Raw genomic sequence first — 121,896 nt, 5'->3', positions numbered from 1 at the left:
TCTCCCTGGCATACTGTCAGGCAGCCTTGCTGGAGGAAATTTTTTTTCCCCCCTGCAAGCTGCCAAGGTGGACTCCTTAGCTCCTGCGATAGACTGAATGAGACTGCAGTTCCCCCATCAGTTTCATAATACTCAGAAAGCATCCATTTACATCATTGTGTGCAGTGCAGGGCAGCAGCTGCCAGGAAATTTGAAACTATTTTGATTCCAGTTGACTAGAACAGCAGCAATTGAATTAGCTGATATCGCTATAGATAAACTGATGATCTGTGCATTTTATTTCTTTGACCAATGGGTAACTGCTGGAGCTACAGTAACCTCTGTGAGTAAGGAGACTGTTCAAGCAAATATATCTAATTTCTTGAGCTAGCTTATATATATATATATATACTGTATAGAGAGAAACACTCACACCATTCTTTTGTAAAATGTACCTGTGAACAAAATGTCTGTCTATGCTTATAACTTGTGTTTTGCTTCCTAGAATTTCCTTTTATTATGCTGTAGACAAGCTTGCTTGACATGGAATGGTTATTTACCTATGAAATATCATATCTATGCCTGATTTAAGTCATGAATTCTTTCAACGTCTAGTCATCAGAAAGGCTGCCAACTGCTGTTAGGTTATATTTGCCCGGTCTCAGTTTTCTAGCCACTCACCCCCTTTCTATTTTAGCTTTTTCTCTCTCCGTTTAATTCTTTTTTTTTTTTCTTTTTTTTTTTCCTTTGTTGAAAGAAGCCACCTTCAATGCAAAGTAGAAATTGGTGTTACCTGAGAGTATGTGTCCTTTCTTTGTTTGTTTGGTGATGGGTATTTTTTTTCCCTGCTCATCTTCAGTGCGGTCCTTAAATTTTGTTGTTGCCTTTCTAGCCTTGTTTGTAATGCAGTCATATTGGGGGATGGGATTGGACAGGATATGCCAGTAGCTGCAGCAAGACATGATGCTGTGGTGGTGGATGGGAATAAGGGAGGAGTTTCCCTTAAAGAGCTCAAACTCTTCTAAGCTCTGGTACCTGAAATAGCCCTCTGAGCAAAGGGAAAGGCTTTGCACCTTTTAGGAGTGGGGGGCAATTGGTGGTCTTTTACCGCAAGGAGTGGAGACCTCGGCAGTCATGTGCCTGGTGGTACCTAACATAGTGGGACAGACTGCTGCTTTGGTGCCATATGTGAATTTTTTTAAATCAGGCAGTGAATTAGGCAATGTTCCTGCAGGATGCTGTGAAGGCGAGAATCCCGCTGACTTGTGCTCGCATACAGCAGCAGCAGCAGTCCTTCCAGAGCTGGCACCTCACTGTAGAAAAAGCCTTAAATTTCTACCATGAAAATGCTCCTCTCATGCCCAGGTGAAACGTGACGTGGAAGCATGGCAGAGAGGAGTACCTGTGTGCACGCACCCTCCTCCTGCATGTCTCTCTGTGCCCGTATATGCATATATGTGCTCTTTATGTGTACCTCTTCTGGAGTCTGCTGGGCTTGCCAGAGGGTAAAGTTTGCTTGGGATGAAGTTCAGGAGGAGAAGTAAATCAGAAACTTGCTTGGGATTGCTTACTGCCGTCAGCAGCGGCTGTTGGTGGCAGACGGCGATGCGCAGCAGTGCATTTAGCATTCACCACCAGAAATAAGGCCACCTCTGTTTCCCTCATGTTGGTTCAGAAGCTAAGATAGCAATTAGCAGAGACGAGCCTGGCCCCTTGGCAGGGTCTGTGTGCGGTGCCTTGTCAGGGCTTGGCCTCCAGCTCACGCTGGCTGCATCCCAGCCCCATGGGGGGTCGGGGGGGGCGATGCTCCAGGCTTCCTTCCAGCGAGGTGGGGTGCATGGGTTGGAGGGAGGTGCAGGAGGTCCCAGCTCTTGGGGCACTATGCATTGCCTTCCTTCGGGATGCGGCCAGAGCACACAGCCCAGGCAGTGGCATGGCCAAACGCTGTCCCACAGTGCTGGGGGCATGAGGAGATCCCAGCTGGGGCACTGCCTGCTGGCAGGTCTGCAAGCTGAGAGTTGCTGTAGGTGGAGCTGTGTCCACTGAGAAGGGTTTATGTTAGCATCTGTAGTGACAGACTCCCTATCGGCAGTTCTTCTCTCTTAAAAAATCCCATCTCTGGACACATGCTGAGAGAGCAGCAAGCGCTAATGCCGCTGCATTAGAGCAGACCAGGGCTGTGGGATGGGCAGCTGGGGCCTTTTGCTGGCTTGGGCTGGTCCTGGTGCAGGTGTAGGGACAGTGCAGCCACACAGCATCATTCTCATCCGTGAGTCTGTCCTGGTGGAAATGTGTCCCAATGGCAACCTGGTGCCTGTGCCATGAAGTGGGTGGGCTTGGGACGCAGCCAAGCACTGCGTGGCTGAATTGTGTGCAAAGGGGGCTGTTTGTCTGGGGCTTCAGGCACTTAGAAAAAGCACTGTGCCTGGAAACGCTCACATGGGGAGAGGGACCTCGCTCTCTTCTTCAGACTTTCCCAGAGCACTCACACCTGTGTGTTGGAAACCCTGCCATGAAGGCAGGCTGGTGATGCAGAAGTGGACAGCACATCCATGCTCCTCACAGCTCCCTGGGACCTTGCAGCAGAGAAAAGGTCCCTGCTTTGTCCAGTTGCTGTCCTCAACCAAGTCATCTAGGTGAAACCTGACCCACTGAAGTTTTATTATGGAGTAATAAAATGAACAGCATGGAGATATCTGGAGAACCTATTGGGGAAGAGGCTGTGGTTTGGCATGGTCCGAGTCTGTCACTTTGATCTTGCACCACGCACAATGTGTGGTATTTACCCCGTGGCTAGATATACTGGATAGTGAACTGGCAGGTGTGAGCTGCTGCTCCTCTTTACAAACCGCTGGCAGATAGATAGCCACATTAGTGCGGTGCTGAGCTCACGTTAAATTATCCTCCCTTTCACCTTGAACTCAGCCTATCATTAACCACAGCTACATGGCTTCCTCCTCAGAAATGGCTTGTGGCCAGCCTGCTCGGAGCAGAGATGGGGATCAGTTTGCAGTGCAGCACCTAGAGATGCACCTCAAGCGGGGCAAAGCGTCCAAATGCAAGTTGGTGTCTGGTTTCAGAGCTGTCACCCTTTGACATTTTTCAGAGTAGGTGTTTGGATCTGCCCCCCCCCCCCGCCCTGTTGTTTGTTTTAAAGCATTTTTATACCCCAGGCTAGTTTTTTCCAGAAGGGTGCAGTGAATGCAGCTGTTGCTGTTTTTTTTTTTTTTCCAAAAGCTCAGTTCCTGCTTGGGCCATAATAGAAGGTGGCCAAGTATCTGCCATTGTGTCATCCGTGAGGTCCCTCTGAGGACAGCTGGTTCTCTGTTACCCCACAACAATGGGAGCCACTGGGTGCTTGGTGCTTGGAAAATGGGACCATCCGTTTTCACTCCTGCTTTGTTTACATCAGTTGGAAAAGCAGCATGAGGAGGGGAGGGGTAGCAAGCTTTTTGTGCAGCGGTGAATTTGCTGCAACAGAAACGCGTACATCACTGCAACATGACCTTCAGTTACCTGAGTTGTTAAAGGAAGAGGGTAGTGCTGGCAGAAAGTTGAATTGCTCATTAATTGCTTTGTAATTTAGCTAATTGGTTTTGTCAAGACTGTGGAATATATGGGGTGTGGCTGATTATCTTCCCAGAGTTTCATCTTTACAAGTGAAAATGACCTAAAAACGTTTCTTTTAAATAAAACCAACATGTATGGCGCATGCTGTGGATGGATGTCAGACCTCTGAATATCTGCTTTCTTCAGCCTTTGCGCCTGGCCTGTGGCCTCAGACTGTTCACGGGCCACTGGGACCCTTTCTGAAGCGTAGCAGACATTTCTGGCATTCCTTCCTCAGCAGTGCACGCTCCCAAAGTAGGGCTGCCCCCAAAAACTCCTGTGTAAAAGGACCAGCTCTGGATAACTGCAGTGTGAGAGCGTGCAGAAGTGAGTTAAACCGAACGGTATTTTCCCTGCAGGGGAGAGCGTAGTTACTCTGTTAGGAGAGGGCTGGGAAGGGAGGTCAGGCTTTTTGCTTATGCATGCAGTAGATAAACCCACGCTCTCTTTTTTTCTTTGCAGGTAGTGGCCATGGAAGCAGCACTTTGCTCCCTCATACCATCATCAATGAATTTCCAGAGTACGGCACCGTAGAGCCAAGCGAAGATGTGCTGAGGGCTTCATTGCCACACCAGGCAGAGCCTGTGACACGCAGTCCAGAAAGACAGGACGGTCACCACCGGGTACCTGGCAGGCCCCTTCCTCAGCGTGCAGCTCCTGCAGACAATTCGAGACCTGACGCGGGGGCAGCGCAGCTGCGCGCCCCAGAAGAAGGTTTGCAACCTGCGGGTAACCTGCCAGAGATTATGAAAATCTCTCGACGGCTGGAAGCAACAAAGGTGCAAGAGAGAGCAAATACTTCTCTTGATTCAGAGACGCAAATGGAAAAAAAGAGCGTTACTGGCAGCCAAAATGTGCAGGCAGCCAGAGAACCGGTTCCAGCAGGCCAAGAAAAACCCTCAGACATGCCTCTTCCATCTGAACGAACAGCTGAGGAAAAAATGCATTTGATTGTAGAGAAAGATCTGGCTGCAATATGGACTGGGGAAAAGCAGTCCGAGTCCTTGCAAGCCATCAGTAATAAAGCCGAGGAGGTCCACGCAGTGCAGGAGACAAGCTGTCATAGACCATCTGTGCCAAACCTGGAAGCAGCCAGCAGAGTGGAGGGGTGGGCGCATTTTGAGGAGTTTTCAGCGTACAGTCAAGGCAAAATGCAAATGGGTCCTGAGAGGAGGCTCTCTAAAGAGGCAGCTGTGAGCAAACATGTAGAATTTCAAGGGGTGGAGATTTTATGGCTGCAAAAAGCCGAGGAGCAGAGAAGAAAGAAGCACTCACTGCTGGAGACTGTTTCCGTGGAGAGAAAGGCGTTCCCCAAAACGTCCAGCCACCCTGTGCCACCGATGGTCTCCCCAGGGTTGGTCTCCTCACCAGACAGCGCTTGGAGCGAGGTCTGTGAGGTCCCGAGGCTGGGACCCACTGCCTCTGGAGCAACTCCTCTGGCGCTGCTTGATGAAAGTGAGGAGGATGAGGTTTTTGTAAAGGACAAGAAGAATCACGGCAAGGAGGAGGCGGCTGTGCTAGCGAGAGGCCAGGGCAGGTGAGATGGTGCTTGGGAGGGCACAGGGGCCAGCGAGGTTTCTCTCATCCCAAGCACGTGGCTTGTGCTTACCCCTTTAGGAGCTAATGACAAACAATGAATGTTTGTCTGCTGCCTGCAGCGTGGTGGCAAGGGTAGCAGTTCATGCCTGGTGGTGGCCAGTGCATGAAGTTGGGACTGAAACCCATCCACACCACCTTCCTGAAGTTTGAAGTCCGTCTCAGGTTTGGAAAAGTAAAGATGTCTCTTGCTGTTTGCAGAGTAATGGCTGTGTGATGAAGCATCTGTAGCAGGTGTAGTTGGGATCTGGGCATGGCATGTAATTAAATATAGGCAGCATGCAGGCCTGGCCGTTTGTGCTTGGCCAGATTTTCTGGTTTTGGGCAGAGTTCGTGCAAGAACGGTGCAAGCACCTCTGAGAGGTTGGATAATAAAGGCGTTTTACCCAGGGCCTTGTATGTTATAAGAGGGTAGATGCTGTGATGTGCTTTCTATATTATCTATCTATATGTGTTTATGTAATTTTAGCTATATGTATTGCAAAAATTGTGTGCTGCTTTTTGCAAGAGCATCCCAATTTGCTCACTTTTCTTTCCTGATGCACATCTGTAACAAAGCAAAGGGTCCCACTGGCATGCTCTGAGCAAACTCTGCCCGCTCTGACCTGGCAGGGTGTTTGGTGCTGACACAACAAGATCTCAGCAAGGGAGGTGCTCCTGCCTGTGCACCTCAGGATCCACGGAGTTTTGCTTTGGCTGGCATGTAGGATTGCTCGGGTGGGCAGCCCTGATGCCTGTCACGTGCCGTGAGAAGCCCCGCCGTGTTAGGTGCAGCAGAGAAGAAAACTCTCTGCAGGGGGATGCTACACCTTCCCCTGTGCATCTGCAAGCAGGCCGAGTCTTCCTCCTTCAAATCTGGTTCTCCCAGCTCTGGGTTTTTAATTGCATGTGCTTCCCTTTGTCTTTTGGAGGGATTTCCTCCAGCCCTAGGACTGCAGAGCCAGCAAACTGTCCTCCGGGGCAGAAGCCCCGTCTGGGTGCACATCTCCGACCTGTGCAGGCTCTGGCATGGCAGTGGTGCTAGCGGAGACCTTATGCATTTCTAAGTGCTCTTCTTTGCACATAAGCAGCTGATGTTATCTGTTAGGCAATATTAGGCTTTCCCGCTGCCCCCCTCTTTTACCCAGAAGATTGTTTCTTTTTATGTCCCCAGAGAGGGAGATGGTGCCAGTCATGAACAGAGGTGGTGCAAGGAGAAACTAGCATTTTACCTGCAGTGTCCTCTCCTACACGAAGCCACGTTGACCTTTCTGTTTGCAAAGGTGGAAGGCGAGGATGTTCACCCAGAGGTCTAAACCTTGCCCCTGAGCTGAAACGAGCTGTTTCTGATTAATTTCCAGGATGATGGAGGAGGGTGAAGCAGCCACAGGAGGATATGAAGATGTCTTTGGGCAGAGGCACTCCGACGTCTCCACTGATCTGTACAGCTCGCAGTTCGAAAACATCCTAGACAATGCATCTTTATACTACAGCGCGGAGTCGCTGGAGACGTTGTACTCGGAGCCTGATAGCTACTTCAGCTTTGAGATGCCACTCACTCCCATGATCCAGCAGCGCATGAAGGAGGGCGGCCAGTTTTTAGATCGGACGTCAGCCTCGGGGCAGCCAGATGTCCTGCAGCTTCCCCCTGACGGGGAGGTGAAGGGCTGCAGTGAAGGCATTGCCAATGGCTTAAGGGATGTAAGCGAAACACTCTTCAGAGGAGACGTCACTGAAGTCCCTCGTTTGGAAAGGTAAAAGCAGTGGGTGAGCTTTCTGTGTGCCTGCTCATTTTTCCCCAATGTCTATTTACTTCAGCGGACTGTCGCAGAGTGTAGTTTTGCCTCTTTTCAACACTGCACATTTTCTACACAGAATAATTTCCAGTGTAACAGAGTGAGCTGCAGGAGAGAAGTGAGCCATCCAAACCTGCCGTTCATTAGAAAAGTGCAAGTTTACTTTACAAAAGTTTTGTGGGCGATACGTATGTTGATAAAAGGCTGGCCGGTGTTGTCGCATCTCTGGGACCTGTCCCTGGAGGAGTTAGTTACCGGTTACAGATGAACCTTGTTCAGCTCCAGTTATACCTGAATTTGTTAGCAGCAATTCTAGGAACAGTAACACCCTGTGCACACAGATGAGTTGTCCAAATGCTGTTTGTGATTTGGATGTTAAAGGTGTGTCTCTGGGCATAGCTTTTCCTCTCTTGAGGTCAGCGGGAGTTTTGCCGGTTACTTCAGCTGGGACGAGGTTTTGCTCCCGCCACATTCACGGGATTAGAGACTGTTAGCTGTTTCTTTTCTTTGTGCACTAGTTACTGATTGAGAGAGGAGGGAGCGTTGCAAAAATGTTAATAATTTCCGTTTAGGTAAAGGGAGAGATAAGAAAACCTATTAAGAGGAGAGTCATGTGAGAAGCAAAAACTAGGCTAAGTGGTCAGAAAATACTGTGTAATTGTAGGAACTCACTCTATGAGCAAACTTTCCTCATCGTGTGTTGTCAGAGAGGGTGGGGAGAGTGAAAGGCAGCAACAGGCAAAGTGGGGGGTCGAGCCAAAAGCAGTAATCTGCAGAGGGATGAGGGACCTTGTGAGTGACAGAGATGCCTCAGGTCTCCATCCTCCAGGGACAGGACGTTATTTAAGAGTCCTTAGGCTATTCCCTAGATGGGACTAGTCTAGTCTGAGCTTTCCTGGGAGTCAGTGGCGGGAGGTCTTTTATCGGTTTTATTCCTTTTGTGCTAGCGTGAAAGAAGTCCTTTGAGCAGAAGTAGTTTTGCTAACTTTACGGATTAAGGTACAGTTTGTCCTTAAAAGAACAGGCAGAAGGACTTAGCAGTTTAGAATGTTTTTTCCATCAATCCTACTGGAAAAAAGGTGTTTAAATCTTGTATGACCCTGAGCTGCTTGGTGCCGTAGGCAGTAAGTGACTGCTAATCTGCTACAACCGGTACGGAGCCAGAAACTGAAGTCAGTCCTGACACTTGCAGCTCCTTACTTGTACTGAAACCAGAGATTGCCGTGAGACTGGGTAGTGGAGGACAAGCAGCACATGCAGACCCTGATTCTGTTACCCCATAGTTGCAGCATCTGGTATATAAAAAGTACTGTCAAGTAAGGCCCACATCGGCTCATCAAGACAGAAGTTATAACGAAGACAAGGTGTGCTTAGATAATGCTTAGAGACACATTAGGTGCCTGCCTAGTGTGGATTTCATTAGGAATTAAGTTAATTTTAGTTTAAATTTGCAGCCATAGTGATAAACCAACAGAGGATTATTAAATTCTTTTTTCCCCCTTAATAAAAAAAGAAGCGTTACCAAGAGTGGGTTTGTGAGGAAGCTCTGCTGTTGTAGTCTGCAGGGCTCTGTTAGGGACAAGCCCCGAGGGCTTGCTCTGTTAAGGTAGGTGCTGATAAAGAGTGTAGCTGCAGCAGTACAGCCAGCCACGGGTGTGCCCAACAGGGTAATCCTCTGGACAATAACCTTATTAACTAACCCCCCCCCCCCATGATATTCTAATATCATGTTGTATTGCACCAGGGTACAGGTGACTGACAGATCGTGTGTGCTATATTGTTGGAGCCAGCGCTGAATCACGGTGTCGCAGTGTGTGGGTGAGGAGCACTGTGTGCATGCTGGGGGCTGCATGGGATTTATTCGCAGAGGGGTCAAGACGGTGTGTCACTGTGATGCTCAGGTGAACCAGAAATAGCTGCCTGAGCCGTGGGTACTATTTCTAAGAGTTTGCATGCGTGGTTGTGTTGCCTGAAGCAATCCCAGACTTGTTTTTTCAACCAAAAGTCCACATGTATGATGCATGTGCGGTAGCCTCTGCGGCACCTCTGTGCCTTCTGCTCCAAGTCCTTGTTTCCTATGGTGATGCGAATCTGGGGTTGCGTTGGGGCTGTAGTTTCCCACGCGTAGCGCCTGCCTGGCGCTGCAGAGTGTCACGGGGCACCCGCGGAAGTGGTCCAGCTCTCCCAGAGAACGAGGTGGGGAAGGGAAGCCCACCGCCCTGCCAGATCCAGGCAGCGCTCCCTGGCCCTGCATCCGGCAGACATGGGCAGGAGTTTGCAGGCAGCAGCTTGCCTGCGATATAGCGGGGAGCCACCGGAGGTCTCTGTGCCCTCTGCGGAGCTGCCGGCTCTCGCTGAAGCCAGGGGCTCCTGCAGATCCCTCTGCCCACCCCGGGCAGATGTGAAGTCACGGGAGGGCGGGTGCAGGCAGGAGAGGAGAGCAGCTAGAGGACCCCATCCTGTAGGGATGGAGGCAGGTGCGGGGTCTCAGCGTGTGAATGGTGGCAAGTGCAAAGCGAAGCGGGGGAATTTGGGATGCGGGGGGCTTGGGAGCAAAGCGATGCAACATTGCAATGCAGCATAAGAAGAAGCATAACCCCCCTTTTTCAGAAACTGCACTGCCAACCCAAGCGAACAAAAACCAAAACCAAAACCTCAGCAGCTCCCTGTGCCGTGGTATTTCGGTGACATAAAAATGTGTGGGAAAGTGCGTGGGGAGGGAGTACACTTCCAAGTACCAGTGCTAATTTATGGGTGAACAGAGTGTGAAATACTGGCAGTTCTTCACTGTCTGGTACAGAAGGGGAGGGCAGATATGAGAGCAAAGAGTTAATGGTTTACATCTGGAAATTGAAAGCCATGTGCCAATTAGGAAAGGAGGAGCAGGTGCTCCCCCATGACCATGCCCTCCTGAGAGCAGGTAGCTGAGCACCACAGCACCTTTTGCATCTCTCTGGAGGGATCCTGAGCGCAACTGATGCGCGGACCCTAGATAGCGTGAGGTTTTAATATGTAATGGCAAGGAAACCTAGTCTTGTAATGAATAAGCGGGAGGGTAACATCCTTCTCTGCTCTTAGGAAATCGCTGGCTCTGGGAGGGGTCAGCTCTGGTATGTGAAGGCCAGTCACATGCCTTCAGAATTGAAAAAAAAAGGAGGAAAAAAAAATAAAATTATTAGAGACTTGCGGGCTGCAAGTTCCTGTGGGCTCCTGGGTGTCTGGATGTTTCGTCCCTGCTGTTCTCCCTATCAGCTGCTGGCCGTGGTTAAACGCAGTAAGTCCTGGCGAGAGCCGTGTGATGTGCCCGCTCTGACAGCCACCTGCCGTGCTTCCTTAGGGCAGGGGGACATCGGCTGGCCCCTGCGTTTTCCTGCAGGACAGGTTGGCTTGCTTTTGCAAGTAGTCTTTTCCTAGCACAGCTTAGGTGCCCTTTGTGTCTGGCCAGTGGAGGAGGGATGCTTGGGGGAGAAGGGTGTGCAGGTTGCCTGCCTTCAGGAATGGTTCCAGCTCTTGGTGTCTTTTGGGGGGCTTAATCTCTTTCCTAGGTATGCAATGATCATCCCTCTTGGGGAAAAACAAATTTCTGCAGCTGAAGTAGCCTTAAGTTTCCCCAGGTGGGGGTGGGAGAACTGGGGGAGGAGGGGGAGTGTGTGAGTTTTCAGAGCTGAGGGACAGCCTTGCTGTGTTCAAGGCACCATAGGGTCCCCATGAAACATGCTGAGCCACAGGTTGCTAGTGTAATGAAGCTTTGCAGTGGCAATAAAGATAGTGCATTTGGGCTGTGTTTGGTCCCCTTGCCTCCGTGTTATTCCTGCAGAGGTGTGCAGTCCCTGCCGTCGCACCCGCGCCCCAGGTACTGCACTCCTCCCTTCTCGTGCCAGTGGGTTGTGCTGAGACGGAGCAAAGCTCAGCCTTGGTATATGGGAATTTAGTCTTACTTACAGAGGCAGTAAGGAAGATTGTTTGCAAGGTGCTACCCAGCCATCGAGCCTGAGTTTGCATCGCCTGAACTAGGTGTAATCATTTACACCAAATCAGAGTGGAAGGAAAGCAACCTATTTCCAAAGCAGTAAGATATACCTGAGGGAAAAGTGAGTTATCTTTGCTATGTATACAGTGAGCGACAGAGCATCAGTATGTCTGAAAGGGAAGTTCTCTCAGTGATGATCTCCATCTTTCTTTTCTACTTTCAGACTTTAAAGACAGAATTTCTTTTAATCTTTCTTTTTTCTGCATTTTTTATAGCAGACTTCCCATTCCCTCTTCCCTTGTATGCTGCAGTCAGAACAAGAAATTAAAAAAAAAACCAAAACAAAAAACTTCTGGCATTTCTTTTCCTGAATTGTCTTGGAAGGTGTGGTCTCTGTTGGTAGGACATCACCCAAGATTTTTCTAAATCCGGAGAGAAAAGAAAAGAATCTGTATTGCAGCTCCTAATCCTCAAAAATGCTAAATATTTGCCACCTGCCATCATCTTCAAAGAATTGCTGATGCTCAGCAAATTCTGCAAGTCCTGTTATTTTATTTTTTTTTCCCTAGAAATGCAAACACAAATTTAGTCACATATGTATTCTTTTGTAATTCAAGGGGGGAAGAAAACAAACTCCCTAAAGCAATCTGGTCGTTCTCAGAATAAATGCACAAGAATGTAGACTGCAGTTCCCGATGGCTGCCAGGTTACTCTTAATGGTTTGGGCCTCTCGTAGTTCCCATAGTTGTTTTCTTTCTTCTGCGTATGGGTCATTTCCAGGAGTTTCTTACTTGGCACTCTGCTTATTCCTTCTTTGAGACAATAAACTTTGTTGACAGATAAGCACAGTTTTAATCCCTTTCTCCAGGTTGTTTCTCAAAGTCTCTTCCCAGTTTATCGGTATCCTGCATACCAGTTATACCTCTGGTTTTCAGCTCGCACTCTGGTATTTTTGTCCAGGGTAGCTTGTATTTGATTTTCAGTGTAGATATGAGACTCAGTACGTACATATCTAACACATAACCTTTATTCATTCATTTTATTAGTCTGTCCAACAGCTGTCTGGTAGAACTTTTTTCCCTTTGAAGGCTCACCTTGTGACCTGGTTGCATTTTTTCATTTAGCGTGAAATCTGCCGAGATCCCTGTGTTCCTAAGCAGATGGTTTTTTGCCTTCAGACACGCCTGAGCTCATGACAAACTCTGGGACCTAGGAGAGCTAGGGCCGTCAGAAGGTGGTACTTCATATTCGCTGCCATCCATATGCCCAGGATAAGGAAAGTTATTCAGAGGAATGCCACTGTTTGTTTGTTGTCCTACAAGAGTGAATGCATCTGCAGCCGGTGAGCAAGGAAACCCGTGCTGGAGCCCATTTGCCTGCACACGGGCTACTGCATCTGTCAGTTGTTGAGCCACTAGTAAGCACAATATGCTGGCACGGGTATGTTAAATCCAGGTAAAGATGAAGTGGCACAATCCACAGGGGTAAATTTCTGAAACTGGTGGCATTTTGGCAGCTGAGGATTTGTCCCTTTATTGCACAGCGTAGTAACTTCAAAAATGTTAAGCCACACTGATCACCTTGGTATTCCCTGCAGGAAGGTGGCATCACTTTATCAAGGCTCTGGAAATACAGTGTGTGAGTTTGCCTTTGCTCTGGCTAATGAGGTGCGTGCAACACCAGTTTAGTGAGAGTTTGTAAAACTGCTTCTAGTACCTAAATAAACTGTTGTTTTAGGGAAAAAAGGGCTGATGACTTTTCGCCTCTTCAGTTCCCAGCCTCCTCTGAAAATAAAACAAACAAAACAAAAATCCAGGAGCTGACAGAGACAGAAAAGAAAATGAAAAAAAAAAAGAAAAAAAAAGTGGAGCAGCTGATCAGTTCACTGCACAAAGTGCCTCAGTATAAAGCTGTCAGCAGCTCAGCTTCTACGCTGGCATCTGTTGGCTTATCTCCATTAAAGTCAAAGCCGTTTAGGTCAGGAAGCCTTCATTCACTGAAACTGAGGCGTCTCTGCCAGCTCCGAGTCAGTCCAGAAGTGCAGCCTGCTGTCTCATCCATTAGCCACGACTAGCTGCCAGTCAAGCCCCGCTCCACGTTATTGCTGGTTAACTCTCTTCTTCCTCCGTCTGTCTGTCTGTTGGGATAGAGAGAGGCAGAGCCTGGCGGCTGGCAGGGCGGCGTAGAGGCATGTATAGCTTTGAGTGTGATACGGCAGCACCGGTGGAGAAGAACAGGACACGTAGCGTGCAGGCTCCTTGCTAGCACAGCTGGGTGAGCTGTGGGTTGGTTGGTGGTTGTTTTTCCTTTATTGCAGAAGTCTGTCTTTTATTATTATTAACTATTCTTTTTGAGGACAGGCGGTTCGTTTCGCTGCATGGTTGCAACGTAACACTCCTGTGCGATACTACTGCCAGCACTGAAACGCTCCATCCGTACATCTGCAGGGAAGCCTTAACCAAAAGGCATAAACACCCGTATTTTTATGCATCTGTTTTGCTCCCTGCCAGGGAGGACCAGCTGGACCAGTCTCCAAACAGTTAAACTGAGCCCAAGTGAGGAGGGAAGTATTCCACTGGCTTCCCAGTTTTGCTCCTGTCCTGGAGGACCCTTGCAGGAGCCTTGTGGGGAAATGTCATGCTGGTGCTGAGCGTGGGAACGGCTCTTGGCACCTCCAGCATGCGGTGGGCAGCTGGGCTCAGGGGAGAGAGCCCAAGGGCTCCCGAAACGCTTAGGGGCTGGATTTTCTGAGCAAGGTCACAGGTGTGCAATGCATTCTTTGCGTCTGGTTTTTGCTCATGTCTGGGGGCAGGTGGGCTGGATCCTGAGTGTGGGACTATCCTGATGTATCCAAGACACCAGTCAACATGTCAATGCATCTGTCAGAAACATCCATTGCGGGGCAATGGACACCCTTGGACACCCTCTGTGGCAAGGGCCCGGTTTTCACCTTCCAGGCATGGGGGCATTAATGTGGTGAGAGTCCCTTTGTGATCATTAACCCCCGCCACAGCGATGTAAGGAGCCTGAGGTCAAAAGGGAATCAAACCTGAAGTATTTTTAGCAAAACATTTGTACTTCAGGTGGCAATGGGCCAGCGTGTCTGTGTAATAAAGGACACGCTGTCTCTCAGAAGGGCTGCAATCCTGTCCCTGCGTGTGGTGGGACTTCTTGTCCTAATGCTGTGATCCCATAATGATAGCATTTGCATTTGCTGTAATGCAAGCCTACCAGAAATGGCATTTTCTGAACGCTTTAGCTGTTAGCTCCCTACTTACGATCGGTAGGAATTCTTTTAATCAAAGAAAAAGGCAGATGATTACAGGGAGCAAGAGGTTATTTTTAAGCAGCAGCATGCATTTCAGCCCCTGAAATTGACTTTGCATATGCATTTTATTGATAACCAATAGGAGATTACAGGGCTTGTTTGTTTACTTTTTACTTCGCTCCTCTCTGTGGGATGTGACAAGGCTGAGGTACTTTTTAATGGATCCTTGGTGGCTACTCTGGGTTGTAGAAGCTGTCCTCCCTTCATGTGTCCTGGCTGATGCTGTGCTTGTGAGACATCCACTGAATTGAGTTGCAGCTGTGTCAGTCCTCAAAGAGGGATCTACTTCAAAGCATGTCTTTGAAGAAAATCCATACGTAGGACTTCAAAGCTGATTAAACCATTCGGAGTAAAATAGCACAGTGAGTCATCTGCTAGGAAAGGGCATCATTTTTATTTTTATTATTTTTCTCCCCTTCCTACAGTTGTATCTTGGAAGAGCCTTGGAGCTGGAGGTAACTGGCAAGGTAGATCGTTGCTTGACGTGATTTTGTGCTCGCTCTCTCCTGGCCCCAAAGAAGCCAGTTCAGAGCTGCGGCAAAGCTGCAGCAGAGCTGTTCCCAGACCGTCTGTGTGGTCGGTCATTTGTAGCAGGAACTGACTCATCACATCCCACTGCTGCCGGGATTTCTTCGCTTTCTCTGGTGGGGCTACTCCTTTCAGAGCCAGGCGGTTCAAGCACGGCTTTTCAACTCCCTTGAAACAAAATTCAGCCTGTGCCACCGATCATTTCTGGTCGGCTCTGAAATGTGGAATGGTGTCACTGGCTGAGCATCCACGTCTCTCCGAAGGATTGTAAGGCAGGGATTCATTCCCTCAGGGCAGGACTTTTTGCAGAGGGAAGTCTGCTCCCCTCCGCAGTCCAGACTGGTGTCAGGGGCATCCAAGTGCTTCTGCCTTTCTGATGTCCCTGCCACGCTGCAAGGTGAGAGCCACTGCTGAGGGGCTGTTGAATTAGAAATGAGTGTGCTTTTCACAGCCAGAGTTGATGGTTATGGTTGAGGGGATGGTGTCCTCCGTTTTGGAACCAGGAGGAGAAGGCGGCTCAGAGTGAAGGCATTTAAAACCGCAGGGCCAGCACAGTGCTGCAGAGGGTGATTATCAGCCCCAGCACGGCTCCCTGGCGGATGCTGTACCCCTGCTGAAAACAGCATTTGTTCTGGCCCTAGCTTCAGCGCGCCAGAACGCCTCTCCACCCTTCCTTATTTTTAATCATTGCTGCGTTTTGCTCTGATGGACTTTGCTGGCAAATGCCTGACTTAGCCTGCCTTGAAGTAAAGCTGATGTTAAAGGCGTGCAGATTTATTTGAGAGAAAAAGTTGGTTTTCTTCCTGTTTCCTCCTCCTCTCTTTCCAAAAAGACCTGAGAAGGTCCCAGCCCTGTCTCATCCAAGCTCCCCCTGAAATCAGTGCATCTAATGCACTCCCTCCGGATGTGCACGCTGGATGGATTAGTGTTCCTCGGGGAAGGGCCCCATGTACATCCAGGGGAGACCGTGTGCCGCAGAGAGTATGCTATGCTTCAGTCCAGCAAGACTGGATCGCTGATGTGGCTGGGCTGAGGACAGCACTTAGGCTGAGTTGTCACACCCTGCCACTCGGTGTCAGCTCTGAACATCTTCTTGTTAGTGGCTGGGGCAGTTGCTCCGTGCTGGATCTGAGCTCTTCTCCCATAAAGCAAAACGCTAACATGCTTTTCTTCCTTGGGACAAAACAGAGAGTTTTTTCCCCATGGATTTGCTAAAAAATGAAGAGAATCCCAAGGTTTAAGGCGTCTGAAACTGCAGGTGCTCATGCCGAGGTTTCCAGTTGCAGCCTGGTAGACTGGGAGAGTGGACCACTAAGATATGAGGTGCCTGTATCCTTACCATTATGTTACTGGCCTTGCTCTGTTTTTGTCTGGAAGTTGCAGCCATTCCCCAACCATATGTTGCCGTGGAGCATTTCAGTTTTGGTGGAACCCAGGATGGTGGGGGGTGGAATAAGTGAATCTACAATATTCTTAAAGAGATCAAGTGTGCCAAGTGCTGAGCATGACACGATTGAGATACCTTGGCATTGGGAGCTAAATCACTGTAGGTCAATAATGGAATAAGTGAAGAAAACAGTATAAAATGTTTCAGACTCTGCCTAGCTGTTACGGTGTGTTACGGGAAACCAGCTTTACAGATGTTACAGTCTGCCTGTGTTTCATCCGTGAGCATGTCAGGGTAGCTGCTGCTGTTAGAAGGTATTGAATTTATCATAACAGCTGTTTATCGAATTGCTGTAGTTTCTGCTGGATATGGTGGTCACAGCCTCTGTGCATTCACTGTGAACCTGGGGATGCTTTGGCAGAAGGAGGGAGGATGTGTCAGGACTGCATTGCTGGGGACAGAAGTAAGGTGGTCTAAACCAGGCCAGCTGGTTTCTGGCCACAGCTCATGCACTGTGAGGCCAAAGGTGTCTGTTTTTTTGTAGCTTCTGTTTTCTGTGTTTTCTGATAGCAGACATTAATGTAGGAGTCTCTGGATGAAAATCAGCAGCCGTTGCTGTACAGGCAATTACCAGTAGTATCGTTACAGTCCCTTTTGGCCTCGAATCCAGGATTAGGGGAAATATAATCTATTACATTTTCAGCCTACTTTTGTCAGTGCAGGTTTCTCATTTTTATGTGATAAAGAGTAAAGCTGCATGAGAAATCTGTGTCCAGTCTTGGTCTGCATCACAAAGCCCTTCCTTGACTCTGTTTAGCTCGTAATGCTGCTGTGGACTCTTTATGTGTAGAAACTGTAGACTGCAGAAGACAGACCTATTTGCAGCCTTGGTCAATCCTAGCCCTTGGTTAGAGTCCATTATAAGCACTTTACAGAGGGAGGCAAGTATTACTATCTGTGTTCAGCAGCTGGGGAAACTGAGGTACGGAAGGAAAATGATGCACCCAGAGAGACTTGGAGGTAAGAAGAGATGTCAGCCTTTCCCCTGAGTAACACTCCCCCGGACCCTGCTAAAATGACCTGTCCAGAAGGCAGCTTGCAGTAGTCATGCAGAGAATGTCTGCGTTTCCTAAGCCTTCAGTGACATGGGCACTGAGTATTCTCACCACCTAAAAAACTTCAGAACTGAAGTCTCACTTTAATGTTAACAATCTGTCATTTTCCCTGAACAAGAGGCTTATGTTACAGACACCCTATATTGTTGATTTGATTGCCTTCTTGGGCTTATTAAGTAATAAGCTAATTAACTGTCAGAACAACTGAAGGAAGCATCCGTTATTCTTTGACCTGATACATGTACGGGGACTACCCATCAGGATGAAGTTTTAAATCAGGGAGGTTGGAAGATAAGATTTCTTATGTAGCCCTGTCAGCTAGTTTTGGCGAGCAGGGGAAAGAACACGCTCTCCTTCTTGCTGGGTGTTCCTCCTTCACATCCCAGCCCAGCTCCAACAGGCAAAACAGAAGCTGGGAGCTGCCGTACTGTTTATTTCACTAAGTGGCAGATGCTGGCACTTCCTTTCTTTCTAAACTTATGGTGGTTTGCGGTAACGTTGACTCTTGTAGTGCACTGGTTCCTAGCAGGGTGCAGATGTTTCTTGTCAGCTTTGGCCATCTTTCAGGGCTATAAATATTGCCTTTAATAAAGAGCAGTGGTGAAACAGTGCTGTGATTTATGAGCGAGGCTCTGCAAGTTGGCATTGCTTTCGAAGCCGCATTTGTATGTGGAAGGCTCCGTAGATGTGTTAGCTTACCTGGTTATCCTTTGCTGTTGTCCATTGTTAGAGCTGGGAGTTTGAAACCAGTCGTGCCTGACTTGAATAGACAAGGTGTTGCTTGGGCCTTGTGTCAGAGGACTCTGGGATTTGCTCTCTTCACAAGTTTGGAGTAGCCCAAATTTAGAGAATTTTGGACATTGGCTAGAGCTTTTGGAAAGGGCTGAGGAGGCATTTCCCACAACAACGGTATCAGGAGGGGCTTTTTTTGTTTTCTAGGGTAGCTTGTGATCAGTGACGTTAATGCTGCTGGAATTGTATTTACAGTATTAATTCCCTACTAAAGCACTGAGACTGAGCCCCTTTTGTTATAGCACCTTATTATTTACACTCAAATAAATGTGAAATCCAATCCCTAGTACTTGTAGGAACAGGTTAGATGTCTGTTTTCCCCAGATACTTGATAAAAAACATTGTACCCACAGTGTGGATGTGTGATAATTTTGATGTTCTAGCAGCACTAGGAGGATGGAAACAGAGGTGAAATGGGCAAGTCTCCTTCCTGTAGGAGCATCACACACCTCCTACTCTTAAATGATGCATGGGAAAAGAGGTAGGGCACAGGTGATGATTTGTGTGGAAGGAGGCATGCAGAATAGCAAAGATTTTTATTTTAAGCTCACATTATATGAAAATCTCATCTTTAAAGGGTTAATAAGTGGCTAGCAGACATTTCAGTAAATGGCTAGATAATTGTTACTGGAGCACAGCGATCAGTTGTTCTAACCATGGCTTGTCAAGCCCAAAGATTACAGTGGTGTATGAAACCGTGGTATGTTGAAGCGTTGTGTTTAAAATCATCTTTAACTCATTCCACTCATATCTGCCCTGTGCATGACCCCTGCTGATCGTTCATTAGCCCTGTGTAAACGAGGATTTAGTGGAAAGAATTTCTGTATAGTATTTTTTTAAAATAGAAATGCTGTCACGCACACACATACACAGAGCTGAGATTTTGCAAGAATTTTCATGCCAGTGTCAGAGAAAAGCTTTTCCAAAGTTAAAAGCCTGCCTGTGTGCAGGGGTGTGTATGTGGGTGTGTGCTTTCTGGTGTGGAGGGCTCTTGCCTCTTCGAGGGGAGAAGCAAAGTAGGTACACAGCTCAGCCAGAGCTTTCCTACTGTAGTAGAGGTGGGAGGAATCTATAAATGCATGATTTATGTAAAGTGCCGTGGCATTGCCATGCTGAACATCCTGACTTTGAGCAGCTGATGAGGGAAATTATTGCCACCACGAGGGAGCAGGAGGAAAGCAAGCAGTTCTCCAGGCTGGCCTGGGTAGCTGGTGTCTCTCTACCGTTCCCCAAACTGTATTCCTTGCTCTGAGTCCTGCTTTTTCTAGCGGTGCCTCCCCGTGGGATGCCCGCTGCTCATGGGTGGCACAGAAGCCGCTGAGACTTCTGCGGATGTTATTTTAGATTTGGGGAGTTGTATTGTTTCCAGGACAACTGGGGAAGAATGAGGAAGGGACTTGTGTCGAGTCAGCTTGGAGCTACTGAACACCCTGGCTTGCTTGCTGCATTTTCCCCTGGAAAATGGCTAATAGCCTACTTTTACAGGGACCCCTTCAAGCCAAGCAAGCAATTGGGTTAAAAAATAGTAGTGCAAGAAGCAAATGAAGAGCCAATGTTGTCAGGTGCAGTTGTAGGCTGATAATAGGAAACAGCTCTCTGTGAAGTGAGCACAAATTGTGGACACTCAGCACACTCAGAAGGTGAGTGCAGAGCAGAATGTGTTTCTAGGCTGGAAAGCCCATATTTGGGTCTCCATGTTTCACTCTCTTAACCTCTGATGACTGCTAAATAAATGTCCGTGTTCGACACAGCTCCTTCAATTAAGTGGAATTTGCTATATTGTGTAATCTTGCCTCTGTACCATTAATTGCCTTCTATTCTAAGAGGAATTAAATCCTTCTTGAAACTGTAATGTCATCTTATTTTTTTTCTTTCCATATTCTTTCTGTCTCATAGGAATGCTGAACTGCAGAACATGGTGTTAGGCTCCAGTGCTGCCATGGGGAGCAATGAACTTCAGGAGAAAGATGCCACTGGAGCCCTTGGCCATGATCTCAGCAATGGTAGCAGCAGCAATTTGGAAGCAGCCAGGCGCCTGGCTAAGCGCCTCTACCATCTGGACAGATTCAAACGCTCTGATGTGGCAAAGCATTTGGGTAAAAAGTATGTGCTGATATAAGGCCTTTGGCCATTTGTTCTTCTTGCTGCTTCTGGAGGGGTTCACTCTCGAATGATAACCTTTACTTATTTATTTGTTTGTTTAAAGCAATGAATTCAGCAAGCTTGTGGCCGAAGAATACCTTAAGTTTTTTGACTTCACAGGCATGACGCTGGACTACTCACTCAGGTACATGGCCGTTTGCAGATCTTATGTTCTTGTTTTAGCAACAGTGCTGTTTGCTGTGTTGTCCTGATTGAAGCTGTTGCCCTGTGGGGTTTTAAGAGGATGAAGAGAGGGATGTGACGCGTTTTTGGGACAGAGCTTTTCTCTTCTGTTTGGCCTGGTGCGCTGCTGTACTCCAGAGTGGTATTGGAGCGGTGGCATTTCTTGGAGAGGGAAATCTTTGGGTGGACCTGCTTAGAGATGGTCCTTGATGCAGAGGAGATGGAGAAAAATGACCAGTCACTCAGTAAACAGGGGACTTGTAGTCTGCCAGGTGCTGCTGGGGAATGAAGGTGTTGCTCACAGCTGAGCTGCACAGACTTTTTGGCTGATGCCTTTTGGAGCTTGCTCTGCCTGGCTGCAGTGCACAAAGCCAGGGCCAGGGTTTGATGTGGCTCGGCAGCCCCCCTTGCCGCGTCCCTCTGAGTCACCCAGAAATGTGCAGAACAGCAAAAGCTTCCATGTGGAAAATGACATTGAGAGTTTCGTAGCTGCCAGCGTGGGTGTTTGAAAACTCAGCCCTTCAATTTTCCTTCCTTTTTATACTGGAATTAGGCCTCAACAATGTTTGTTTTCAGTATTTTTTTTCTTAGGAGGCAAAGCACCAAGTTTGTGTAGCAGTGGCCTGTTAGCACGGTTGCTGGTGTTCTGGTATTTAAAGGGATTTGAAGTGAGTTTAAATGATCTGGCTGAGGTTACTCAAGTGGGTTATTGGTTTTTTCTAATGATACAAAACCAGGAGGTCTGCAGGCACTTGCCAGTCCCCTTGCAAATGCATTTCCAGGGGGCTGACTCCAGGACACCATGGCAGACCCCAAGGAAAGCCCAGAGTCCTGCCTGCCAAAGGCGACAGAAAGGAAACACGCCTGCAGAAGAGTGAACCGCCTGCTCCTGTGGCAGGGGGAGCGGAGCCGAGCCAGAGCACCTGCTCAGCACAGGGCGGGAGCAGCCAGGGTGGTGGGAGGTTTGCCGCTCATTCCGGGTTTTAGCAGCCCTGAAGCGCAATGCTAAATATACCCATCTTTTAAATTGTGAAATCCAACACCTAATTGCTTCGTGGCACATATTTAGGAGGTCTCTGCTCCCAGTAGATTTCCTGTTGATATTAATAGTCATGACCTTCTCTAAAATACGCCCTGGCTCGTGTGGGATTTAGACACGCCAGGGGTTTGCTGAGGTTTCAGGAGTAGCCGCAGCGACTGCCAGCTGCACGCCCTGAGCGTGCAGCAGGGGCTGGGGACAGAGCATCATCTCGAAGCCTGGGGGAGCCGAGGCGTGCTGCCTCACGCTTGCAGAGAGCAAGAGGTAACCGCCCTGTTGCTGCTGGCTCACTGACAACCTGTGGTTTGTTAAGCATTTTGAAGCCCATGGCTGCAGCCCAGACCCGTGCTACCCCCAGGCTGTGGGAGGCCGTTGTGCAGTGCCTATCACGGTCGGTGGCAAGCCTGGGACATGGGGAAGGTTGTTCCTTCATCATCCTGCTCTGCTTCCATACCCTGGACCCATGTCACCATGCATCTCCCGAGTGCATCTCTCGCATCCTCCACAGGACTGCAGGAGGGGAGGAGGTGGGACCGCTGCTCCAGCCTCTCTCAGAGTCCATCCTGGTCCTCCTGGCAGGCAGAAACTCACCCCTGTGGCCCTCGGCCACAGCATCGTGCTCTGAGAGTGAGGAACCTGCCTTGTTTATTTACCAAATGTTGTTTCATCAGTTGCCTCTCCGAGGTGGCTTCCCAGGTGGTAAAGATGCTGAAGAGGAGGAGAGAGTGTAGGTCGGTGGTGCCTGGCATGGGCAGGGGGTGTCGCTGGAAAGAGCCTGAGCTGGAGGAGGAGGAAAGATGGCTAGTTGTCAAAATGTCCCATGGGGGTATGAGGTGGGAAGGGAAGAGAAACCTTGCAAAGACTCAGTTGTATCTACTTGTGAATTGGGTTACTTGCAATACATTACATGTGAAATTACGTTATTACCAGGCAGATCACACTCTGTACAGGTGCGAGATTGTTGCAAGTACAGCTCTGACCTTACATCAAAGAGAAAAAATTAACATTTATTTGTCCAGACTAGATAGACGTGAATGTTCCAGCAACATATTCCACGCCTCTCAGATCTGGTGTTAGTTTCAGTCTCATGAGGTATTTAAAAGTTGTCTATTAAGCACTCATTTTGTGTGCCATCTCGCTTCGAACCCAGAGTTCTGAGTTTTCAGGCTTTTCTTAGCAGCGTCCTGACAAATGAGCGTAGGCTGATACTGCTGAGGTCATCTCTTGGCTCCAGGATGTGGGGATTTTGGGAAGTGCAGAAGTTCTTCTTTGGCTGCAAGGCGAGTTTTTCTAGCAGGAAGAATGGCGGGGTGATTAAGTGTCAGATGAAGAGTAGAAGATCTGTGTGTCCCCCACCTCTTTGCACAGGCTTGCTGGCTGTGTCTAACGAGCGTACCCAGGTGTGCACCAGCCCTGTGCCCCAGACTGTCATGAGCCGGAACCCAGGAGGGCTGGGTTGTTCCTCCCGCTGTGGAAGCTCAGTGGGAGATGTTGCAACTCTTCTGCCCCCTTCCCCAGATGTTTTCTGCAGGTCAGGTAGTCACTCTGCCCTCTGCAAGGCGACTGGTGTGGTCTGGCCGCTCTGCTAGGTGACCCTCCAGAAGGAGGACCGCACATTTGGTGTGGGCTCTGAGTCTGCAGTGCACCTGCTTGACTTCACTGCCTGGAGTAGCTCCTCTGATTTGGATGGGAATACTAATGAGTGTAAAGTTAAAAGGTGCAGTGCTGACAGACAATTAGAAAAGGACAGAGAACACCCTGGATGTCTGTCATTCATAAACAACACCTGCTGCACTTCCTTCCCCAAAGAAAAGAAAAATATTAAAAATAAGAACAGCTCTTTCAAATGGTGTAACTTCTTATTAGTTTGTATATTCCGTGGCTGAGACCAGTGGTAATTTAACTCCTGCTTCATTTACTATAATGTTGGGATTAACTGCACATGGGATAATAGCCTGTTTTCCTAGAAAGTCTTCTGGGAACCAAATGTCTGGTGTGCTCTTACATACTTCTTGCTGTGAAGTGTGCTTTGCTCTGTGTGCTGTGTGAGGCAAAAAGAGATTTATGACTTTAATTTCACCTTTTTCTGCTCTTCTTTTAGGAGTTTCTTTAAAGCCTTTTCACTTATCGGAGAAACTCAGGAACGAGAGAGAGTTTTAATCCACTTCTCCAGCAGATACTACCAGTGCAACCCAAACACCATTTCTTCTCAAGGTAACTTTGTTTCTGATATGAAGGTCTTTGGTTGTCTCCCTCTTCCTTCGTTCTCGCCTTCAATAGCATGTATGGTGTGTGCCTGGGAACTGAAGGTGAGAAATTGCTGTGCCACACTTTAGATACTGCCTGTGGTAAGCATTGAAACCCTCCACGTTCTCCACATGTAATCATGGTAAGGCAGTCAAAAAATCTGTATTTATCCCCAGTCAGGAAAGGTGTTTAGGCCTCCTCAGTGTAAATCCTCAGTTGTAGCACCTCCAGTTTTGAATGTCCTCGGTTGTGGTTTCTGGTCTCGCTGACTTCCAGCGTGTGTGGGTACCTGTACTCTAGCTACACGCACGTGGATGAGAATAGGTCCTATCTCAGGTGGAAGAGAAGCTGTTCGCTTTCTGTGCTCCATTCAGTGCTTGTGTGTCTGCATGCCTTGGCAGCAGGCATAGCCAGTTCTTGCCAGTTGTGGGGGTGAATTCTGGGTGCTGTATCCAGACCCTGGCATGGTTTCATCTTGACTAGCTAACATCAGTCGGAGTGCTGCCTCCTTGCCAATGTTTTCAGTCATTTTGGAAATGGATGGGGGAAACAAACAAGCACACGGATCAAACCTGAGAAAGTTGGCATTGGAGAAGAGGACGAACTGTCCGCTGGCATAGCTTCTGCATTCAGCCAGCTACGCCAGCAGAGGCATGCGGCCCTGTGATTGCAGCGCGGTCTGATCACACGCTGAGAAAGGGAGGAGGGTGAGAAAGAAAATAAGCATGGGCTAAGCTGTGCCTTTAGTCTCAAGTGTAAGTGAGAAGGAGCTGCTACACTTGGAGGTACTGCCACGCTTCCTTACCCCTTGCTTTGTGACCTGCCCCCATTGCAGTGAGGTGATGTTTGTCCACTTTGCACCTGTTCAGCTTTACTGGCTGGCATGCTGGGGAGGGGAATAGGTAGCAGTAAGACAGGATCTGCTCCCATGCTATCTCTGTCCTCTTTCTAATGCCTTTCTTGTTTCAAGACATTGCAGGCAGTCAGGTAGAATAGGTGTGTCATGTCCAGACTGAAATAATGTTGATGTGGCAGCCATACTCTAGTCCAGGGTGCAGGAGGGACATTGCCATTTCTGAGCCTGAGTAAGCATTTAGGTTAAAGTGAGTCCTGCAGACTTTGCCCAGGATTCTACGTAATTTTGATGCTGTATTTCTACTGTCATTAGTCAAGTGCTACACTGCAGAAATATGGTGGTTGTTCCTTTCAATGGAAATCCAGGACTGTATTTGCCTTTCTCTTTTCCCCTTTTCCTTTTCCATCCTCTGGATGCATTTGCGGTTTGGAAATGAGAGGACAGGCTACTCTAGAGAAATGCATAGGCCTGAACTGGAGCACCACAGCCCCACATTCAAGCTGCTTCAGACTTACTACTGCTAGTGATAATAGTTCTTCTCTCGTTTCATGCTCTGCTACAGTTCAGCCACATTGCTTGGGTGCTAGGACCTGTACAAACATCGTAAGAAAACATGGTCCTTACCTTGGGGAACATCTTTTTGTAATGGCTTCATCTTGCACAGATTTAAGCCTGTGATAGTCACATTGGGTGTGAGATATATCTATCCTCATCCCCCATTCCTCTTCCTTCACAGCACAGAGGGACCTGTGCATAGTCATTATCTGGACTCGGCTATGAAGGTTTTTACGTACATCTCCCTGCAGTGTGTGCGTGTCTCATAAATGACTCTGTGTCTTTGACACCCCTGTGAGAGAAGGGAAGGTGGTACCATGTGTTTATGCATAAGAGAATGGAGAAAATATTTTCCTAATGTGTTCCTAATGTTTGGAAACTGGCTAGAGGCATTTGGATTTTCAGAGGTGATAAATGGCACCATCGGCACTGTCACCTTCATTTGGATTTGTGCACAGCCAATACGCTTTGGATTTTAGAAGGGGTGCCTGGAAAATGAGGACTATGAAATTGGTGTCCACTTTTGCAAATGACAGTCTGCACTGACTTTCCCAAGTCTGCCACAGTGACTCCAGGGATGGAGCTAGGGATACAATCTGTCTCTTCTGGCTCATTGTTGAGGGCCTTTGCTACAGGACCACCTTAGAAATTGCTGGAGCACTCTCTACCCAATATGGAGCCAAGGCAGCGTAAATAGCTGACTGAAGTTCTCCAAAATTCAGTCTAATTGAGCCCTGAATGAGGAGGGGGTCAGAGGAGGGGGAAAACAGGATACCGTGTTGTATCCACTCTGCACACAACAAAGGATGTATTTTACTCTTCCCTTTCTGCCCTGAAATAAATGAAGAAGAGGGAGCTGATTCAGGCTGTGGTATTGGTATTAGCAAGTGTCGTGGTTTAACCCCAGCCAGCAACTAAGCACCACGCAGACTCTTGCTCACTCCTCCCACCTCCCAGTGGGATGGGGAGGAGAATCGGAAAAAAGAAGTAAAACTCGTTGGTTGAAACAAGAAAGGTTTAATAACTAGAATAAAGTAAAATATAATAATAACAATAATAATAATAAAATATAATAATAGTAACAAAAAGGAATAGAACAAAAAAAAAAAGAGAAATAAAACCTAAGAAAATACAAATGATGCACAATGCGATTGCTCCCCACCCACTGACCGATGCCTGAGCCGTGATCCGCCCCTCCCGGCCAACTCCCCCCAGTTTATATACTGGGCATGATGTTCTATGGTATGGAATATCCCTTTGGCTAGTTCAGGTCAGCTGCCCCAGCTATGCTCCCTCCCAGCTTCTTGCACATCTGCTTGCTGGCAGAGCATGGGAAACTGGAAAGTCCTTGGCTTAGGATAAGCGCTACTTAGCAACAACTAAAACATCAGTATGTTATTGACATTATTCTCACACTAAATCCAAAACACAGCACTGTACCAGCTACTAAGAAGAAAATAAACTCTATCCTGGCTGAAACCAGGACAGCAAGCAAAGGGTGACAGCATGGCTTCCTGTCTAGTTTACCTCGTCCATGGGTGCTGCAAGATAGTTTTGACAGTCGTTAAAAGATGAAAGAAAGGCTGTTCTAGCTTGGCAGCTGTGGGGATGACCTCACTGTTCATTTATTTAATTATGTGTATTTCTTGATAAAACAGATTCTTATTAAGGGAACAGACTCAATGAGGCTGTGAGGCTCAGTTTCAGCTGTTCTTAAAGGTCCAGTCGTGGGTTTGCATGTGACTCTGGTTATGTCTCTTTCTGCAGATGGAGTTCACTGTCTCACGTGTGCCATGATGCTGCTGAATACAGACCTGCATGGCCATGTGAGTATGCACAGCTTTGTGTAGACTGCTCCCGTTGACACTGTGCTTGGAGGGGGTGGTCTTCTGGCAGCAGAGTCCTCTTGCTGGTGGCCTGCTCCTAAAGCACCCCTGCAGACAGCAAACAGCGGGAAGGCTGCGATCCCAGGCTGTTGTCCTGGGCAGGGCTTTCCAGCATGCCCAGATCAGTCGTGTGTAAGCTGGCATTGTGCCTGGCTTTGCCATAATGTGTGAGGATGCTCCTTGTCCTCAAGCCCCTGTTTTTCTGGTGTGCTTCCCATCCTTCCCTGGTTACAGCAGCTGGCCCTGGCCAAGAAGCTGTGGTTGGGATTGGCTTCCCATTTCCAGTATATAAAAACATTTGGGAAGGCAGAAGAAAGAAGAGAGGTGAAGAGGTGCTGGGAAGGTCACAAGGGGAAGGTGATGTTTGCAGGCATCCAGTTGCAGGGGGGAGATCTGATAGAACCAGAGTTCTGCTCAGCCAGGGTAATGACAGGTGTGCCCAGAGCCAAGAGAGTGGAGCGGGGACATGGGCATCCTGAGTGGGAGCCCTGTGTTCCCTCACTGCACACCTCTCCCCACTGCCTGCCTGGGCGAAATAGTATTCTAGTTTGAGTCCTCTTAGTCACACTGGTATGGGATGCCAGCAGCCCTAGAATGTGTATTTCAGCACCCATGGTGCAATACGCCTGCTATGCATGGTATTCCCATGATGATGGGAGGCTTCCTCTGTCCAGGAGTCAGGATGGAGAGGGGAAAACACAGGGAGCATGGCATGATAGCATGCAGGAGCAGTGGCTTCAGCCAGGTGCCTTTGGGGCTTCTCTCTGGCTGAGACCCTCCACTGCACTGTGAACAGCTCTTCCAGGAGGGTCTCAGTTGGGAGCTTTTGCGCAGCAAGGGTGGTGGGTCAGGCAGCAGGAGATGGAGGCACCCTGGGTCTGTCTCCAAGGGCTGCTCAGCCCCTGGGGGTGCAGCTCTGCGGTGGGTGCAGGTAATGAAGCCAAGGCTTGTGTGTGCTTCCCCAGAGGTTTTGACGCCTACCTCCCATTAATTGAAGGCCTTTGTCTGAAAATTATAAAAGTGGGAGGGGGAAGGGAGTTGCGAAGAATTTTCTTCTCTGAAGGCTGAGCCTTCTGTGACTGAGGAGTGTGTCAGTTGTGCGGGAGGGTGAGTGGAGGTACAGGAATGTGCCCTGGTGTGCCTCAGCATACACCGCTTCTCTTGAGCACACCTGAGACTGCCTGTGCAGGTATCCTGCTCTGCAGAGCCATGAGCAGCCTGGGGCACCTGCTCTCCAGCCTGCCTGACCTTGCAGTCCAGGGAGGGAGACTAAATGGTTGTGTGTCAGCCTGACAGCTTTTCCCGTCGCTCCCTGCAATGCTTTAGTGGGCCCTACTGTCTTCACTAGGTACTGGAGTAAAGATCTGACTCTGACCCATCGTTGCTGATGTGCAGCTGAAGCTAGGGTGACTCTGGCTGTTGCAGTGTGTAACTTGGGCTTATCCTACTGGCAGTCATTAGCGTGTTGTTATGTGTATGCAGCTGTAATGTTTGCCAGACTCCTGCATGTGTCTTCTCTCTCTCTCTCTCTCTCTCTGTGCGCGATTTCTTGTAATTTTTGTCTTCCTCTTATTGCTTTGCATTTTTCCACATAGGTGGTAAGTTGGGCATTTTTGACTTGGAATGCAGCCCCTTGCAGATACACACTAATTGCCTGTTTCCTAACAAAGATAATGCTCTGACCCATCCTTACCATGATTCTGCTAGAGCAGGAAGCAAATGAGTCACAGGGCTTGTCTACACTGAGCTCCATTTGTTGCTGACATACTGATCATAAGTGTGGACACTTTTATTTCACCATAAGCTCAACTGCTTGTAGGGCTGTAGTGCAGCTGCTCTGCCTTCAGTTCACACTTTGCCTTAACTCTTGTAGACAAACTCTTACTTATCCCTTTATTTATCCCTGTCTTGCCACATTTCATTCTCTTTGTAGCTGAATAATTTTTGCTAGCTGTGTCTTGGAGATGCATGCTCGCTTCTCTGCAGGGAGGTCATCACCCAGACTGTGACGCTAGAGACTTTTAAGGTATCTTTAGACTGCCAGGCACATCTTCTGGAACCTGTGTGGCACTGTGTGGAGATATTAGCTTTGGTCCTGGAGCAAAACAGCCATACCTCTGCAATGCCAATTATCTCAGTGGGTGAAATGAGCCACACTGCTGTTGGTTTTGGTCAGTGTCGGGATGCTGCAAACTGCTGCATGGAGGAAACAAACAGAAGCAGGCTGAAGTCTGTCGCAGGGAGGAAGGAAAGCATTTGCAAGTCTACTAGAGCAGCTCCAGCCTGCACCCAAAGACTACACTTATGAGCTGTGTTCTGCAAGCTTAGCAACCAGAGAGCCAGGGTTACAGCCAGACTGTGTTGTCAGGAGCCTTCCTGATGTGGGAAGCAGTGCGTTGCTGCAGTGTTCCTGCCTGCCTTCTTTCTGCTGGTCCGTGCTGGCCACAGGCTGCGGGATCTTCCTTTGTGGCTAGATGCGGCTGATGGTCAAGGTTTGCTAGTTTTCCATCTCTCCCCAATCACACATTTTGGAAGGGAAATAGAGGATGTGCAGTCCAAGCTGTCATGTAACTGTAACATTGAATGACCTGTGTTACTGACTGGTGTCCTTCTTTGGGCTCCACTCCTGTGTTAATTCGGGCTCTTGCTCCTAACCCAATTCACTGTCTGCGCACAAAGCTCTTCTGCTGTATTTCTGCAGCCAAGGCATACCCTGACCATGGAGAAGTCATCTTCACCCCCTTCTCCTGACTGGCAGCAGTGGCATCCCCAAAGATACTGTGGTCATCACAGGGCCCTGTTTTCCCTCTGCTTTTACCATGTTTCACAGCTCATCCCAGGCTGCTTCCCTTTTCTCAGATCTCTCTGGGCTCATTTTTCACCAGCTGAGTGTTGTCATTGCTGCCCGCTCACAAGGCTCCCCACATGCCAAGCATGGGACTTCTAGAACCAGGGGCACCCGAGGGACTGAGTACAGACACCTTCTCTGAGGGCTGATGGAGACTGGGATCTGAGAGCAGTTTAGGGCAGCCTCAAGCCTCCAAATGGAGCAGTTTGGGTCCTACATGAACATAGCCGTTCCTTTCCTGTTTGTGGCTCAGTTGGGCAACTTCCAGTCTGGGAATTAGATAGAAAGAGAGAAAAGAGAGCAATCCTATGGAAATGTCAAGGCAGCCTCAGCCTGTGAATCAGAAAAGGTAATGGCTGCTCCTGTGCATCTTCCTCCAGTTCAGGGCAGTTGCCACTGGAAAGGAACACTGGAAATCATAAGAGAAGGGTCTGGAAAGGGCCTCAGTCAGCTGTTTCCTTGTGCCCCACAGCAGGATCAAGTAGAGCTTTTCCACTGGAGGCTGGTAGAGCCTCTGGAGACATGGGGGTGTAAGGCACCATGCAGATACCAGGGAGCTTCATCATCACCCTCTTCATTACCCTCCAGTATTTAGCTGGGTTTTTTTTCGGACGGGTGTGTGGGACTTGGGGTCCAAATGCACCTTCCCTTTTCTAACTATATTCACACAAGGATGCTTGTCTGAGTAATCTTGGGAATGCCTTCTTGTGCTGCCTGCCTTGGGCTTAAATGAGAGCAGGGAGATGCAATTCATCAGATGTTGCTTATTTACATCATTTTGGAAAGCAGCATGAATATGATGCTGTGTTTCTCTGCCATCCCTTCCAGAACATTGGGAAAAAGATGACCTGCCAAGAGTTCATTGCTAACCTCCAGGGGATGAACGATGGCAAAGACTTCCCGAAAGGGCTGTTGAAGGTAAGGAATGAACTGCAGAACATGGGTTTCGTTTTTGGTGAGAGATGGTTCAGAACAGAACACCCTGCTTGCATTTTCTGAATCTTAACTGTCAAACAGGACAAGTGATGGGCACGTTTCTTCTCCCAGAACATATATAATATATACAGTGTTTATTCTGTTGTTTTCCCTCTTGGCTTCACTTGATTGTGATCGAGACTCTCTGCAGCATGGAGAGGTGAGACTGAACTCCAGTAGGGCCAGCTCCAGAGCTGCATGTCTTGTAAACTCATGTGGTCATGCTGTCCCAGAGTGCTGTCTCCTGATTAAAGCAGACAGAAGCAGCCAGTTGGTTCTGACTATTGAATATGTAAGGGCTAATCCTGAGCTCTGTGTATCTGGAAGGCATGTGTGTTTTCTCATCAAAGGTGCTTTGGGGTATTCACATTAGAGCAGGAGATGTAATTTCAGATTAGAATGTGTTGTCTGGCACAGGCTGCTTTACTTCAGGTTTTGTTCATTAAGTTTGTGCCAGGAGTTAAATCTGAAGAACAGGGAAAGAGCCTGAGCAGGATGAATCTTGTTTCATTGTCAATAATAATGAGAATGTTTCATTTCTCTTTTGTCTGATTGCTGGCATGAAACAGCAGTCTGTTTGAATGAAGAGATGAGCGCATACACTAGAGTTCATAAATTTTTTTTTTTTTGGTAATGGAAATAAAAATGAGAGGTTGCTGCATCTGAGAGCTGACCCAAAGCCTACTGAAGTAAATCAAAAGAATTGCTGTCTTTTCTATGGGTTTTGTGTCAGGCCCATTGTGAAATGCTGATGTACCCGCATAGTTACAAGTGGCAGACTTTGTTTTCTAGTATTAGCAGTTTCTTCAGTTTCTCCAGCCTCTTTGGGGAGCTTTTTGTTGGGCCCTCTTGCCTCAGTTCTTACTAAGGAGTTAGGAATATAAACTCAACCCCCTTGTTTTTAGATTTAATGTCTTTATTTTTTAAATCTGGATACAGAGTATTTATCTGTCAGGAGCAACACTTAAATTTATTTTTCCCAAGGAATCTCATTTCTCAGTCTGCCATAGAGAGATGTGTTGAGATTAATTTGCAGGCTAATTACAGCCCTTATTGAATAAATAGGTCTCCAGACTGTGTTTAAATAACCTTCTGAGTGTACTGAGGAGAGAATTCCACTGGTGCTTACCTGCTGTTTATTTTCCTGCTGACAGAATTACGCAGTCGGGGCTATATCTTGGTGTTTAGTGCTGACCTGCTAATGCTAAGGCTGCCTGGCTCTTTGCCAGCCCACCCAAAGCAAGGACTGGGGCTCGAGATTTTTTGGATGTAGCAGGATGGAAGAAACCTGGTGTTTGAGGCTTTCTGCCCTTTTCTGCGTGCTGCCCTGATGTCTTGGGGACAGAGGTGGCACCCAGCCTCGGTCTCTCATCTGGCTTGTCTGAAGATTTGCTGATGATCTGCCCCTTGTTTTAATTTATTGGTGGAGGGGAGAGGAGTGAGTGGCAGTAATTGTGCATTTCAGTAGCTACATCACTGTGTCGGCAGCAGCCACCATGCCACTAGATATGTGATTACAAAGACTTAGCAGAAATTAAATTTGCATTAGTATCAATAAATTAAATTCAGAGAGCCCTGCTTCAGCACAGCGCCAAAGCGCATATGGCTAGCCGGTGCATTAGCAGTATCGCTAATGAGCATGGGTGAGGCTGCGAGCCATCTCCCTGCGTCCTTCCCCAGCCGCCTGGGAGAGGAAGGACCGTTTCCACAGGGTGGCAGTGTGCCCCTGTAGGAGTGAGGTCCCGAGCACCCACTGGTGAGTAATGCAGACCCTTGGGGAAGCAAGTGGGCTCTTCTGCCTGTCTGGTCTTTCTGTGTTCCCCTCGTGGCTCTGCTGCACCCCTGTATGAAGCTCTGCAACTCTGCTGAGCCCTGGAGCAAAGCTGAGCGGTGCTGGAGGGGAAAGCAGAGGGGGGAGATCTTAGCAAGTGCTTACAACTTTGCAGGTGGTGTTCACCCAGGGCTTGGGAAGCTCTCTGCAGCATTTACTGTGGACCCAATTCACAGAGTCAGGAGTGCAAATACTGCTTGGGCTATCCAGGACAGTCAGTTGAAATCAAACGTTGCCTTCAGTCAGTCCCATCACCCTTACTGCTACTGAGCACAGAGTGTGGCCCTGTGAGCGTTTGTTTTGTCTGGATAGGAAAATAGCCCTTCAAGGGGCAGACATCAACACGTGAGGAGGGACACTTCTGTCTTCTGTGTGATCAGCCTCAGAAAACTTCCAACATGAAATCTAATTGTTCCTTTCTCTCCACCTCCATGAGGGAGCCATCTCTGTTTTATTTTTTTCCCAAATATAAGGACACATTGATAAACACCATAAGGCCTTCAGGACGTGATTCTCGGTGTGTCACTGATAGTGCTTTGAGAACAGAGATTTTACTCTGGCTAGAGATGGAAATGAGAAATGCTAATATGATCTTGCTCACCTTGTGTCTTTCTGTCTGTTCATTAACACTGAGAAGAGTTTCACTTTTGTACACCCATCCGCACAAAGATTCATCTTTTCCTTCCTTGTTCCTTTTGTCAGATCTGAGGTTGCAGTTGGGAACCATGAAGGCAAATATGCCCAACTGTGATTAAAAGCGTGGTTCTCCCCATGGGATCTGCTTGCAGTATTCATATATTCAGTACTTTGCCAGGCAGGCAGATATATGTACCTTCCCTTTTATTCCATCTTAGCTCCAGTTCGACTGTCTGTCACACGTCCCATTAATCTGCCATCGGCTGTTAGTAAAGACTAGACGTGGAGACAGTAGCCTGATTTCCAGTTATATACAGTCAGTGCATGCTGACCTGAGAGTGGTAGTTTATACTTACTGTAGGGTTCCTGTCTGCCTTCAGACTGGGGCAAATTCCTTGTAAATGAGAACCAGCATCCCAAGCTGTGATTCTCTTCTTGGGTGTAAATCAAGAGCATCTACCTGTGTGGGTCTGGCTGGTGTAGGAGGTGAGTCAGGTCTGTTAAATCCAGTCAGATTAAGGTTATTGAAAGTGAAATTTTTCAAAAGCAAGAAAACTTTTTGAAACTCCTGTCCTTTGACTCTGAGCTATCACACTCCAAGCACACAAATAGTTTTATATTGTATCAAGCTGTGATGAGGCAAGGTGATGCTGAATTTCAGCCTTGATCTTATACTTTCCTGTAGCAAAGGTCCCTTTGTCCTGGTGACTTGAAGCCCTGAAAGGAGTGCTAAATACCAAGAGTTGTGACCACCCATGTTATAGTTAGTGCAGCAGTACTCTGCTGTGGATGGGCTCAGCACTCGCTCCTAAGGCTGATGATGAATCACACAGATGAATCACACAGTTACCAGCATTTACAGGTGGGGACGAGTGACAGGTTTACCGGGACTGAGAGAGGCAAAGGACCCAGCTGCAGTGCTCATCTCCTCAGAGCGGAGGTACCTGACATCCTGGATTAGCTGCCACAGATGCTTCTGTGGATGGTGACGGAAGCTGGAGGAGAGATGCAGCCACCACCACGAGTGAGAGAGAGCTGAACGCATCAGAAACAGTTAAAACAACGAAGTCCAACCTGTGGGTTGTTAGCCTAGGAGAATCACAACCACACCATCGTTCGTTTATTCTTGTAGAAAGGGAGGCCATGGCTAGAGTCTCCTTACTTGGAAGGGAAACGAAATCAGTCTGGGGCAATGACAGGAACCTCATGACTACAGCGTAGGAGCCGTTTATCTGCAGGCTGGTCCTTCCTCCTGTGCTCACACCAGCTTTAATCTGCTGCACTGGTACCATCTTCACTGATGATACTCTGGGTTTGCATTATGTGACCATAGCCTTCTTCAAAGCTGGGCTTCACAAGATTATCTGGAATGAGAAGAGGAGGAGATTGGCTTGGTAAGAGCCTAATTTTGGCCATGTATGCGTGCTTCATTTCCTGTAGGCAGTGCGGTCCCCACGAATGAAGTGCTGGTACAGTGCTGGCCACTGTGTCTTCCTCTTGTCACCTTGTGGCAAGGTGTGTGAGACTCCACTCCAGCAAGGTGGCAGTGACGAGGCCTTTCTTATGCAAGGAGAGAAAATGTCTGCCCCGGCCCACAGACAGCCTGCAAGGAGTCACCCCTGAGGAAATGGATCCCTGCTCTTGTTAGGTAGCGTCCTGGGAAGGGTACTCTGTTGTTAGGCTGTGTGCTAAGTACCACCTGCCCTTATTGTCCTGCATAAGTAAGTGTCCTGTGCATCTGCAGTGTCCAAGGTACCTCATTCATGGAGTCAAGGGCATCACCCAGCCTCTGACATGGGCTGACTCTGGTGGCTGTGCTGCCCCATGACATGAACACTGGATGTGAGGGGGTCATACCTGGCTGTGTGTCTTCTGGTAGGAGGTGGTAGCTCGTTGCTGACCCATCGTGCTGTCAGGGAGCCTCTCCATCATGCTGAGGGACCTGGGATGCTCTACGGTGGCTTGGCTAGAGCCATCCTGGCAGGGGCTGCTGATGGAGATAAGATGCCAGTCCTGTGTAAAAGATCTGCTTTTTCTCAAAGGCTGTTTTTTGGCTAGGCCGTATCTCCTGGAGAAGCACTGTAATGAAGTGACCAAATTAAGTGGGAGTTGCTGGTGCTGAACTCTTCTGAAGAACCAGTCCTCCTTAATTTCCTAAATAATCTGAATTCTTGATCAGGATTGCTGGGATATGCAATTTCCTATAGGAGCTGGAAGGTAGGGTTTATCTCATTTTGCTGTCAGTTCCCTGCACTTTAATTAAGGATTTGATTTTTTTTTTGCCACTGTCTTTCTGCTTCCTCTCTCTCTTTTTTTTTCTCCCCCCGCCCTCCAAAGCAAACACTCAATTTAAAGAGAATTACTCGCATCTTGCTTCATCCATTCCAATTATTTCAGGTATTTAGTGGAGAGAAGGGAGTGAGCATCAGGTGACTAACTCTCCCCCCCCCCCCATTTACGCAGCGGAAATCACACTAATCAGACTGCTGTGTACACCCTAATTGCTCTCATCTGCAGTCTCTGCACTTCTTCCATTTCATGGCTGAGGCTCTTCAGCAAGGAATTCCCACCTTCCTGCTACTGCTGAATGGAGACGGGAGCCTGATAAATTTGGGGAGACGGGAGTGTGCGGCAGCGTGCCAGAAGAGCCCCAGGAGGACAGCATTGACTGCTGGAGCACCCTGCGGCTGTGGGCAGAGGAGGGGGGCGGAGGGGACCAAATGCCTCTGCTTCAGTAAACAAGCCAGAGCTCTGCTCAGTTAGAGAGCTTGCCTCCTTGTTTCTCCCCCAAAATGAAGTTTTTCCTGTTAAAAATATTTCTGTTGGGGTAATGTTTCTGGGGCAGCCATTTCTTATCTGTTTGAAATGAAAGATCGGTTACTGAAGGCCCCTTTCAGCTGCTAGGAGACAACAGAGCCTAATCTGGAAGTATAAAAGTCAGGGAACGCAGGATAAAACCATTAATCCTTGTCTTAAACAGTTGTTTGTGAAAGCATACTTTCCTTTCACTCTCCGAAGAGGCACAGAGCCATAGTGACTGAAGGGAACACCCGGCTTGCCTTTGCTCCCCTCCATCCTCAGCAAGGACCTTCCTGCTGCGATAACCTTTGTTTCCTTTGGCTTGCGATTTTTTGGGTGGTAGTGTTTGTCCTGTTGTTGTGGTTTAACCCCAGCCAGCAATTCAGCACCATGCAGCTGCTCGCTCACTCCTCCCCCCTCCCAGTGGGATGGGGAGGAGAATCAGAAAAAAGAAGTAAAACTCGTTGGTTGAGATAAGAACAGTTTAATAACTGAAGTAAAATAAAATATAATACTAACTAATAATAATAAAAATATAATAATAATAGTAATGAAGAGGAATATAACAAAAAAAAAAGAGAGAAAAAAACCCCAAGAAAAGACAAGTGATGCACAATGCAGTTGCTCACCACCCACTGACCAATGCCCAAGCAGCGATCGGCCCCTCCTGGCCAACTTCTCCCAGTTTATATACTGAGCATGACATTCTATGGTATGGAATATCCTTTTGGCTAGTTCAGGTCAGCTGTCCTGGTTATGCTCTCTCCCAGCTTCTTGTACACCTGCTTGCTGGCACAGCATGGGAAACTGAAAAATCCTTAACTTAGGATAAGCGCTACTTAGCAACACCTAAAACATCAGTGTGTTATTGACATTATTCTCACACTAAATCCAAAACACAGCACTGTACCAGCTACTAAGAAGAAAATAAACTCTATCCCAGCTGAAACCAGGATGCCTGTCTAAGAGTAGTAACCAGTTAAAGCATGCCTGTGCAGAACTTTGAATTAAACCAGGTTATGATGGTACATGCATTGCTTTGGGTCCCATGAATAATGGAGATCCTGACACCCCCCTGCCCCTTTGAAATGCAAATGTATTTTCTTTTCGCATTCCAGGAACTTGCTTCAATGCATATGAAGAGAAAAATCTGAAATCTATGCACTTCTCTCAAGTAAAATAAGCCCAGGTATTGTGTTGAGGAAAGCAACATAAGATAATAGCCAAAGCCTAATGCTCTCCACCATCTCTCTGTCCCTCAGCAGGGAAAGCAGAACTTTAGAAAAGGCTTAAAACATAAAATTTTGTGATGGTGATCCAGGAATAACAATTCCTCTGTGTGGTCTAGGGGTGGTACTTGCTTATCTTGCTAGGAAGCAAGCATTTCAGGATGGGCCTGTTTCTGCTTTCATGATCTGCATTTCTCTGAATTATTTTTGCTCCTCCAACCTTTCATCTCTTTGCCTTCCAATTGTTATTCAAAAGATCTCACCGGGCTTTTGTGTCAGGAAAGGGTGAAACCCAACCAGAGTCAGCTAAGAATTTCCATTACTACTAGCTGCAATTACATGGCTCAATACCAGGCTCCTAATGAATGTTTGGGGGTTAATTTTCATCTGTGGAGGCAAGGTCTCCGTAGTGTCTTGTCCAGGTTGATCAGGCAAGTGAGTCATTTGATGTTGAGCTTCCCCAGCCTGTCAAATAGCCAAGGCTGTCAGTTGTCCCCCGGTTTAACTGAAATGCTTAGCAGCTTCCAAGGACGAATGTCACTGTTCAGAGCTTCCCATTTCTTGTGTTGTCAGTGTGGAGGATACAGAGTGGTAGTCTCCAGGAATGATGCGCTCTGCCACTTTAAAGGAGGAATTTGGGGCTTTTTTCAAGCTGGGAAATCTCTAATACAATGTCACACATACATTTTGGTCCCTATGACATATTACTCCCACCTCCATGTAGGTAGAAAACAAATTCTGAAAAACATTCTTTGATCTTCCACCCACTGATCTGCTTGAAATTTAAGTTCTGTGCTGCAACTTGAGGGAAGGAGGAGTAGGAATATAAATTATACCATGTTTTAAAAAAAAAAAAAAAAGAGAGAAGAGGAGAAAACATTACTTTCACCAGTTTTAGAATTATTACTGTATAAATCTTTAGCATTCCTTTCTTCTGTTTGTCACCACACTTTTCAAATGACATTGGATGATTCTCTCTCTGACCCAGTTACACTGTTTTCTTTCAAGCAAGAGTGCTAGGTTGCTCCTTAAATTTTGATTTTTTTTTTTCCCCCCCTCCTCCTTTCCTGTGATATTAAATGGAACATTGAGTTTCCTTCCGAGGTCATGCTTCCTTGGGTGATGAAGTATTTGTAAGATCCTGGTACAAACATGGGGCAAATCCAAGCCACCTATTTTCTGCCCTGCTGACAGATGGGTTCTGGCAGGAGTCATGAGGGTTAGGAAGGATTTCTCCTGCTTTTGGGGCAAGACAGCTGGACATCATTCCATAGGTACATGCATTTGTGGAGGAATGGGGTGTCAAAGGTTATGCCTATTTTCCCCCCTGGAGCTGCTCTTTCCATGGTGCAATGCTTGCAAGCGCAGGTGACACCCACATGAAACCTGTGTGGTTCTCAGAGTGGCCTCGATTCCTTTCCCCCTCCCTTTCCCCTTCTTTCCCCCCTTCCCTCCCCTTTTTTCCCTCTTCCCCCCCCTTCCCCTCATTTCCCCCACCCTTCCCCCCCCGCGAGGGAAATGAAGATGGATAATGGCATCTCTTCGCTTGCAGTGCTAATCAGGATAAAGGGAGCATGGTTTCTTTGCATCCCTGTTATTATCAAAGAGCTTGTTTTCATTAAACCTGTGGTCTCCCACCATTCTCAGCAGGGCGCTTACCTTAGGAGTGGTTTCTTTTGGCTCAAGATGCAGCATGGTTCCCAGAGAGGTACAGTGATACCAGGATTGATTTGGTCTTCCACCAGCCAATATGGTTTCGTCACTCTGCTCAGTTTTAGGGGCTTACTGATGTAAAAAGTCAGTAGTAAAGACTTGTGTCTGTGACCACAAGCCAGCTGGTTGTGGACGTGCTTTTAGCCTGCTTCTCATGTAAAGTAAAACATACAGACTTCAGTTGCCCTCATGGGGTCACAGGAGCAATGCTTGTGTTTTGCTGGTGTTATGAGTTGATTATTTTGCTTCATGGTTGAGGTGGTCTAAGAGCACATGCTTATGCAGCTACAATAGCCTAGTTGATATGGGATAGCTTTCTGGGCTGTAGTAATTTGAGCGCTTTCCATTGTAAGGATTACGTTCCATATTGTAAGAGAAATCAGAGTCATCCCCAGGGATTCCTTCAGAGCCTATAGCACAGGTGTATGTACTGCAATGTAAACCATAAGAAAATTAAAGATTCTTTCTCGAGGACTTCAACAGATATTTTTCGCTGGTGAATTCAGAATTCAGAAAACTCAGCATCTCCGTAAATGTCTGGTAATAATGTACTGTGGTTGGTGGAGGAGCCTCTCATGGGTAAAGCTAGGTGGATAATTTTGGTTAATAATTTTGATAATTTCTGTCAATATCCGTCATTCTCCCACCATACCTGCTGTTACCCTGTTAGGGTTCCTGTTGACCTGGTTGCTTATGCATGCAGAAATGAAGTGGTTGCTCTAGTATTTCTGCTGTTTACAGGGATGGCAGTTGGAGACATTTAGATTTAATCTTGATTGTCAGCTCCCCGTGGTCAGCAGACGTCAGAAATGAATATCACAGGAATGTTTGTTCAATAATGTTACTGTTGATCAGTTGTTGAGCTCTAGTTCTGTAGACATTGTGTATGAGTAGCTTATCCGGCAGAATTAACTTTCCCATCCCTGTCTGTTTTGGGGAGAAGAAAAAAACAAGGACAAAGGAAGAAGGAAAAAAATCTTATGAAAGATTTAATGTTGTTTATTTAACAAACAGTATTTAATAGCAGCATTAAATAGTGCCGCTTTTCTGTGCCACACAAATATGTTACTGGCTCTTGAGAGTATATTTTAGGTAATTGATGTGTGTGTGCTTATGTATTTTGTTGGCTTTTATTGTTGGTATTTTCGTCACTGGGATCAGGCTTAAATGATGCTAATGGATTCTTGCGGCTTTGTATGAGGACATTGGAGTTCTTCAGACACAATAATGTGGTCCTTGAGTTTGGTCTCTAAAAGCCAGTATTGAATTTCACTTTGAATTCCACAGCTTTTCTTCTTGTGTTGTTGATTTGCTGAATGACGTTAGGAGGACCAAGCAAGGACTGGGTACGTTTGGCCTCCCAGGGAAACTTGACCGGTGGGAGGAAGAGATAGGAAGGAGCTTGTTGTACCATAAGTTGGAATGGCTGCCTGTTTCCCCTATGGGTGATGTAGTCTGCCGTAGTGCCTGTGACAGGTGAAAAACTTTTGTGTGGCTTTAAAAGGGTGAGATGGAAGGAATAGTAGAAACTCTTTTTTTCCCCTCCTGCATCTGTTTTGGCCCAAAGTTTCAAATTCTCCTGCTGGTTTGTGGTTTGCTCCTTAGAGGTGCTGGTAGGGAAGGTCCATAAATAGGGTCACCGTCCTTTCAGTCACCCCGGTGGTGTCACTGGGCTGTTCAGACTAAATACTGACTGACTATCTGCATTCTGCCCCTTTCCCACCACCTCTTTGCTGGTCTCTGATCAAGGGGAAGGTCATGGCTTCTCGACACACCTGGAGGGTCTCCTGGGAGTGGACAGCTTTGACTTTTCTGGTATTGCACAGCCATTTCAGCCCCTCTTTAAAAAAATACCTTCTATCCCTCTATTTATGTTAACAACCCACTTCTCCCTCACAAAGCCCTGTTGCTCAGTTACAGACAGAAATCAATCCTGTGTGCATGCTAATTTCTAAAATGGTGGGACTTCTCTAATGTTGAAGAGTGGTCTTTCCCCCGAAGAAGGCAGTCACTGTGTACACAGGGCTACTGGCTCAGTCAGGAGTACAAGATTGTATTACCACTTGCAGATGAAAATCAGGGGCACTGATGAAATCTGAGCTGAATCCCTGAGCTCAAGACATTTAAGGCTTCAAAAGCATGATCTCAGGAGGCGCTCTATTTTGGAGAGAGTGAGCTGAGAAGTGTTTTCTGTACTCCATTGGAAAAAAAAAATAAAATTGACCAAGATGCAGCCTGTCACCCTTGGCGTTTTGGACTGCTGCTTGGTTACTACTGAAGCAGACCTGTTCCCTTGTGAATTAAGGTTCCTGTCCTGCCTGAGGATCTGCTAACCTCAGCTCAGAGGATGCTAGGTGGAGAACTGCTGCACTTAGGCAGCAGTGATGGTGCTGTGCTGTGGGCAACAGAAGAGAAATGTTGCTGTGATTCAGTCTGGCTTGTGTTTAATAATGAAATTGCTCTGCGTAATTCACATTGGCCTAGGTCTGTGTGTGATATTTAGGGAATATAATTATTTCAGATGTGTTGAGGGTGCTTGGGGAGGTGGCCTTATAAATGTGAGAGCAAGAATAATCTGCTAGGCAGGGGGCTGCTAGGATAGGGAGTGATTTGTGGCCATTTATGTAGCACCTGTTGGGACCTGCTGCTTAGCTTATCTGGAGCTGTTTGATTGCAGTGAAATTTCCTCTAAGAAGAGATTTTCTTTGAAAAGCTTTTCCACTAGCAGTGGATAATTTCAGGCAGGTTAAAGTAACATAAAACCTTTTCTGGGAAGTGGCACAAGTAACTTAGAGCATGCAATTGATTGTTGCCACAGCAAAAGGGTCCTCTGCTCCTTCAGGTACCCTCTAGTAATGACAGGTTTGTGTAAAAAGGCTGGAGCACATCTGGGATTTGATCTTAATGTGTGAGGTAGGCGTGGGCTTGCTAGACCTGGCTGTCGTGGAAATGAAAATGCATTTTGCTTGTTTGCCAGGTGGGAAGAATACTGTACCTCTAGCAGGACAGAGGCAGGATCTGTGGGGAATCAGAAGTTTCTCACCCCAAGGACAGTTTTTATATTGATATTTAGGTTTGTTGTTCCCTGTTCCACTGACTGTTGTCCTTCCACACCTATTGCAATCTGTGGGAAGGATTTGCACCTGTAGCATCCTTGGGGGTAACAGGACCAAAGGGTGACTGCTGATCGAAGGGCTGCTGCATACTGAAGAGGCAGCAGTATCTTTTACAAGCGAAAATGCACCTAGGACCATAATGTGGCTGTCTAGCCATTTGCCCACTAAGGACATAAATCCTTGATTGCAAGAGGCTGGGAAGGTGTAACCAGGGGAAAAGCTCACTCAATGTGCTTCTTATCTACTCCTGGGTGCTGTCATGCATGTGACGTAGGGTGAGCAAACTCTCGCTCTGCCTTAACATGGCTCGGCTGACACTGAACGAGACTCGGGCGTGAATGGGGGCTGGAGCCCCTTCACACAGCTTTTGGCTGCCAGATGTGTTTCAGTGCGGGACGTTCACGTCGGCATGCCAGGGCAGCAACCCCTCATCCCTGGCTGCATGCATGGACTAGCAGCTCCCTGTGCATCATGGTGGGAGTGGGATGAGAGGCTCTGGTGTCCCCCGAGACTGTGACCCTGCTGCTGGTGGCCTTGCCCTGCCTGGTGGGCTGGCAGCATGGGGCAGGTTGCTGAACCTGGTGTTAGCCCGCAGTGAGGTCCCCGTGCCACGTGGTCTTCCAGCTCCTCGTGCTCCCCCTGCACAAGCTGTTTGCCTCTTCTGAGTTCGGGATGATGTCCCCGTTGTCCACTTCTGCCTTGGCGCTTGCATGAGCTGCTCCACCTGCCCTGGCGTGTGCCGGCAGCTGCCACGACCCCGTGCTGAGCAGAGCAGAGATCTCCCTCTCTCATCGGAGCAGGTTGCCATGGCAATGCACAGTCTGCTGTGCTCTGGGTCTCCAGGAGCCAGAAATGATGGTGCTTTTGCAACATTGAGGTAAACATCTCTCTTTTTCCTTATATAGTGCATCCACCCCTGATAAGAGCATGGGCTGCCATTGGTGCTGGCCTCCTCTCGCCCCCTGTGTGGGGGAGAGCAGCTCCAGGCGCCGGGAGCATGCCTGACCTGCGGAGCTGGGCTCCCGTGGGTTGGAGTGGTGCCTGCGGCATGCGTGGACCCTGGCAGTGGCCCTCCCGTTGCTGGGCAGTGTGGGTTTCCTGCAGGGGAGGAAGAGGGTGCCGCTCAGGAGTGGCATCGCTCGTGGGGTCAGCCACCCGAGCGTGCGGTTTGCTCGCAGAGGGGTACGGCTACAGCTCTCCTGGATGCCAAGGGGGGAGGTGGGTCCCCAGCTGCTTGCTCACAGCTTTGCCACTGGTTTGCACTGGTCACCTTGGGAAAGTCATCTCTTTTCCCCTAAGCCCCTCTTAGAGTGTGAAAGTGGTCTTGCTCTCCCTTTCCCCCTGGGAAGGCACCCCAACGACTCTGGCAAACGAGTGCAAATGCTTAGAGTTGTGGAAATTTGCTGGGGCATCTCTCTGGGGCTTGCCAGAACTTCGTTATGGTGCTGTGGGCTTTCACTCATTTCTCCAGTGCTTTGGGAATCCATCGGTATTTCTCACATCCAGAAGCCTGTAGCTGGCAGGTGATTTAAGACTCTTTTTACGGTGTCCTTTGTTATTGCAGGCAGTAATGAGCATGGCAGGCTGTTGCAGGCAGGGAAGTGTGGCCGTGTGAACTGAAAATGAATCTCTTGCTTGATCTGCTGGCATTTGTTCCAGCATCTTTCTCTCCACCTCTCTCCCTCTCACTGTTGGTGTGTGTATGAAGGGGGAGTCAATGCTGGAGAGGGGAGTGGAGCAGGGGAGGAGTTTCTATCAGCCTCTTCTTTTTCTTTTTCTTTTTTTTTTTTCTCCCCCTGTCCAGTGACGTGAGCAATGCCTGGAACAATCAGGCTGGCTCCAAACAGTGTGCCTGAAGATGCTGGAGAAAACAGCCTAGTGTGCTTTAAGCAAACACTGATTGCTTGAGCCTGGGCTGTCTAGACGTAACCTTTTCCAATTCCTCTGCAGGGGATTGGGAAGTGCCATTAGCTTTCTTCTTCCCCATCCCATACGCTCACTTTTGGAAATGATTGGAGTTAACAGTGTTCAGAGCACCAGCAAAGTCCGGGTGAGAGCCACAGGTTCAGTGAAATACTCCCGAGAAGAATCTCTCTGGCGGCAGTCCCATCGGTCAAAATCTATGAAAATCTCCAACTCCTCTGAGTTTTCTACTAAAGAAAGCAAGGTAAATAACTAAATATTTATAGTGTTTCTCTTGGCTAGGAGTGAAGGTGGTGGTGTTGAAAAGGTTACGCTCTGCAGGAATTAAGGGCTCTGGATGATCTGCAGTGATCACAGAATTGCTGTCAGGTCGGAAAAAAAGTCTCTAGGTTTGAGGAGAGGCTTGAAGGTGAGAAAGGTCTGGTGTGTGAGAGTGATCGGGTCTTAGAGGAATGCTCTGTCACTGAGCTTGGTGCAGTAGTAAACAGTGAAAACTTGCTAGTGAGAATGCTAATGGGAGCTCTGCTCTCGGGAAAGGTGCCGGAGTTGGCAAGTGATGTCCTTGGGATTATCTGTTTAATGGGAATGGTTTTCCATAGAAAAATAGTTTTTGCTCCTTCTCTACAGCTCTGTGATTTAGTAGGTGTGGGTGCTAGGTAAAAATATCGTCTCACTTGCATGCATGATTAAATATTGTGATCAAGTATTTATTAGGAAGGCATCACTTGTGCGTTTATAGGAATACATTAGTGTATAGTAGCGGTCGGTAGCACAGGCTATGCCCAGCTGCTACAGTGGCTGTGTGCAGCATCTCCTCACTCAGCCCAGCCCAGTTGTTCGGCTCCTAGGCAAACAACCCCCACTCCATGCAGTATCTCTTCTTTCCTCATTCCTTGCTCCCACTCGATAACTGAGAGGCACCTGGGAACCCCTGGCAAGAGGTTTAATAGCCGCCTCCCTCCCAAAGGTGCTCCATGTCTCCAAGGGTTGGATGAACTTTATGTAGTGACCGAATATGCCTCTAATTTCATTCCTGCTGCAAATTGATTCTGCCTTGGGATTAGAAGATATAACCATTTGCAAAGGTGTGTTGAATGAGGCTGAAGTATTTCAGAGCATCAGCCAAAGGCATTTATTCATGTCTTGTGTCCGTGTGCATGCAAACAAGCAAGCACATGCACGGATCTTCCTGTACTGTCCCTTCCCTAAATCTCATATCTGTCCTGAGAGAAACCTCCTCTGCTGTGATGAAAAGATAGTAGTTCTTTGCAGATCACTCTCTGCCGGCTTACAGGTTGTATGGTATTTCAGAGCCTCAGCTGCAGAGCTTTAATCAATCACAGAGTAATGGAAATAGAAATAAATTAAGTATTTTATTCAGTCCAATTGCAGGAACCTCCGTTTTGAGGGTCTTATTGACCATAACTAAGAAATAGTGTACTGCTAAGGTTGTGGCAGAGAAATAGCATGGCCATCGTTCTCGGGCTGTTGCTGGTGCAGTATCTGCTACTCCAGCAAATGCCAAAGTAAAGGCTGCATGTGGCAGGTGCTCTGCAACCCTGCTCTTGTGATCACTTTCACCCTGAGCATGGGAATAATTGCACGGTATTCAGTGGGAGGATTTATGTACAAAAATTCTCTGCATATGGCAGAAACTTGGGTCTTTTGACATCCGGTGAATCACTTAATCTCCGTACCTCTGTTCCCTCTCCCAGGCTTTGTGTCCACTGAGTATGCATGGTGTAATGTCCTCAGGGCAGGGACTTTCTCCCAGGGATGGCGTCTGACACAGTTAGCTACTGCAGTAATGAATGCTCTGTGTTCATCCCTCTGTGGGATTCACATTTCTGCCTCCTGAGTGCTGTAGGTTGTTGTGTGAGAGAAACCCGTTTCTTCTCCAGCCTAGCTCAGTAAGTTGGGAAGCATACTGCAGCTTTGGTTTTGTTTGTAGTGCTGTTTCCTTATTTTGTACAAAGATATTTGTATGTGTGGAGCATCTAAGACCTGTAAAAGCTGTGTTACGGAGGGCAGGGATATTCTCAGATCCCTGCATGCCCATCAGTGATGCCTGCCCAGTTGACAAGATGACAAGCGGCTCTGCCACTGATTGGTCTTGTGATTTTGGGCAGCCCGGTTCTTTCCATATGTCTGTTTCCCCTTCTGTTCTTTGTCTGCCCATCTATTTTGCTAAGATGTCACTGATTTAGAGAACTGATTTATATTTGAGCTTTAGCTCTTCTGTACTGTTGTGTTAGTGGAAGAGACCTGGAAGTTGTTGCCAGTGTGTAGTGTGGCAAAGGAGGTCTTTTTATCAGTGTAAGTCTGTGTGTGTGTGCTTGTACATCACCTCTCATGAAATGTCTTCAGTTCTGGGCTGGGCTTTCTGGACCGTGGTGCCGTGTAGATCCCCTCAGTCTCAAGCAGGGCTTGATTTGTAGACTTGTCCTCTTGCATATTTCTGTGGGTGTGTTTCCTCCTTTGTTTGGACTGCCTTGTATTTTATCTGCTCCCCATACAAAGTAATTACAATGCCCAAGACCTGTGTCTGTGACTGCTTCAGCTGACTGAGGGCAGGAGACAGATTTAACCCATTTGTGCCTTAGAAACATACTCCTCTGACACTTCGCACTTACGTGACTCAGCCTATTTTGCTGAGCTAGAGAGTATTATATATCCTCATGCTCTAGCCAGTATGAACAAAGCACCAACATGGTGCCTGCATATGAGGTCTGCCTACTGCCAGTGACAAAGAAGCTAGGTAACCCAAGGACCTATCATCTCCTTGAAAAACATCGAGTAGTGCTTTTGTGCACACATATATAGACACATGCACCTGTACGTGTACAGGCCCCCTAGGTGATGCATCTTGGGTGTGTATTATAGGCAGGTATCACAGCCTCAGGCCAGCAGGATAACCTGCGAAAAGGATACTGTGAATTGATGTACTGTTGTTCTCTGGGGAGTGGGCTCAAACCCAGGCTGCATGCAAGGTGAGTCAGAGGACCTTAGGATTGTCCGTGTGACCCAGCGTGCTCAGCAGTCTCTCCTCCCGACAGACTTTTCCTGCAGCAGTGGACTGAATTGCAGAGTGCCTGTGCCTGTCCTGCCTGCAAATGCACAGGGCCAATAAAACAATTTCTGAAATAGGCTGTGCAGGTGCTCCGCTCTCAAAAAACACTTCTCTAGCCTTTTCTCTGCTCACCCATAATAACTCGGTATGCTGCCTTTACCAATAACACTGATGAAACACTCCAGCAAGTACAGAACAAATCTTTTCTAGCAACCCCCATGTATCAGTTTTACAGAGGACACATTTCTTGTGTGGCATTAATTTCTTGGGTCTCAGGAGCACCAGCTAACCATCCTTTTCTGTTTTATGATGATATATCTGGCACAATCTTTCCTTCCTTTTTTCTTTCTCCCCCTCCCCCCCCTTCTCCATACAAACCAGATTTTTAACACAGGAGTTTCTCTTAGAAATGTTCTCCTCCAGTTGGTGACGCACTTGAAATTCCCTGGGTGGAATGATCTCCTTTCCTTCCCCCTAAAACATTCCTATCAACCCTATCTCCACCCACACCAAAACAACATTCATCGGTTCCATATGCTGCTGAACAGCTCTGTGCTGTTTTATGAATAATGTATGCTGGCTTGTTAGAAGAACGTTTGTTGTATAAACCAGTGGAATTTGAAATTGAGAGCGATATCAGCAGACATGCCATGCCGTGCACTAACCCACGGGCTTCTTGGGGTACTACTCTGGCATCCTTGCTGCATCCTCGTCAGAAGGGGGAAAATGCGTGAGACATCAGGGGCATGTGGGCTTTGAGCCTGGCAAGGAGCTACAGGCACTCAGTGATCAGAGCCCTTATCCTTTCCTCGCCAGGTGTTACAGATCCGTGCATGAGGACAAGAGAAAATTTCAAGATCTGGATTTCGGGGGAGGGTGGCAAAGAGCAGATGGTGAAGTAGTGTAGATCTGTATACAGGCAACAGTTCTGGAGGAGGGTCAACCTTCAGGTAATCACCTAACCAGCAAACCGGGAGTGGTGTATAGCAATGATGTGTGGCACCCCATCCAAACCTGGCAGAAGGCAGTGACACAGAGACACACCCTGGTCCAAAGGACGAGCGCATTAACACCTATCAGGACTGCATGCAGACACCTGCGATGTCTGGTATCTGTTGCTTCTGTAACCTGTTTATTTTTGTAGCGTTCTGCTACTTCTGTTGTTTTTCCTCTCTCCAATAAACCACATATGGTGGGAGCCGAGGCTGGTCCCTGCCTGACTGCTGTGGTCCCAGAGGCAGAGCCAATGGACTGGTGCTGAGTGACTAGGGGAGATGCTGAACTTCTGACTGAGCACTTCTGACTGCAAAGACTGAGAACATCTTTGCCCAGAGGTGTGACTGGGCCTTCCTTGGCTGCCTGGGATCAACTGTGCTGCTACCAGCTGGAGGTGAAGAAGAAGGGTCCCCAGGCAGGGCTGCTTCTGACAGTGGCTGCAGGGGAGGGTGGCAGGGGCCTGGGTCAGAGAGCACAAGGACATCCCTGTCCTGGGGGCTGCAAAAGCCGCCCGGGGTATCTCCTGTGATGGTTAGATGGTCATTCCCCCAACAACTCCAGAAATCAAGGTGGAACTGGGTGTGAGCAGAGAGCCTGGGAAACAGAAACTGGAGAAGACAGTCCAGGACATCCCTGCTGGCTCTCTGAACTGAGTTTTGGTTTTGCCCGTGTACCTGCTCATGGTGGGCATTTCTGGCCCCTTCTCTTTTATGCACAGAGCAGGTATAAGAAATACCTGCGGTGTATTCCTTTCCCTCTTGGTGGGCTTTTCTGGATGGGCTAGTGTGTATAGAAAGTCGGTAGTCTGCTTCAGGAGCCCAGCCCTATGTTGCCTTTCGAGGGAAAGGCTCGCACAGTGCCCCGGGACCTCTTCAACACCTTGCACCCTGCTGGCCAGGCTTTGGGGACCCTGTGCCTGCTTGTTACCTAGATGATTTACCGAGATGAGTATCTGGGTAATTCGTTACGTCTTTGTCCCTGTGTGCACACCTGGTTGTGCCTTTCTTTTGTTCACTGCTTCTGCATGCAGAGGCTGACTCACAGCATAGCCGGCAGTCGGCAGGTGCTGAGAGCAGCCTGTTTAAATGGGTCCAATGGTTCGTGCATGTGAGGTTTTGAAGGAGGTGAGGATGGTGACTGACCTTTTTTTCTTGGCAGCTTTGTAAAATAAACAGGAGTTTTCAGAAGCACCCCCTGCACAGTTTTGCTTCTCTTTCCAATTGGAATAAAAGTATCAACTGTTGAGAGCTTGTGAAAATCCAGATTTTTAGTTGACCTACCTGCTTACCAAAGGGAAAATGGGGATGGAATTCAGCAGCTTCTTAATGAGTTACAGGCTTCCACTTAAAAAAGAAAATCTAAGTTTCTTGTCTAGTTTATGAACAAATACAAACAAATCCCACAAACACATAACAAATCCCATTGGTTTTTGACACTGCAGTCTGCTAAAGGTCAAATTGGAGCTCTAGGAAACAGCATTGGAGTTAAAATAAGGAAGGTGTCTAGGATGTTGCCTGCTATTCTGTGTTATGCAGCAGTTAATTTCTTTTATTCTCCCTTCAAAACTGCATTTGTTTCTCCAGGGAGCTTAGAGCAGTGCTGGGCCTCAGGTGTGGTGGACCCAGAGATCAGCAATTCTCAGAAAGGGGAAAGCTGTAAGGAGTAGGTTTTTGTGGTCTGGGTAATAGAGCTTAAGAGTTGAAGCAGTGAAGTCAGACACTGCTGAGTAGTTGGTAGCTGGGGGTTTGGATCCTGCCTACAGTAGCCTTGGGTGCCAAAAGAGAGAGAAAGTTTCTCCCCTTTCCAAGTGGTATCGGTCCAGGTTGGAAGATGAGACCCACGCAGTATTCGTTCTGGCATTCCCTGCTGTGGTCCAGCCTCCAGTTTTCTGGCTTAGATAGCAAATTTGCCAAGCACTTCCCAGCCTAGCAGGTAAGAAGCTGTGATTGTTGTCAAACTGTAAGAGTGCTTTAAATCAGAGCCTTTTTCTTTTCATTTCCCTGAGAGAAAACATGAGTTAATAAAACGTGTCCTTGCAGCTAGTTAAGTACGGTGAAAGTCATGTCCCTGCCATAATCTCTGATCAGCTTTGTTGCAATTTAGTGAAGCATTTAAGTGCTTGTCTCCAAGTTTCTTTAATTTAATCATACTCTGGAGAAATGTCTGCTGAAAAGAGCTACTGTCTGAATCAGGGCCTTGGGAAACAGCCATGAAATAAATGATAGAGCAGGTGCTGGGCTGTACACGTCTTCTACTGGTTGCAAAACATGGGAGGAGGAAATTTTTCTTCTCCAGATCATGCGAAGGCCCAGTACACATCAGGAAAATGTTAAAGCATAAATTGCTTTGGAGAAGGAACGTAAAGCAGCTCTAAAAGGCTGGTGAGTCCAGTGGCGAGTGCACAGCCTGGCAGCGGCCTCTGCCAGAGAGGTGGGTTGAGGGGCAGGCATGAGAACTCATGTATCTCCATCCCTTGAGAGGTCTACTCACTGAGGTCTCACTGAACATGCTCAGTAGATACGCCGAACATGCCCTGTATACAGCTGCCTGGGCTGTTGATACACTCTAGGGTTTTCTTTTGTTTTTGTAAATAGCAGAGACTTTCTGAGAGCCTTTATTTGATGCTCTGTGGGGGACACTGTGTCCTTCGTCAGATGTATGCCATATGACTGGGTTGGTGTCTGTTACTCCCTAAAGAAGGAAGATGGAGTCTGGCTCATTAGTAAAGGTTGGGACAAACACATGTCACTTTCCACGAGGCAAAAGCCTGGGCCATTTGCTGTTCCTGCACCAATCTGGAGCACTGCTTTTGTCTGTCCTGCTCTTTGGCTGTAGTGATCCCTAGAGACTTCCTTAGCAGCAAAATCTTATAAAAACCAGTACTGCACAGGGCAGGTGTTCATTTTCAGAGGTCGTGACCCAGTCTTGTAGGCATTTGGGCCAGAGAGCAGCAAAAGGCATTTCCGATACCCCAGGCCAGGTTTTTGCTACGTTTCAAAAGCTCATCCAACCAGCTGGGGAAAAAAATGCTGCTTCTGAAAAAATGGGGAGGCAACTGGGGAAAAAATGCAGCCTCTTTGCCTTGTATTTAGAAGTAGTTTTCTGGCTCAAAATGTAAGAGAATATTTTAATTATAGTAGGAAGAAAACGACAAGTCAAAGAATAAGAGCGGGGCTTTGGCCAAATCGTTAGAAACATAGTGGCTTCTAATAGAAAATATTGGGTGACCCCTAGGAATCAGTGTCAGCATCAGTTTGTGCAGAGAAATGGAGGTGTGTCTAATTCTGCTGGACTGCTGGCTGCATGGTAGGAGAAATGTTAGCCCTTTTTTTTGCTTTCTTCCTGCAGGGTGGTCTTAAAATCTCTTGATAGCTCTCACCTGAAAATTAAGCAAAATGCCTACAAACTGCCAGCAATGCCCTTTCCTTCACCTTAGGCTGTTTGCCTTTGGATCAGAGCTCCTTATATAAGTTTGGAGAAGAGGGATATATAGAAATAGACAGTGAAAACTCCAGAGTTGGAAATATTTCATCATATTGCTGTGAGTAGAACAGCAAAGCCCTGTTAGCGGTGGGGGCCTCTCTCTGCTAGCTCAGTACAAGTAGGATGTGGGATGATTCCTCCTGGTGGTCATACCTGTTCTGTTCCTCTGAGAACGGTACTTTTATGGTACACTGTGACTAAAAGCTGTAGCATCAGCGTGAGGCGAGTTGTACCAGTATGTTTGACCTGCTTGTGGATGGTTCAATTTAGCCAGATTTTCACAGAGCTGAATATTAAGGATCTTCAAATAGACCATGCAAGATTCGGAAAGGAGCCAGTGGATCACAGGACGAGCAGTGGGATATGCGCATGGGATTCTCATTGCAAGTTCAGCTGTGGCATATGCACAAGACTAGTTTCAACTCTTCGGTTTTCCAAATTATTTTTGTTTTGGGTCAGAGTTAAGGCTATTTAAATGCTAATGTTTCTGTTGAGCGTGTCATAGCTATTATAGTATGTGATTTTCAGGCTTGTTCATACTTGATGTGCTACTTTTTGGTAATCATGTGCATCAACAGTTCTTCTACACGTTAACATATTTTGAGGCTGTGTAGGAGTTATGTGCCAGAGGGAGTAAATCTAGCTATGTATATAAGGTAAATTACAAATGTGGATTATAAGTGTGAGAATCAGGGACATTCCATACCAAAATACTTCACTTGAGTCAAGTGGCCTATTTGAAGAACTCCATTAGCTTGTAGTAATAGCAGGCATTTATCCATTGTATGCATCACCTACTGGAGGGCTGAAATCAGACACACTTATCCAAGTGATGTACCTACTCTCACTCAAAAGAAATCCATCCCAGCTGTCTGATATCCACCCAGGCTTAAGTCAGCCTCCAGACCCTTTCCTTGCAGGCTGGCATCAACAACAGAATTGTGACCTTTGGTGTCAAACCTACTGGCATCTTTCCTATGAATGGAAAGAGTGACGATGTTAGCAGGCAGCAGTCCAAGACATTGATCTTCAAGCACGAAAGCTGCTTATCGTTCATTTTCTGTTTTGCACTTAGAAACTGAATGTGTTTATGTTTGGGTGTGTGACTGGGAAAGCATTCAGGTGTCCTTGAGGCTCAGGGGCTTTGGATAGCTCTTCTGGCATAGTTTTACAGGTAAGCCCATATGGTGAAATCTTGGCTCCGTTAAAGTCAGTGACAAAAAAATCTCACTGACTATCAGGAATTAAATTGGACCTTGAATTTCAAGGCTATAGTCTTGTGGCTTTTGCAAAATTAACAGGGTTATTTTAAAAAAAAACCCAAACCACAAAACCCAAAAACCTGCTTGAAAAAATTACTATAATCTCAAACCCTGCATTCTGGTATTTTTTCCTTAGATGAGATTTCTGCTCAAGACTTTTACGTTACCATGAGCAGATATAGTACTTCCTTGATCAGAGACAGCTCGCTTGCTGGTATTAGTTAGGTAATTTTCCTCAGCATATTAATGTATGTATAGCAGGGGTCAAACAATAATCCCATCTCATTTCTCTCCCTTTGCAGGCCCTCTACAATTCAATCAAGAATGAGAAGCTGGAATGGGCAGTGTAAGTATACTGCATAGAAATTAGGAGTTTAAAAATAGTACCTGTGTAGTAACCTGTTTATATGTCCTATGTAACCATCTGAGTGAGCTCCAAAGCCTGTAGAAGACAGCCAGTGTACGTAATGAGTTTGCTTTTCTGTTAATGAATGACCTGGCAATACTGCCTCATCTGTTTCTCCAGCAAGGGGAGTTGTTAATCATAGGAGCCAACTGCATTTGTAAGGAAAGAGGACGTTTCATTTAGTAGGAAACTTCAGCCTGAAAAGAGAGAAATTAAATCCTCCGTTGTTCTATGACTGCATAAATAAAACAGAAGTTGACTTCTCCCTTTATCTTTCCGTACATTGTGTCAGAACCACTGAATAGAAACACACGTCTTGGATTGAGTTTCCTGCTGTTGGTTTATTGTCTTGGTTTGTCTCCTGATTAACTATGGATAACTTGACAACAAGCTAATATGAAAGATGATAAATTGGACAAAGTCTGATATCCCCCCCATCCTTAGCTGCTTTCGACAGGCTAACACTTGTTAACTACGGAAATACTGCAGACAAGAAAGAGCTTCAGTTTCTGATTGTGTTAAATTGACATTTCTCTGTGCTTAGGTTTCATGTGGTCTACGTATGCCAGCAAAGAGTAGAAGGGTCTGCTTTAGATTTTGCTGCTTGCAGAACAGTGGATTTTGGAGTAAAATAAAAGAATTATGTCTTTTATCTATTTTGGCTTTACAAGATGTTTACCTGCGTGGATTTACGTATCTGAAACCTCACCTTCTTGAGAACAATGTATGTCTGGGATGCATGCTCCTGCACCTTTTGCACTAGAATTCTTAACAACTGCCATAGGTCTTGCAGGCCCATTGGCTTCTGATCTTCCTTGTTTTAAGTTCATCATCTGCAAATGAATTTCTTGTCAGGGTGTGCAACCTCACTTACAAGGCCTGCTGGTCCCAACTGGGATTGCAGTCCCTGTTCAGAAGTGTGTTAGATAATTTCAGAGTAGTGAGGAAGGTGTGCTGCTAAGGGGAATGACCAAGAAGTGCCATCTCTGATGAGCCTCATAAGAGGCATGGTGGGAGACATTTTCCCAGACTGAGTCTTGGACCTGGAATATGCTGTGTGAATCTTACATGTCACAACACCAGAGCTGTTTGCAAGACACTCTCTCACAGGTACTTTAGACCCAGCAGAATCCATTATGTGACTTTCTCAATGTCAGAATTTTCCTCCAGCTCTTGCCAAGAGACCATACCGTGTCTAATACACTTGGGCAGCCTCCAGGTGCGAACTGGCTCATGCCTGGCTCTGCTCCCATGAGCTTCAGTCAAGGTGATTTATGAGATAGCTTGCTCCTGTATAAGTAGTAACTGCTTCGGCATTTACATAGTCCAGTCCATGTCCCTTGCTAATGAATTGTTTGGGGAAAAACTGCAAGCTGGCTGGAAGAGGGAGAAATCAGAATACTCCTTAAATAAGGCTTTGGGATGTGAGTGTAAAGCCACCTTCTCCCACCAGGATGCTCAAAAGGACCAATTGTCCATTCCAATCTGAAACTCAGACAGATAGCTGGGACTGATGTGACAATTACTTTCCACGCTGAGAAACAAAGCTCATTCTGGCATAGTCAAAGATGTTGTGCCTTTACCTTTAAGGCTGAGAGTGCTGGCTGGAAGAGGGAGTGTGAAGATGTCTCTTCTCACTTTTACAGAGATGTGTGGTTGGTGTAAACTAATCACCCCAAGGAGCCCCAGGACTGCCTGAGCTAGAGGGAGGAAGCACATCACTCTCTTGCTCTGCTGTCATAATCTGCAGAGAAAGGTGGATAGGAAGGGGACATGGTTGGTTTTGCTATGATGGGACTGAGGAAGATCCTCTCTCCTTTCCGAAGAGTATCGCTTTGCTTCCCTGATGCAGTTGGCAGGGGAAGACGTGGGAGGTAAGGCAAAGGTGGAAATAGGGCTGCAAAATCCAGCATAAGCTCCCTTGCGATGCTGGCATGTTGAAGGAATGCCTTTCCTCCAGCCAGAATCCCTTTGAGGATCTAAGACTCTCTCTTGTGAGCTAAGCAACAGTTTAAGAGCTGCTCTGGCAGTACATTATTTGGCAATAAAGTCCATAGGCAGGGGAGGGTAACAGTGATGCATAAGATGGGGGAAGACTGCTACATGATCCTTATCTTACTAGTTGTGAGCTAGGTGCGTCATCATCCTAAATGGTTTGCCATCCATTTCCAGTAGAATTAGAGTCTGATCCAAAGCCCACAGAAGGAAAAGGCTACCATTGACTCCAATTTTGTAGTCAAGAGAAGTGGCACCTTAATCAGCAGATGTGCTCCAGAGACTTTCAGTAGGAGTATTCATTTATCCTTTATGAACAGGGAGGCACGACTACAGCTCTGGAAGAGAGAATTGCATTACAGTTCTTTTTCTGCAGTAGTTCCATGTTCAAGTTCTCCAAAAGTTTAAAAGCGAATCACTAACCATCAGAAATACGATTGTTCTGTCTTTTGTCCCATTCCATACTTCCTCTCTACTGCTTACAGTTCTAGATCTCTCCTGTCTGTTGGACTGTGGTTCTGTTCTTTGAACAGCAAGTGAAGCACTAAGTAGTGATTGCACCTCACTGAAGTCATTGGCAGAAGTTCCTACTGCCTGCAGTGAAGCCACATACAGTTTCATCCAGTTAGTCCAATGCATCCTGTTTTCATTGTGCTGAGATCACTGGAACCACCCCAGGACTGCATGTAGCCCCAAAAATTGTGTCGTAATTTCTCATGCTGCTTAAATTTCCCTGAGGGACTTGATATTTCCATGAGATTTTTTCATACTGGAATGGCAAACTCTTGTTCTTCAACCCTGACATCACCCGTAAAATGAAATGAATTCAAGATCCTGTGAACATGAGCAGTGAGATTAAAAGAGTTGGGTTTGTTTAGTCAGAAAAGGGAGCACTGAGGAGAGGGACCTGAGTGTATTTTTTTTTAGTGTGTGAAGGCTGTCACAGAGGAGAAGGGTGTGAATTATTCTTCACACCCATTGTGGATGGGCTTCAATTTGAAACAAGGGAAGTTTGGGTTCAACATTAAAAAAGGCTATCTAGCAATAAGCCTTTTAAACCAGGGCATAGGTTTGCCTGGATGAGCTATGGAGGTGCTTTCACTGGAGTTTTTGCGAACTGGTTATTCTGTCCAGGATGGGTTAGGAAGAGTGGATCCAGCCTTAGAGGTAGAGATCATCCCTTCAGTCACATTGTCTATAATATCATGGCCCAGGTTTTGTAGATGTTTCTCATCCTTTGGCTTTTGCACCGATCATCGTCAGCTTTAAGCTGAAGAAAAATTAATTTTGTTTCAAAGGCGCCAGAGCTAAATATGTTTTGTTTGCATGATGTCTACATGGAAACGTGGTGGTGAACATTATTGTTCTCCATTGTTTGTAATATTATGTCTTTTTGTTGTTGTTTTGCAATAAAATTGCAAAAACCAAATGGCTGCATTTGAGCCAGTTGTATCCTGAAAGCTTTCTCTCAGCAGGACAATGTAGTTTTCAGGAGAATCACTTGGTTTTTGACTAGTTGATGATACAGTTTTCTTTCCAGAGAAGTTTAGACATGGACATGGTATATTCTTTTTTGTTTTTCTGGACTGCACTGAAAAATCATCTCCTTCCAGCCAAACCAAAATAGGTCTTTGAGACAGTGATGGTGGGAAAGGGCCGCTGCCAAATCTTTCTGTGTTTCCTGTGGCAAGCTGTGACGCTGAGACTGGGGTGGTTATAAAGATGTCTGTGCTGCAGCTCACCTTTTTCTAGGTCAAACTGGGAAATCACTCCCCGTTATAATTAACTCTTCATCTCCCAAGTTCTAGGATGTTTCCTGTTTGCAACTTCATGACTGGTTTTAGAGAGGGGTCAAGTGGTAATCACCTGGCTCCCCTTTCTTCTCTCCTCCCTTTGGGAAAGATGCCAAAACTTCTCTCCACTGGTTTCTCAAGTCAATTTCCTAATACAGATGCTATCAGTTTCACAGATTCATATAATTATATGTTACAAATCTGAATATTTATTTTACATGCCAATTTTTAAATGGATAAACCCAGCCTTTTGCTATGTCATGTAAGTTTTCTGTTTGAATAAATGCAGAGACGAAGCAGACTTTTAAAAATGAAGGGCTTGACCCTGTCTTACAGCTTAGTGACTTCGAAGTTTTCCAAGGCAGAGCCTCAAATCAGACCATAGAGCGCACAGGAATGTTTTTGTTACCGAGAGAACCGGATGGTGGTTTTCTCCTAGAAGGCAAAAATGGGACTTTATTGTATAGGGTCTTTTTGGGGAGAGGCAAAAATATATTTCTTCCCCAAAATGGCAACATCTGCATCTGCAAAATCTGTGTGTTTAAGAATAAGAGGCAAACTCTTTCTGGTTGTCAGTGATCACGCATTTGGGAAGGAAAACATTGCTGTTTCAATGCTGTGTCTTCAAGTGATAGAGCAAGCAGATCCAGGCTTTGGTGTGCTGGTTCTCATGGGAGCCAGTGCCCTGGTTACTGCTCTGTCTGGAGGTCCTTTTCCAAAGAGACAAGCTAAGGGAGGTGGAACTGAAGCTCCTTATTTTGGGAAACCTTGCAAATATCACGTGCCGTAAGCAGAGTGTTGGAGAAGCTCTACAGGTGGTAGCCTTTTCCTGTCACCAGTACCCTGCAGAGCAGAGACACTAGTAGGTCCCACTTTCCATGGATGGAAAGTGGGACCTACGAGAGAGTTCACAGCCATCAGCCCCTTTCAGTTGTCCGAGAGGGGTCACCAGAGGAATCGCTTCCAGACCCAGAGCCAGGAATGATCTCCCTCTGCTGATCAAAGACAGAAAATCTCTTTAAGACTTCTGCAAACCTAAGTGAGCCCTCATGATGATGTTTTGCTACTGAAAGGTGTGTTGGTACCAATGTGGGTTTTTTCCCCCAAAGGCACAAGGATTGTGCCATTTCCTGTACCAAATGGAAAGGAGAGGCGCCGAGCCTGCCCCTGACAAGGACGTGAGTTCTGCCTGTGTGACACTAGATCCATGACTCTGAACATACCTGCACAGAGACGCTACCCACTGACTCATACCCCCACATCACTGGAGGCCTTCATGCTGGGGATGTTACAGGACTTGAATCATCTGAGAGAGCCGTCTGAGGATGAGGAAGTAGTTGCACCCCCCACAGGCTAGGGTTTTAAACAAAGATAAGTTTTCAGGTGTGGCCTTCCAGAGGCCAGCTGAATTTTCTGCAGCTCTCCCTTCTTGGAACTGTACCCTAAAGGCTGGTGAGGAGTAAGCTCAAATTGTTACATCCTTCATGAAGCCTATCCAGGACCTATCTGTTCAGCCAACTTTGGAGGGTACATAAGCAAAGGCTAATACCTGAACTGTTTTGCTACTTTGAAACTCCTCCCGATCCTCCTGCTTTCTTCTTATGCTTGACCACTGAAGCAACATGGAGTATTTGAAGAAGTGAGTCCCAAATCCCCTGGTTTTATTTCCACTGGTTTCATATTCAAGATCAGAGGGAGACAGAGGCTCCTTTCAGTTCTGTTTTCTCAGCTGTTTGTCCATTTCTCATTCTCTGTAATGAGTCCCCCTTGCTTCTCTGGTTCCCTTCGTTGCATCTTACAGACTGGCTCGTGCATCTTGACCTCATGCATCTTGTCAGAGCACTCAGCTTTCACAAGTGCTTGAGGCTTCTGAGTCTCAAGGATGTCCCATTTTCAGTGAGAGATTAAAGGACCAATTAAAGGTGTGTTCAATGCTACCAACAGTCATAATAGCAGATGCCATTTTGTCCTTGTCTGCCCTGTCTTCATTTGTCTTTTGAAGAATTCGTGTTTAAGAGCTGCCCCAGAGATGCTGAGTTTGAGAGCACTGCCCCCAGCACTAGTGGTGTCCAGGATCCCCAGGATTGCTCATCACAACACCTGTGGCTGCTTGGATAAGGGCACTGGTACATTCCCACAGGACAGTTGATCAATATAAGATAATTCACTCCCATAGCTCCAAAGGAGATAGCTTATTCCAAAAAAATGCTAAGCCATTTACTGCAGTAGGTCTCTGCTGACAAGGAGAAACCTACTGTGTCCTTGGCTGAGATCCCAGAATTCACAAGGCACGTCTATGTGACAAATCAGCCCAAGTGCTTGTGCCCTATGAGAGATTTTAGTCTGGACTAGGTACCACAGACTTGTGTTGAGAGAATTTGCTCCTGGAATGGACACATAGCTAAGAAACAGATCATACAATGGTCCAGACTTGCCAGCGGCTAGGAAGTGTGGTAGACACAGGAAGGGTGGGGACAATCAAAATTGTCAGAAATTCCTACACTTTTTCAATTAGGAGAGGGCTTCAACCAAAGCATGCATGAAGAAATCCTTATTGCTTTGACCAGCAAAAAGTTTTTTGCAGATATCTCTGTTCTGGAGTGGGAAAACATAGGCTGAAAGATGCAAGGACTGCTCTCCCTTGCAGGAATCAGGTCTTCAAGTAAAAGTTTTGTTCCTTTTAATCAAGAGACCTTGCAAGACAACACCATGAAGGTATGGTGCACCACCTTGGCTATAGCTCTACAACTAAATCAAATATCTACACCTCCGTGTGACTCTCAGGCCGAATGTCGATGTGTAGCATCCATATCCATACTGTTGAAAAGTCTTATCCTCCTGTCGTGGTTTAACCCCAGTCAGCAACTAAGCACCACACAGCCGCTTCCCCCTCCCCTCTCCCAGTGGGGTGAGGAGCAGGAAAGGAAAAAAAAGTAAAACTCGTGGGTTGAGATAAGAACAGTTTAATAACTGAAGTAAAAAATAATACTAACAATAGTAATAATGAAATATAATAATAGTAATAGTAATGAAAAGGAATATAACAAAAAAGGGGGGGGAGGGAAAAAAAACAGTGATGCACAATGCAATTGCTCACCACCCGCTGAACGATGCCAGAGCCGCGATCTGCACCTCCCGGCCAACTCCCGCCTGTTTATATACCGGGCATGACGTTCCATGGTATGGAATACCCCTTTGGCTAGTTCAGGTCCGCTGCCCTGGCTATGCTCCCTCCCAGCTTCTTGCACACCTGCTTGCTGGCAGAGCATGGGAAACTGAAAAGTCCTTGGCTTAAGATGAGCGCTACTTAGCAACAACTAAAACATCAGAGTGTTATCAACATCATTCTCACACTAAATCCAAAACACAGCACTGTACCAGCTTCTGAGAGTTAACTCTGTCCCAGCCGAAACCAGGACACCTCCAAAAGAACATGCTTGCCTCTATACTGCCTGTTGAGGTGGTCTGTGCTGATTCCTAAACGGTGTCTGGAAATTGTTTGGGAATGTGCTGGGCTCAGACCATGCTAAGCACAAAGTAATATGGAGTGATCAAAGTCAAATGCCTGTGAACATTCCCTGGCACTGCTGAGTTGACTAATAAAGCCTCTGTGTCTCTGGATTTGGTTTCCTTGTTGTCAAACAAGTCTATTATCCTTGTATCTCCTCAAAGTTATTCCCCAGAAGACCATTTCAGCAGAGATCAGGATAACACAGATTGTCGCTCTAGCCTGTAGTTCTTGGAGGACATTTCTTTGGATGGTCATTGCCATAAGCAGACATGGTTGCAGTGTGCCCCAAAATGAGTTTTTCGACTGACACATGCCTTGTGAATCCTCATCTGATACACACCTTTGAACATATGCATGTGATTGGAAGGTCTGCCTGAGCTTGCTCTCTCTGCTGATCGTCTGGGTCCAGTGAGATGCAGCAGCTTAAAGTCCACCCCCGCTATTGGCCATCATGACACTCCAGTGATAATGATTTTTTTTTTTTATCAGGTGCTGGTCTTAGGAGAAGCATTGCTACCATGACTTTCCAATGACAGCCCTCATCCTCCCTGACACACCTTTCCCAGGCACCTGGAGGGGAATGTGCGGGGACTTCAAAGGACACAGGGCTGCTCTGTAATCTGACACTAACTGTGGTTCCTCCAGATACACCATCCACCCAGATTCAGTGGCCTGTTCTCTGAAAACCATCATCCTACTCTTGTGATGGACACCCTTTGTTTTCTAGGTTGCCTGGTCCTTTTTGCCTTTGGCTGTGATGAGCAACAAGGCATTTATTAGTCAGGCAATGCTTGTGACTTGCTGAAATGGGTTGCATTGTTGTCCCCAAGAGCTGTGTTGAATACATGGCCCTAATAAGTAACATTTTGAGCAGCATTTTGTTTCTAAAATACAGATAACATAATTCACCTAGTGTAGTTTTTATTTTTAAATTACTACTTTTATGCTAGTCTGCGGAGGAAAATAAAGAAAAGGAGGTAGAGTCTGTGTTTCATATGCTAAGTTAAGGGGTAAGCCACAGTGATCTGTAGTAATCTAATTCTTTTCATCTACATGTGAACTCATGAAGAAATTGGAGATTTTTCAGGTGAGCCCAGCAGGCAAATATTTCCCATTTTAGCACTCAAATAAGTGGAATTAAAAATAGGTGAGGTTGGAGGACACAGAACACTCTTGAAATCCTGCCTTTTGAGACTGTAAAAGGGAAACTTGGGCTTTTTTTAAAATCCGGCTCCGATGTCCTGTGCTGGTGAAGTAGAAGCTTTGCTATAATCCAGCTATGTTTTGGTATAAGTTTAGGTTTCTCTCTAAATAGGGCCCCCTATAAAGAGAGAGGTATGTTATGACAAGGAGCGTGCAAGAATTACTGAAATGAAACTTTGCTGGTCAGTCCCTCATTCATGCTTGGTTTTCACTGCTTTTTAAGGGATGAAGAAGAGAAAAAAAAGTCTCACTCAGATGGTACAGATGAAAAGGATAACGGGAGCCAGACAAAGGCTGTCAGTCGAATTGGTAACTCAAATAACCCATTCCTGGACATCCCTCATGACCCCAATGCTGCTGTGTATAAAACTGGATTTCTGGCTCGGAAAATCCATGCAGATATGGATGGAAAGAAAAGTGAGTATCTTTCACTCTTAACTTCTCATTTTCTTGTTATCTCTGCACAATGCCACTTACAATGAGCCCATGTGCTTCTCAAGGCAAATAGTGCTGCTTCATTAGGGGAAATTGCAGCAATAACAAACAACGCAGCAATTGGATTATCACACTCTCACTATTAGGCCAGGATTTACAATGATGTTCAGTCCCATGTGCAGCAGCTCTAATGCATAAGCATAATGAGTAATGTGATATAGCAAAGCAATGTGAATCTTTTGTGCTAAAAGAAAATTAATCTCATGGTTTACAGAAGAGAAAACAATTTCAAGTGAACAGTAGCTGTTCCATAGTAGTTTGGTAATTCTCCGTTTCCTTATGTGACACCAGATTGTTTCAAATCTCCCCTCCCCTTTGGGTCTGTCTTTAAAGAAAGACTGTTCTTTATCTATACTTGGAAGATGCTGTAACTGTTCCCTTCCCTGCTTTCCCAGCCGTGGGTCACATACCGAATGAAGTTCAGCAGCTTTTGTTAACAGCCAGATTTATGCCATACAGTTCCTCCCTGCCCCTTTTTTGTAATAATTCTGCTGTGTCTCTTACTTTAATTGTCCTCTTTCCTTCTTGTCCTACTTCCGTTTGTGGTGCACTAATTATCGAAGGCCTCGGATTCGCCTGTGTGTGTTTTGTTGTTTGGATATCTTCATTTGTTTGTTTTCTGTTGATCTTGGAAACTGCAGAGGCTACTCAGAACATCTGTATTTTCCCCAATCATTGTTGATGATCACCTATTCATGGTTTGCACTGTTGGGCTGAATCCTGAAGGCAAAGTCTGACTGTGATGGGTTTCCAGTAACTGCAACTCTCTCCTAGCTGGGCTAAGCTCTTTGGTGTTCGCATGTTTTGCTAGTATATTTTAGAAGGTACAATTCGAAGTTGGTGTTTTCAAGCTGGAGGCTGACAGCTGGGCAGCTAAATCCAAACAGAGATGTCGAAATCAAACTGACCTCATTCTTTGTGATGACTGGATGCTCTGAACAGGTTCCTCTTTATTAAACTTCTGTTTATTTAACCTTAATAAGTAATTGTATCTAGTTGCCTTTATTATATTATTTCTTTAATTATAAGTAATCAGAATTGCTCATTATTCAGCACACTGGCATTTTGGGGATAATCCTTTTATGAGTAATGTAATTAGGGCTATGTTTTCAGAAGTTCCTGTACATCTTAGAGGTCTGTCTCTCATTGTCATGCAGCATCTTGAAGAAGTTACATTCTGACTTTCCAGTTGCAAATAAAATGAAACTAATTTTTTTGAAGTTAGTTAGACCTTTTCATATTTCATTTCCTAATGGAGTTGTTGCAGGGCAGAGATCAGCTAGTGCGGGATTGCTAATGAAGTGATGTGCTAGCATGCTATGTGTATTTTCTCAGGAAAGGAGTACTGAGGGCTAAAGCGCTTAGGCAGTCCAGAGGAGAAGGATGTAACAGGGGCCAATAGCTGGAAGCTGAACTAACCAAATACCAATTAGAAATAAGGCCTGCCATGTGAGATGAGAATGATTGACCTCTGGAGCAAGGGACTAGTAACATCTTCACCATCACTTGCTGTCTTCAGATCAGAACGGGATGCCTTTCTGAGGGTGATGCTTTAGTTGTGCACGGGGTTATTAATTTCAGTATAGAGGCAAGTTGATGCTGGTCAGTAGTGTGTGCTTGGTGGAGAGTGAGCTTAGATGCAGGCTTCTAGTCTCTGGCACCGTGACCGTACAGCCTGTGCCTTCTCTCCCTCTGTTGCAGCTGAATATCAAACTGGACCCTTCATGCCGAATCCCCTTTTTTTTGCTTCTCCCCCCACCCCGGCTTGTTTCTAGGAATTTGTGAGCTTGATATGTTGTCTCTGTTATGTTCTTCAACCTCTAACTGACTTTAGGTTTCTTGAGGGGTGATTTTTTTTTTTCTTCGGGATTTGTTTGGCTCCCCTCTCCTTTCTCTTCTTTGGCTTCCCCTGCGGCTGCAGGAAGAGGGGAAGGGACCAAAAAGCCATCTGATCACTCAGTGCCAATTCGGGTGTGCAGCAGCGGCAAGGGGGAAGGATGCTTTTGAGAGGCACTGCTTTTTAAGCCATGTCCCGTTGGTCCTGAGCAGTGTCTGCCAGCCTGCTGTGGCATGGAGAAGGGGTGTTTCCTTCTGAAAACTGCCACAGTGCAGAGCTCAGACCTAGCTGTGTAGGGGCAGTGTCTGCCTACCTGCAAGAGCACAAAGGCTGGATCTCTCTGGCCTGCTTTCTGCATTGCTGCTGTTCCCTTCTGATCCAGTCCAGGGCCATCTTCAGGGTTGTTTTATTCCTCTCTCACACAGCAGGTAGGTGCAGGCACTGTGCTGAGTTGCATTGTCCTTTGAAAAGGAGAGTACAAAGGACGTTTATCACAGGACTAATGTAGCGCTCTTGTTGCCTAGACAAAGTGTAAAAATGGATCCAAGTTAAATGGGTTTTCATTTGTTTTCTTTGCAGCTCCCCGGGGAAAGCGAGGCTGGAAAACCTTTTATGCTGTGCTGAAGGGAACAGTCCTGTACTTGCAGAAGGTAGGGGAAATCACTGTCTTTTGGAAACTAATTAAAGAGGGATAAAGCAGCGGGCATCCTCTCTGCTCTCACAGCCCACCTCCAGGCTCCTTTCCCTCTGACACACAGTGTAGCTGCTCTCTCTGCCCCCCACCCTGTTTACATACACATTCAGGCATGAATCCTTTCATTGACACCCTCCCTCTTTTCACACTTTCAAGTTCAGTTCCATTGTCCCCATCCACATGTGCACCCTATCAGTTCCAGTTTATACCATTGCTGTCACTGATGGCTGAAAAAATAGCCAGCTTCACCAGCAAAGACAGCATCATTTCTCTGTGTCTTGCACGCATTCCTCTAGGCTGCTTTTAACATTGCATTTGCTACGTATGACTTCCCCTCCTGTAAGGCTGTCCTCCTTTCCCATCTTTTCATAGTATACTTTTCTGCAATGCCTGCAAGACCAGCTGCGAAACAATTGAATGGCAGCTTGGCCTTGGTAGGAATCTGCAGCTTCTGCTCCACAGCAAAATTGAAGGATAAAAGGATACTTTTTTTTTCCCCAAAGCAAGATGAGACACTGGTTTCTAACAAACTTTGCTCCCTGACAGGAAGAAGTCTAAAAAAAAAAATGTCAGCTGAAACCTTTCAAGTCTTCTGGTGCAAGCTTAAATATATTATAGTACAGTTTTAGCTATACTCTTGGAACGTAAATTGCAACATATGAGTGAGAACTATCAAAATCAAATAAATGGTAGCAGCTAAGTAGATTGTTAAGGCCTTTTGCTCCCCAGCGTAGGTGATATATTCATGAAATAGGTGGTGTTTGTCCCGACTGCCCTGTATTGTAGAAGTATGCTCCTTTGAAAGCCTTTTTACATTTCCACTGTGTTCTGCAACTATCAAGAGTGCAAGTTCAAGTGCATACTGCTGTTTCCTCCTCCCCTGCTGTGGCTTTCTGAAGTTGTTGGTTTCACTGGAGCCAATCTGGATAGTCTCTGAGAAGAAACAGAGTGGTTTGGATCAAATTCTTCCAGCATGAGGCTTACAAGGTGGATGCTTTGGGTGCAGTACCTTTTTCAGAGGGCTGAAATCCTGAAACAGACAAAACAATCTGCAGTCAGGATGGAAGATTTGGGCTGAAAGTTGGATGTGACATGCTCAAAGCCGGTGCAAGAGACTAGAACTAAGTCTGCTGAATCGCAGCTGAGCCTTCCGTCTGGTCCTCTTGCTGGCAGCAGGTTCAGATTTTACTAAAGTGGCCTTCATGGGAGGTTTGTACTTGCCCTTTCCTGGGTGAAATGGAGTCACGTGCTTTGATTTCTGAAATAAGTCATCTTTAGTGTTCACCTGAAAAGACTGTGTGGTTCCCTGAGAAGTAAGAAAGCTCCTTGTCCACAACACTTTAATTACTTTCTTATTTGATCTTTGAGGGGGGATTCATAAGCTTTCAAGGGGAAGAAATGGAGATGCTGTCTATTTTAGAGTCTTAATTAAATACTTTTATGAGTATCAGTGGCATATTAGTTTAAAATGCTTTCTGTTTGACAAAATGTAGAGATTCTGATGTAGCATGCAAATTTTCTACAGAATGGTGCTCTCCCCACTCTCACCTCCATCCTTTGGAGAGCAAGAGAGTAATTTCACATCTGACTGCATCTTTGCAGAATGCAATGCATTGCTGGAGTTCTTGTTCTTATTTGCTTGTTATTTGTGTGTCTTGCACTTGTCACAGCACTTGAATTCAGGGATTACAGGGTGGTTACTCCACAAAGCTGCACTCTCCCACTTGGTCCTGAAGACGCTTGCACTGAAGCCATCTTACTGTAGCACAGTGACAAGCAAGGCTTTTACTTTAGTGCAGTAAAGGTTGACAGAGGGGCCACTGTCACTGACTGGGAAGTCACTCATTCCCAGAGTGATGGGGCAGCTGTGAGCCTCCCCAGGGGACCTCCAGCCCCAGCTCAGCCACAGTCCCTCATGCTGCAGCTGTGAAACATCCTCTGATTTCTCTTCAGCTCCAGAAGGTCCAACAGGGCTTTGCTTCAGCCCCGAAATAAACTTTGCTCTGTTAGGGACGTGGTATCGCAGCAGTTGAGGGTGCCAGGGTTTTAAAATACACAGCTAGACCAAGCTGTTATAGTAAAAGTTGCTGAGCTGTTGTTTCCTTTTGCAATATACCAGGAGACTGAAATTATCCTAATTTCAGAAAGTTCAGGAGCATTTTAGAACAGCTTGGTTTCTTTGTAGAAATGCATAGCTCTGGCAGTAGTCATAGGCAAAGGATTTCCTTGCCTCTGTTTGCCTTCTCTCCTGATTATGGAGTACTATAGGGCAGGGTGCATTCACACACACATTTTCCCTCTTTCTCTCATTATCTCTATGTCATCTATATATCTGTGGAGGTAACAGCTGTGATGATGGTTTCATTGCACTGAGTGCTATTCAAGCAGGGGAGAGAGAAATCTCACTGTTACAGGTGCTGTATACACACAAACACATGTACAAACCTCTGCACTATTGCCTTCTGTGTTTATCTGTAACTCAGCTGTTCCCTCAAGACACTACTGTAATATAAATATTAATTGTTTGTAGCAGCTGTGATTCCCCCAGTGGGCAGTGTGATTGCAATTCTGCTGTCATTCTGTTTGCATACCAGTCCAGTTCTCCTTGTTTTGCTGTCAAAGTCCATGTATGAGAGTGGTTTGTAAATGGTTGTCACTTGAGATTTACTGGGGAGTTTATCTGGGCAGTCTTGTCTTGGTGCCCACATTTTATTATTTTTTTTCCATTGGAACTGTTCCAGTGCTAATTCCTGTGCTGCATATTGTTTTATTTTTAAATGAGTGATTTAAGAGAGATGGTTTCTGAATTAGTGAGCACGGAGGCCACCAGAGGGGCTCAGTGGAAGCGTTCACAATTACCCAACTAAACATGACTGCACAGTATTATATAAAATGAGAGGTTTGACATGTTTGGGATGTTGGCCCGGTCTCTGGGCATCCTCAGGCCAAGGTTAATTTCCTGCCCTCTGTTTGTAGCAAGAGGAAATTGCAAAGTAGGAGCTTGACAGAATGTCTGTTCACTAGACTGACATGGGATGTGATGTGCATACAGAAGAGAGGTTTATAAGGAGAGGACATAAGGCTGACCTCGCTTCCTTGCTAGAAATTGCTTCTGGGCAAGCAGTGCAGGACCTGGACCTTCGTGTTTTGTTTGGAGTCTTCTGTGAGATTTGCAACATCTTCACTCTTTCATGTGGCACTTCATAATCTTGCGGGCTTTCAGGTATTTTTATATAACTTTTCTCAAATGTGTTTCCTCTATTAAAATATAAAAAAAAGAGAGAAAGGCCAGAATGATGTAAAGTGTTCGGTGATGAGACTTTCTGAAAGAGAATTTTGCAGCCGTCACATGCAACTGAGCGGAGATATCCACCCACGGTACATTGACTGATAAAAAGCCAAATGCCATTTTCTGGTCTATCAAAAACGGATTTAGAAACACGCTGACTCCAGGTCAGCAGGATGTGGGAAAGTCATTCTCCAGGAGTCTAAGAAAGATGAATTCAGCATGTCATTGCGTTGTGTGCAGCACTCACATCAGCCTTCAGTTGATAGAGAGGTCACAGTTCCTTTCTAGCTCCTCAGATATTTCTTACCACTGTCTTGATCTAACTTTAGTGTGCTGCCTTCCATTTCAGCTCAACCTTCACACTGACACCAGCACATCAGAGCATGTGCTGTCCTTGCCGGCATAGGAGATACGGATGTTCCTGCTCCCCTAGCATTCCCTGCCAGTTGAAAAGAGTTGGAGGCCTTAGAGGAGGAATTTTGACAGCACATTCACATTATTCCAGCTTTCTCTGAGGCTGGCCAACTACATGGAGACATTTCCGGTATGCTGATCAGTGCCTTTGGAGAAGCTGGCAGAGCCGCAGCTGTCAAGGTAGATTGCAGCCAGCTGATCTGGTGGGATTAGCAAGGATTATCGTAAACACGCTCTGTCGGTAAGGAGGGGTTCTCAGCCAGGGCTGCTTCGGGGACTGCCCAAATGTGGAGTTCTTTTGGAACAGGTTTAGACACCAGAGCAGGTTGTCGATGTTGGATGCATCTCACAGAGGAAGCTGGGAGGCAGCAGGCAAGGCGATAGCTGACACTGTCTCTAGGCAGTAACTTCAGGAAAGCCAGAATATCATGTTCCTGAGGCCTGTCCAAGTTCACTTCCTGGCCTTGAAGTTTTCCCAGTCTCCCTGGACAGTGGAGCCAGTCATTTCCCCCAAAACTACCACCAAATAAATCAGCTTTTGAACCTGTGAAGGAAGGGGCTTGACCTGGGGGCTTGCTTTCTCCATCTTCAAGATGGGGCTGGGCCAGATGTTGGACAGCCTCCTCCAGTTCTTGTCCTTTGTCTAGGGACTTTCCCAAATCTTCCTTGAACAAGGTTTAGAGAGTGCCCTAAGCAGGAGTAGGCAAAGTCCATCATGATGTGGAGATCCCTCCAAAGCTTTCTGGGACTCAAGCTATAAGAGAGGAAGGACATTTAGCTTTGCTCACTACCAGACCTTGAAAACCCCTGTGTCACAGATGTTTAGGTTGAAGGCTGCACTTTGGTCATCTGTGCAGCAGTGCTCTGCCTTTCTACTAGTCCTGCCAGATCTGTAGTGCCTTGTGCCCTTGTCTGGCCCCAAGTGGAGGTGGTACTGCGACAGTATTGCTGGTTAGCTGCATCTCCTCTGGTGAAGTGTCTGAGCAGCAGCAAGTTCTGGGCCTGCACTAGCTGGATCTCTGTGAGGAAAGATGAGACATGGCAGAGGAGCAGGACACTTTGTCCTCCCTTCTGGGAGGTGGTCACCACAGCTGGTGACTCCCCATCCATTGAAACTCATCCTGGAGAGCCCTGACCAAACCTAGCCTGACAGAGAGCACAGATGCCTTCAGCAGCGTTGTAGTTGCCTCTGGCTGCAACCCTGGTCTGTGTGCTGCCAGATAAGCCCTGTAAACCAATTCATGCACGTTAACCAGCTTTTCTCCGGGGTGGGTGCCTCTCTGGTGTTTAAGGTAGTCCTGTCCCTGCACATGCTCTGCATTCTGCACTCTGCTGCCTGCTAAACCCCATCTCGTAACTCTTGTGTTCAAGTGGAGAGATCAATAGTTATCATGCCTGCAGGCAATTATTCCTCTGTTTTGCAGCCGTCACACCCCCTCCCTTGGTGGGTGTTTCAGATGAGACTGATTTCTGTGATGTACTAAGGGGGAGAAATGGAGTCAATTGCAGACTGCTTGGGCTTCTCCTTCAGAAACTTTGCATATGCAGCATTGCTGGCAAGTGACTTTTCCTTGAAAAAGCTCCTGGCTTTCCCAAGCCATTTATAGTCAGGTGGGCTTTAAACTGAACTTGCAGCTACACCATGATTGTGCCCTCATCCAGTTTCTGTTGGGAGATCAAAGACTGCTCCCAGGCTGACACTTGCAACACAGAGGAGTTTGACTCCCTGCTTTTGTCATTTGGTGTGAGGAGTGGTACTGTTGTTGGGTCAAAAACCTGGACGGTGCTGTCCTTGCCATTTGCAGACCCTGAGCAGAGAGATTTAAAGGAGGTTGCTATATTTGCTTTGTGGAGACTGATAAGGAGGCTGTGTGAGAGCCTGCCTAGGAGGACATACAAAGGTAGTTGTTTGAGAAAAATAAAAATCAAGCAGTGGAAGCTGAGAACCTAAGCAGGAACCAGCAGCTGAGCAGTGGAGGTGGGGAGCTGGCCCTGAAGGATTCCTGAAACAAAGACGAATAGTCCACAGCTGTTGTGATAGTCAAATACTTCCTGTTTACCCCTCTTCCTGACAAGCAGGTAGTGGAACTACTTCTCTCCCTTGCAAAGAGATCAAAAAGGAGAAAGAAGAGAAAGGAAAATATGTTAAAGGTAGTGGAAACCGCAAGTGATTAAGTCAGGTTGCATTCAGTTCATATACTTTAATACTATTCGTGACTATGGAACAAGGTTTTTCCCTAGGTTAAAGAAAAAGGAGTAGCACATGAAGAAGTAAGATGCCATTTTTCCCCTGTTAACTCCTGCAGGATGAATATAAGCCAGAAAAGGCTTTGTCGGAAGAAGATCTGAAGAATGCAGTTAGTGTGCATCATGCGCTGGCATCCAAGGCAACAGACTATGAGAAGAAACCCAATGTCCTCAAGCTTAAAACAGCAGATTGGAGGGTCCTGCTTTTCCAAGCCCAGTAAGTGCTCTCTTCTGATTTGTGCCAATCGTTGAGGAAAGAAAGCAGTGCTGAAGGAGGGGTAAATTCATGCCTGGACAGGTTAAAGCAAAGCCTTAAGAGGTTCAATCTGTTTATTTGATCAGGAGAAGATTAAGCAGTGATTTGATTAGAGTGCACAAGTAGTTCACGAGAAAGAAACATCAGGTTTTAAGAGGCTTTTTAATCTAGCTGAGAAAGGCATAACAAGATGCAGCAGCTGGAAGCTGAAGCCACAGGAAATTCAATTTGGAAACAAGGCACAAACTTTTAACAGTCAGGGTGATTAATCATTGAAACAAATGACCAAAGGCAGTCTTGGATTGTCTGTCTCCTGATGTCATCAGGTCCTAGCCAGATGTCTTTCTAGAAGATACGCTTTGGTCAGAAACAAAGTTACTACTTAATACAAGAATAATTTGATTAAGTTCTTCAGGCTGTGATATCCAGACAGAACAGATGACCTGCATTTTGCTTCTAACATTAAAAACCTGTACAACAGTCTTGTGCATGAGCCCTTTTCTACTGAGATCCATGTGAAACCTCTTAGAGATCTGTGGTGCTCAGGACATATGTCTGAATCAGGGCATTGGTTGGCTCTGTTGCCTGTGTCATTTGGATTGGATTAGGAAAAGATTCGTGCTAGGGTGAGCTATGGACCTAATCACGATCCAGCCTGTGAGTGAGATACACAACACTAACCGCTTGCAAAGATAGACCAGAAGACTGAGCAGACTCTAAGACTTGTCCACTTCTGGTTATTCTTGCTTTTAAAATGCCATTGAAGGGGTGGGAAAAAGGTAGAGGAGGCTGAGTCAACACGTGCTTAATATGTATTTCTTCCCCAGGAGCCAAGAAGAAATGCAGACCTGGATCAACAAGATTAACTGTGTGGCTGCCGTCTTCTCCGCACCGCCATTTCCAGCAGCAATTGGCTCTCAGAAGAAGTTCAGTCGCCCTCTCCTGCCAGCCACCACAACGAAGCTATCTCAGGTGAGCTGTTTTTATATAGAGGGTAGGTGATGGCAATTTCTCTGGCTGGGTGGAGACTGGATGGTGGTCCTTGGCATTATTTTGTGGCTGTCACCACTAGCAGTCCTGGGAGAAGGAGGCTTGCATGGTAGATCTCTGCTCATTTCGTGATGCAAGATTTGACGAGGGGGGAGAGAAGGAACAGACTTGAATACTTGTTTTATAGTTTTGAAGAAAAGAAACAATCACCAGTGTTCCTGGTACCAGATATAGAATTTTCATCCTGCGGTTATGGCTCTGCAGAGGACATTTCAAATACTGCCTGACGGTGTTTTTTTGAATTTGAGTGTTTATTGCCACTCATTTCAGAAGAAATGGAGATAATCCTGGTCTTTGGCTTATTGGGGTGATAAAAGGTGAAAGCTGATGCATCAGGCAAGCATCAATTATATTTCTCCCACAATACTTTTCCAGACTCCAACCGTTACCAGCTCAGGTATTTCTTGTTTCATGTATATTTATAAACTGTCTCTTACATGAATGTCTTTGGTCTCCCCTTGTGATCACATAAGCTTTTAGCTTCCACAACATCCTGTGGCAGGGAGTTTCACAGCTCTACTACTTCTTGCACAAAACCCCACCTATTTCTGCTTGTTTCAGACTGGCTGTGTCTGATGCTTGCGCCCATAGCACTGTGTACTTTGGGAGCTGTGATGCATGTCTGCAATTCCTCCTGCACTGGCAGGAACATGATATTGATTGCGTTGATCAGGTTGACAGAGTGACAGAGGTAACAGATCCCAATCCTAGGTGTACACTTTACGAGCAACCTCCGGTAGCTTTTAAAAGTCATCTGCCCATGCTGGATTGCTTCTTAAATGCATTTTTTTGCCATCTTCATAGCTTAGCAACACTCAACACTCCTTAGAAACCACTCTCTCAATCTGCATTTCTCTAAGGGGGTGCGTTTTTTACGTCGCCCCTGCTTTTTCTCTCTCCATGGCAGTAGCCTTTCTTCTTACAATGTGGTGACCGACTTTCCGTCTTCGGTTCTGGGTTACAGTTTAAAACATGTCTTACACAGAATAATACTAACTTGTCTCGTCCTTGTGGTGTTACCTTTTGCTCATGCATACCTTTTTTAAAATACTGTATGAGGTTCAATAATTTACCCCCAGTCACCAGAAAAAGCTTTTTTACTCATTGTTGTTCTGTATGATTGTTCCATTTAGCACATTGTTTCCTAGTCTCATTGTTTCCATTTAATCTGGAAAGGAGAAAAATAGAACACAGCCCTGTGGTTTGTGTCTCGAGGAAGGGGAGACACGAAAAGTGGAATAAGATAAGCTGTTTTAGCTAAAGGCAGAAGAATGTTAAGTGTTCAAAGCAGATAAATTCAAAGGCAAGCACAAACATGTCTGCTTTTATCTGTCAGTGGGAAAAGCTGCCAGCAGGCTGCTTCTCATTTGGCAGACAAAAAAATATGAATTGTCAAATCCCTGTGGTTGCTGTTTAGGATTTTGTGGGCTGAATCACGATGGACAGTACTTGTTCAAAGGGCCTGTTCCTGGTCAGGCAGAAGTCAGGACGCAGTGAGAACCTAACATGGGTGAGGGAGAGAGGTTGGACATGACAGGTTGTGCAAGATCACTGTACCAAGTTTGCTTTCAAAAGCAGATCAGTGTCTGATCTTGGTTAGTCCAACCAGAGGGATGTGACAAAGCTATATATAAAGGAACAACCAGTCTAGAAAAGATCTACTAGGGTTTTTTTTTTCCTTTATTCTGAGAATGTGCATGCACACACAAAAGCTCCAAAGGGCTGCTGCCCTGGAAATTACAAGTGCCAAATTAATAGCTGCTCAAAGACCTCCTGTCATCAGGCTGTAGAACTCACTGCAACAGGATGTCACTGGGACCAGGGATTCAGCACAATGTAAAGAGTGATTGGGCACTAATAGAGCGAGCAAGCAGATCCAGGGTAGTTACTAACAGCAACAAGAATTTTTGGCAGCCAATAGCGAGTGGTTTGAGCTCTACCATGTATAGGCGGAGGCAAATTATCCCACGTTTCTTTCTTCAGTTCTCTTGCAAAAGAGTTGAAACATGAGATTAGCTGGGGCTCAACTATCATGCTCTGTAGAAGTTTTCCCCCTTTCTGCTCTTTTCCGCAGCTCCAGCTCAGTGAGCTGAGAGGCTCCATCCCTGGTGTGACTCACAGTGAAGTGCAGGCATGTCCGAGCTAGGCTTGAAGCTACAAGCTGTGCAGCCACACCACTGGGGGACAACTACAGGCAGCTGTCCCCTCCTCTGAGGCTAGGTACATAGGCGGGAGCTGAGCTGGGCACTACCTGCTGTTACGACTCTGGCTAAGTCACTGAGATCTGCATGATCGTGTCCATATTTTGGACTTAACCTAATTCAAACATAATTTCAGATCCAAGCCTAGAAATGGCCAGAAGGCCATGCTGCAGGAGCTGGAAACCTTCTGAGCTGAGGGACTGTTAGCTGACAGATGGACTGGAGGAAGTGAGTGGGCCTGGGATTAGGATAAAGGAAATTGCCTAGAAAGGGGGAGTAGCAGCTCCTCACTTTTTCCAACTGCACAGTGGGATAAAAGCTGGTAGCAGTTCAGCAAAATGAGATACCTTTTGGGGATCGGACAGCCCTTCCTCTCCTGGATCCATTGTATTGTTCTGAACAAACGGAAACTGCAGACCAGAGAGCATTTGGTAGTGCAGAAATGGAAGGAAGGACTCTGACTCCATGTCCTTTCTGTCCTGGAAGGAACTACTTTTACATTGCAAAGACCTGAGACAGGGTCTTCGCCTGTCTCATTCTGCCCTTGGTCTGACTGCATACACAACAGCCTTAATTAATTTGCCAAAAAATGTATTAGAGCAGAAGTGTCATGTTGTCAGTAATGCTCTGCAGCAAGCTGCTTCCGTTGCTCTCAGCAAGGCAAGGGATGACAGGTTTGCTATCCTTCCCGGTGGCATCTGCTAGCTGCTGAGTTTTTCTGCAAACTTGGCCACTGTGCTTGGGTGCCTTTGAGAGAGCTGTTGGGGACAGAACTCTGGATAACAGACTGTATCAATCTAATTAAAATCAGTTAAAGGAAAGAAGGAGAGAAAGAAAGAGAGAAAGAAAAAGAAACTACATGGTATTATTGTACAGGGATTTCTCTATTTTCCTTTGCTTATTGAATATTTTAGATTCTGTCACTTAAGTGCCTAATGTGTTTCTGAAGGATGAACAGCTGAAGTCCCATGAAACTAAGCTGAAGCAGATCTCCACTGAGCTTGCCGAACATCGCTCCTATCCTCCTGACAAGAAGCTCAAAGGCAAGGAAGTAGATGATTACAAACTGAAGGACCACTATCTGGAGTTTGAGGTATGTATGGGAAACATTATTACTTTTAATTTTTGGATGTGGATGGGGCAGCTGGTCTTATACTTGGGGTACAGTCCTAAAGTTCTGCATTTTTCACCTTACTTCACCAAGGAGTATATTCTTGTTAGACAGATATGTCCCAGCAATCCCAGAAGCAGAGATGTGGCTCCTCTTTCTGATAAGGACTTCCTGTGACCTTAGGCATGAATTTAGCTCCTCATCAGTAAAATGGAGGATAAAAATGTGACCCTCTGTCCTTGCCTGATGTATCTATTTGAAGAGATGATAAAGTCTTCAGGCAGGAACTGTCTTGTGTTGTAAGACTATGTGTTGCCTAGTGTGTTGGCACCTCAGTCTTTACGGAATGACTGCATTCTGCAGTAATACGGATCATCATAAATGTCTCCCATTGGTATGTTCTGAAGGAACTGCTCTTCTAAAATTATTGTCATAGGCATGCCTCATCAGAGCCATTTGTGTTGTGTACCAGTGAGCTGGATGTCAGGACAAGCAGGAAAAGGGTAGAATTAAAGATCACAGGATTGAGTAATGCAACTTAGGCAGCTGCATTAGGAGATTGTTCTGAGTATCTGACAGCAGCTTTTATCCATCATGGTGTCTGCCACATTGTAGGGCTATGTGGGAGGGGGCTGGCAACCCAGCAGATGCCTGGTACTTTTGATGGCTGCACCTTTGAGCTTTTTGCCCCAGAACTGCAAGTCAATGTTGCCTTGGGTCTGAAAGGATGCTACTCTAGGTAGGCACTGCCTGGCAAGAAAAATCCATAGTCTGAAGAAGAGAAAGAGCAGTTAAGACAAAAGTCAGAGAGACCACCAGAGGAGATGTTGGAGGCAACACAAGCCTCCAGAACTGAAGTAAGCCTGCTGCCATATGAGTTTCTTTTGGAGGAGCTCTTTTTACTCCTGGGCTTGACTGGTTGTGTACTTTTGCTTTTGCAGAAGGTTGTAACCACTGTGTTGGGTTTGACTTTGCTGTAGCTCTGGGCCACATTGCATACAGTGATCTTGAGATGTTTTGCATAGGTGTTTTGCTACTGTTTTGTATAGAAAACACAGTTGGCCAGTTTGTTCTTCCACATTGCACATACGTGAAATGATCTGACCAACAATCAAATGAGGAAGTGGTGGACAGGGCTGGCAAGCAAAGGGTACACAATGATGTGAACAGGAGAGACTACATAATTGGTAAAACAGGGCTGAAGTGAGGTGATGGGATAGCTCACAACTGAAGTCCTGCCATGAATGGATACAGGCTTTTTAGATACGACAGACAGGGATGGCTACTCACCCTTTATGTGTGAGTATTTTCACACATGAAACTTTGCCTAAGGAAGGGTGATGAGCCAGCTCAGAGCTTGTGGGTCAGGATTAGCAGGCACACCAAGATGAGTGTCATTGTGGTGACTGGCTGCTAGGCCTTTTTCAAAAAACTGGAAGAAACCTTGTGTTTGCAGGCCCTGGTCCTCAAGGCAAAACTTCAGCCACCCCTATATCTGCTGGAGGGACAACACAGCAGAGCACAAGCAATCCAGGATGTTTCTGGAGTGCGTTGACAACAACTTCCTAACACAGGTGACTGAGGAGCAGACAAGGAGAGGCACTTTGCTGGATCTCTCACTTATAAACTAGGAAGAACTGATTGGGGATATGAAGGTCAGGGGCAACCATGGCAGTAGTGACCACGAGATGTTGGACTTCATGATCCTGAAAGGAGGGGTCGAAGTAAAAAGTAGGATCACAACCCTGGACTTCAGGAGAGCTGACTTTGGCCTGTTCAGAGAACTGCTTGGAAGAATCCTATTAGATACGGCCTTGGGGGGAAGAGGGCTTTGGGAGAGCTGGTCACTTTTCAAGGATCGCCTCCTTTAAGCTCAGCAATGGTTCACCCTGACAAGCAAGAAACCAAGCAAAGATGGCTGAAGGCCTTCATGGATGATCAAGTTGCTCCTGGAAAAACTCCACCATAAAAAGGAAGCATGCAGGAGGTGGAAGCAGTGGCAGGTGACACAGGAGGAACAGAGATACTGTCCAAGCATGTAGGATTGCATTTAGGAAAGCCAAAGCCCATGTGGAGTTGAATCTGGCAAAAGATGTGAAGGGCAAGAAGAAAGGTTTCTACAGGTATGTTAACAGCAGGACAGCTAGGGAAAATATAGGCCCTAGTTGGGGCCCATAATGGGGCAGGGGACTTGGTCACAAAGAACGGGGAAAGGCCAGGGTACTCAATGTCGTCTTTGTCTGGGTCTCTACTGGTAAGACCAGCTTTCAGCAGTCACAAATACATGAGCCCAGTGGGAAAATCTGGAGCAAGGAAGACTTACCCTTGGTGAAGGATGATAAAGTTAGGGAGTATTTAAACTGGACATATGCAAGTCCATGGGATCTGATGGGATGCACCCATGAGTGCTGAGGGAGCTGGATGATGTCATTGCAAGGCCACTCTCGATTACCTTTGAAAGGTCATGGTGATCATGGGAGGTCCATGAGGACTGGAGGAAAGCAAATGTCATTCCTGTCTTCAGGAAAGGCAAGGAGGAAGGTCCAGGAAACTACAGGCTGGTCAGCTGCTTCTTTGTCCATGGGAAGGCGATGGAGCAAATTCTCCTGGAAATCACTTCCAAACACATTAAAGACAAGAAGGTGATTGTGAGTAATCAGCATGGCTTTATGAAGGGGAAATCATGCCTGACCAACATGATAGCCTTTTACAATGAGATGTCTGGTGTGATAGATGAGGGGAGACCAGTGGATGTTGTTTTTTCTTGACTTTAACAATGATTTTGACATTGTCTCCTCTAACATCCTCATAGACAATCTGATAAAGTGTGGACTAGGAAATCAACAGTGTGTTGGGTTTGTGTGGTGGGGGTTTGGTATTGGGGGAGGGACTACAGGGGTGGCTCCTGTGAGAAGCTGCTAGAAGCTTCCCTGGCTCCAAGTCGGACCTGCCGCTGGCCAAGGCTGAGGCCATCAGCGACAGTGGCAGCACCTCTGTGATAGCATATTTAAGGGGAAAGACTGCTGAAAAAAGACCTGCAGCGGAGAGAGGAGTGGGATGTGAGAGGAACAACCATGCAGACACTGAGGTCAGTGAAGAAGAAGAGGGAGGAGGTGTGCTGGAGCAGAGATTCCCCTGCAGCCCGTGGTGAGATGGCAGGCTGTCTCCCTGCAGCCCAGGGAGGTTAACGGCGGAGCAGAGATTCCTCTGCAGCCCGTGGAGGACTCCACGCCGGAGCAGGTGGCTGGGCCTGGAGAAGGCTGTGACTCCATGGGAAAGCCCACGCTGGAGCAGTTCGTGGAGGACTGCAGTCTGTGGAAAGGACTCGCGTTGGAGAAGCTCGTGGAGGGCTGACCCCCGTGGGAGGGACCCCATGCTGGAACAGGGGAAGAGTGTGAGGAGTCCTCCCCGTGAAGAAGAAGGAGCGGCAGAAACAGTGTGTGACGAACTGACCGCAACCCCCATTCCCGTCCCCCTGCGCCGCTGGGGAGGGAGGAGGTAGAGAAAATTGGGAGCAAAGCTGAGCCCGGGAAGAAGGGAGGGGTGGGGGGAAGGTGTGTTTTTAAGATATGGTTCTCTTTCTCATTATCCTACTCTGATTTGATTGGTAACAAATTAAATTGATTTCTTTTTCCCCAAGTCGAGTCTGTTTTGCCTGTGACCACAATTGGTGAGTGATCCCTCCGTGTCCTTGTCTCGATTCACGAGCCTTTTGTTGTATTTTCTCCTCCCCATCCCACCGGGAGGGAGGAGTGAGCGAGCGGCCGCATGGTGCTTTGTTGCCAGCTGGGCCTAAACCACGACAGGCAGAAGGTGGTTTGGAAACTGGCTGAACAATCGAGATTGAAGGGTTGTGAGCAATGGCACAATGTCAGTTTTGAACACAGCACTCAGATGTACACAGCAAGCCACGCACTTTCACTCTGTAGGGGGTCTTGTGCAACTTGGGAGAGCAAAGAGTTTCTTGGCTTTGGGTCCTTGACACAAAGTTTATTTTCTGTCACTTCTAGAAGCATGATGAGTTAGGATGAAATGTAGTCTGGAGTGTTAGATGATTTTAGAAAGATTGATGGAGAAGGAGATTGTTGTGGGTTTTTTCTGTTTTCTCTCAATTTTATCATGGTGGTCTTTAGAGAAATACTCCTCAGGTACCTCAGTACAAAGCAGAACCAGTACAGCCTAGGAAACAAAAGATGTATTCTTCCCTAGTGAAAGCCTTGAACAATTGAACTGTGCAGTTCAGATATGTGATCAGCACTGCAGGAGTGCCTGTCTAGGCAGACAAGTGGTAGCACCAACTTCAGTTGTGTGCGAGAGATGGTGATTCAAGGTGCTGCTGTGCAATGCTGTGTTACCTTCACACTTGGCACAGATTTTGCAGGCCATGTTGAACAATCAATAGGCAGTTAAAAAAAAAAAGGTGAGCTATATGAAAATCCTGAATGGAAACTTTCCCCTGGTTTTGGGGTTTCCTCACCTTCCCTTCAGAACAAAGTCCCGTCAGGGTCAGGCAGGAGCTGGTGACAGACTTTGCTGCATGGGGTCAAAGTAAAAGGGCAAGAGGCAGGTGAGGCAGTATTTTTTGTACTTGGCTCTTTCAGGCTGACACTGCAGACCAGACCTTGCGTCCGCGTACAAAGGGCCATGCTGATACATCTCCAGAAGCACACCAAAAGGGCCTGCGAGTCCCAAAGGAAGCAGCATAGTCCCATTAGGAAGGAAGAAGCCAGATTCCTTTTCTGTAGGCCCTTGTAATTCCTTTTTGTTCACCCACCTGCATTCCCTTCATTCTTGTTCCTGATGAAAGACAAGTGAGATGGTGTTTCCTTCTGAGGGGAGGTGAACCAGGAGGTGCCTGGTCCTTGTTTAGGGATACAGCCAGGAGCATTTCTTCTTGCTGGTGTCTTTCCTTGTAGACACCAAGAAAGGAACATTTCTCATTGCTTGCTGTCTGAGGAAGTACTGCTCCAGATGATGGTTGCTCATTGCAGCAAGTTTATGGTTTGAGAGAGATCTTTTGAGTGCTGTCAGGTGAGAGGTGAAGCTAGAAATTTGATGGGTGGCTACCTCATCTCCTCTTTATTATGTGCATTCAGTCTTCAGAGATAATGTTGGAGAAGCTTTTGAATGGTTTTAACTTTTGTGTTTTTACTTTCTTGACAGAATTTTCCAGAATAATTTCTTTTAAGGAAGAATTTGCACCAGCTTTAATACCTAGGTTCAAATGTCAGATCACTGTAAGAACAAGTGTATTGCAGTTGAAATCAAAATAGAAACTTCCAAATGCATTGCTTAATTGCAATAGAAATCATGGGCCCACAAAGTCCAGGGCAAAATGGCCATTGGCAGACATGCAGGGCAGAAACTAGTCCAGGATTTCCATTCTGATTGCCGGGTCTTGTGACCCTAGTGGTGTTTACTGGACCAACAAAAAGCAGAAGTCCGTATGGCAGTGAAGTCCCTCTCTCCCTTGATGAATATTATGCTGATCCCAGGCTTAGAGCACTGGCTTGCATTCTCTTTTGCAGAGGTGTCCCATTCATTGTGTGATGAATCAGCCCAGTGCATCATCATTAGGGTTCTGCTTGCTGTTTCTCCATTTCCTTTTTTATTAAATGACACATCCTACCTGCTTCATGTGTTTGTCTCTCGCATTGTGGAGCTGGAGCTCCAGATATGGAATAATAAGAATGCTTTTTTATTTAATTTTTAGGTGGATTCTTTTATGATCCTCCTCTATGAGGTTTTGTTTATTCAAAGGAATCTTTGGAAACACAGTCACGTTCTCCCCTTTTTTTTTTCCTTTATATTCCACACTTCAAAGCAGTTACCAAGCTTTTTGACTTCCTGCCCTTGAATAAGCGTTATTACCAGAACTTTATTATTTTATTACAAATTGGGAGAATTTTTCTTAAACACTTTTTCCTCTGTCAGGAACATAATAGTTTGGCAGCTGTTTTGCCACTTTGAAATATAAATTAACAATCAGTACGGATGTTTACGTCCTCCTTCCCTGGCCCCCGGCCCACTGAGATCACCTTAATTACAATGCCTGCACCATGTCTTTGGTGGATATATCAGGGGCAGGTTATTAAACAAATCCCGGGAGGTGGGTTGCTCTGTTCTCAGGACCTCCTGCCCCAGCTTCTGTTTTTGAAGCCCTGCAAGGATCTTCTGTTAAGGTACCCTCACTTTGTTGGTTGCTGAGATGTGCTGTGCAGAAAGATGTTATTGTGGCACACAGAGCGAAATCTTCCAGTTGGAGAGGGAAAACTCTGGTCCAGACAAGGAACAGAACAAGTGGGCATGGGGCACAGTAAAGTGAACTTTTTCCAGTTGAAAAATACAAGTGTCTGGACAGAGAGCAACCTTCATCATTCAGCATGAGTGGCCCTGTCAGGGGAACATGCCGTGCTGCTCTCATAGCCCTCTCATCTGCTCCTTTTTGTTAACGTCTGGCCTTGCAGAGCATCCTCTCACTGGCTTAGTGGTGGCCAAGCTGGTACAGTCTGAGCTTAGCAGGACCCTGCTTTGGTTTCTCCTCCGTGGGCTGAAGCAAGGAAAGCAGGACCTGCTGGCAGGAGTGGAGGGTCACAGGGGACAGCTGTAGCCAAGCAGAGCAGGATTTTTGTTGTGCCTTAGTTTGTTGCACTTTATCTCCTTGCTTGCGTGGGGCACATAACATCTCAGTATGTGTGAGCACAGAATATGACTCAGCATGAGTAAGGTCAGCAAGCTCTTGCTTGGTGTTGTTACTCGGAAATCACCATGTGCTCCAACTAGCTGGGAGCCATTGTTCAGCAGAGCACCGGGATCTGGGTGCTGCAGAACTGAGTGCCTCTAATTGCACAGCACCCCTGGGCTCAGCCTGCCTGAAATCCTTTTTGTATGGTGTAATTTACATTAGCCACCATTGTTCGCATCCATATTAGACTCCTGGCTTTCAAGGCCAGCAGAAACCATTAAGTTATCCAGACAGTCTCTCAAGTGCTTCTGCAGAATTTCTTCCAGACTGATTCGGGCCTTTCTTTTCATTTCCCAGAAAAATCGCTATGAGATTTATGTTGGCCTCCTGAAAGAAGGGGTGAAGGAGCTGCTGAGTGGAGGAGAGAACGATGCGCCAGGACTGAAGAAATCCCATTCGAGTCCCTCATTGAATCAGGAGTCTCCAGTTAGTGCCAAGGTGAAACGCAATGTCTCGGAGAGGAAGGACTACAGGCCAGAAACACCCAGCATTAAGCAGAAGGTCACTTAGGTTGGAAATGACAACTAGGGGAACAGCCATGCAGCAAAGTACCGGTGGTCAAAATTTTTTCATTTACTAACCTGTCATTCACAAAAAATAAGTGCATCTGCCTGAATGGGGTGTTAGTGACATTTTCTATTGTATATTTTGCTGTTTCTGTGCAGATTGTGGGAGATGTCTTTGCTCCTGCTTTGCTTTGCTTTGTTAATTTATCATTTAGCAATTGAAGCATCGGGACTTTTTTGTGTTGTTCTGTTTCTAAAGGAGCTGGGGGAGGGGTAGAGCGCTGTGATGTATATTCCGTCTCTTCCCCGTTTATCTCCTCCCATCGGCACGTGGCTTTCATCTCTCAAGTCACTTGTCACTTTATTTACGTGGTGGGTGGGAAAAGTAACTGGACAAATGCTGCAGTGCTGTGAATGCGAGCTGTAGCTGTGAGAAAAGCTGTGCAAACGGGCAGCTGCAGAAGGCTGGCTAGAGCCTAGGGTGCTGGGAACACTGGTTTCCTGACAACGCAGAGTGTGTTGGTACTGGTACTTAGCAGCGGGTGCTACAGTAAATAGTCACTGTTGCTTATCATTATTGCATTGAACCTGGACCCACGAATGCGAAGGAATGAAACCTGGAAACCTCTGGCAATGCTGGGATGACAGCATTGGAATAATCTGTTTGCTTCCTTCCAAGCAAAGAGTCTTCTCCTGAGTTAGCAGGCTTGGGGGTATCCAAAACTGTGCTGTCTCTGCGGTCAGGGAGATTAGGGATTACCCAGTCGGAATGACTACCTGGGCTTTAAATTTATTTCTGGAGGAGGCTGCTGTAGATGTCGGCCATTAGCATTGTATTTTAAAGACGAAGGGCCTCTGTGTAGTTTTTAACTATACGCTCTCACTTAGCTGCTATATAGAGCCTTATGATATATTGTGCCCTGATGCTCCCCCTTCCAGGAGTTTCCTTGTTAGTGTGCACAGATAGGTGTTTGCAATTTCTCTGCTAGTGACAAAGCACTTTGCCTTTTCTCTTCAGGAAGGGATTCTCCTCAGCTCTCCATTTTCCTGCTTTAGCTCACATATAGGTGAAAGAGGCTGGTGCAGACCAGAGAAGGGGACAGATGTGTCGTCGCTGCGGGCCAGGGTTTGATGCCATCCTGGCTACTCCATGCCTGGAGGCCAGCACAAGGCAGCCTCAGCTTTGGCAGACCCTACCCTACACCCGCAGGGAACCAGCCTACCTTGCAGCTCCTGCGTACTCTGTGCCTGGCTTTCAGAGGGGCGTGCAGGACAGGGAGAGACCACCATGGGTAGAGCTTTCCATACCTGAAAGCCCCCTGTTTGTGCCACAGACCCTCGAGGTGGCCAGCAGTGTTCAGGCACAGGGAGTAGAAAGATGATGTAGAAATCTTTTTCCTGCTTCCCAGCCTCTTGCCTGGGCGGCATCATGGCTCTGCAGAGAGTGCTGGCTCACCTGTTACTTAACACCCTGGGATTTAATCTCAGGTTTGACACTGGCCTGCTGGGTGAGCTTGGACAGGTCTCCCCCATTTTGCCGAGCCCTTCCCCTATGCAGAGCAGTACAACCAAACTGGCCTTCCCTGCAGAGCACCTTGGGAGGGAATGTTGAGGGCCAGTTGAAAATTGTTTGTTGCTGTTATTTTTGTTGTGCCTGGCATAGGGCAGCCTTCCTGATGGATGTAATTCTTAATGCATAAAGAAACATCAACATCAGTGCAAGGACTGTTTAGAAACGTGCTGGTGTTTCCAGCCCAAGTAGTCGAAGGGCCACACATCAAAAAAATTACCACCTGAGTGGATTTGTGCTCTGCCATACTTCCCAAAGGGTCCAAGTCAATTAATCTAGCTTATTGAACTGCCAGTTCAGTGGGCAGGACAGGGCGCGATCAAAGAAAGGACAACCTTAACAGGCGCCGCATGACTTGCCTCCCCCACTGAGGACCACCGTGCAACAGCTTTCCCCGTGGTGTGCTCACCGTTGGCTGTAACGAAGACGTTGCGCTCTCAGATGCTGGAAGGTGTTGGAGCAAATCAATCCTTGCAGTTGCAGCCAGGCAGCAAAACCAGATGGGACTGTTTCCACATGTGATGTTGGGACGCGCACACATCTGGCATTTGCCACTGAGAGTGGCCGCTCTGTGCTAGAAGTCAGGAGGTTGGCCCCTAACCCTGGCAACATTGCTAAAAACTGCAGAGTCCTGAACAGAAAACACTAGTGCTTCCCAAGCGCTGGGGCTTTAGAAGTTGTACATGCTTAACTACAGTGGAGCAAACGTTCAGTCCTCTTCCTGAAGAAGAGAGATGCCTTCTGCTGCTGGAGCCAAAATGATGTGGTACAGCATGCTGTATTAGGAGACTCAGTGTAGACAGGTGCATGATAGTGCTCATTGGGAGGGACTGTTTGAATTAATCAAGTGTGATAGATCAACAGCTCATGGAGGGGAAACAAAGCCAGGAGATCTCTGCAGCTGTTCATCACGCTCTGGTGGTTTAAAACAAACAAGCAGAAGAGAGAAGAACAAATTCATTCAGGGAATGCCGAATGCACATTTGAGAAGAAAACTTGTCTTAGATAACGGCATTAGGAAGCATGCAGCAGAAACAAAAAAAAATGCGCAGATTTGTAAATGGGCCCTGCTTGGCTGTCAGGGCGGGGTTGTCTAGATGAGCTTTTTGAAGGCAGGCTGGAACATGCCCAGCAAACCTCTTGTGATTATGGAGTGCAGTGCTTTAAAAGGCAAAGAGGTGACATTTAGCTTTTTTTCCCCAGCTTTTAAAATATTCTGGTTGCTGTAGACTGCAGTTAAATTGCTGAGCTCAAAAAGAAATTATTCCTGTAAAATGCGTTTCCCAGCTTTGACACAGAAACTGGATAATTCCTCTTCAAAGTCATTGCAGAGAATAGGATTTGAAGCAATAGGAAAAGTCAAAAAGTGAACTGCAAAAATGACAATTTTTTTTTTCTTTTTTCATTATTTATTCTCTATTTCCATGTATACTTGTAAACGGATTAGGGTATATTTTTTAAGTCTCATCTGGGCTTAGCAAATGCAGTTTTTCACTGCGTTTTTTAGTCATTAAACATCACATTTGTTGAGGTCGGAGCACTCTTGGTGAGACTGCTGAGGCATGCAGATTAGTTTACTGAGAATTTGTCAGGTTCTGCTTAAGTTTTAATTAACGCTATTTTGCTCCATTGCTTTACAAATTCTAGGCATCCCAGGCACCCATGTGAAAATGCACATTTTGGAGGCCGAGAGAAAAAGGTGATCCTGTTGTGAATACCTAAGGCTGCTGGACTCCCTTGGGAATAGGATCATCTATTAAGCAGTACTGTAATTTGCTTTTTTTTTTCCCCCCGATGCGATTGTAAAGCGTGGGGGCAGGTTCTCAGGAGGTCTCAGCAATGGATCTTCTTGGGTGGCACCACTGAGAGTCTGGCCAGATAGCTTTGCGTGGTACCCAGTACCCTGCCTTTCTTTGCTGAAATGTTTGCCTTTAGCAGAGATCAGTGCTTGACCTCAGCAACTCGGGAGCTTCTGTTGCAATATGTAAGGATTCTCTGCTGGTTTCCAGCCCTTCTCTGGGACCCACCATGCACCTGAAGTCGGTATCAGTGGAGCAGCCTGCTGCTTTCCAGGGGTGCTCAGTGTGAGCAGGAGTTACTGGCAGACCACCACGAGCGTGTGTGCATGCAAGCCAGCCTTTGCATCGGTGATGCAGGGAGGTGTCATCCTTCCTTGTCATCCTCCCTGCTGCAGCATGCAACCGTCGCTCAGGCAAAGCCTCTGCCTGCGTGTTGAGAGGGGGGATGCAAGGAGGGGAGCAGGATGGGGCCAATGGCTCCTCACATCCCCTCTCTCAAGATGTAGACAGAGGTCCTGGAGGAAGCCATCCTGCTCTGAAGCATTGCTGGTTGCTCACCCTCCAGGGGCTGGACCATCTCTCCCTGGCTGAGGGAGGAGAGGCAGGAGAAGACCTCACTGGGTCTGCACCTGACAGCAGAGAGGTGAGGGAGAAGGACAAAATTGCCTTTCCCTCTCCCACTCAGCAACCAAAGCAGGTGAGATACTCTCCCAAAGCCAAAACCGTGCTCTCCTCCATGAGTCAGCAGGATGCAGGGGTCTGGTTGGGATGGTTGTCATTCGGCAGTGGCTGCGAAAGAGACTCTCTGGGCCGGGTGTGTGTTTGTGTGCGTCTTGCAGATAAATCACGCATGGACCAGTGAACATGACTACAGCTTTTAAATCCAGTATTTATGTTGTGTCTTTAATTGATGTAGAGAGATAAGTCAGCCAGCAGAGTGATTAATGCAGCAGAGCTGTGGGGGAACGCTGTTCAGCTGCAACGCCGACTCAGACAGTTTTTCATCTGTAGCCAGCCACTTGTAAATGGTTACCAGAATCTTTCTAAGGGCTTGTAACAGCTCATCCCTTAAGTGCTTTCTCTCTGATCCCGTCTGCTCCCAGGTTGCGGTCTGTCCACGTTTGGGGGCTCTCGCGCAGCCCTGCTTTGAGCGGTAGTTTGCACTAGCAGACCTCCAGAGACTGGAATTGTTTGGTGACTTTTCACAGCTCCAGTGCCTTCCGGTAACAAGGCTGGTTGTTCTTCTGGCTTGAAACAGCCGATATTTTTGCCTTTCTCCAGTGGGGGCGTGAGATCCTTGCTTGATTAGAGCAGCCCCTTCAGTGAGGTGGTTGTGGCAGTGGAGAAAGTCAACGGTGGCAGGGTTATCACTGAAGGCATTGCATGACAGTGTTCTTCTTGAAAGCGGGGAAGGCTTTTCTCTGCAGACGGTGTACCACTTACCATGTCTGCATTCTCCATCCCTAAATCAATTTTGGCCTTATCGCGGTTAGTCTGACAGCTCCTCCTCCTTTTCTGTCAAGCTGCTCCTGTCTGTCATCTTAGCACCTCAGCTGCTTCTGTATAGTAGGTCTCTTTCCTTCCATGGTTGCAGAAATCCAGAGAATTTGACTGTCCCATCTAGCCTTGAGAAAACCTGCTCTGAAGCAGTGCTGCATTGAATGGATAACCCTGTGAACAGCTTTTTCATTCTGCTCGTTGGTAGCCTGTGTTTCCAGCCACAGTTATAGCTGGGAGGTGCGAGACGGAGTTTCAGACTGCCGTGATCCTCTAGCGTTATGCTGCAGGGATGCAAGGTCCGCCCTCCCACACTCAGACCAGACACTTGTGACATTCCTAGTCTCCTTTCCAAAAGTCTCAGAGGCAGAGGCAACCCATGCTGTGGGGAAACTTTGAAATGCTGTTTTGCAAGGAGCTGGGTACTTTCTAAATCAGGCCATACATTTTGCAGCCTTTTGGGGAGCTGTGTTAAAAAAAAAATAAAATGCCATTTTCAACCAATGTCCCCCAAGCACAGAGAGTTGGTATCCAGGTTGTCAGAAACACAGGCTGCTTTTGCAGAGGCAAAGGCAGTATACACACCTTATCTCAAGCAATCTTCCAGCTTGCTGCTTGTTTACACTTTCCCCAGTGTTGCTCTCCCCAGGCTCTCGGATGTCACATCTGCTCTGAGAGGGCAGTTATGAAGTCCACATTTCTCCCCAGAACATGACCAGAGCTCCCCAGCATGTGTTCCCAGCATCTGATATCTAGGTTGCCTAGAGGGGCGAGCCAAAGAAGCTGTCTCAGAAATCTCTTTGAAAGAGCTGGTCTCCAGCTTGTGCTTTTTAGAGGATATTTTTAGTGCATATAGAAGTAGTATGCCTGGCCTCTCCTCTCCGCTCTCCCAGAGCTCTCCCAGCAGCATAGGTGTAGTATAGTGAGCTGCTTCACCTGGAGCTTCATCGTGTGGGACCTGAACATTTGCTCCAGCAAGAAGAGGCTTTGTCAGCCTCCAGAGAAATGATATCACCTAAGCGCAGTGCCAGTGCACAGGACAGAGATACTGTAGGAATATAGTCAGAAAGCCAGTGCCACCCTCCGTGGCTGGTCACCTGCTGGGGACTGTGCTCCAGCATTGCCCGTAGTGCTGGGCGTAATTAGAAATGCTGGCTTCCTTTTCCACCTACACTGTGCTGCTTGAGGAACTGTCCCTACCACCTGCTGCTTTTCTCCCTTGTGACAGCAGCACCCTCACCCAGGGGTGCCACAGTCCTGTTGTAAGGAGGCTGGTTTAAATAAGAGCAAGGAGGACAGGTCCTGGGGATATGTGTCCACATGTCACCTGGGAGTATCTGCTCTGCTGTTGGAAACATCCGGTTGAACAATGAAAGAAGGCAGACTCAGCCCTGCCCAAGAGAAGGTACCTTGCTCGCCCACTTTGTTAGCTGCATTGAGGCTGTATTTTATTTATTAGAGCACTTCCCTTAGGAAATGCAAGCAACAGCTTTCCCAAAGGCCGCACCATTGACCTGACTTTGCTCCCGTGGCCAGAGGAGCAAATTTAGGCCAGCCCAAAGCATTCTCTGTCCTCCCATTTGAACAATGAACTACTCCGTAAAAATCATAAATGTTTAAACAATGAGGGACCTCCCATGGCATCTGCTGTTAAATCTGTGCCAGGAATCAGCTGGGTACAGGCCAGAGGTATATTTGGACTGAGAAAAAGTACATCACTTAGCAATGTAAGGATTGAAAGTGCTACAAACTACAAGGGCAGGATTTTTCTCTAACATAAACCATTGTAATTAGTAGCCACTCTAAAGCAGTGATCCTGTATGTAACTCACCTACATGAGACCAGCACAACATACTTTTTGTCTAAGCAGGCAAGGTTTCAGCTTCGCCTTGGGCCAAGTGAATATCCTGGTGTAACCACAGAGCAGCTAGCCAAGCTGCCATGGAGACTTGTTTGACGCAAAATCCTCTGACTCCCCTGAGCCTCTTGCTGGGAGAAGGGAGATCGATGATATCCAGTCTGTGTCACTGCACAGGGCAAACTCTGTCGGTGATGTAAGTCTTAAATCACTTACACGCTTATGAAAACCTCATGCTCAGTGCTGTCAAATTCTGAAAGACTGTAGGATGAGAACAGGGGTGGGTTGTGTGGGTTTTTTTTAATTTGTACATAGTCATGACAACTAGGTCCTCTTACTCGAGGCTGGGATTATAACTTGGCTAAAAGAACAGTTGTTTGGCAGTTTGAAAACTTTAAAATCACCACTCTTTGCGTGAGGTACAATCTGAGGCTTACATTACTTGGTGAATGTGTTTAAGTGATGCCTATAGATATGTGTATGTATTTCATAGGTATAGTATGGCTTCTGTGGCTCAGTGCTCCAAAGCCTGCTGTTCTTTTCTGAGGCTTATTTTGGTCAAAGCACTTCAGCAGCTGCAAACTTTGTTAGGATGCTTGTTGTTCTAGTTGTTCTCAAATTAGGTTAAACAGTCATCAGAGCTTTCGCAGATTTAGGGTATCCCTTGAGCTGCCTTGATCTCCATGTGTTGTCCACCAGGGGCTGCCTGTTTTTCTGCATGTCGAAAGCAAAGGCATATATTTGAGAGTCCAAATAAGGATTACTGGGTGGGATTTTCTGCTAGCTTAACACTGGGCTAACTCTCTCCCTGTTGATGTCAGCCGATGCCTGCACCGGGAGCATCTGTGCTGACTTCTTCTGAAAATCACACTCTGGGGATCTAATACACAGCTTTACTTCTGAAAATGTTGACCTCGCTCTGTGAAAATTCAGCAAGGGGACATCATGTCCAAAAGTGTCCAAGCAGGACAGGTGCCTGTGATGTCTTCTGCAGATACAGCCGTACAGCAGTAGTGAGGGTTTCTTTCTGCAACTGTACAGATTTCCAGAAGAATGTCTGGCTCATCAGCAGGGAAAAGAAGAGCAGCAGGACTGAAATATCTCTCTCGGGCATCTCTTATGCCTCCCAGAGGTTTCCCTCGGGAGGTTTAAACAACGTTTTAAGAAGTTGCTGGTCTAAGTAAAAAGACATAAGGAAACCCAGTGGGTTTTCCTATTGTGCTCTAGTCAGGGCAACACTAACATTATCTGTATTATCCCTGGAAAGGGAGAGCAAAGCCTGAGGGTGGGATTCTTACCCGGAGTCATTAAACTCTTTCATGCAGTTACCTTGAAGCACTTGAGCAACCTCAGTGAACATGCCTTTGTACTTCACTGGACCATGGCCAGAGTGATTGTGTCTTGCAGGACTGAGACGTGAGTGAACTGCATCTCAGGATGAAATGAAGAGGGATGTCCCCATCACCTTGCTTTGGGCCAGCTGTAATCCTGTAATCCTTTTTCAGGCGCTGAGCTTCTCCCTTGGGTTACCTGCCTCTCATGGTGGTGTAGTGGGAAGATGAGGGTGAGCACTGTCGCACCGAGAGTTGCAGTTAGGAAGTGTCATTTGCCCTCCACCTGAGCTGTTGCAGTGTTATTTTCCCTTAGGCCAAGAAAGGGGACTGGATTTTCAGTTATCATTGTGTGCTACCCATATGGGAAGAGTAACTCTTGGTAGTGGTAGTGCAGAAAGACATTTTGCACATGCATGTACACACACGCTGTGCATCTCTTGTGTGCAGACCTAACCTTACAGGGCCTGACAGCAGTCCTTGCAAGACCTTTCCTCTGGGTGGCCTCCTATCCCTTTTGCCAAGTGTAGGAACCTTCTTTCTGATAACCTTGAACTCAGTTTACTCTCATCACTGAATCGCTGGAGTGTTTTTTATGCAACACACTAGAGACGCAGTCCCGGTCTCACGGCTTTGTGGTAACTTCCTTGGTCTGCTGTGAAGCAGCATTGAGGTAATCACTAAATCTTTTCCAGCAGCGTGAAACTTGCTGCTCTGACTCTTGGGGCGGTCATTGTCTCAGGTTTGAGGCTGTCCTACCACCAGGGCACCCCGTTTTGTCCCTGGGAACATGCATGGCCAGAAAAGCATACTCCTCAGTGGTCAGAGTCAGAGCTGTGCAGACTTAAGTCAAGCCCTGGTTCATGGGAGATGTTTCCACGTGCTGCTGATGTCCATAAGGACTCAAACATATACTTGCTTACACAGAGATGCTTTCCTGAAGCAGAGTTGTCACTCTTTTCTACAGGTACCACAGGATGCCCTCCCTTATTCTGCTTCATGTAACTGGTACTAGAATGATCATTTCCTGATAAATGAAGGCACTTAATCAGTCCTCTTCCCCTTGGAAGAAGGACTTTTGGGGATATTGTTATATCATTTAAAATAATATTTTGGAATTTAAGTTTACATTGCTTTATTTTTCACTTGAGGTGACTGTATATAAATATTTTCCTCTATTTTATCATTGCTGATAAAGTAAGCCTATGGTATACAGACAAATAATTTGCCTTTGATGTATTGAAACTGTGAGATATAAAGTAGACTTCTCTCTTGTGTCCATGTTCCTGACTATAACTCTGTTCCTCTGTGTTTTTATAAGTTGGAATAAATGTTGCTTACGGGCAACAGAGAGCCTGCAAGCTTCCCAATAATTTTTATGTAATTGAAATCAAGCAACCCTAGTGAAGGATCTCACATATGTATAATGATATATGTATATGTACAAACTTTAGAAACAAATAAACCAAATGTATTTCATCTTCTGCAGTTGAATGTTTTTTATTGGAGCCCTTACCGTTGCTTCCTATGAGTAAGAACATGAAGGTGGCTTTACCAGCTGATACAGCAGCCTCTGTCTGTCCTGCTCAGGGAAGACACAGACCAATTAGCTGGTGCAGCCCTTTCCCCAGTGCACCCTTCTGACTTCTAGCAGTCAGCAGTGTCAAGGTTTCCTAAGCTGGAGAGTGCATGTACTGTCTGCCTTCCTTACAGAAACACAGTCTGGACCTGAATACCTCTGCCAGGGCAGAGGCCAGCGCAGCTCCACACAAACATACAGCAAACGCTCCTTACTGAAGGAGGCACAAGGAGGCGTGTGGTTGGGTTAACCAATGGAGCCAGTGGTACTGCATGCACACTAGTCCTGTGTGAGGGCAGCTGGAGCATGTCTGTCTTCCTTTTGCACCTCTGCAAGAGGAGGCTTCCCCTCTGGGCTGTTACAGGATGTGTAGCCTGCAGAGTTACCACTACTTAGCTGTGAAGGGACACCAAGAAAAGAATTAACTGATTAAAAATGTGTTTACCAGCACATGGGTTGGAAGAGGGAGGCTGCAACAAACAGCTGTTCAGAAATGATTGGCAGCTGACCCCAAAATTTTTATGAGGTAGTTTGTTTGAGGGCACTGTCAAGGCTGGGAATTGGTGTTGGCCTGCTGGATAGGAAGCAAGAACCCATGAGAGGCAGAAAAGTCGGACACTAAAGAAGAAGGGGGAGTGCAGAAAGACAGAGGTGGGAGTGGGTAAGAAACGATGGCTATCCAAAGTGAGAGGAAACAGGCTGCACAACACACAGAAGGCAAACAGCCTTGTGCTTGCAATTCTTGGGTTGGACATGGCTCAACGTGGGAAGATAGGATACTGTGTGGAGAGTAACAGGGCAAATGAAGAGGACGTGTCCAATACCAGGTGGGGCATGGAGAAGCTTTACAACAGGGCTGGGAGCTTGTATTTGGAGACAATAGTAGGGAAGACATGTTTTTTTCTTACCAAGATCTCTGTGAATGTTCAACCATCTTGAGATGATTGTTTCTTTGTATTTTTTCCTCCTAGAGACTCAGCGTGTTGCCTTTAGATGAATGGCAAGACCTCCAGCACTTGAGATAGTTAACATGCTTTTTTTTTCACACTATGCCATGGGATGTCAGATTTTTTCATTGCTGTTCCATCCTGGTTACTTCAAAGCACTCAGGGTTTTTGGTTCCAATGCATGCTCCTGGATTAGTACGTCTTTTATGAAAAGACTAAACAAAGTGGTGGTGAGGATGGGTGGGAGTGTTTTACAAAGATGTATTAAATGCCTCCTCTAAGCCCAAATGATGTTTTAACCATGTCTGAATGTTAATGTCAGTGCTGCTCACCACATTTTTTCCTATTTTGTCTTCGTAGCTGACAAAGTCAACGTTGAGCATTTTCTGGTGATTTTCTGCCTGGAATCATCAGTCACGTCACGTTCCTCACAATGCATTAAACTAGAACAAAATGACGGAACAGGTGCAAAGTGCAAGACAGATGCATTTATATTCTCTTCATTGTCCATTTTCAGTTCAAGTTTCCAAGTACAGAATATAATTATCAAGGGAGCCTGAAAGAGCTAGCTTGTGTATGCAGGTGAAACCTCCACAGTCCACAGAAGCTGCACATCTCTTTGGCTATTTATAAATAATGTATCAGAGAGTGACTTAGCCCAAAAGTAAGGCACAACTTGGTCTGAAACTGTTATGGGTATCTCTAGATTAGAAATGGGGGTAAAAAGTGCTTACCCAGCAGAGCACTGATGTACTGCAGTGGCCTCCTGAACAGCAGGGAAAGGGCAAAAATACCCAGTAGCTTTTAAGGTAGAGCTTGAAGGGGAATGATACGATGATGACCCAGGTTCTCGTCTGTCAGGCCATCGCATGTTCCAGCTCTTTCTTTCTGTGTTTGCTGCTAAACTGATGTTTCTCAAAAGAAATCATGCCAGCCACTATACTAGCCATTTCTCCCAGAAAAAGGGCCATCCTAGCAAACATGAACTACCACACAACAGCTAGCCACCATGCCGGGTTTGCTGTCATGGTCATGTTCATTTTAGGGCATCTCTTCTGGTCCCATTCTACAGCTAGTTTTTGGGTGGATCAGGTACATAGATGATGTGGGTCTTTGTTTTGCTGGTCTGCTCTTGACAACAAGATGCAAAGACAAAGAGCTTAACTGGGATGAGGTGGAGGAATCAAGGCTAAGTAGACTGATTTGCCTCGGAGAATGTGTACGGTAATGTGTTGCTATTATGAACAGGAAATCTGTGGGGAGGTTTTTGCCCCCTGTACCCAGGCAGGGTATATCAGTAATACTGTATAAGGCTGAGATTGCCCCAGTAACAACTTCGGAAGCACCAGACTTTGGTACAGATGTTGCTGAATTGGGCCTGCGAGGAAAAAGTAATGAGGGACATGTCGTGTCTTAGGGAGGAGCTTGGGCAGAGAAAGGGAGGTACAAGGGTGGCAAAAAAGTTGTTCCAGAAGTAGAAATAATGATGAATAAGGTAGAAAATCAGGTGAACAGAGGACGAGGGAATCTTCTGAAAGGAGGAGCGCAGGTGCCTACAGGCAACAGTGATACTGACCTGCAAACCCGAGCCAGCAGGACTCTCCGTTGGGCTTTCCATCAGGTCTGTGTGTGAAAAACTTGGTGTGAGAGGGTGGGCTGCAGAGGGATAGATTTCCACCCTGGCGATAGGTCATGTAGGGAGGGAAAGGTGGTAGATTTGTAAGTGCATAGTAGATGTGTGTGATTCATAAGATTTAAGAGTGTTAGATTAACAGCTTTATAATTGTGTGTAATAGGGTGGAAAATAGTATAATTGCAGATTAGCAATAGTGGTGTGTTTATTTGATAATCAGTATATTGATTACTTAATAGATTGACTAGTTTCTTAGTAATGTGTTGCTTAATCACTAAACACTGTAGTTTCCTAAATCAGTTACATCTTGATCTTGCAATCTAAATGGAGGGAGTTGCTTCCTGGAATAAGTTACATGGGGAGAAAGGCTCCAGGACAGTTCCTACCTAGTCTTAACTTGCTCCAGCCAAGTTTAATGACTTAGACAACTGCAGGGATGTTTGTAGGAATATTGGAAAATATTTGAATTATGCAGGAGCTCTGCCAGTGACCACAAGCTAAAAAGGATGAGTCTTGAGAATGCAAAAATAACAGTAAAAAGGACATACTAGGAAAGCAAGGTCTGTGAATTAAATCTCAGGGACAGACTTTTATAGTGCACAAGCATCGTGTTTTCTCAAAGAACAAACACTACTTGTCTGCACGTGTAAAGGCACTGGTGGGTCTTTGTGCAGTCTTGAAATGTAGGTGAAATGTACTGTACAGATGGCTAGAAGACTGGAGAAGAAAGCAGAATATAGCACTGGGGACTGAAAACTCTGTGGAAAAGAAGATGGCAAGGAGGGTTTGCCCAAGGGGAGAGTAACCAGGAACTTTTTGAAAGCCAGAGGCAAGAAGAAAACTGAACAAGACTGTAAAGAAAAAGCACAGGAGGCAACTGAACAGTGCACAGGTTCAGTTATCACTTGGAAAAGGCAATCCATTAATAAGAAAGGAGCAGCCACCTGTGAAGGTTGCCTAATGCCTCCCTTTGTCCAAGTGCTCTTTTGGTGAAAAGTTCTCATTCCCCCACTGTTTGCAGAGGCACTTTGAACACTGTCGGGGCTGCCATGGGGTCAGGAGAGCATGCTGTGTGCTGGCCTTCAGGGAAAACTGCTCAGAGTTAGCTAAGATAAATATGCCTTCCTGTGCTTTGTAGGTTGGAAGACAGCCGCATCCCTGGGTCTGTGCGCTGTCTGCTGGATGGGGAGTGGCTTTGCTGGAAAGGGCAGAAACCCCCCCCAAAACCAAGCTGAAGCCCATTTTCCCCTCACCGCTATACAGAGGTTGTTCAAAATATGTGGGCTTGGGTGGGTGGGTGGGTAGTTGTTTTCTTCCCCCTCAACCCGAAAACATCTTTGTTCAGCCAGAAATCATCTTTCTGATCTGCCTCACCTTTTGACGCTGAGCTCAGAAGTGCGCAGTAGAGATGCTCTGTCACCTCTTTGGGAAGGTGAATATTTTTAGTCAGCTTGAGCAACCTTCTCTCTGCCCAGGTGTCCAGTGTAAAAAAGCACATTTTCTCTTTTCAGGGTAATTCCAACCAGGACTTCTTAACCAAGACGTGCGTCTCTGGACACTTGTTGTGGGTACAGTCTTCAGCACAGACACATGCCCTGTCATTTGAGAAGTGGTTTTGATCAAGGTGATGAGGGGGATGCTGCTGTGAGGGTGGGTGTGCAGAATGCTCCTGTCAAGCCAGAAGTGCATGTGTGATACCCAGCTCTTGGTGCACACTGCTTCCTTTCCCATCCCATCCCATCCCATCCCATCCCATCCCATCCCATCCCATCTGTGGCTGAACTGTGCTGGGCACCCCGTAAGTACAAGTACTGAGACTGGGGTGGATGGAGCCAGGGCCATTACCAGCCTAATTACCAGAGTAATAAAGACACCAATTACTCCACCCTTGGCTTCTCCTAAAGGGATGCTCACCCTGGCAGGAACTTGCAGTGGGCTGTGCCTCGGGTGGGAATTCTCTCCATGTCTGGGCTAAAACGTCCTGCTGGGACAGTTTTGTGGGGGCCTTGCAGCCAGCCAATGATAGCAAGCATGGTGTAAAACCTGAGTCCCTATTACCACAGCCATACCCACGCTGCGTTTCTCAGGCAACTGAGGTGTGGGCGGCAGTTAGAGGTTGTAATTGTTTCGGGGGAAAAAAAAGCCCATATACACACACACAAAAAAAACAAAAAAGAAGTGCTCTTTCTGTTTAGCTGCAATTTCTGACTGCACTTCAGACAAATTGTCAGAATCCGCATTCCTGTTGGCAGGGAGCCAGGCTCCCCGGCATGCTGATTAAACTGTGTGTGGGCAAAATGTAGGCAGATGATGAGGACCCGGTACATTGAAACCTTGGAGAGCCTTGTTTTCCTTTGCTGCTGCTTTCTGTTTCTCTCTAAACTCCTTGCAGGCTAGTTTTCTGACCATCCCTCATTGGATCTGTTTTGGGGCCTGAACCTCCGACTTTGGGGGCTGAGAAGAATCGTGAAGCCACACAGGCAGCTGCTCATGATACATAACCGCTAGCTGCTCATTCACCTGCAGGTAAGCAGGTAACTCTCTGAGTGCAGTGAAGGTACAGGAGAGACCGAAAATGTTGGGCTACAGCAATATAAAGGGAATTTTTGCAGGTGGATGGGAATCCCTCTTCTGCGAAGAGCCCAGCCAGCCAGCAAGGCACATGCTCCTGGTCCAGCTTCAGCCTCCCCGGGAGCTCCATCTGCGACGGCTCCTCTGAGGAGCGTGGCTTTGCTTCAGTGAGCTATACTGCCCTTCTCCAGCCTGGGGCACTGGGCTCCCTCCAGCTGGCACCACAGGCAGCTGCCCAGGAAGCACTGGAGCTGGGGAGTTTGAGACATCGGCTTTCTAGTCAATCTGCTGCTTAAATCTCACAGCTTTGTGTGTGAAGACTGGGGACCGTTCCATTGTTCCCAGCATATGTGTCTGCCTGTCATGGTGGGCACCTTTGGTTTATACTGACTTGCTTGTTCACTAACTTTTCATTTGGTCTCTCATCATTTCTCTTAGGGCTTGTCAGCACACAGTCGGGAAGGTAAGATGAGTTGACCAACCTTTGGAACCACAGCACGCACTGGGTGGAGACACTTTTCAGGAACATAATGGCTGAGCTCCACTGTGACTCAAGGTCGCTCCACTTCCACATGAGAACTGATGCCACCACAAAGGGCTTGACTGGATAGCTACACCTCAAGTGAGGTAACTCTGCTTTGAAATAGATGAGCTCCACTGCATTGAACACCTGTGTGGGCATCCCGATTCAGAGGCAGGGTGGCCTCCATGCAGCCTAGCTTCCAGAGCAAGGCAAGCTGAATCCCTTTTTTAAAGCTGAATGCGCACGCTGAATCTCTTTTCTAAGTCCCACAGCAATTTGTTTCACATCTTTAGCTAAGTCCTCTTGAACTTTCTAAGAGATCTGGCACAAACAAATCCCTAGAGGTATTTTGCAGCCCTCTGGACTCTTGTTGTGCTTGTGATTCATCAGATGTGTCTTGATGTTCAGCTCAGTGTGCAGTCTGACTGACAGGACCGCCTTGCCAAGCGTTAGGAGCTGCAAAAGTCCTGCAGGGGCTCGCATGTGCCGACCGTGCAGTCTGGGGCTCAGCCTCTCATGATTACAGAGAAAGGTCCGGTCTTCTGGGTAGGAGCTACCTGGAGGCTGAGGTGCCAGCTCCAGCACACACTCGCTGTGATCTGCCTCTGTGCCCAGGAGCCAGCGAGGTTTCACCCTCAGCTTCCCCAGGAGCAGACGAAGGCCAGAGCTGCGTGTGTGCATGCCAGTTGTGCCTATAGTATTTAAACTGCAAACTCTCTAGGGCAGGGACTTCGGCCGTGTTCATTCAATAGTAATAAATATTAATCCTTATGATTTGCAAACTGCTTGGCTTTCAGAGACTGGTATGACTTTAATGCAAAACGCAAAAGGCCTGGCACTGAGCCCTGGGGACAGTTTAACTTGTTCGAATGTGTACTTGGCTTTGAGTCACAGATGTGATCAATCAAAGGAGCAGTCTTTTCCCTCTGACTCACCAAGGCTGATTCCTTGAATTTGAGGGGTTTAAATATCCACTTGATTCAAGCATTAAGGAGTTTGACTTGAAAAATTCTGGATGCTGAAACCACGGTGGAGGCAACTAACCCCAGCTCTGGCAAGGTCAAAGAAAGATCAGTCAGGTGCTAAAGGCAGAGGACATCTACTGGCTTTCATCAGGTGAGAACTGAGCTTTGTGGGCAGTGAACTGGGGTGCCAAACCTAGAAAACTTCCCCTGTAAATTTGCTCTGATCCGTCTTTCATCTAAATGGCTTTGAAAAAATGAAGAAAACCAAATCCACCTCCATGTAATGGGATTTTCAGGTTTGTCATTCCACTCCTGGGAACCCTGATTTTGCCAAAGGACATTAAAATGAGAAAGGAGGAAAAAACCCATGCCCTTCCTTGTCCATTCAGGTACCTCCTGTTGAAGTACAATTTTTATTCCACATTTCCTCAGCAGGTATGCCTTGAGGCCTGGTGAGTTTCTGCAGTCCTTGCACTGGTCCACCTTGAACGGTGAAATGCTACTATGGTTATTGCTGTTCATCTTTTGGCTGTGATGGGTGTGAGAAAACACCAAATTTGTTTGGCTGCTGGTATTACTTGTAGCATAGTCTCACTGGAGTATGTCATCCCTTGCTTACCTGTGCCCCTCAGTGCTTTTATCATTGTGCGAACTGACCACATCATATTGTATCTTCTCCCCATGCTATTGTCCTCTAGGTGGAAAATGAAGCACAAAAAGCCTAAGTAACTCGGTCACCCAGGAATTTGTGAGCACATATGGAAGGTGAATTTCCCTCTCCCAGAAAAGGCAGTGTATCACTTTGTGTCACGCTCCTTTTTTAGCTGCCTTGAGTACTTTGACAGCTTCACCTCCTTTATGAAGATCATCCCTTTTTGGTCTTATCTTTCATTCTTGCTCTCAGCTTGTTTAGTTCTGAATTGCCATTAGAGAAAACTTTGCAACTGGCTAAATCTCTGCAATTGTGACTAACACTTCTAGCATACGTGCTGCTTTCTTAGCTCAGTGCAGAACCCCAGTTTCAGACCAAGCAGTAGAACTGGACAGAGGTTTTTGTGGTCACTTGTGCTACAGTCATCACCTGAGTTCAGAGTACTGCTATGCTAAGCAATGTGTAAGCCTCCCACACCTCCAGACTGTGGCTTTGATCCAAAGGTCTGTACCCAAGCTGAAATTCAGAGGTAAGAGGTTTATTGGACTTTTTGCCATTAAATGCTAATAGGGTCAGGACGCACTGGCTGGCTGCAGAGCATGAAGATTAGCAGACAAAATAGTTAGGAAAGACAGATAAACAAAGACAAAGAAATAGGCACACTGTGGCCATTTGCCCATGGTCAGAACATTGTTACTGTTAACTGTTCTTAAAGCTGTTGTTACGCACAATAAACAAAAATTGGGGCTGCTTGGATCGAGGGTGGAGGTTAGCTCTGCTCTGGCAGTGGCTTCCATCCTGTCAGGTGAGAAAAGGAAAGCACAACTTCAAACAAATCTAAGCACTAGCCCATTTTCCTGCTCAAGCACAGCATAAATTATACAGCATTGGCCAAGTCTCCTTATTAATTTCACTCTGTAAGCAATCATAAACCATTTAGTTTTAATATGAAATATTCAAGTCCTTCTCTGATTGTTTTTGAATTCTTTATGTATAATTTAAAGAATTCGCCAACAAAGAAATTATTAAACATGGTTATATCAGATTACAACAAAGCTAAAGAGGAGGGACAAGGATACTGAAAACCAAAAGATCTACCAAAACTATAACAAAGTATTTTGAGTGCCAGGTTTTTCCTTGGGTAATGAAAACAAGAAATAGTCCCCAATTTTAAGGCTGGAAATGACCTTGTTGATAATGCGCTAGAGCCAGCACTGCTCGGTCTGCAAAGCACTGGATGGAGTTGTTATTACTGGCACTAAGCTGTCATCACACCAGAGGAGCTGCCTGACTTTGCTGTGCACTTTAGTGCAGTGAGTCCCAGCTTTTGCAAAGGGTGCTCCAGAAAACGTCACCCTGTGGTTCCCACACATTTGGGCTAGGAAAGCCCTGATGGAAAGATTTCAAGGGATCCACCTTGTGCCTAGGTAAACTGCTTTTCACTTGAAAAAAAATGTGCCATGCTTGCTGTGACATTGTATCCCCGACATGTGCCGTGTACTGCTGTGAAAAACAAGTTGTTCTGATCTCTGCCAGTGCTATACACTTACTGTCCTTCTACGTGCATCCCCACACTGCCTCCCTTGAAAGTGGAGGATGGCAAGGTGGGGGTGCAGAGGGAGAGCTTTCAAGCTGAAAGCCCCCCTTGCTCCTTCATGGAGCTGAGCTGTCTGAAACCCACCAACTTTTCCAAGTCAGATTTCCTCTCTGACTTTTTAAAAAATGCCACTGCTCCCAGCTCTGTGAATGCATGCCTCCAAGAACATCCAGGTCCTGTGTGCTTCTGCTGCCCCACAGCCAGCATGTAGCACTCTGCTCCCAAAGCCCGAGCTGCAACAGGGTGCAGTGCCTCTTTGCTGCCACACTTCTCACCGTTTGCCTGCTGGCTTTCCTGGCTAGCTGGACTCTCTCTCCTCGTGCACGGCTGCAATGCTCTCTTGCCAAGGTGTTGTCTGGTCTCATCTAAACCCAGATTATCGCGTACATTCTTGATTCTCCAGCTATCGGTCCCCAAATTGCTCCCTGTTAGCTGTCCCACTAGTGGCACCCTCCTGGCTGCCCTGAGCTGCGTAGTGCTGTTGGGAAATCTCCTCCATACTCAGCTGGCGGGCAGGAAGGGAGTGCGTGACCTGCACCATGCACAGAGCCCAGCAAGTCCCCTGCGAGGTGCCTGCCTGTGCTGCTCTGCCAGTGCTGCTGGAGGAGTCAGAGGGGTCACAGCAGCAGTGAGCAGTGCTCCCCAGGGGCAGAGGACAAGCTCACGTCCCGTCTGGGCAACCGCACGGGCCTGTCTGGCACAGTAGGGATGAGGGATCGGTGTCTGCAGCCATGGATGCCCTTGGGGAGGGAGGGGAAAAGGCAGGAGCCCCACAAACACGCCAGAGCAGAGCTCAAAATGTGCTGCCAGCATGCAAAAACCCTCATCACAGCCCAAGGGACAGTGGTGCTCTGGGAGAGAGGCAAGGCAAATCTGCCGCAGCAGGGCTTGAAAGGCAGAATGGTCTGAAGGGCTGAGAAGTGGGGAAAAGCTGAAACTTGGTGCTGTGAAGCAGTCTTGTTCAGAGAAGCCTGGCAAGTGCTTCCAGCTGTCAGAGGATGAGGGAGCGGGCAGCAGGGGAGGCTCACAAAGCGTGCAGGGGCAAGGGCAACCAGTGGATGCATGGGAGGAACACTGGCATCTCCATCCCTTGCTCTAAGCCTTGGCCTCGAGGTCTTTTGCTGGTGTCAGTATCAGCAAATCATGAATCACTACTCAGAGCCCGGAAACGGATCCCGCATCGCTTCAAGCTTCCTGCCTGATGGTCTTGAGTTGTGCCGCACGGTGGTGATGGGGTTGGCAAGATAAGAGAGGGGGCAGAACTTGCTAGATGGAGCTTGATGTTCCTCTTTGGCCAAAAAAAGTTGCTGCTATGATTATTCACCCTTTCCAGGGCTATTAGTGGGCTGTGGGCGTATAGGGTTTCAAGAAAAGTGTTATCCATTTAAAAGCCAGATAAAAAAATCAGCAACCAACTATGTTTCTGAATAGAAATATGAATTTCTGGAGAGCCAAACAGCTATTTATTATTAGTGAGAAGCCAAGTACTTCTGAAAAACCTGGCTCTTTGTTGCTTCTTGTAGTTTCAAATCTGATGCAGTTGCAGGTGGGGACAGTTCAGTGGTAGGAGCTTTCACATGGATTAGTAGCACAATAGGCGCAGGAGCAGAGGGAACAGTTTGTGCATTGCATCACAGCAGCTAAGAAAGGCATATGTGAAGTATCACCCTCCCATCAGCCATGCAGGCATACATCTTAATTCTTTCTTCCCCAACTGGCTCCCGCTTCAGGGGGCAATGAGGAATGGAGCGGTATGTCGGGAATGCAATCACTGATTGCAGAGGAAAGGGCGGTCCTTGGTGAAGTGGTTATCATTCAAGCCTTGTGCCTGCTCCAGAAGAGCCAGGACTTAACATTCTTCCTGAGTAAAGGGAAAGGAAGGATGGAGTGGGGCAAACCAGTGTGCATTTTAAACAGCTTCGATTCTGAGTTGGAGTTTTATGTTAAATACCATGATTCATCTCTATTTATTTTGTTAAGCAGTGAGCAAGCAGAAAGTCTAGCAGCTGAAATGATGTGCCTGAAAGACTCCTGGCAGGCAATCCATCAAACAAGTATTGATTAGTACTGCCACAGGAGCCATTTTGCACAGTAAGACCTTTATTCTTTTCTCTGACAAATGCTCACTGAGATGTAAATTAGCTGAAGGTGTCCTTCTCTCACACTGTAGGGCTGAACTGGGAATGAAGGTTTGCTCTTCTAAGAGCAGAAGTGTGGAAAGCATAGCAAGAGCCATGAGGAAAAAAATATGGCTAAGATTTTTAGCCTCCAGATTTATGGAGTTTTTTTTTTCCTTTTACAAAAGGAGGAGAGAAGATAAAACCAAAAATTCCCCTGAGGGAGATAGCATGGTATAACTGCGAAGTCCTCTAGTGGGCTGAAATGGCCAAACAGAGGCTTGCTGGTAATGGTGCTACTGAACAGCCTAGCCTCACTCACCTCCTGTGGAGCATGATGTGAAGGAAATCAAAGGTGAGAAAGGTACAGTGGAGATGCTATTATACCATTTAGCCTTGCATTACAGGTGGAAACTTCCCTGCATTGCCTCAATAGTGTGCCTGTCAGTACAATGGATGAGCCAAGCTTTGCTCTCTCAGAAGGGACCTAAAGATGCTGCCCTTGATACCTCCCACCAAATGGTTAATTCCTCCTTATTTTTACAAATATTTCTAAACTCAGTGTAAATATCTGACTTCAATTTCCAGCCATTGGTTCCCATTGTACCTTTCTCTGCTTGATTAAACAGCCTTTCAGGATCCAGAATTTTCTCTCCCACAGAGGTGCTTTTGCACTGCAATCATGGCCTATTTAGTTACTTCTTGAAGAGCTAAATAGATTGAGCTCTCCACTTCTCTCAGTACTGGGCATCTGCTCCGATCCTAGCCTCAAATGCCCATTCTAGTTTTCTCAATGTCCCCACTCATGGGCATTTCAAGTACCATTACAGGACAGTGTGCTCAGACACAGTATTGCACCTTTGGTTTCCTTCACGTGACGTGCAGAAACACAGTCACACCTCTTGTCCTGCCCTTTGCCTCTCTGCAGAGACTTTACAGAGGCACTGCTTGTAATACCTGGTGCTGATAGCCAGAACAGAGCATTGCATTTTTTTCTGGGCTCCACAGTGGTCTCTGGATGAATTTGCTTAGGATGGATGACCTGTTGGGCTTTAAGCTCCCTGAGCGTCTTTTTGGCCTAGGCTATGAAAATAGGTGGTGATGTTATTTCTGCTGGCACCATGTTGAACTAATTGTTCACTGTTTTCCCCAAAGAACTGAGGTATGCAGATCTCGTTCTTGCATCATAACTGAAACCTTCTCCCAAACTCATGAAAAATACATGGTGGTGAAACAATCAGTATGAGCCCATGCTTGGCTGTCTGTACAGGCTGGATGAGAGGCACCTTGCTGGTTGTGCCTGGAGAGATCTCTACATGCATGATTTTCAGTCTCTCTGTGGGCGACGTACCCTTGATAGCTTGCAGCTAATGCCATCTCCCTCCTGGAATTAATTAGGTGTTGCCAGATCAACAGCGAGTTCCTGAACTGGGTAGGACTGCAGACGGTTGCAGTAGGTGCTGTGCTCAGTCTGTCAGCAGCTCGACACACCCATAAACATCAACCCAACGAGGCGGTTTATTGGAAAGCCTCACAGGTGAACAGGGGTTACTAAGCTGTTGAGTACAACAGCTGGGCAGAGGTAATATCTGGGGAACGGCCTGGGTTTTCACCCCCATAATGCTATAATGAAGCAGACAGAGCTTAAACGTCTGCAGCTTCTGGCTAAATGCTGACAAGAGTGACTGCCTGCCCTGGGGACGGGTGCGTGGCAGGTAAATCACCCCAGGGCCTGGATGGTGACTTTGAGTGGAGGGCTCTGCTGCAGCTCAGGTGAGTAACAGCCCTGCTAGTTGCCACATCGGCAGTGAAAAGGGGAGTCTTTCTGCTCCTGTTCCCCCTGAATCCAGGGAGAGCTTTTGGCTCTTTCTCAGATGTAATGCTGTCTCCATTGCCTATGGAGGTCTTGGTCTGAGGCTCCTCCTGTACTGTACTACCTTAGTTCTCAACCTGGTAATAAGCAAACACCTTGCTAACCTGCGCTCTCTGTATGATATGGATTTAGTTTAGGTTTAGGTGACTTAAGACTTTACTGTAGTCAGATGCCCAGTCCATCTCTTGGGAAGGTGTTACTGGACCTGAAATGAAGCAGTACATCCAGGTTTAATCTGAGCATGGTTCAGCTTGCACCACCAATGCACCTGAAGTTGCATTAAAACAACTAGGCTATGAGGTACACATCCTATTATGTCCCAAAGTGTTAGATCATGCGGGAGATGTGGCAGAGAAGGAAAACAAGCCAGTCTCTTCCAAACCACTGCCTGAATCCACTTTCTATCTTGGAGAAAATATTTATTTATAATGCTTTGGCTGCACTGATTCTGAATGACTTCAACTCCTTTGGCTTCAATGCAATTTTAGGCCTGGCCAAAGCTAAAACTGTGTAAAGCCTGTGCCTAAATGCGTTTGGAACTGAGGCTGGTGTGAAATATAACAATCTTAGCAAAGCTATGACTTGTACTCTTTCAGATTTTATGGTTTCTGTTTTTTTGTTAATTATTTTTTTTTCTTTGCAACTAATTATTTCAGGAACAGGTGACAGGGGAGAGGGTGAATGCATCTATAGAGACATGTTCAATCTCAGCCATTTAAACAGCAATTAGTTGTAATCTCTTCTAATTTATTAATTTGTGCAGGGTCTGGTGTCACAAAATATTAATAAAAGCTGGACAGGGAATTCAACAGCAACAAACTATTTGTATGCATTTAATTGACTGTTCAGCTTATTAAATTGTAGTCATAGTACAATTGAAGACGCCTCACTGTGTAAACTGATGTGACTTCACCTATTTTACTGTGTTTATAGTCACTGGGGACTCTCAGTACTTCTCTGTTGTTCTTGGGGACCATTTTTACTTCACAGCTCAGGTATTGTTTTCTCCTGTTAGGGGCAGGCAGAAAATCGTGGAGAAGCACAGGACAGGATCCAGCCGGGGCACTGGAAGAGGAAGACCTGTAACTGAACCATTGGTGTCTAATTCCATCATTAATTTTGCAGGAAAGGGGTCAGAAGGGACACCTGCAGACAGACGTACACACTGGCTTCAGGGACTGACAGCAGCTGGTGGGGTCTCATGCACCACATGGTGCTCTGCTTTGCTTCCATGGTACTACCTCTTCACCGCTGCTCAGTGCCTTTCTTTGCTACATGCATTTCTGGGCTCCCTCCTTGCAACACCTCAGGTTTTGCCCTGCTACATATGGATGCCAGCAACCATTAGGAAGATGCTGTAGGGCTGGTTCTTCTATATGGCTGTCTAAAATGCAACAGGAAGGGTTTTCCAAGGACCTAGCAGCACTTTTACTGATTTTTCTAGCTGTACAATTGGCCAGGCCACAAAAATGGGGCAAGGCGGGTGTGGGGGGGAGCCAACACAAAAGGTGGAGCAGCCCTTATAGATAATGATCATATGGTTCACCAGCAGTGCCATTCAGGCTGTGAGCTCCCAGTCAGTGCTCACCATATGGAAACCTTTTAGGAAGCAAGACCCCACACCTGGTGGTGGCAGTACATCATCACTGGCTGCTGCCTTAGTCCAGGTGTTTTAGACATGTCTGACAATGTTGCCCTGCTGGTGACAGCGACAGAAGGCAATGGGACCCGGAGGTGCTGGAAGGATGGTGGCCACCTGAAGGGCTCGCTGGGAGTAAGGAATTCCGTCGTGCTGTGGCCAGTGCTGATGAGCCTCTGACTGCGAGGGACAAATGCAGGCCCATCCTCTTGGGAACTGGCAGGCATTGCTCTGCTCTGCTCTGTGTTCACCTCTGCAACAGCCTGGTCGCAGCCCCAGGGTCACTGCAGCCCCTTTCCCTATCTCTATCCAGCTGTCTCGGGTGTTTGCAAGCTGCATGGTGCTGCCTGCCTCTGTTTGAGCCTGGGGCAGAGACAGAGGGTATCGCTGGGCAGCACAAATATCCCTTGTTCTAATACACCTGCCGAAAGCCCTGCTCTGTGATGACACTGAACAAAGGAGACAGAGAGCAGCGTCTCCTGGGAGATGGAAAATAGGCAAGGAAGAAGCCCCCCTTCTAGACCTGACACTCATTTTCTTGCATTAAAAACTGGCCAGATATCTGTGTGCTTTCACCCAGCCACGTTGCCAGAAGCGAGAGGTAGGAATGCAGGAGCTGGCCAAGACCCATGGTACACTAAGCCTTATGTCTGACTCCAGCTGCGATGAGGAGCAAGTGCTGCAGGGGAAGGTGTAAGAATCCTCCAGTCGTTTCTGGCTCAGTCAGAGATTCCTGGAGTCTGCAAGGCCCGCCCTGGGCTGTGCTACACTTCTGCTGCCACTGTTCTCCTCCTCTCATGCAGCACTTGTCCAGAGAAGCCCAGGAGCACAGCAGAGGCAGTAAACTTTGTCTCATTTAGCTTCTGCAGCAAGTGTGACTGCCAACGCCTTCAGCAGGACCCATCCTGGTCCTATGCCCACATGCTTACTTTGTGTGTGTCCTGTGTATGTCCCTGCCGTGCCTCTGGGGCACAAAGGAGGACAGGAAAGGAAACCTTGGCAAACCAAGGGGAAAGCCCTTCTTGGGCGCAGCCAGGGACACAGGGCTGGCTCTGGGGTGGGTGCCTGGGGCAATACCTGTACTTGCAAGAACAGGGGCTGACAAAATGGCCACAGCGACCTTTTACAGGGTCAGGGAAAGGCAGGCTGGTGGCTGCTGAAGTAAAAGTAGGGGGTCTGCCCTCCCAGGGCTTTTGGTGCAATGCCAGCTCCGGCATCCTCCTTCACCCTGCCAGGGGACACAGCTGACCTCTGGCTTGCTTTCTGGCAGTGGTCTCTCAGGGTTTTGCTTCCCCTGCTCCTTGGAGGCCAGTGTACTCTCTGAAGCACGAGGAGGCTTTGCAGATGCACGCTGCAGCACCCTACATCCCTCTCAAGACTTCAGAGGGTGCAGGGCTGGGAAATAATCAACACCCTGGTAATGCTCTCCACTGATGCATTAACTCTTGTGTAAGTGCTTACCTCGGTGCACTCAACCTCTGGAGATGGGATGGGAGAACCCACACAAACAGAGGTAGTCGCCTCAAGAATATCCTGTACTAGGAACTTCCTTAGTTTAGCTACAGGCTTTGTTATTTCTCTTCATGTGTTTTAAGCCTCTTATTTGCAAATGTTTCTGCATCCATGTGTTGTTATGCAAGTGGAATTACCCAGCTGCCCATCCACCAAGCTATTCAGTATTTATTTGAGGCATAGCCTTAAATTTCCATTTATGACTTCTCCTTCTGAAATGAAGTCCTGATCCTTCAGTCTCTGAAGCTGCATGAGATTCTTGCCTTCCTCAGAGGCTTTTCCTACACCCAGTTTGCACTCACCCACAAATATTGCTAGGCAAGGGTGTAATTTCACCTAATCACTACCTGTTCATCTTCTGGGGAAGTTCAGGGGCTGCCCTGGCATGCAGGCTGCGCATCCAACACCAGGTCTAGTTGCTGCTTTCCTCACTACTCATTCTCAAATGGTGAAAGCAAGTGAGTCAGCTGCTAAATGTTTCCTACAGAGCTTAACCGAGTAACACTTGTGAGGAGAAAAGCTCCTGTTTGCCTCCACCTCGCTTTCAGCTGCAAAAGACCATCTGAAGAACAGTGACAGCCTTCTCCTTTATGATCTTTCCATCGCACCAACCCACTAGAGTAGTTAAATCTTCCATTTTGGTGCCAGTAGGTGGCATTGCTTACTCTCTTAAATGCCTGAAAGCTAAGCAAAACATTCGGCCTTGCCTTTAGAGGTACCCTGTTGGAAAGTCTCACAACCTTTCCCAACACTGCAACAGCATCCAAATCCAGTGTCTAAATTTAGGCTAGAAATTGGTCTGGTTTCTAACCACCGGAGGAATGAAGTTGTGTGAGCACTTCCCTGCTGGAGTTACAGGGGCAGAAAAATTAGGTAGTTTTATGCTGTAACATGATAAATTTGTGAACAGGGTGGCATGGTGTGGTTACCTGTGATATTAAAGAACTGCAGTCCATGACCTTGTTATTTCTACAGTGGTGTGCTAATGCAGTCTGCTCAATGGAGCTGGGCCACTGGCAATTACAGGACCATCTTGCGCTGGGTTGCAACCATGGTTGCAATCATGTTGTGTCACTCCATGGCACAGACTGCCAAAGACGTGGCTGTGCCATCTCTCGTCCCAATAGACAGCCATTTCCTGTCCTGGAAATAAAGCACATGGGACACCACCTCTCTATCATAAAAAGACTGGAGAGAGTCTTCCAAGTGGATGTTGAAAGTTCCTGGGTTTGGCACTGCAAATGCAACTTTGCTGAGAATCAGCACTCCAGGAAAGGGAACTTGGCAGGCTAGGTATGGCTATGGTGCCATCACAGGAGACAACTGTCTACAGGCTACTGGGAGAGGAGGGGCATATGAGGAGAAAGGCAAACAGCACAAAGGCAATTGGAAGTCTAGGTGGTGAACCCCCACAATGTTGTCCTGCATCCAGGAAAAAATACATAGACACATACATGACTCCAGGGAAAACCTCCGTGTCTCTTGACTCTTTACAGGCAAGGAGTCTCCAGGAGGACTCTCCCAGCACTCAGCACCACTGGATCAGACTTATGAGCAGAAGACGTATCCTTGGTCCGCTCATGAGGAGACTACTGAAATGGACAGGATACATTAATGTGTGACATGCCCAAGATCACCTTGGACACCTGTCTCTCAAGCAAGGGGCTAACTGTCATGCCACTCATCCTGACTCAGGGAAATGGAGGTCCAAGCACAACTTTTTATCCAACCATCTCTGTGTCATCACATCCCAGATCAATGGCACAAGGTGTCCCATTGCAAAAGCTAATGTGGTATGCTTTGAGCATGATGATAAGAGACTGTGTGATTCACCTGCTTCCTCTGAGGGGATGGTCTGCGCACAGGACAGCCTGTACAAAAACATTGAGCAGCTCTCTGAAGGAGAACTAGGTCCAAGTCAGCCCTGGAGCACTGCACAGCACAATCATGGAGTGTGGGGAAAGTTTTATGAGCTGGTCAAAGGCCATTGTTTTGTCCTCCATCAGGTCGGTCTGCTTCTTGCTGTCAGGATGATATACTGCACTTGCCAGTGCTCTAGCTCCACTACCCAGGATGACTCTGCCTTTCTTTCCACAGCAGGTAGACCACTATTTTCTGAGCTATGCATGGCATCTGACACAAATATGGGATGCATGTGATGCATGTGAGGCATCATGCAAGCCGCCCATGGCAAAGGCAAACAAGCCGCTCTTGGCTCTACAGTGATCTTCTACCATGTGCTGTTCCTATCTTCCAATTAGGAAAGGCTTGTTGGAGTGCACGTCTGCTCTTTCAGGAGTTGAAATAGCCCTAATGGACCAGGTCCTACATGGTCTCTCCTGTAGAGCTGGGATCTTTGATCTACACCACTGAGATGCGACCCTAGGCCTTCATGGAGTAGGAGTGGGGCTCATCTGGCACGGGAACCTGAGCCATGTAAAAGACACCCCATCAGCAAGACCTCAGGACACAGACAGTGACTTTAGGCCCTTTCCCTCTTCACCCATACCTGAAGGGTCCTATGTTCTACCTCACGCCTAAAACTGCTGACCAGAGCTGATGATTTTGGCCCCTGAACACCAGCTATGCAGCAAGAGCAAGGCCTGGAGAATACATTTCCTTATCAGATGACCATTATTAAATACCTTTCTGTTTGTATCATAATTTTCCTTTGTCTCAGACTGAAGACTCCTGAATGAAGAATATAATTAGCATCAGACGATGTTCACTGTGAATTAAAAGACTTTCGATTCCATTGTATATTAATTCTATGGAGCCTACTTAGATTACACTTTCATGATTTATTTTTAAATTGCAGCAAAGCACTGGAGTCTGTTCTTCTTGGAAAGTGACGTATGACAAGCTGTGGGATGTTCTCCTGGGTGGAGTCAGATTGTCTTCTCACATAGTGACTTTACCATTTTTGGTTGCAGACTCTTACAGAGAATTTGAGAGCGATTCAGGTTCCTAAACACATGTATCCAGCACCATTTTAGACATTCCTGGGGTGTCCAAACACTCCACCCAGAATAGGCAGATCTGGTATGGTACCTGCAGGCCCACAGCATTCACAGACTATTGACTGCAAGGTACAGCTTTGGTAGCTGGCCCCTTTGTTATGCACTATAGATTGTTTCTTGCATATTCACGTCAATGGAAAAATAGTGTTGTTCTCTAACACTGGAAGAGTTATGGGGGAATTCGCCCCTTGGGCTAATAGTCAGCTCATCACCTGCTTATTCTATGTCATGCCCAGAGCATCTCAGCCAGAATGGGTTTGCATAAGAAGGGGAAAAGAGAACAGGAAGGGCTTCTATGGTAGGAAATCATAGGTTAAAATAAACCAGTGAATGTACAGCTTGTCCACTGTGACAATAAGAAATTGCATACGCCTCTCTTTCGCTTGTGCAATTATGGAGCTGACAGCCAAGTAGAAGGCAGTCCATGCTTCAGCAGAGTGATTTTTTTTTTGGTAAGAGATGCCTCTGCTTTCTTTTCTTCTGCAGTTAGGAAATCCCACTCCTCCACCTGTGGCCATGATGGCCTTGGCTGCAAATTTCATAGGTCAGGCTGACCTGGACTGGCCTGTTCCTTCAACTGAGAGAGTCTGCCAGAGGCAGCAGCAGCACAAAACACATGGTGTCTTGTCCTCATACTTGGCTGGGGCCCTGCTCTGCTGTTGGCAGGCCTTCCTCAACTCTGCTTTTCGTCTTGCAGGGTATATCATCACTGCCATGATATCCACTCATCGGGACTGAATTAGCCCTGAAGCAACCTGCTTGCGTACATACTGTGGCATTGCTGTGGTAGCCAAGACCTGAGAACAGTTTAGCTGCCTGAGCGTGGGTGGCTGGTGAGCATGGAGGTCCTGGTCCTCACAGTGGGCCACTCAGCCCCAGGTGTGCTGCTTCTAGGAGTGTTTCAGGCTCTGTTACAAGAGCCATGTTGGTGGTGTTGACTATGGTATGGGAAGGAGGACAATAACAAAGGAAGAAAATAGGACTCCTCACTTGCTCACACGGCACATACAAGTGTCTTGACTTCAGAGAAGAAGGATCCTTCCTCAATAATATAACTTTTTAAAAGAAAATGACACTGTGTTGTCTTTTCTGCTACTCAGGACAAGAAAAGCCTAGGATTTAGTACCAAGATGGATCACCTGTTCAGGATCTTTTGGGAGATTTTGGATGCTGTCACTGACATGGGTGCGGCATGCTACTCTCTGGAAAAGGAGAGCCACAGTGGAGGAAGTGGCAATGCAAAGCCTCTGAAGGATGACAGTGCTGGAGAGGCATGTTGGCACTTCCCTCTAGCACGAGCATCCAGAGGGAATGAGAAGGCATGTAAGCAAGTGTCAGGGTCTTTATTTGTTTCTAAGTGTCTGTAGGGCCTGCAAAGCTCCATCAGGAGGAGGAGGATGTGCCGAGGATATACAGGTCCTTAGGACTGCTCTTGGGGCCTGAAAGCTAAACAAACCACCCAGGAGCACAAGAGGGCGTGAAATGACAAATTGTTCTGACATTGCCTCTGTCCCTGAAAGGCTGCATGACTATTGGATTAGCACCCAACGGATATCTCTTCACTAACGAGGAGACAGAGTAATAAACTGGTCGGAACATGCCACAGATGAGGTGGCCTAGTGTTTCCTTGCAGGTCTAGTCAATGAATCCCAGAGCTCTTTTCTTTTATTTATACCCCATTAGCAAGCACTGGCGTTGACCTGAGGTGTGCCGGATGCTGCTAGTTGTGCTAGGCTGGAAGTTGGAGGTGCTGCCTGAGACCAGGGTCCTGCTCTCTAGGACTTTCACATCCCTGGCACATAGTGAAAGAGTTTTTCAACCTCCATGAGGTCCAGTGTTACCTGAGCACAGGCACCAGACACCCAGCTTCTTATCAAACCGCTCCGTGAGCAGGTCTTGGGTTTCACGGGTTTTCTCCTCCAGTTCAGGAGCAAGTCAATCCAAGGCCATATGAGTTTTTGGTAAGGAGTTGCCATGGCTGTGTTTGGCAAGGAGCTGTGCGCTTTCGGAGCAGTGCAAGAGTGCACATTGAATATGCCTGTGATTGCTCTTCTCCTAGAAATACCAACTGGCCAAGATCCTCAGCTGTGTAGTGCTGTGGACCTCAATGTGTCTCCTGAAGAGTCTGCCAGATGAAAGACCCAAGGGAGGAAACGGAGACGTAGCAAAGTGTTTAGGCTCTTTTGATGGTGTTTGTGATCCCAGAGTGGGAGAAACTGTTACAAGATCTTTTGTCCATGACAAACATTAGCTGATCTCCATGTGCCAGGGTTTTGAGTGACCGATGTCTTTCAGATGAAGTTTGAAATTAGGATTTGCTGTATGCCTTCCTTTCTCCATCCAGGGATCATGTCATATAGTCTTTTAGCACCTCTTTAGGACTGCATAATTGTGTTTCAGATCTTGGGGCTCACAATTTCTTTAACAGCTCACCACAAAAAGGTATTGACTCACAGGCAACATCTGTTCCTGCCTGCAGACCTGAAATGCCCATGCCTGAGGCCTGCAGGGGATGCATCTGAGAAAAGATATGGCACAAAATTCCTCCAGATAGTTTTACAATCTCAATATTGAACATGATATCTGAACTGAAGGTAGGAATGGGGATTACTTGCTTTAGGACAGCGATTGCTTGCTTCAAGTATCTTTAAGACTTAAACTGTGTTTTATCTGCAGTGTAATAAGCTGTCTATGGTCAATTTGCTGATGGTGAGAACCTGATGGCTGAAAGAGAGCTACAGGTTAAAGGTATTGATCATCCCCATTGGAATAAATTCTCCTGCAGCAAGTGACCTTTCCCGAGGCAAAAGCATGTTAAGAAATGTTTCTGAACTTCTTAGCTTGCATTTAATTTCAGTAAATAATGAAGAAAATTTAAAATAGCTCAGGACTAGCAATATGTTTCATAATTTGCGTAATACTGTCTTTTTCTTAACTGTACACTAGGGATGAATGGTAGGAGTTTATGTCCTATTGCATAATTAACCAATTCATGCTGTTCTTTCCTGATTTTTCACAACAGTTTGGATACTTCTGTAGCACAATGATGGTCTTCTGTCTGGAGATTTTTGTTCCTTCTTTTGCATTTCACTGCTTGTGATACAGATTCATAGGAATACCCCCACCCCCCTTATCTTTAACTTTCTCTGTCTTGTCAGTAGCCCCCAAGAGGCTTCCTCCTTTATCTTTTATATCTAATGATGTGTGCATTGGAGCTGCATATTCTTTTTCCCTTTTTCAGTATTTCCCCTGCCCTCACTTGATGTACCAGAAATGTCCTTGGGCTCCTTGCTGAGGGCATGGAAAACCAGTAATGGATCTTACAGAACTGTGTGTATTTTTAACTCTCATGTCTGAAGACTCAACCTGGAACATATAGGAACTCCCATACTTTTCCTGCAGACAGTTCCCTCTGTAATGGCTTGTTGTCTGCTTTTGATACTGTCTACTAATGCCAAGTTCTCCCAGAATAGTTAATGGATTTAGGTGGCCAGTTTAGAAATAAATGGGTGTCAAGTGTTCCTCTAAGAAACTTTGAAATCTCTTGGCCACAGCATGAGATCTATATCTTGACATCATTTTTCAGACAGCATGAAGTAGGAGCACTCTCTGAGTTGGATCAGGCCCTAAACCAGTTTTGTTTTCTTGTTCGTTGACTCCTGTATGTCATCCAAGAAAAACAACTGGAACTTTCCTCTGGCTGAATTAGCTGAACCGCTCTTAGAGCTTGAGTTTGACTTTCTGGGGGCTGAATTGTATTCTTGAGGGATAAGGAGCAAGGGAAAAATGTAGAAAGCGACTGCAAAAAGTTGGTGGTAGGGACTTGAGTAGGTGGAGGGATAGCAACAGCATCATCTTTGTCCCAGAGGGTGGTTCCAGTTGACTCTCTCGGGGTTTACAGGGCTAAACATGTGAGTGGGAAGGGCTGCGATCCTGGCTGTTTGCCATGGGACTCAGGGGCTTGGAGGGGCTTAAAGTGGTGAGTGCTGTCCCTTTTCCAGGGGAGAGGGGGAAAAACATGCATGACATGATACTTAGACTCTCTTTTTCTGCTTATTTCTCAGCAGACCTCACTGTATGCTGGGTCTTCAGTCAACCGAAGTCTTATGAAGGTGATGTGTTTCCAGTTAGGATGCACTTAAATGCTTCAGTGTGCTAACTCTGTGCTGGATCAGGGCACTTCTGTGTAAGGGCTTCATGCACCTCGGAGGCCCTGCTTGAAATCCATGACAAGGTTTCACAGGGAAGGTATCAGATGATCAAGTTAGTTTCCAGCATAAAACCCTCTTTTTTTTGTATTTCCATATGTGAAGACAAACACTCAATACAACCAAAATGCACAAACCCACGTAATGAATGAGAAGTCTCAGAAGGTGGTGAGGACATGCCGCAGCTGTGTTCAAGGAGTAGTTTTACAATGGAGTGTTTTCAGTTCTCGCTGTGCACATCAACCTTGCATCAAATACCTCTCCCCAAAGCTGCACCAACCCCCAGATTCACCACAGAGAGATGGTGTTTGCAGGTTGTAGATAAGCATCTGCTGTGGATGTTGAGTTGCATTTAGCAATCACTTGGCTGGGCTGGTTGCAAGGCAAGCTCAGTTCATGAAATTTCAGCTGTGTACTCCCTCCAGGGCATTGTGTCAGACAGGAAAGGCCTCTAACTTTTAAAAAGGTCATCGCTGGACTCCCAAGGGACTTAGATTGCCCTTCTCTATCCTTGGGGAAGAGGTTAATTTTCCAGTGGGTGTGAGTGTAGAGAGAGAAAGGGTGGTGTAAGGTCTTGGAACAAAACATCAGGCTGGGGTTTAAGCAAGTTTGAGGCTAGAGGGGAATAGGCCTGATTCTCCTCATGGATTGTTAGGCAGTGATTTATTGAGATGGTTTACCCAAGTGCAAGGACCCTTAAGCTCCAGTTTGATTTCAGTGGGTTGAAGGAGAAAGCCATGTTCTCAAGTGAGAACACGGCAGAAAGGTGATCAACACAAGAAAAAGATTTAGAAAAGGGGTGTATTCATGCAATACACACCTGTACGAGGACAGCTGAAAGAAGGGGCTTGTCACATGAGACCTTACCAGTAGAAGAGCACTAGCAGCATCTATTTCAGCTGTACAGTTTGACAATTTGTTTGGTAGGTTGAGTAGCAGTGTGAGAATGAATAGCGACTGAAAAAAAAGAGGACTGGTCATAAAAAGAAATTAATAACTAAATTTACAATTTATGCAATTTTATTCTCAGCAGGATTTTTAATTTTAGCAAGAAATAAAGTTTTTTCATGAAAACACTGTCTCCTGGTTTGACCACATATCCTGAATATTTTAAAAGGCCAGAAGTCTTTCCAGCTTGTGCAGTCATAACACACAAAGCTAGTGAACTGATCCTGCTTGAATTCCTGTCGGGTAGATGGGAGGCCTCCTTTGTGCTATCCAGAGGTTGCAAGAATTATTCGGCATAGAAAGTAGCAAACTTCTGCATGAATCTGCTGTATTTTTGCAGAGTTGATGGGGCCCTGGAGTTACTGGAACTTCAGAATCTCTTTTCACAACACTTCTCACAAGGGCTGGTGTATACACCTTGTTACTTTGAATTTTGGGTTGGATGTTACAGGAGTGCTACAAGCAACACGGACTGGCGGATGGACCAGGCTACATCACTGTCTAGCCAGCCCAAAATTTTGCCTCAAGAACAGATGCTTAAGGGAAGGCTGGCAGATACACCAGTCCACATGACTAATGCTAGTTAGCTAGCTGACACAAAGGAATATGTGCCTCCAGGCACTGCGTACTGGATTCATCAGCAGTTACACACTCCACACATTCCCAGAGGCCATGCCTTCCTAGGGGTTTGTCCATGTAAATTTCACATGTGGTTTTGGGATGCAAGAGTCCTCTTCCTCCAAACCGTTTCCTTTCTCCAGTGCCTAGGGCAACCCAGCCTGTAGAGTTTTGGAAACTTAGCTTTTGCAATGCATGCTGTGATCATCAGATGACAGGTGGTAAGGTAATATATCATTGCTGTAAGTAAGTCTCTCACGCTCTATGCCAGCATCCAACCATGGTAAAAAGTTTGGGGAAGGGGATTTCTCACTGAGCGTCAGAGAGCGCAGCAGCAGGAATAACTAGGCACAGATACACACACTGACATATTTCAGCAGGCCCCCAGTAGGAAACTAATACTGCCCCCTGCTCAAGTCAATCAATGCTCCCAGCCCCGTGCTTCAACAGGACCAAAACCTACTGACAGGTTGGGCTGGGAGGAATAAGCCTGTTCCTTTCCAAACCCTATCAGGATAAGCAGTGATTCTCCTCTTTGAGGAGGTACCAGATTTTGTTTCCACACGTGTAAACCCTTCGTTGCAGAAGGAGGGTCATCTGGCCAGGGAAAAGGCCATCTAGTAAAAGGTCTTGTTTCACTATAAGGAAACCTTAGACTTCACTGCTGGCTATTGCAACGTTACTAGTAGTTGATTAGAGCTGATTTACTCTATCTATATCTAGTGTGTTATTCCAGAAGAAAATACCTTTCCAGACAGAGCAAATCTGACAGTTATACAGATGCCAAATTATGAAAAATCATTTATGTTTTTCATGTACTTGCATTTTCAGATTCAGTTTCAGGATTTTTGAATTTATGCTCTGGAATTTTAAAGCTCTGGAAATCAGTTTTTGGGGATAGAAATGTTTCATTTTCGACAAAAAAAATCATTTAAAAATGCTATGGGTTTTTTTTTTCCTTCAGAAAGAAGAAAATTGGAAAGGGAAAGGAAATTAGAAGCTCAGAGGCAGAAATTTAAAATGTCCAGGTAAATTTAAGACTAAATAGATCATATACATACAGACCTGTTCTTGCCTCACTCTATAGGAAAGTGGACAACCGACCACTTTTTGTTCTAATGCACTGCAAGGCAAATTGGAAGGGCTGGTCCTGCAGCATTCATTCAGACCATGAATGCATCATGCACCTGTATGCATAGATCTGTATGCAGAGACCTGCCAGTGTGGCCAAGTCCAAAAGCAACAGCCCCGATGTGTCCTGTCTGCAGCAAGTCCCAGATATCTGGGAGCATGTCTGATTAATGACGTTTGTGATACTGAGTTTCTCTGCACAAGCACAAGTGATCTTCTGCAGAGATCCCAAAAACACAGACCAAGAAGTATGGCAGTGGGTTACCATTAAGAGTGATATTTTTCTGCCAGGATCGGGGAAGCTGGCATGTTTGTAGTATACTTCTCTGGCTAGTACTGTTCCAGCAAAAGGAAAGGAGATATGTGTCTTACCCTGCCAAGTGGACCAAGTTTATAGGTGCTTAGCACCTCTGAGACTGACACTTGCACAGGGCACAGAGCAGCTGAATTGGTCTTTGTGGATTTACGTGGGATATTTGAATGGAAAGTAGTTGGATGCAGGAGGAGATTCAGTGAAACAAAAAAACCTTACAGCTGAAATACCTGTCTGAGGCCAAACACACCTACACATTAAAACCATCAGTGATCAATCACTACTCATTAAATCAAAAAATGTTCAATATTCAAATTTGATTTCAAGAGCTAGGTGGTCATTTCCTTTTCTACTTTTTAAGAACAAATTTGAAAGGAGGTTCCAAACCAGAAAGTTTTAAAAAGCAGTGTTTTGCTTTAAAAAGTGTCGAAAAAAAAAGTTTGTCTGGCATTTTTTGGTTAATTCAGCACAAAACTGCAAAATACTGTGATTGAGTCATAACGTAAGTTTTCAAAGCCAAGAACTATTTAGGTTGAAAATACTTTGCTGAGCTCTACTGCCTCAAAAGAGAAGCCTGCAGCTGTTTCATCGTGAATTATCCATGGAGCACTGACTCCTTCCTTTACCATGCCTAATCAGCCCCAAATTTGCCTTAATCCATTAGCTTTGTTTGCTCTGTTGTCTGTCTCTGCTTTATCTTGGGAAGGAATAAAGGTGACAGCCCAGAACCAAACAGGGCAGCGACTGTCCTCTTCAATTGCCTGCAAAGCAACTCACAGGGTGGTTCTCTCCTCTAATCAGGGTCCTGTAATGTCCCTAAAACACAAGGAAAGAATTTTTTTTAGATCTCTCTTGTGAAAGGAAGACTCTTACATAGGAACCGTTTTTTTCCATGTCCACAGGTGGAAGTTCCTTTGAGTCTAATTCTTTGTTTTACAAAGCTTTCTTCTCTCCAGGTTGTTAAGGAAAAGAAATACACAGGCCAAAACAACAACAGCGACAACAAAATCCCTGCTTGGCTGAGATGATAAACCGCAATATCCCGATATGAACCGTTGAAGGAGTCAAGAGGGCGGCTTTCCACTAGTTTGCTGGCAAGCATAAATAAATAACAAAAAAAATTATTCAGTAAATCTGACTGTAGCCTAACAAGCAAGAGAAAACCAGGGGCAGCTTGTGAACTGTTCACTAATCCTAAAAGGGGTTGAAGCTCTCAGGAATGAGGGCAAGTCTCATGGAAGCAGGTAGTTTATGTAAGACTCCTCTTCCAGTCCTGCAATTACTTACGACTCACAGCTTGCATTACAGAAGAGTAAATGTTTAGCCTTCATGGCCACAGAGAAGTTTGAGGAGGAGAATGTTAAACCTCAAAGACCAGAAGGCAAATAAAAAATACCCCAGCATTTGTCTTTTGAAACAAAACAAAGCAAGCTTAGCAGTTTTTAAGCTAGACTGAGTAGTGTTCATTCTTTCCGCTGCGTGTATTTTCTACAGCTTCTTCTTAGGCCTGTCAGTTCAACCCTACACCTCAACTACAGCCTCTCCATGTGGTGGAACAGGTATGCATAGGCTTGGTTCACGCAGAGCCCACCTTTTCTGTGGGGAAGGGCAGTGTCATCCCATTCCCAGCATCTCCTCACATTTTCTGCAGTGGCACGCACGACGGGTTTAGGTGGCATTGCTAAGACTTGAATTGAAGATCACATCTAGGTCAGGACTGCTGCCGAAGAGAGTCCTGCATTTTGTCCTGGCGGTTGCCTAAGCATCACGCAGCCAGCATCTCCAGAAATAGCCCATGACTGGTAAATGCAGATGTCCTCGGAAAAAGCCATCTCTGTTAGCAGTAGTCTGAGCACACGGAAGAGATAGAAACCACCTTTTGCATAACAACCTGTGCTACAGCTGCTAGATGGGAAAGTGCTGTTTGGTCCTGGGCTGGAGGCAAGCTGAGGCATCCAGCAGGAGCTGAGTGGCAAGGCTGAGCACCAAGAAGACTGAGGCCCTTTTATGGTCTGTGGGAAATTCTGTGCAAAACAAAATTTTGTCAGGTTTACATCAAAATGGCCTCAGGAAAGACTCAATGCTTGGAGGAAAACGTAAAACAGCAGTGGAGAGTTAATAATTTCTTTTCCCTGGAGAGGAAAAGCCTAGCTCCAGCAATGAAGGCCTTGGTGCAGCATGGATGTGCTGTCGGAGGTGGCACCCAGCCGATGGTGTGCTCCCCTCCCAGCAAAAGCTCAGCCCATCCTGCAGTCCGGGGGGCTGGTGGGTGGCTGGCACGGGGGTCCACTGCCACCAGCAAAGCAGATGTGTTCCTGGGACCTTCCCGCTTGTTGGAGGGAGTTTCCACTGCATCCGCATCCCCAGCTCAGCTGTGTGAGTCCACAACACTCTATGCACTAGGAACTTCTCCGGCTGATTTTATTTTCCCAAGATTTTTAGGTCAAAAAAACTTTTTAATGTTCCTATGTGCAAGGGCCTGGAAGCCTTAGTTCTCACTCTAATATAAAATAATACCTAAGGATGTGAATGACTTTAAACATCATGACCCTAGAAAATTTGAGGAAGTTCACTCAACAACAAAGGAACCAATATTCCTTAAAAAAGCTGCATTCCCAGAGTTCTCATGGCATCAAACTGATTGGCAATCAAATTCACATGTCTCTAATTATTTAACAGGAATTCTTAAAATTCCCGCAGGATAAGTAATTTGAAACAACCCACAGAGCTATTTTGTGTGTTTCCTGGGGCAAATTTATGTCATAGTTCGTTTAGTTACAATGTTATCAGCTGCCTCGGAAAAACAGGCTATGCTAATACGACCATTACCTAATTCATGCCTGGAGTCTGATCCTCGGAGATTTCTAAGCCTTTTAGTGATCCCTTGAATGGCCTCTTTATAACTTTAAACACAGGGACATTTACTGAGGTAGCTGCCATAGTAAGTAAACAGGAAGGTTTATAAGAATAGCCATTTTTGTTTGGCGTCCTACCATCTACACAACTGCAGACTTGCGTATAAACACACGACCACTTTTTCACCACTAGACATGAAAACAAAAATTCCCCAATGGACTTCAAGGACGCGCTCGGAGATGTGAATGTGGAGGAGGCGAAGGCACTGGTAGAGCCTGATATCATTGGCGTCTGGAGGAGATGGAGGCAGCAAATACTTTTCCTGCTTTTCATTATTTATTCTCGTTTTATGCTCCTTAGGAAGGCCAGTGGGTGGAGAGCCTGACCTGCTGAAGGCGATCTGAGCTCTGGGTCTCTTTCTGGTCCTGACTTTGTACACAGCCTTGGGGCAGGCCATTTCAATCTTTAGTGCCTCAGCTTCCTACTCTGTCTGGAAAGTGCTTACACATGGCCTTAGG

The 121,896-nt window shown here is 46.6% G+C and overlaps 1 protein-coding gene across 1 annotated transcript; it reads left to right on the top strand.

The window, feature by feature from the left end:
* Positions 1-291: 291 nt before the first annotated feature.
* Positions 292-83,196, top strand: PSD3 (pleckstrin and Sec7 domain containing 3). The gene is made up of 15 exons (XM_050913039.1): positions 292-322; positions 4,051-5,125; positions 6,525-6,917; positions 19,976-20,182; positions 20,286-20,366; positions 23,545-23,657; positions 26,869-26,927; positions 30,664-30,753; positions 53,171-53,214; positions 62,000-62,193; positions 64,688-64,758; positions 70,812-70,969; positions 71,836-71,980; positions 75,209-75,352; positions 82,413-83,196. Exons 1-15 carry the CDS (start codon positions 292-294, stop codon positions 82,623-82,625), a joined length of 3,018 nt encoding a protein of 1,005 aa, XP_050768996.1. The 3' UTR covers positions 82,626-83,196.
* The last annotated feature ends 38,700 nt before the right edge of the window (positions 83,197-121,896 follow it).

The sequence above is a fragment of the Gymnogyps californianus genome, chromosome Z (assembly GCF_018139145.2).
Source record: "Gymnogyps californianus isolate 813 chromosome Z, ASM1813914v2, whole genome shotgun sequence".
Classification (NCBI taxonomy): domain Eukaryota; kingdom Metazoa; phylum Chordata; class Aves; order Accipitriformes; family Cathartidae; genus Gymnogyps; species Gymnogyps californianus.
This window is presented reverse-complemented; position numbering and strand designations above follow the sequence as displayed.

What these genes read in the sequence shown, in the direction of transcription:
- PSD3 (XM_050913039.1), top strand. Translation starts at nt 292, where the DNA reads ATGGGTAACTGCTGGAGCTACAGTAACCTCT. An exon ending in ACGCTGGACTACTCACTCAG is followed by an intron (nt 20,367 to 23,544) that starts GTACATGGCCGT and finishes CTCTTCTTTTAG; the next exon opens with GAGTTTCTTTAAAGCCTTTT. An exon ending in ATACAGACCTGCATGGCCAT is followed by an intron (nt 26,928 to 30,663) that starts GTGAGTATGCAC and finishes CATCCCTTCCAG; the next exon opens with AACATTGGGAAAAAGATGAC.